At 48.5% G+C, this 144,179-nt stretch overlaps 1 protein-coding gene across 9 annotated transcripts; it reads right to left on the bottom strand.

Moving 5' to 3' along the window:
• Positions 1-54,868: 54,868 nt before the first annotated feature.
• Positions 54,869-118,221, bottom strand: ACTR3B (actin related protein 3B). 9 transcript variants are annotated; one of them, XM_054726459.1, is made up of 12 exons: positions 118,110-118,214; positions 101,441-101,496; positions 88,407-88,531; positions 87,672-87,782; positions 75,670-75,765; positions 74,576-74,683; positions 71,673-71,816; positions 68,522-68,695; positions 66,554-66,646; positions 57,622-57,747; positions 56,495-56,578; positions 54,869-55,533 (listed from the first exon to the last, which is right to left on the bottom strand). In XM_054726459.1, exons 1-12 carry the CDS (start codon positions 118,151-118,153, stop codon positions 55,135-55,137), a joined length of 1,560 nt encoding a protein of 519 aa, XP_054582434.1. In that variant the 5' UTR covers positions 118,154-118,214; the 3' UTR covers positions 54,869-55,134. The 9 variants fall into 9 exon arrangements, with proteins under 9 accessions (XP_054582434.1, XP_054582442.1, XP_054582435.1 ...); XM_054726461.1 differs by having other exon boundaries at positions 55,364-55,523; XM_054726462.1 differs by having other exon boundaries at positions 55,364-55,508.
• Between the last annotated feature and the right edge of the window lie 25,958 nt (positions 118,222-144,179).

Below are 144,179 nucleotides of genomic sequence, written 5' to 3'. Positions count from 1 at the left end.
GCCATTTCAGCACTGCTCACTGGAGCTGTGGGTGTAAGGCCATTTCAGCACTGCTCACTGGAGCTGTGGGTGTAAGGCCATTTCAGCATTGTTCACTGGAGCCGTGGGTTTAAGGCGAGGAGCGGTGGGCGACATCAACGTGGAGCTCAGGAGGCCGCCACCTGAGGGCGGACAAGAAGGGTCAGGGGGCATTTATGCCACGGGGACCACGTGTTTGCTCTTCGCTCCTGCAAGCAGGTGTGGCTCCGTCCTCCACTGTGCCCCTCTCCGTATCTCCCGCCATGGTTCTAACGAGGCACCTGCTGATGCCCAGACCACAATGCAGAGCTAAGTCAGACGGTTAAGCATAAATTAACATGCAGCCAGAAAGGCACCAAACCAAACCCAATGAATAAATATCTTTGGATATTCATCTAAAGTAGTATCTTTTTAAAAATGTCTACTTAGGTTGAAAAAAAGGATTGCTATAAAAAGTAAAGCATCATGCCCTGGCTGGGTTGCTCATTGGTTGGTGTATCATCCCATACACCAAAAAGGTTGGAGGTTCGAGTCCTGGTCAGGAAGCATGCCTAGGTTTTGGGTTCAATCCCCAGTCAGGGTGCGTGCGAGAGGCAACTGATCGATGTTTCTCTCTCATGTCAATGTTTCTCTCTCTCTTCTTCTCTTTTTAATAAATCAATCCTCAGGTGAGGATTAAAAAAAAAGAAAAGCATCATGAATGATGATCGTGACATTCTTGTACCTTCGTGGAGGTGATATAATTTGACCTACGCAGCTCAAAGGTCACAGCCTGTAGGTCGGGGGGGGGAGGGGGGCTGAGTCGAGCAGGGTCAGAGCCCCGCTGCCCTCCAGGTGTCCTCAGGCACAGGAGGGCCGCCCATGGCTTACCACGGCCCCGAAGGTCTTTTCCGTGGTTGGAAGCTGCCACGTGGGTTTGGCTGGCAAGAGGCAGGAGCAATCCATCATGGCAGAGTCCCTCTCGATCACACTTTAATAAAATCATAAATCAACACCTGACAGTGAGCTCCATCCCCAGAGGTGGTGGGCAATGCCATAGGGACAAGAGCTGAGCCAGATGGCCTGCAGGCGTAGGACACCTGGCCACAGGTGGGGGCCTGGCACACAGGTGCTGTGAGCACAGCGAGTGCGACCCAGGACCACAGCCAGGCCTCAGCCCTGTGCATCTCTGAGGCGCTCAATCCTGGATTCGGTGTGATGAGGGGGTTTGGGGCTACACTCGGCCTTACCCGCCTGCACAGCCTGACCCGCTGCACAGCCTTACACGCGTGCACAGCCTTATGCGCCTGCGCAGCCACACCCGTCAATACACTGGTGACATGTTTCCATGCCAGATGCTGCACCCGGGATGTCTGTTTCCCCCCAGAATCCATATGTTGCAGCTGGCCCCAGCATGAAGGTGGTGGGAGGTGGGTTGGACCGGGATAAGTCAGGAGGATGGAGCCCTCATGAATGGAGTCTGTGGCCTCTCAGGGGATGGGAAGCCAGAGGAGAGAACTGCCGCGAACCGGAAGCAGGACCCCAGGCCTCTGTCTGCAGCACCTGCGCTTGGGCTTGCGGCCCCAGGACGGAGAGGAAGCCTCTTGTGTAGGACACATCTCTGGTATTGTTGCCACAGCAACTCAGACTGGCTTTCACGCCGGATGATACATATCCCCAGCCCCAAGCTCCCACGTGGCCTTCCCACCCCCTACCACCACCTGACCTCCCCGCCCCCTGGGACCCCCCCAGGCCTCACCGCCACCCAGCAGGCGCCAGGGCAGCAGCTGGCCCTGTAGGCTCCACACCTGCTCTCCGGAGCCTGAGCTCCTCCCCTCGGTCTGGGCCCGGCTGCCTTGACCAGTCGTGTTTTTAGTTCCCCACCCATCGGTGCTGCTCTCCTTTGTGTCCCCTGAGAGCAGACCAGCCTAAGGGGACGCAGGCTGCAGCCAGAGAGGCTCACTCTGAAGCAGGAGTGTCTGCACAAAACGCCCTGTGCGCCCGTAGAAACGCCCGTTGATCAGGCTCAGAAAGATGGTGTTTCGAACAACGCACCGTCCCTGGTTCCGGTCAGCCTGCTGCCGAGCGGTGATGCCAGCAGGCCTGGTGTGACTGGTGCTGGCTGCCACAGGCTGAGGGCCTCGCTCCTGAGCTCTCGGGAATGTTGACGACAATAGAAGCTGTCCACATCGTTCCAGGATATACATACGTGCTCACACAGAGCCTTCCTGTATCAAAGGAGCTATAAAAGCAAAATAATGTATGATACAAGGATATGTGTTCTAATCTTGGGCACAACTATCCTCAAAAAGATAATACATTATATTGTCTTCGATGTGCACATAATGATTAAGTTTGAATTAGAGAAAAATAAGATCAGCAAGTACAGAGAAGCCAGAGGGAGGACCCCGAACAGACACTAGCACAGTCAGTATGTGTCAGAGCCAACAGCCAAAGCATCTGTATTTCCAAGGAAAATGGCAGGACCCCCGGGCCCTGAGTCACCGCAGACCTCCCACCTTCGTGAGGGACCGTGGCCAGCCCGTCCTGCCCAGCAGGGGGCATCCCGGAGCTTGTCCTCATAGTGTGGGCTGTGACCCCTCATTGTGACAGGCAGGAGGGCTCCCATGGATTCCCCAAATACGCGAGGGGCCAGGGCTGGCCCCCTGTGAATCCCTAGTCTGAACGGACGCCGGAGACTGAGCCTCTCACGCCTGGGGGAAGCTGGCTTGAGTGTCGGGGCTCCCGCAGGACGTGGGACAGCGGAAACCCAGCCTTCCTCCTGCGGCCAGACAGGGCGGGGCGGGGCTGAAGCCGGCTTTAAGCCTGGGCGGCACGGCGGGTGCAGCCAGCAGCCGATGAGACAGCTCCGCCGCCCCCTCCTCCCGAAGGACGTGGCGGGGAGGCTTGGAAATGGCCTGGGGGAGTGTTCATACCAAGGAAGGCGAATGCTTTCTCTAAAGATCTTTTTATCGATTTTTCTAGAGAGAGAGGAAAGGAGAGGGAGAGAGAGAGAAACATCGATGTGAGAGCAAAACATCAATCGGCTGCCTCCTGCAAGCCCGCTACCGGAAGCGAACCGCAACCCTTCTGTACACAGGAGGACGCCCAACCAACCGAGCCACACTGGCCGGGCACTTTTCAATGAGCACATCTTGTGAAGCATTTGCCAGCACGCCCCTGGTGAGGCGTGGCTCTAAATGGGCAAGAGGAGCGGAGGGGGTTTGGGGAGAAGACTAGAAATTCGGTCTAGACCTTTGGAGCTTGGGGGCGGCGATCTTTAATGACTGGTTAGTCCACAGGTCACATGGGAGGACAGCAGTCTCGCTGGACAGTGCTCACTTCTCCTGGCCTAGCGGATGGGATGACTGACCTGGCCCCGCGCGGGGACAGTGGGGATCAGCCCCTGCTCTGCCCCGGGAGCCAGAGGGTGTCTGGGGCCTCGGGGAGGGAGGACCGAGAGGAGGGTGGGTGGAGATGAATTAATCCCTCGTTACCAGGACGGCTGTGCTCTCCAAGACCACCCTCCCCTCAGGAGTCCAGTCCCGTGACTGGTTTTTCTTCAGCCTGAAACAGTGCCGGTGCCCAGCCACACGGCTCTCAGGACGCTCCCGAATGACGGGCGCCCTGGATACGGGAGGCACAGTCCGAGGTGGCGCTGAAGCACAAAGGACTCCAACCCTGGCCCTGAGGACCAGCGACGCCCCCTGCAGGCCACGGACTCAGAGTGCCCCCGGGAGCCGCTCCTGAATGAAGTGCCCCCGGGCACACTCCCTCACTGTCCCGGACAGACTGCCACTGAGCCCCCGGAGAGCAGTAAGTGAACAGGAGCACATGAAGTGCTGGTGTGAATTGAAAACCCATCACCCTGTAATCAAACAGTCATTATTCTAACAGGAATTACTCACTGGGTCCCTTTCATCAGTGTGTAGTGCTCTATTGTATTATAATGGGCTATCTCTATATATAAAAGCCAAGCGACCGGAACGGGGAATGACTGGAACAACCAGTCACTATGACGTGCACTGTGGCAGTCAACTGGCCCAATCAGGGCTCCAATCATCACCCCCCCAACCTCCTGTACCCCTCCCCTGCCAGCCCAGCCCCTGATCACCCTTCCCCGCCCCAATCGGGAGCAGGGCTGGCGGGCCAACCTCCCGTGTCCCCTGTCCGCACCCCCGCCAGCCCAGCCAGGATCGCCCCCATCGGGGCAGGCAGGCTGGACCCCACCAGTGCATGGATTCGTGCACCAGGCCTCTAGTTTAATAATAAAAAATATGTTATATCGATGAGAATCCAGCATGTGACTCAGACAAAATCGCAGCGGTCCTGTGGAGACTGTCATGGCCTTACAATTCCTTCCTCGCTGCCCTGCCTCTATCTGTCCGCCTCTCAGAGACAGTTAAGGACACAGAGACGGATCATCTCTCCCCCAGGGAGAGGCCACAGGGCTCAGGGATCCCGTCTAAAGTGGGGCGTTACTCTTGGCTATACTAGTACTTACAGAAATGAAACGTCTCTCCATACATCCACCCCGCCTTTCTGAGACAGGAAACAGGCAGAGTATTCGGGCCACGGGAGGAGTTGTAGCTATGGAGGCGGGAGAGGCGGAGGAAGTAAGGACGACAGGAAGGGAAGAGGCGGGGAGGCAACCTGCACACACTGGAGCCCTAGGACCAGGCTGCAGGGGGCCAGGGGTGGGCATGTCCCTCCCGTGTACCCTCTCTCAGCACTCCCCTAAAACCACTGCTAAGTAACATGCAGAGCCAGCTAAGCTGGACTGGCGGGTTTCAGACAGGCTGCACCCCCCAACCCATCACTTCCCCGAGCTCCCGGTCCGAGCCCAGCTCACATGAGCGGGTCTCTTCTCGGTTGGCAGGGCACATGCCTGGGTTACAGGTTCAATCCATGGTCCAGGTCAGGGTGCATGTGGGAGGCAAACAATTGATGTATCTCTCTCACATTGATGTTTCTCTCTCTCTCTCTCTCTCTTCTCTCTCTCTCTCTCTCTCTCTCTCTCTCTCTCTCTCCCTCCCTCCTTTACCCTCCCTTCTATTCTCTTTAAAAATTAATGGAAAAAATATCCGTGGGTGAGGATTAACACACAAAAACAAAAAAGGGAGAGAAGATGAGGACATAGACACACAGAGGGAGACCATGTGAGGACACAGGGAGAAGACGGCCGTCCACACGCCAGGAGAGAGGCCTCAGGAGGAACAGCCCTGCCCACACCTGGACCTCGGACTTCCGCCCTCCTGGTCTGTAAGCGAATCAACTGTGCTACTAGGGCCACGTCTGTGGCACTATCTTCTCAGCCCCTTTCATTTTCCCTCTGGCTCTGCTGTTTCTATTAACCGGTCACAATATAGACAAGGAGGCAAAATTAATTATTTTTTTACTAATTTTTATGTCTCCAAATTTTTGTTTGCACACAGAGGAAAAAAGTTTAGCTGTATCTCTTTTTAATACACAAGGTAAGTTTACCTATAAAGTAAGCCATCTAAGTTACATCTAATGTTCTTAATTTATTACATATCCCCCTGAGGCTTAGCCATCCTCGCGGAAGTTTCTAGCGCAGCTGCTGAAAACCAGCGCAAAGTTGCCTTCTGCAGAGTGAAGGCTTTTGTCAGATGCTGGGCCAGAATCGCTTATTTAAGCAGTCCACACTGCCAGGCTGACCGGCAGACCCTGAGCGACGGCTGCGTGATTGCTCTAACACAGGTTTCTGTGAAACAGAGGCTAAGGCACTACTTGGCTATCGACACCAAGTCATCCTGGTCGCCTGCCTCACTGACTTTTTTTTAAATTTTAATAAATCTTTATTGTTCAGATTATTACAATTGTTTCTCCTTTTCCCTCCATACCTCCCCTCCACCCGGTTCCCACTCCACCTCCTGCCTTTACCTCCCCACCACTGTCCTCATCCATAGGTGTACGATTTTAGTCCAGTCTCTTCCCATACCCCCCACACCCCTTTCCCCCTGAGAATTATCAGTCCACTCCCATTCTATGCCCCTGATTCTATTATATTCACCAGTTTATTCTGTTCCTCAGATTTTTAATTCACTTGATTTTTAGATTCACTTGTTGATAGATATGTATTTGTTGTTCATAATTTTTATCTTTACTTTTTTCTTCTTCTTCCTCTTCTTAAAGAATACCTTTCAGCATTTCATATAATCCTGGTTTGGTGGTGATGAACTCCTTTAGCTTTTACTTATCTGTGAAGCTCTTTAGCTGACCTTCAATTCTGAATGATAACTTTGCTGGGTAGAGTAATCTTGGTTGTAGGTTCTTGCTATTCATCACTTTGAATATTTCTTGCCACTCCCGTCTGGCCTGCATAGTTTCTGTTGAGAAATCAGCTGACAATCGTATGGGTGCTCCCTTGTAGGTAATTAACTGTTTTTCTCTTGCTGCTTTTAATATTCTCTCTTTGTCTTTTGCCCTTGGCATTTTAATTGTGATGTGTCTTGGTGTGGTCCTCTTTGGATTCCTTTTGTTTGGGGTTCTGTGCACTTCCTGGACTTGTAAGTCTATTTCTTTCACCAGGTAGGGGAAGTTTTCTGTCATTATTTCTTCAAATAGGTTTTCAGTATTTTGCTCTCTCTCTTCTTCTGGCACCCCCATCATTCTGATGTTGGTATGCTTGAAGTTGTCCTAGAGGCTTCTTACACTATCTTCAATTTTTTGGATTCTTTTTTTCTTTTTGCTTTTCTGGTTGATTGTTCTTTGCTTCTTTGTATTTCAAATTTTTGACTTGATTCTTGTGTTCCTCTAGTCTGCTGTTGGGTCTCTGTATAATATTCTTTATTTCAGTCAGTGTATGTTTAATTTCTAGTTGGTCTTTTTTCATATCCTCGAGGGTCTCGCTAAATTTATCGGCCTTTTCTAGAAAATTCTTAAAAAACCTTATATAACCATGGTTTTGAACTCTATATCCAGTCATTTGTTTTCCTCCATTTCTTTGGTTTTTTATCTGTTTCTTTGTCTCCGCATTTCCGCTGCTTCCCTGAGTTGGTAGGGTAGCTATGTGTGCTAGGTGTCCTATATGGCCCAGTGGCTCGGCCTCCCAGTTACCTGAGGTGGACACTCTTGGTGCACCCCTTTGTGGACTGTGTGTACAGCCTTGTTGTAGTTAAGTCTTAATTGTTGTTGGTGTCACTGGGAGGAATTGACCTCCAGGCCAATTGGCTGTGAGGACCCGCCATGTCTATAATGGAAGAATTACTGTGCTGGAGACATGCTTATGGGGCAGGACTTGTTCCAGTAGGGCTTTGGTGCTCACTGAGTCTGCCTCTTGAATGTGTCCCTTATGAGAGTAGTTGAAATCTGGTGTCATCTCACCCAGACCACTAGATACACTAGTTTCCTGATCTCCAATGGGGTGCAGGTCAGCTACTGTCTGAGACCACCCAGCAGGAGCTACAGCAAGAACTACAGTTTTCTCCTCTTTGCTTGGGGTTTGGAGGTTTTGGAGCTATCTGACCAGAGCAGTTTATTTGATTAAGCTGCAACAGGGCAGGCCATTTATATGCAAAAGCCACTGCATGGAGCTTGGGTGTGTTTGTAGATTGTGCAGGGCAGGGTCTCAGGGAGTCACTAGGCTAGGGCGTGGCAAACAGCGATGGCTGCCAGTTAGCCATCTCTGGCTCTCCGAGTTTCCCCGTCCCCGCCTCTTGCACCCCAGCGTAGTAAACAATGATTTCTACACACACTTCTGCAAGAAAGTCACCTTCACTTTCCGACCCAATGGCCGACAGTCCAGCTTCTCCCCGTAGGAGTTTGGGTCCCCCGCGTCTCCCCAGAAACTGGATTTCAGAGTAATCAGGAGCTTGTCTCCCTTGGGGTTGAAAAGAAGCAGCACATCCAATCGCCCGCCACCAGCCTGATTCGCGTGCCTCCATACCTCAGCTTTTCAGCACTTGTGCAAGTCTCAATGCTCTTTTCTCTTTCCTTATAGTTGTAGAACTTCCACTCAGCCAGCTTTCCCATGGTTCTGGGTGACAGACGTTTTGTCTTTTAGTTGTAGTTTTGACATTGTTGTGCGAGGCAGCAGTTTAGGCATTTACCTTTGCCGCCATCTTGGTTTCTCCCTCATTGACTTTTTATTGGAGCAACAGCTTGAACTACAATGAAGCTCTGGACACAGTCAGCAGGTAGGCATCCTTGAGAGAGCACCTGCTTCTACAAGGTCGGGTCTTTAAAGACTAAACAGAGAGATTCTAGCAAAACACCCGGGGCTTGGACTTGTTTGGAAAAGTCAAGGCAGGGGCTGCCGCCTTCGGCAAGGTCCCCCCAGAGGCCCCCGGCCTTTCGGAGAATCCTTCTTACAGAACTTCCAACCAAGTTCCGTGCTTCCCCACACACACCTATTACCAATTGCCTACTGTGAGGGTTGAAAGCTCACCGGGTAGATGAGTCTTATTTTCAGTATTTGCTTCTGTGGGAGCAGAAAAATGTCTAGAAGACTCTCTATGCCCCTAGGAAAATCTGACTCACTTGAGAACAAGTAATACAAACTCATTTAAACACAGAGTTGTAAGAAAAGGGGAGGAAAAGAGCAACCAAATGTATTAACAGAAAAGTGACACCTGGAAAGTATTGCCACGAAACAGCTGAAGAGAGTGACCTAGTATTTCACAGGCTTTTTTTTTTTTTATCTTAAAAATTGCCTCTAAGGAAGAACAGCAAGCAGATGTGAAATCATCCAGGAAAGAGAGAAGGAGATGGTCAGAAAATGACAAAGTATCCATGGGCAAATTCAGGAAATAAACTGGAGAAAAGATAAAACTATCACAGAATTAGAATAAGAATGAGGACAGATAAGATGCTGGCATAACCATTAAGCGATATAGGGGACAAAAGGCTAGAGAGAATGCGATACGTGTCAAAACAAGCAAAGGAGAGCCCATAGATGCCGAGTTGGATTTTTTAGAAAGAAAATAAAAATGATGGAACAAATTGAATTCATAATTTTAGAATTCTTTTCAGAAATAAATAAAGATTTATGCATAGACATATAAAACAAGTCCAATGTGTCAGGGATAACTAGCATATTTCAAAATTATCAAACTTCAAAGATTAAAAAACAGAGAGAATGCTGTGGGCTGCCTGATGGAGTCACTGATAAGGGGAAGAAATCGGGCTTGCCTCAACACAAGTCAGAGTGGGAAGACAAGGTCCTCAAGTAAAGAGAGAATAAATCAAGTATTTTGTATCCAGCCAAATGGTCCTTCATTGATAAAGACTATGGTCAAAAGGTGTTTGTGGAGTTTTTCAATCTTCACCCAAGGATATATTTTTACTGATTTTGAGAGAGAGAGAGACATCAATATGAGAGAAATATCAGTCTGTTGCCTATAGCACATCTGTGACTAGACATCAAACCCACAAGCTAGTATGCGCCCTGACTGGAAATTGAACCGGCAACCCTTTGGTGCCCAGAATGATGCTCCAACCGAGTCACCCAGCCACGACCAGACAAAAATTTTTAACAAGAAAGAATTCAAATATTTCTCTTGGGTCTTCCTTGAGGAAACAGCAAGAACATGAATTTCAGCTAACCATAAGGTTGGTCAGAAAAACTAAAGCAGACAGACGAATGAGGAGCCGGGGCGACATTAACAGTAGAAAAAAGTCTAAAACCAACCTGAGGATTAGTGACAGAACAGAATATGATTCTGTGCCTAATGATGCAGAATTCACACAACTAACAAAAAAAGAGGAAGAGAGAGGGGGGAAAGGAGACAATAGGAAAACATATACTGATTGCCTCATCTATAATAGCTGTAATTCAAAGAATAGAATTTAAAGCTAACAAATCGAGGGAAAAAGAAGAAAGATAACACTAGCTACAGTTGGGTGGTAGAGGGTTATGGAAGGAATAACCAATATGATCATTTTACTTTGCCTTTTGATAGGGAACAAGAAAATGAACTGAGTCCACCGGTCCCTCCCGGCTAGAAACACCAGTACCCGGCAGCATTCATTATGACCCACTATGAGGGATTAGAACACTTAAGCCAAAGTTGTCACATGCTGGGCGTCACACAGGTCAACACCTCGCCAGAAGACCGGAAGACAACCCACTCAAGTGGGGTGACAGGGGTGCCTCCCTCCCCCTCCCGGTGAAGTCCTTCATCTTGCTGTGAGACCTGTGGCAACACGGGGAGAACGCCAGAATGGGGAGGACTCGTGAGCTGTTGCCATGAGAGAAGGGGGCTCGGTGACCATGGAGTCTTGGCTATGCCGGAGACCTGGCACTCCGTGTCCTGGTGGCCTCACCAGGTTAATAAAAATCTCCAGTGTTCCTGCAAAAGCCAACCAACCAACCAAAGAATGAGCCATCGCCACGTGGCCCGCTGGCCTCTGAGCTGCTGCGTCAGGAGAACAAGACAAAGGTGTCCTGTTCAAGTTCCATGCTAAGAACCGGACACCTGACACTTGACCTGCCCCAGAGGTCCTGCTCAAAAGACAGCTCGGAGCTCGCAGGGTCCTCTAATTTCCGAACGGTTACTGGCTCATTCCCTTGTCCTTAATCCCACTTTTCTATGTCATTTAGAGAGATCTTTTTTAAGTTGTTGATACAACTCACTACATGTTAATGCTTCCAGAGTCTCCATGTCCCCAGAACCTTTAAAAATATCGTAGCTACATCTCTTGGAGCCAGACTCCTAGATACACTGACCTCCCCTTCGGACAGAGACGGCAGCGAGAGGTCCATTCTTTTTCACCTGCATCTCTCACTTAGCAGCAGCGAAGCAGCCACAGAGCCGATGGAGCTGTGGTCCCATGTCAGCATGGGCCGCAGAGCTGAGGCCCCCACAAAGGCCTGTCTGCATCCCAGCGGGGGGGCGAGGGGGGAGGGCTGGTCCCTGGTCCTGCAATCCGCAGAATCAGTGAAGTCGTGGGGTTCCAGAGAGTTGTTGTTAATTATAAACCTGTCCCCGGGGAAAATGCCATGTCCTGGGCGTCACTGTCTCTCAGAGGGAAAGATCTGATTGGCCCTGGCCATTCTCCGCTGCGTGTGAATTTCAGCCATAATTTCCCCTCCTCTCAAGGTCATTTGCAAGTTATGCCTTATTTTTCACGAAGAGAGGAATGGTGTCTCCCTACGAAAGGAACCTCATATGCCAAGAAGCGAGTGGAGATGGTAATTGTGGTCCAGGATCTGGTCCTCGTGTCCGGTATCCGTGGCCAGACGCTGGCATTGGCTTTCCTATAAAGAGCCATCCCCGGGCACAGCTGGGGGAGTGACCGCATCCTACTCTGAAACACAGCCTGGTGGTGGCTTCTGACCCTTTACTGACCTGAGCCAGGTCCCGTGGCCGCAGCGACTCCATTCGGGCACCTCAGGACAACAGCAGGGACAGAAAGACAAACTCCGACAGCTGAGAACCCGTCGCTTCATCACGTGGCCCACTCTCCCTACACCTGTGACTCTCTCCCACAGCGTGTGCCCCAGGAGCCCGAACCCACAAGTCCCCCACCTTCGCCCCACGGACGTGCTCACTAAACCGCTCTTCCACGCTCGTGTGGAAACTCCGCTCTCCCCGCCGGGCCCCGCACAGCCCAGCCGTCCTGGGCCAGTTCCTACACCCCGCTGCATGCCCACGTGCGGGTGCCACGTGCGGGTGCACCGTCATTCCCAAACTGTTCTCTCCTTCAACTAACCCTGCCCCGCCCCGCCCCCGCCCAGATGGCTTGCTGGTTGGAGCAGGCCCGCCGGGCGCCCGGTCCGAAGGCCCTCCAGGTCTCCAGGCTGCAGCCAGGGCTGAGGCCACCTGTGTCCTCGCATGCAGAGAGCAAGGGAGGCTCAGCCAGACAGAGCCCCGCACATGCCTGCAGGGATGGTGGGGCCACAAGTCCATCATGAAACAGCAGACACCACCGTTCAAGGGAGGGGTCCCTGCCCCGCTACCGCCTCTGAGCTGGACTCTCTACAGGACAAACCCTTAGAAAGAGGACGCCACCCGCTGAGGAATCTGGGGGCTGGGTGGTGTCTAGTAGAGTCAGCGGCTCAGGGCAGACGCCGCGTCACCTCGGGGACACCAGCCAGGGCCAGGGAAGTGTTTCCCCAGGAGGTGAGAGGGGGCACAGACACACAGACAGGCAGAGAGAAGGAGAACAAAGGAAAGGAGGATATGTAGTAAATATAACATGTAAGCCCTGGCCAGTGGCTCAGTGGTTAGAGTGTTGACCTGCACACCCAAGGGTTTCAGGTTCGATTCCCAGTCAAGGGCATGTACCTGGGTTTCAAGTTCCATCCCCAGGCCAGTTGGGGCACATCTCTCTCTCTCCCTGCCCCCACCTCCTTCCCTTCCACTTTCTCTATAAATCAATGGAAAAAATAATCATGGGTAAGGATTAACAATAAATAAATACATACACACATATACACACACATACATATATAAATACATAAATACATAAATAAATAATAATAATAAATAAAAATAAGTGAACCTAGAAGAAGGAATAACCTGCTGACAAAAACACCAGATTGCCAGCCCTCCTGAGCCCCACTGCTTAGTGCCCCGTAGCTAACTGCCTTTAATGATGATTGAAAAGTACAAAGTTTCGATGAAAAAGTTTCTGAGGTCCAGCTCTCTGTCACCATGAATTTTGTGGCCATGGCGATGTCATACAGCCCCTTAACCTCACTCAGCTTAATTTTTTTCAACTGAAAAAAAAAATTTAGGAATGGCCCTGGCCAGGTAAGCCAGTTGGTTAGAGCATCACCCAAATATAGCAAGGTTGCAGGTTCAATCCCCAGTCGGGGCACTTGCAAGCATCAACCAATGAGTGCATCAATAAGTGGAACAACAAATCAATGTTTCTCTCAAATCAATAAATAAAAAATTAAATACATATATATACACACATATGTATATATATATTGGGAATCACTGCCCCTCCCCCCACCCCCCCTTTATCAGGCAAGGTTGTTTTCTGGTTTCAGTGATGTGTGTGAAAGTGCCTTGTAAATCAGAGGGCGCATGCAAGCACAGTTGTTGTTATTATTAGTATGATCACTATTATTATTATTAAGTCCACAGAGTAATATATTGCCTTGCAAAATAATGCTCAGTTTTCAAACATCCAATTAGGAATCGCTGGTAGGCTCTTTACTTCTCGAAGTTACAGGTGACGTCACAGCCTCACTACCAGGCCCACTGGATCTGAAAAGCAGGCGGTGCTTTTTAATGGACAATTCAGAGTGGGGGCTGCCATTCTCGCTCAGGTGCCACTCGTCACCTGTTTAAGACTCCATCCGTCACCATTGATGTAAGTGCATGGGGTACATATTTTGAGAACAAATTCAGTCTCCTAATTTCAACCTCAGTATCAATTAAAGTCAGTCAGTCAGGGAAGCTCACGGCCACCACTCGCGTGGACCAACACCCTGCTGTTTCTTCATTAGACTAAACGAGGTCACACGGGGGTCCCTGTGCTGGGTCCCTGCCCTGCAGTGGTTTGGGGTCTTCCCTGGGCCTCATGGCCCCTCTAACACAGCTGTGTCCCCCCACCACCTCCACCCCCGCCTATGCCCCACCCCCAGGCTTCTTCCGTGGAGATTCAAAAACCCCAGCCTCTGACTCCTCCCACGTTACCCCAAAAGGCAACACCACCTTCTGAGCTTTTAGGATGGGCTGATGGATGACCCAGCTACAGGGTTAGAAGGGGAGACCCGTGAGGAGAGCACCCATCCCCAAGCACACACGCATGTTTACGGGGTGACAGGAAAGTGGATCCAATGTCATTTCCAAGAGCTTCCGCATTCCAAAGCAAACAGCCTATAAAAGCGGATTTATTTTGCCAACCACAATAATAGATACTGTGCATTAGCAGTTCACCTGGGAGATTCGATAGCCTTGTGACCTTGCTCAAGACCCTGTTAAACCGGAGGCAGGCCCACAAATGTTAAAGCACAGCGCTTTATAGCTGCCCTGACTGCTCCTGCCCGGGCAGCATCGTCTCCTTCAAGGCAGCACCCCCTCGGTGGCCGACAGACACAAACTTCAAGTAAAGAGAGTATAAATTTGTGAACGTTCCAAATCCAGGATCCAAATCCTGGAGGGGCAGTCGGGGCCGGAGTGCCGAGCCCGCCAGCTCCCCCTGCACCCCTGCCAGGCTCGTCTTCCCAATGGCTTCCCACAGGAGGCGGCTGTCTGTGAGGTCTCACCTGGCCCCAAACTGGTCACCATCTCAATGTCCAGCCCTCTATGAGACAGGTGCCCTCAGCTGCTATCAAACCAGCCTGGTTCCTGGGCACCGAGATGCCCCAGCCTTCCTTTCCCCAGGACACTACCTGCCTGGATCCCTGCTGCCCTCCCTTCACCTTCTGGTGTCCTATGTAAATGAGGGGGTGTGGCTATTGTTTATGGAGTGGAGGCTTCCTCCTCCCTGCTAAGGCGCCCTGATCAGAGAGGCACATTAGCCACAGCCATCAATGCACAAACCCCACTTCCTGTCTCTTCCAGACAAATGGGTGGATGGATAGGCACATATAGATACATAGATATGTAGAGGTGCATAGCTATAAATAGATAGATACAGATACATAGATTAGGTAGATAGAGATACAAACAGAAAGATAGAGAGAAAGAGAGATACATAGAGATAGATAGATAGATAGATAGATAGATAGATAGATAGATGATAGATAGATAGATAGATAGATAGATAGATAGATAGATAGATAGATAGATAGATAGATAATAGATAGGTAGATAATAGGTACGTAGATAATAGGTAGGTAGATAGATGAGACAGAGATAGATATATAGTAGACAGACAGTAAGTAAGGGGAGTGACAGAGACAGAGAAAAGGACAGAGAAAGATGATAGATATACAAGATGAGTTTCAAACAAGATGATTTTTAAATTTTTTAACAAAACCACTCCCAACTCCTTTTCTTTAAACCCCTCATCTCGGGGCTATAGCAGAAGTTAGTTAACAGACTCTTTGCAGGGAAGACCTTAGGTACAGGATAGCTCCAATTACACTGCCAGTGTGTAGCGAGAGGGGAGGGCAGTTCGGATTCATTCTTTAACATCCACAAGTACCAGTAGTTTATTACAAAACTAGTGCGGCAACTTGAAGAAAATTCTAATTTAAAAGATTAATGTAAAATCACTATTATCATTTTAGGTCCTGTTCCTTAACCTCTTAGTGGTTCTGAACACAAGTAGAAAACTTAATAAAAAAAAATCTACATTGTTTTAAGGATGATTCCTCTTTATCTAAACACTAGAGGCCCGGTGCATGAAAATTCATGCACTGGATGGGGCGTCCCTCAGCCTGGCCTGCCCCCTCTCACAGTCTGAGAGCCCTCAGGGTCAGGAGGTGACCTGGTAATTAGGGGAAGACAACGCCCCATCACACCTCTGCTGCTGCCATTGCTGGCAGTGCAAGTCTCAGCCGGCCCTGGTTACCTGAGCCTCAGGTGGTCCTGGGCGGCTAGGCAGCTGCCATCTGAGGCTTGCCTGTGCCTCGGGCCAGCCCTGGGCGGCTGGGGGGCTAAAGGGACTGGGGAACTCTGGAGGCAGGTGCGAAGTGGCCTTGCCATGCATCTGCCACCCCGGTGGGGCTGAGGGGACTGGGCACAGCCATCTTGTGGCTCTGGGCGCCTCCATCTTTGAGGGTGTGACAGTCAATTAGCATATTCTCTCCTTATTGGCTATGGGTGCCACCATCTTTGAGGACAGGGCAGTCAATTAGCATATTCCCTCTTATTGGCTGTGAGTGCCACCATCTTTGAGGGCGGGGCAGTCAATTAACATGTTCCCTCCTTATTGGCTGTGGGTGCCGCCATCTTTGCAATGGCGTGAGGGTCAATTAGCATATTTCCTCTTTATTAGATAGGATTGACTCACACACAATATGCACAATCTTCTTAGATCACATGGAGAACCTAGCCATGAGCCGTCTGAGCTGAGCCACGGGAACACAGGGTGGCCCTTATTGTCTCCGACAGGTACCGCTGATGAGACCACAGCACAGGCGACAAAGCCTCTCGGTCCTCCCAGGGGTGTGTCCTCTCTGTAAGTTCCTCCCAAGCCCTGGGAGCAGGAGGCAGGACCTGTGCACCAGGACCTTAAATCAGAGGCACCACACGCAGGGTCTCCCCCATTTGTGCTGTCACTGAACACCTGCCACTTAGAGGGTCAACCACAGACCAGCATCATCACCTGGGAGCTTGTGCGACGCAGACTCAGACCAAACCGTCACAGCAAAATTGCACAGGCAGAGCTGAAGGAGCAAGGAAGACTTTACTCAAGGCTGTTGCAATACGGGAGGGAGATTTAGTCCGAGGCCCAGAGAGTCCTCAAGCCCTGGGGAAGGTGTTGGAGGCTGGTCATGTCATGGGACCCTCTGTGCTGGCTGATCCGCACTTACTGACCTTGGGCTCCTCCCCTTTCACAGGACTGGGAAATAGGGGCGTGTCTTTCTTTCCTTCCTACTTTCTTTATTACTGTTTAGCTTTATTTTATTTTTTAACTCTTTTTATTGTTGACACTACCACAGATGCCTCCCATCCCCACCCTTAGCCCTCCTCCTCCCAGCCCCTAACCCCCTTCCCTCTGGCCCTTCACCACACTGTTGTCTGTGTCTATGAGTTATGCATGGGATGTTCTTTGGCTACCCTGTCACCTTCTTTCATCCAGCCCCACCCCACGCCGACAGCTGGCCAGTCTGTTCCATGCTTCCATGCCTGTGTCTATGTTGTTCATCAGTTTATTTTGTTCATAGGCTCCGTCTTTAACTGAGATCAGATGGTATTTGTCTTTCACTCACTGGCTTATTTCACTCAGGACGTGATCTCTCTCTCGATGATGGCATCTCCTCGGGAAAGCCGGTCCTGGGCATAAAACCAGCACGGGGCTGGAAGACTCGCATCTCAAGGGGCAGAGCAGACGGTAGTGCAAGCTCTGAGGCAGGGAGCAGCGCCCGCGGTGAGGGGGAGCTATCTGAGGCCCAGTCGAGCAGGAGGCAATGCCAAGGCCACCCTGTCACCATTCAGACCTGCTATCGGCTCCATGCAGGTGGGCCCGAGAACCTGTGGTTTTGTTGGTTTTTAAAAAATATGTCTTTGTTGTTGTTGTTGTTAATCCTCACCCAAAGATATTTTTCCATTGGTTTTTAGGGAGAGTGGAAGACAGAGGGAGAGAAACATTGATGGGAAAGAAACACATCGCTTGGTTGCCTCCTGCACAAGCCCCAACCAGGGCCCAGGCTGGGAAGGAGCCTGCAACCAAGGTACGTGCCCTGGACCGGAAGCAGACCCTGGACCCTCTAGTCTGCAGGCCGACACTCCATCCACTGAGCCAAACCGGCCAGGGCAGTGTTTTAACAAGCTGCCAATGTTTCCAAACGGTGCCAAACTTCCCATTCTTAGACCCCAAGTCGCTGGGAACCTGGTTATAAATGCTCTGAGCTTCACAGGCGTCGTTTTGATGAACTAGCTTCCCTACAAGGCAGGCGAGGGGGAAGATCGGCGGTGACTCTCGTTGCTAAAGAACAAAATTCCATCATCTTATTAAGCGGTCCATGCATCGGGCAGCATCCCATCCAGCAACGAGAGGGCTGCGCAGAGGGCCTGCGCAGAATAGAAGGATTTCATAGGCAGAAGAGTGGGGCAAGGACATTATTCAGCAAAGAGGCGGCTGCGGGTCAGGAGGACACCCGCTTTGGGAGGAAAGGGACCTGCAGCCCTTGCCCCGCAGGTGGCCTCACTGTGCTGATGAGGGCCCCTCAGCTCGGCGGTTGCAAGGTCACGTTCTTGGGAGAGGTTGGACGCTGCGTTACCCTCGGTTTGCTGTCCTCCTGGGGGCTGTTAGTTCGTTTTTACACCCCGTTAGCCTGAAGGAGGTAACGCCCAGCCAAGAATTCAGAGGAGCCTGGTTTTTGCGCGTTTGGTGTTGTTTCAGTGAGAACCCACCAAGAAAATGCGCCATCTTTCCGACAGGAACTTCCCTTCCCCGGGGCCCTGGAGGCCGGACTTTGATAAGGCGATGTTTCCTCGTGAGCGTTCTCTGCAGCTTTCAGCACATTAAGGGTGTTCCTTTCCTAATGCTACAGGGACGTGTTCTTTATAGGCGCCGTGAGTCCCAGGATGAGGAATAATTGAAGCTCGCTGGCTGTACCTGAGTGGGCTGAGTCTTGCCACAGGAAAGCAATGGGCTGACAATTAAAATGCTAATCCAGGGCTCGCCCCAGCTGGGCGCTCCTGCCAAACCCAGGGAGCGGCTGCAGCACAACCCACAGCAGCTGGGCCGGACTGAACTCAGAGCCCAGTGACTGACCAGAGCTGCGGGTAACGCTGCAGACGGCTGGCCAGTGGAAACCAACAGCACGGTAACAAAGGAACTGGCTGCTCTGATGCAGACTAAAACTGCACTTAATATAGAAGCCATCGATTCATCAGCGCGGCAAATAACACTGTAGAAACACACTTTTTGTAACTGTAATGAGGAGACGGATGGTGACGAAGCATTGTGGTAATCGTTTTACAACACACGTATCAGAAGTCATTATGCTGCATAGGTTAAGCTTACACAGAGCTGTATGTCAATTTATATTTCAATAAAATGGGGGGGGGGGGACCATAAGAGATGTTTTACCAATGAAAAGTAGCAATAACAATAATGAAAGAATTGACTGTTATGATACAAACCAAATTATTCTCAATGATCTGAGTGTAGTCAGCTCCATCGTTAAAACCAGCATCTTGCCCTGGCCGGGAGCTTAGTTGATTAGAGCGTCATCCTGATGCACCAAGGTTTCAGGTTCAATCCCCAGTCAGGGCACATACGAGAATCAACCAATGAATGCAGAAATAAATGGAACAACAGGCCAATGTTTGTCTCTTTCCCTTCCCCTCTCTCTCTAAAATTGATAAATAAAAATGTTTTTAAAAACCAGCACTTTGCCCGGCCAGTTTAGCTCAGTGGTTGAGCATCAACCTATGAACAAGGAGGTCATGGTTCAACTCCTGGCCAAGGTACATACCCAGGTTGCGGGCTCAGTCTCCAGTGTGGGGTGTGCAAGAGGCAGCCAATCAATGATTATCTCTCATCATTATTGTTTCTATCTCTCTCTCTTCCTCCATTCCTCTCTGAAATCAATAAAAATATTTTTTAAAAACCAGCATTGTGAGTTCAGTCCCCTAAGGTTTGCTTTCTGGGAACCCAGCTACAGGAGAAGCTGCAGGCACCACATATGAAGACTTGGGAAACCAGGACATGACTGAGGCCCGTTGCAGGCTGATCTTAGGAACTCTGGAGCTAAACTGAGCCCACTTCATATCCTGACTCTGCCACTGACCTTTGGAAGTTATTTCAGTACTACCTGCCTCAGTTCCTCATCTGTACAATGCAGATGTGAATACCTGCCTCAGTTCCTCATCTGTACAATGCAGATGTGAATGCCTGCCTCAGTTCCTCATCTGTACAATGCAGATGTGAATACCTGCCTCAGTTCCTCATCTGTACAATGCAGATGTGAATACCTGCCTCAGTTCCTCATCTGTACAATGCAGATGTGAATGCCTGCCTCAGTTCCTCATCTGTACAATGCAGATGTGAATACCTGCCTCAGTTCCTCATCTGTACAATGCAGATGTGAATGCCTGCCTCAGTTCCTCATCTGTACAATGCAGATGTGAATACCTGCCTCAGTTCCTCATCTGTACAATGCAGATGTGAATGCCTGCCTCAGTTCCTCATCTGTACAATGCAGATGTGAATACCTGCCTCAGTTCCTCATCTGTACAATGCAGATGTGAATACCTGCCTCAGTTCCTCATCTGTACAATGCAGATGTGAATACCTGCCTCAGTTCCTCATCTGTACAATGCAGATGTGAATACCTGCCTCAGTTCCTCATCTGTACAATGCAGATGTGAATGCCTGCCTCAGTTCCTCATCTGTACAATGCAGATGTGAATAATACCTGCCTCGTAAATTATTGTGAGCGCTAAATGTGGTAACTACAGCAGTCAACACAAGGCATGCTCAGAATGACTTTATATGATGAATTATTAGTACTAGTGGTACTATTAATGTCTCCACACTCTACCCGCCCTGACCTCATGCCCTCATTTGTCCTGTAATCCTGTCTTGGTTGCTGTCTCTGCTTTGAACCTACTCTTGTGTTTTCTCCCCAGAGCCCTCCATCCCTGTTCCATCAGGAATCTCAGCTCCTACCTCACAGCCATGGGCCAGACCCAAGTGACCCCACCCCCACCTTTCCCAGGCAGGAAGGTCGATGTCTTCTTGCCAAACTTTCCTCCTACTGAAGGGAACTTGAGAGCAAGGGTCAATGTAAATCCCAATTCAGTTCAAAAAATATACATCCAGTGTGTGTCGTGGGTAAGGCACTGTGTGGGCACGTGTTGCTGTTCTCACATAGTTCTCTGCTCTAATATTTGATGGGAAGCACATCAGTTTCCCCCACAAAGATGTCCACACCCTCGTCCCTGGAACCTGTCAATATGTTCCCTTGCATGGCTGAGGGTCTTTGTGATCCAGTTAAGATGAGGTCAGACTGGATTGGGGTGGGCCCTAAATCCAATGACTGGTGACCTCATGAAGAAATAGAGACTAGGAGACAGAGACACACACAGACACACACACACACACAAAGGAAAAGGCCATGTGACAACAGAGACAGAGATTAGAGTGATCTATAAGCCAGTGAGCATCAAGGATTGATGGCCACCACCCCAAGTCAGAAGGCAGGAAGGATCCTCCCCTAGAGCCTTCAGAGAGCACATGGCCATGCCAACACCTTGATCTCAAATTGCCAGTCTCCAGAACTGAGAGAACGAATGTCTGTTTTAAGCCACTCAGGTTGTGGTACTTGGCTCTGGCCACCCTAGGAAGAAGCCACTTACCCACTCAAGGCTTTAGAGGATGTAAGTCCCTTAAGCTGTTCCAGCCGAAGCTAATTCAGGATGGAGGCTCCAATGTTAACATCTCCGTGACCAGGAACAGCAGCCGAAACAGCTGACCAAGTGCCCAAGTCATCCTAGAGCTAAGAAGAACCAATCTCTCTCTCTCTCTCTCTCTCTCTCTCTCCTCTCTCTCTCTCTCTCTCTCCTCTCTCAATTTGATCAACATAAAGATATTAGGTGAGGTCATGAAAAGGGATAACACAGTCATGCCGAGTAAGAGAGAATTAGTGGAAACAAAGGACTAATGGACAGACAGACGGAAAAGAAGCCTGAGCGAATAGGCAGAGAGGCTAGAATGAGGTCCAGCTGAGAGCCGTGTCACAGAAGCCAACGCGGAGCTTGAATCATAAATGAGTCAAGTTGGACCAGATCCCACTACCAACGCTGCTGAGAGTTAACTGAGTAAGAAAAAGACTTCAGTCTTGACCTTGAGTTAGTTCTTAGTAAGCATATGCATGAAGCAGCTGGGCAAAACCAATCATATGCTATATCCCTTTGACCTTGGAGAACCTCGTCAAAGTATAAGGATTTCCCCCATAGTCATTAAGGCCCAGCTCTCTGGAATCCTGTGTCATTAGCAGAGCTAGAAACCGTTTTCCTATCCACACAACCTCCAAAAGTCCTGCCCTTTAGAAACTCTTCCCCATCACCTGGTACCAAGAAAATCCCCCAGTGTGGCCCATGAAGTTATCTAGCCAGAATGGAGTAGACCCTCCTCTGGGTGCCCACCTCACCCTCTCTACCCCACTGTTGGATAACAGACGCCCCTGCACTAAAACCATTTGCCTCAGCTGCTGGCGAGCAATCAAGCCAAGAGCAGGAACCCTGTCTTTTTCAACCTCCCCTTCCCACCCCCCACCGTATGCCAGTTACTCTAACAGCACTTGAGTAGACACCATGAAAACCATATCTTTGCGACATCTGTATTTTAGCCATGGAAGCCCCAAAACGACCAACCCCCTGTCTGAACAGTATCCTAGGACACCATCTCTCCTAAACTTCATGTAATTCAGTGCTTCCCCATAATGTGGGAGCCTCCTGCAGGAGGCAGGCACATCGAGTCTATGTAGTTAAAGGAGGACAGAGAAGCAGCTGGACGTCCACAGGAGCTGAGCTCCTCTCCCCGCCACTCCCACTGCTCCAGTCCCAGGAGGGAACCCAGACACAGACACAATCCAACAAACGACCTCAGGCCAATTGAATCAATAGTCCCAGCAAATTAGGTTTTAAAAGGAAAGTGTTTAAAGACCTTTATTAAAAACTGGGATACATTCCTGTTGGGGATAACATTTGAGGACAATTTAGCAAATAGGAGAGAGGAAAGGAAGGAAGCAGCATTCTCTTCAGCTCCCTAAGAAGCCAGTTGTCATTTGAAAATGCTAAACTGCACAGTAAAGACCCTTTCTGTCCCCCTGACCTTTCACCCACGTAAGTGCTTTCCAGGAAGCTATCATCAACCATGTGGAAATCAGCAGCCACAGCAAGAGCACTTGTCTTCCTCCACTAAATCTGAGGGCACAGGCTTCTGTTTGTCAAAGACTGTTGGGAATAACCTGCTGCAGAGCCTCCACAAAAAGAACAAAGAATAGGTCAGGGTGATGGCCCTACTGATTCTGGGTCTATGTCCTTGACTGTGGCTAACCCCTTTGCTTTCCAGCTGTTATCCTATATCAGTGATGGCGAACCTATGACACACGTGTCAGCACTGACACGCATAGCCATTTCTGATGACACACGGCCGCATGCTGAGGATGAAACATTTGCTGCTCCTGAGGATGAGACATTTGCGACTAGAGTCTTGGAGTTAGTTTTTTCCTCAAAGTGACACACTACCCGAGTTATGCTCAGTTTTTTGGCAAAGTTTGACATACCAAGCTCAAAAGGTTGCCCATCACTGTCCTATATAGTAAAAGGCTAATATGCAAATGGACCAAATTATGATGCCCACTGACCTCTAGGGGGCAGATGCTCAACATAAGAGCTGTCCCCTGGTGGTCAGCGCACTCCCACAGGGGGAGCTCCGCTCAGCCAGAAGCTGGGCTCATGGCTGGCGAGTGCATTGGCAGTGGCGGGAGCCTCTCCCACCTCTGGGGCAGTTGAACATCCCCTGAGGGCTCCAGACTGTGAGAGCGCGCAGGCTGTGCTGAGGGACACCACCCTCCCCGCCCCCCCGAGTGCACAAATTTTGTGCACTGGGCCTCTAGTTTATTCATAACACAGTAAATAATGACAGCTATTGTCGGCAGCTCACAGGGATGCTGGGCACGGATTTAAAACTGTACGCTCTTAAGCAAAGGCAATAAATTCTAGCGATACCAACAGCCACCCTTTTTCCACATTTTCACCACTCTGAAGTCAGAATTTCTCATAGTCCTACAAACACTGCCCTACCCCCTCCCGCCACACAATGTGTGGTCCTGCAGTCGCCGTCAGCTAGACTGCCTGGAGTGTGAACGTGCAGAGCCAGCCTGGCTGCTCGCCCGTCCTCCCTACCTGTGGGTAGCACGCATTCTGCATCCTACCCTGTTGGGTAGCACGCTTTCTCCATCCTACCCTGTGGAGTATGATTGCTGGTTAAGAAGTCTTCAGAACAATGGCACGTGGAGGGAGAGGGTGTTCTGACCTTTCTGCTCAATCTAATCTAATAATAGACAAATATGCAAATTGACCACACCTTCGCTACACCTAAGCCACGCCCACCAACCAACCAGGACGAGTATGCAAATTACCCCAACAAAGATGGCGGCTAATTTGCATATCAAGACAGCATCGAAAGAAGCCAAGAGCTGCAGAAGGGAGTAAAGCTTCGAAGAAGCAAGCAAGCTGCGGGGGAGGAGAAGGGAGGAGTGAAATCAGGGCCGGGGGCGAAGGGAAAAGTAGGCGGGCTGGAGGAGAAGGCGGGGTGGGCGACAAGGGAGGAACGGAGGCGGGGTAGAGTGCAGCAGGAAATCCTATTGCAGGATTTTTCCTGCAACGGGAACGCTAGTTTTTTATAAACCTAGAACTGCTCTGGAAAAAAGAAAAGTCTACCAATAAATAAAATTAGTGTATTAAAAACAAAGATGACGAAACCATCAACAAAATGAAAAGACAACCCACTAAATGGGAGAACATAGTCGCTGATACATCTGATAAGGGCTTAATATCAAAAATATATAAGGAATTTATAAAACCTAACATCAAAAACACCCAAACATCCCATTAGTAAGTAGGCAGAGCACCTGAATAGGCATTTCTCCAAAGAGGACAGACAGATGCCAATAGACATATGAAAAGATGCTCAACATCACTAATCATCAGAGAGATGCAAATTAAAAACACAGTACCATCTCACACCTGTCAGAATGGCTATCTTCAACAAATCAACAAACAAGTGCTGACGAGGATGCGGAGAAAAAGGAACCCTCGTGCACTGCTGGTGGGAGTGCAGACTGGTGCAGCCACTGTGGAGAACAGTGTGAAGCGTCCTCACAAAACTAAAACTGGGACTACCTTATGACCCAGTGATTCCACTTCTGGGAATATATCCGAAGAAACCCGAAACACTAATTTGAAAGGATATATGCACCCCTATGTTCATTGCATCATTATTTACAATAACCAAGATTTGGAAACAGCCCACATGCCCATCAGTAGATGAGTGGATAAAAAAAAGCTGTGGTACATTTACACAATGAATTCTACTCAGCTTTAAAAAGGAAAAAAAGAAAAAGGAAATCTTACCTTTTGCGACAGCATGGATAGACCTGGAGAGTATTATGCTAAGTGAAATAAGCCAGTTAGAGAAAGACAAGTACCATATGAGTTCACTTATATGTGGAATCTAATGAACAAAATAAACTGACAAAGTTGAGACAGACTGACAGGTGTCAGGGGAGGGGGTTGGGGGCTGGGTGAGAAGGGTGAAGAGATTAAGCAAAGAAAAAAAAGAAAGACTCATGGACACAGACAACAGTATGTCGATTGCCAGAGGGAAGGCGGTTGCGGGGAGGTAGAAGAGGGTAAAGGAGGGGAAAATGGTGATGGAAGTGAGGCAGGACAGTAAGAAGCTAGGAAATTTCCTGGGCAAGTGGGATGGGGAAACTGAGACGAGAAAATTACGCAAGGCCAGTCTGTTTGGCTGGCTTGCAGCCAGCTTGTGAGTCACAAGACCTTCTCCTCCCCAACCAAGGACACTTGAGAGCAAAGGGTTTGTACCCTCCTCTCTAACCAGAGGATACATAGCTTACATCACCCTGGTCTGGGAAGCAGAGCTCAAAGTCTCAATTCATGCCATTTGCGCCAGCTAAACCCAAGGGCAGATGAAGTCAGGGAACAAATAACAAAAGCCCATTAAAGCCACACAGACCTAAGATAACAGTAAAACAGGCCAAAAATAATCCAAACCCCCCCCCCCCCATACACTCATTTTGATGCATCAGCATGTTAAACATGCACCTGGGAAGCTGATGAACATTTTGCTGAAACACTCCCCGTAAGATGCCCACCTGCAGGGGGGAAAAAGGACAGAAAGCCCTTAGGACAAAAACGCACTGCTTTAGAGCAGGCCCATGTCCCCACATTTTATTTCTTCCTAAACTCTAAGGGGCCCCGTGAGAGACTGCAGCCAGCAGGGCAGTGGGCAGTGGCAGCTGGACCGGGGCTCGGCCCCTGACCCTGTCCCCAAGGCCCCCTTCCCCCTGACGTCCCAGGGCGCTGAAGCAGCCCGCCTTGGCTCACTCCTTTCCTGTAACGTTTCTAAAGCCAAAGCCGCCCCGCTGGGCGCTCTGCGGTGCCTCTTCCCCCTAAACCCTTCCTTGCCTCCTGCCCAGCTTTAGTAAGCGCCCTCTCGCCGTCACCGGGAAGTCTTTCCTGCACCAAGGCAAGAACCCACACACTGCAGGCCGGCCCGAGGCAGACCCGCTGCGGGCAGGTGTCTGTCTGGTGGCGGGAGGACTTGACTTGGGGTGGTGAGCACACGGTATATTGACAGATGAACTGGAATTGTACACCTGAAACCTATATAATTTTATTAACCAATGTCACCCCAATCAATTCAATTTAAAAAAACACAAAGATGACAATTCTGAGTTCAAACAGGAAGGGAACAGCCAGAAGCAAATGTCATATCAGCAAAACAAAAATTCATCGTCAGAAGAAGGCGCACCAGCACCCAAACATGCAAAGCGGGCCCGGGAGAGGGACTTGGAGAAACACACGGCACACGGGGGAGCCCCGGTCCTCGCTGCGCCTCTGCCCACCTGCTCCCGGCACAGAGGGGCGCCCTGTGCAGGGTAGTCACCCTGAGTCTGCAAGCGACTCACAGGAGTCAGGCCCCAACTGAAAATGTTTCAGGACTATCTCCGCCCACTTGACTGAGGTTTTCTTTCTCAGACATTCCCAGGATGATAAGTGGGATGTGGGAGGGGGGTATCTAAGTAAGGCTAAAGTGTCTCTCAATGCACGTAGTATAAAAAGGCTAAAATAGCTCTCAATGCGTCTAGTTAAAAGGCTAACATATCTCTCAATGCGTGTGTATAAAAGTCTGGAGAGGAATCGTGAAGTGATTAGCAGGCAGACTCTCCTTTTCCTGAGACCAACGGAGGCGGCTCCAGACAGCGGCCGGGACGCGAATTCAGTGACATGTCCCCACATGGCCACAGGCGCGAACGAAGCTCAGTGCTCTGTCGCCCCTCTCTGGGCGGGGGGCTGTCTGCATGTGTGAGTAGCTTGTCTTTACCGTGAATGTGAACAGACAGCCTTCGATCCCAGGGGCCCTGCAGACAATGTGCGCTCATCACCACACCCAGTCTCCGCGAGTGACACGGCTGCCAACTTTGAGGACATTCAAAGGCTCTGATGGGGAAACGTCTAACTTATATATGACTGTCCAGCCACTGCTGCACGCTTGAATCTAACACAAAATAATACGGAATGTCAAATAAAATAAACTTTTTAAATATTTAATAAAATATAAAATCTAAATTTTTCCTAAGCCATGGTAGTCCCATTAGAGTAACTACACAATACCACCCAAAGGGACACTGGGCAGGGCCAACATGTGTTTGCACACATCAGTTTTGATCTCTCTCTTTAAAAAGAAAAGTCTGGAAAATAATCCAAAATAAAAGGCTGATGACATCATACATCTCCCAAAATGGAGACCTGCCCTACCCACATCGCCTCCGCCTCTCACCCCCTCCTCTCACGTTACTAAAATCTAACCAGAGCACTGACAAGGGACTGGAATGCTAGTCGCCAAGGATACCTGACTGCTGACGACTGAACAAACCCCAAAGCCAGAGAGAACCAGGGGGCTCTGTGCCGGTCCTCAGGGAAGCGATAAGCATTTTCCGAAGGGCAGCTCCCGTTCCTCACAATGACGTCAGAGACAGAGCTCCTAAGCCTGAATTCCTGGCCTCATCTCCTGGGGTGGAGGTAACAAATTGCCACCAACTTGGGGCGTAAAGCAAATGCTCTCGCAGCTCTGATGACAGAGTCTCCGCTGGGCCTCGTGGGGCCACAGCGCGGTGTGGGCAGGGCCACCGTCTGTCCCCTCCTCCATCCCCAAAGCCAGCAACATAGCTCCTCCCGCCTTCGCCCGCTGCACCTCTGTCAGGTCCCTATGGTGACAGGTAGGGCCACTCAGATACCCCGGGACACTCCCCCCAGGCAGGATGCCTGCTGAGCCCTTCCACGATGGAACACTCACAGGCCGGGGTCTCTGCGGGGCCCTCAGCAGCTGACCGCCCCCTCCAAGACCAGGAGCTCCTCAGGGGCAAGGCTGCCTTTCAGACCCTCTGCTTTGGGCCGCCTTCCAGTGCCTGCCTGGTAGCATTGATAGTGCTCAACCAAGTTTGCTGAACGAATGAGTGAAGGCCCTACCCCTACTTCCACACTTACTGCCTGACTTTTGGGTTTCCATGGCTACTGCTTGCTCACTTTTTTATGCAAATCTACAACTTGCTTTATACCCTGTTTTGCATAATAGCTTTTAAACGATGAGGCATTCATCTTATCTCAGAGTTGCCGTCAAACTCTGGCTTTCCATGGTTTCGGAATGAAGATTTACCGTACCTTTTTCTATTTTCATCCATCTTCTTTGTTTTTCCAATCATCCTATAAATTTTCTCAAAACACCTGTCCCAGGTTCACCAGGCCCTAGTGGAAACTATGTGTCCCGGTCACATGGCTTCGTCCAATCAGAATTACTCCGCATCATATTTCCATTGCGAGTCGGTTTAATCATCCCTTCTGCTGGGCAAGTTCGGCTTTGGATAAATCAAAGCAGCATTGCAATGAGTCAAGGACAGACTAACTTCCTGGGAAGAAAATTTCACTCTGCAAATATATTGCTTTCTGAGTCATACATAAGGGCCACTGACAGTATCTCTCGCCTTAATTAGAAATTCAAAATTTCACAAGGAAAAATGGGCCTGCCGACAGAGGACTCTTAGCTCATCTCACAGAATCCTTTTTTGAGTATAATTTTTTTCATCATAAATTTGTCCTGGTTAACCCAAGGAGACTTGTGGGTTTTGATTTGTATGACCAAACATCTTAAATCTCCCTGTTAACTGCTGACAAGAGAAGAGGATCTGGAAGGCCCAGAATTCACTTTTTTTTTTTTTTTGGCTTTGGCATTTCCCACCAGTGGCTATCAAGTTGATGTTGCCAACTTTGATCACTTTGTTTGGACATGAGAATCTAAAAAGGACAACAGATGGCATTAGCTCATCCATCCTGTGAGTCTGAGCCGCAGACAGCAGTGCATGAGGTGGGGAGGGCAGCAGGGGCCAGGAGCAAGAGGAGGCTGGGAGCAGTTTCAGAGAGTAATGGGAACCACAATATGCACGGGGCAGAGTGCACCCTCCGGAGATGCCCACGGCAATATAGCCAGTCCTTGGACCCCACCCAGCCACCATATTTGTAGGAAGCCCAGACCACATGGAGAATGTTCCAGCCAAGTGTCCCAGGCAGGGTTTCAGCCAAACCCAGCATCAACAACCAGGTATGTGAGTGAGGGAGCAGTGAGTGTGCGGTCTTCAGACAATTCCAGCCCTTAGGCTTCAAGCCGCCCCAGCTGCTGTTGAATGGGGTGAACATCACTATCCCCAGGAAGTCCTGCACAAATTTCAGATTCATGGTCAAAATACATGTTCATTTTTTGAGCCTCTAAGTTTGTGGGTAATTTGTTCCGTGCCAGAGAGAAAGCTGCTCTTGGAGGGAAAAGGTGCCCCTGTGTGTGGCCTTCAGCCTGAGGACCGCCAGGCAGCCTCAGATGGCCCTGCTGTCGGGAGCACACTTGACCATCGGGGCTGTCCAGCCTCGAACCTAGACATCGAAAGGAAGGAGAGTCTGGGAACTGGCTCACTAGCTATGCTGAGCACATTCTGGGGAAGCGCTGCGGTGCTTCAGAATGGTGTGGCATGCTCATTTCCCACACTCATGGGAATCTGCCTGTACTGCAGGCATTTGTGCACAGAAGGGACCACAGGACCGACAATTCTCATCCTCTCTGCTTGATTCAAGGCCAGAGTTCACACTCAGAGGCCACAAATAAATGTTTCCTGAGTAAATGAACAAAGGAATGCTACATAAATAGGCCACTGTGCTCTCTCTTTTTTTTAAGAGTTATCATTTCCTGAGCACATCCTACATGCCAAGCATGTTCCGAGGGGCTTTTCATCTAGCATCTCTTTAATACAGCAACTCAAAGAAGTGAACATTATTTTTTTACTTTTTATTGATTTTATTGGGGTGACATTGGTTTATAAAATTATATAGGTTTCAAATGTATATTGCATTGTGTGTTCAGCACCCAACTCTAGGTCATCATTTTCTCCAAGATTGTGCCATTGACTAGTCAGGTGAAAGAAAGTGTGGCCCCTCTCTTTAGTTTTCTTAATTAAATCTAGCTAGACTGCAAGCTGAGCATAACTCAAAGAAGTCAGGTCAAGTCTAAGTCTGATCTCAACTCTGCTGTTTATAATGTCTGTAACCTTGGAAAATCCACTAACATCCCACAGAATGTGAATAACAGTGGGTGTGGGGATGGAATGAGAATTATTTAGCCAAGTGCCTGACACACAGAAAAATTTCAATGCTCATCAGTTATGATCAAGTGTCCAGTTTTTGTTTGTTTGTTTGTTTTTAATACTTTTATTGATTTTTTTTTAGAGAGAGAGAAACATCAATGTGAGAGCAGAACATCAGTCGGCTGCCTCCTGCAGGCCCCCTACTGGGGATCCATCTTGCAACCCAGGCATGTGCCCTGACTGGGAATCAAACTGGCAACCTTCTGGTGCACAGGATGACACCCAACCAATGAGCCACACTGGCCAGGGCGAGTATCCAGTTGTTGAGCAAGCGAGCTGTTCTCCCACATGCCTTCAGGAATCAGGTTCTTACAAATGGCAGTTAGACTCTTTCTCTGAGTAACTATACTATTTCCCAGAAGAGAAATAATGTGCTCACTCTATAATAATTACTAGAGGCCCGGTGCATGAAATTTGTGCATGGGAGCGGGGGTCTCCTCAGCCCAGCCTGCACCCTCTCCAATCCGGGACCCCTCAGTGGATGTCCAACTGCCGGACATCCCTCTCACAATCTGGGACCACTGGCTTCTAACTGCTCACCTGCCTGCCTGCCTGATCACCCCTAACTGCCTCTGCCTGCTGGCCTGATCACCCCTAACTGCCCCCCCCCTGCCAACCTGGTCACCCCCAACTGCCCCCCCTGCCAGCCTGGTCACCCCCAACTACCCCCCCACTGGCCTGGTCACCCCCAACTTCCCCCCTCCTGCCGGCCTAGTCACCCCCAACTGCCCCCCCTCGCTGGCCTGGTCACCCCCAACTGCCCCCCCTGCCAGCCTGGTCACCCCCAACTGCCCCCCACTGGCCTAGTCACCCCCAACTGCCCCCCCACTGGCCTGGTCACCCCCAACTGTCCCCCCTCGCTGGCCTGATCGCCCCTAACTGCCCCCCCTGCCAACCTGGTCACCCCCAACTGCCCCCCTCTGCCGGCCCGGTCTCCCCTAACTGCCCCCCCTCCCCTGCCGGCCTGGTCGCCCCACACAGCATGCTGTTCAGGCATCCATCTGGTCATTTAGGTCATGACGGCCCCTGGCTTTTTATATACTAGGATTACACTAGAGGCCCAGTGCAAGAAACTTGTGTATGGCAAGGAAGGGGGTTCCTCAGCCCAGCCTGCAACCTCTCACAATCCAGGACCTTTCAGGTGATATCTGGCTGCTGGTTTAGGCCTGATCCAGGGCCTAAACTGGCAGTTGGACATCCCTCTCACAATCTGGGACCGCTGGCTCCGAACTGCTCACCTGCCTGCCTGCCTGCCTGCCTGATCACCCCAATCACTCTGCCTGCCTGCCTGATCACCCCTAACAACTCACCTGCCTGCCTGATCACCCCTAACTGCCTCTGCCTGCCTGCCTGATTGCCCCTAACCACTTGCCTGCCTGCCTGATTACCCCTAACTACTTGCCTGCCTGCCTGCCTGATTCCCCTTAACCACCTCTGCCATTGCCCCTGCTGCCGTGGCTTCATCCAGAAGGACGTCCGGAATGACGTCCAGAAGGTTGTTTGGCTGTCCAGTCCAATTAGCATATTATGCTTTTATTATTATAGATTTACAAAGTATAAGGACATTATTCTGAGTTATAAATATTATTTTATATAGAGAGAAAGGGAGAGGGATAGAGAGATAGAAAAATCGATGATGAGGTATTTTTAATCTTCCAGTTAACCCCAGGAGCTAAGTCTCATGTTCATCCTTAATTTACAGATGAGGAAAACAGAGACATTAAATAACTTGCAAGGTCACACAGCTGATAAGTAGCAAAGACTCATTCCAAGACTATCCGACCATAGTGCTGCTCTCAACCCACAGCATCCAGCTCCCTCCTCATGACTTCTGTTCAGTTACCCCACACAGAATGCATCCGGCTTGTGTTTTCATGCCTCAGGAGAAGAAAACAAGGTGTATCATCTTCAGGCACCAGCCAAACCATTAGAAATAACACTCTTCCCTCTGTTTGTGCCTCAATCCAGTCAGGAAATGCCCAAAAGAAATTTAAGAAAGGAGAAAAAATGCTTAAAATGTTTGATCACCTAGAAGTCTACATGGCTTACGCGAGCCTCCAACTAAAAGTAATTGTTGGATCTGATTTACGATTTCGAAGGGGTAAGTGAGTTCCCTCCGGTTGCAGCCAAACTGAAACTGGCCCCACTGGCCCGTTATCTTTCAACCTGTTCCACTGAAAACAACCAAAAACCTGCAGGAAAACAACTTCAAATGTCCTGCTGCTGTGACTCTCACCGCACCCGAGGAAAGCTGCTTTCACTGATTTCAGAAAAACACTCTCTTCCGTAAGCGTGCAAGGTGGGAACAGGGCAGGCGCCAGGTAGGCAGCACGCAGTGGGCGGATGAGGTTCCTGGCACATGTGCAAGTCAGGCCCTGCTGGCTCTGGGAATCCACATGCAGAAACTCTCAGACAGTCCACCAGGAGAGAGATGCGGGAGCCAAGGGCAGGGACGTGGGGAGCACACGGAGCAGTGGTAGTGGTGGTGGTTGTTGTGGCTATAGTAGTAGTGATAGTAGTAGTGGTAGTAACAGTGGTAGTAATACTAGTGGTACTCATGGCAGTAGTAGTGGTGGTAATACTAGTGGTAGTAGTGGTTAGTGGTGGTGGTAATGGCGGTAGTAATACTAGTGGTACTAGTGGTGATAGTGGTGGTGGTAACAATGGCAGTAGTACTAGTGGTGGTAGTGGTGGTGGTATCAGTGGTATTAGTACTAGTGGTACTAGTGGTGGTGGTGGTAACCGTAGCAGTAGTACTAGTGGTACTAGTGGTGGTAGTGGTGGTGGTGGTAACAGTGGCAGTAGTACTAGTGGCACTAGTGGTGGTAGTGGTGGTGGTAACAGTGGCAGTAGTACTAGTGGCACTAGTGGTGGTAGTGGTGGTGGTAAAAGTGGTAGTAGTACTAGTGGTGGTAGTGGTGGTAGTGGTGGTGGTAACAGTGATAGTAGTACTAGTGGTGGTAGTGGTGGTGGTAAAAGTGGTAGTAGTACTAGTGGTGGTAGTGGTGGTAGTGGTAGTGGTAACAGTGGTAGTAGTACTAGTGGTGGTAGTGGTGGTGGTAACAGTGGTAGTAGTGCTAGTGGTGGTAGTGGTGGTAGTGATGGTGGTAACAGTGGTAGTAGTACTAGTGGTGGTAGTGGTGGTGGTAACAGTGGTAGTAGTACTAGTGGTACTAGTGGTGGTAGTGGTGGTAGTGGTGGTGGTAACAGTGGTAGTAGTACTAGTGGTGGTAGTAGTGGTAGTGGTGGTGGTAACAGTGGTTGTAGTACTAGTGGTGGGAGTGGTGGTGGTAACAGTGGTAGTAGTACTAGTGGTGATAGTGGTGGTAGTGATGGTGGTAACAGTGGTAGTAGTACTAGTGGTGGTAGTGGTGGTGGTAACAGTGGTAGTAGTACTAGTGGTGGTAGTAGTGGTAGTGGTGGTGGTAACAGTGGTTGTAGTACTAGTGGTGGGAGTGGTGGTGGTAACAGTGGTAGTAGTACTAGTGGTGATAGTGGTGGTAGTGATGGTGGTAACAGTGGTAGTAGTACTAGTGGTGGTAGTGGTGGTGGTAACAGTGGTAGTAGTACTAGTGGTACTAGTGGTGGTAGTGGTGGTAGTGGTGGTGGTAACAGTGGTAGTAGTACTAGTGGTGGTAGTAGTGGTAGTGGTGGTGGTAACAGTGGTTGTAGTACTAGTGGTGGGAGTGGTGGTGGTAACAGTGGTAGTAGTACTAGTGGTGATAGTGGTGGTAGTGATGGTGGTAACAGTGGTAGTAGTACTAGTGGTGGTAGTGGTGGTGGTAACAGTGGTAGTAGTACTAGTGGTACTAGTGGTGGTAGTGGTGGTAGTGGTGGTGGTAACAGTGGTAGTAGTACTAGTGGTGGTAGTAGTGGTAGTGGTGGTGGTAACAGTGGTTGTAGTACTAGTGGTGGGAGTGGTAGTGGTAACAGTGGTAGTAGTACTAGTGGTGATAGTGGTGGTAGTGATGGTGGTAACAGTGGTAATAGTACTAGTGGTGGTAGTGGTGGTGGTAACAATGGTAGTAGTACTAGTGGTACTAGTGGTGGTAGTGGTGGTAGTGGTGGTGGTAAAAGTGGTAGTAGTACTAGTGGTGGTAGTGGTGGTAGTGGTAGTGGTAACAGTGGTAGTAGTACTAGTGGTGGTAGTGGTGGTGGTAACAGTGGTAGTAGTGCTAGTGGTGGTAGTGGTGATAGTGGTGGTGATAACAGTGGTAGTACTGCTAGTGGTACTAGTTGTGGTAGTGATGGTGGTAACAGTAGTAGTAGTGCTAGTGGTACTAATGGTAGCAGTAGTGGTGGTGGCAACAGTAGTAGTAGTACTAGTGGTACTAGTGGTGGTAGTGGTGGTGGTAACAGCAGTAGTAAGTACTAGTGGTGGTAGTGGTGGTGGTAACAGTAGTAGTAGTGCTAGTGGTACTAGTGGTGGTAGTGGTGGTGGTAACAGTAGTAGTAGTGCTATTGGTACTAATGGTAGCAGTAGTGGTGGTGGCAACAGTAGTAGTAGTAGTAGTACTAGTGGTGGTGGTAACAGTAGTAGTAGTGCTAGTGGTACTAATGGTAGCAGTAGTGGTGGTGGCAACAGTAGTAGTAGGTACTAGTGGTGGTAGTAACAGTGGTAGTAGTGCTAATGGTACTAGTGGTGGTAGTGGTGGTGGTAACAGTAGTAGTAAGTACTAGTGGTGGTAGTGGTGGTGGCAACAGTAGTAGTAGTAGTACTAGTGGTACTAGTGGTGGCAGTGGTGGTGGTAACAGTAGTAGTAAGTACTAGTGGTGGTAGTGGTGGTGGTAACAGTAGTAGTAAGTACTAGTGGTGGTAGTGGTGGTGGTAACAGCAGTAGTAAGTACTAGTGGTGGTAGTGGTGGTGGTAACAGTAGTAGTAGTGCTAGTGGTACTAATGGTAGCAGTAGTGGTGGTGGCAACAGTAGTAGTAGTAGTACTAGTGGTGGTAGTGGTAGTGGTAACAGTAGTAGTAAGTACTAGTAGTAGAGGTACTAGTGGTAGCAGTAGTGGTGGTGGCAACAGTAGTAGTAGTAGTACTAGTGGTACTAGTGGTGGCAGTGGTGGTGGTAACAGTAGTAGTAAGTACTAGTACTAGAGGTACTAGTGGTGGTGGTGACAGTAGTAGTACTAGAGGTAGTAGTAGTAGTAGTAGTGGTGGTGGTAACAGTAGTAGTAAGTACTAGTAGTAGAGGTAGTAGTGGTAGCAGTAGTGGTGGTGGCAACAGTAGTAGTAGTAGTACTAGTGGTGGTAGTGGTGGTGGTAACAGTAGTAGTAAGTACTAGTACTAGAGGTACTAGTGGTAGCAGTAGTGGTGGTGGTAACAGTAGTAGTACTAGAGGTACTAGTGGTAGCAGTAGTGGTGGTGGTAACAGTAGTAGTAAGTACTAGTAGTAGAGGTACTAGTGGTAGCGTAGTGGTGCTGGTGACAGTCTAGTGGGAAGACAAGTCAGCGCAGTGACTCAGAACCATTATACAGGCGCAGGCCCCGCCCACCCCAGCACTGCCGCCTGGCACTCTGGACTCTGGGGAACTGCCTCCTCCCGCTGACTCAGCTCAGTCGCCTGAGGATTTCTGAATCTTGCTGACTTTCTCCCCACATCTCTGCCGGGCTTGTTGGCTGCACTGTCTCCCGACAGTGAGCCTAGAACACAATGCAGACTAGCCAATGCCGTTTCTGCCCTAGCGAGTTTGGCTCAGTGGATAGAGTCAGCCTGCGGACTGAAGGGCTCCAGGTTCAGTTCCTGATCAGCCCCGGGTTGTGGGCTCCATCCCCAGTGTGGGGCGTGAAGGAGGCAGCTGGTCAATGATCCTCTCTCATCATTGCTGTTTCTATGTCTCTCTCCCTCTCCCTTCCTCTCTATACAAATATAGAAAAATAAAAGAGAGAGAAACATTCTTTTTAAAAATGCAGTCTCTAATGCACGTGGGGAGCTCTCTGACACTCCCCCATCCCGAACCCCATCTGTATGAGCTCCCTTCGCAGGCGTCCTGATGGCACCGGACACAGACTGGGAGGACCAGAAAGAAAAAGAAAACTCTGAGGCATAATTTCAAGCCCCAATAAAAAATATTTTTTAAAGCAAACAGGGTATATAATTACCAGGCAGCAAAGCGGGAAGAGAGATTTATTTTACATAGGTTGTGCATATATGACACCACAAAAGACCATGGAAGCCAACATACCAACAAAAGTGCTGTGGCCGGTGAGGCTCAGTTGTTGGAACACCGTCTTGTACACCAACAGGGCATATGTGGGAGGCAGCCAATCGATGTTTCTCTCACTCCCTCTCTCCCTTTTGCGCTCTAAAAAAATCAATAAAATCTTTATTTTGAAAAAGCAGTGGTTTTGTTGGAGAGCTATTTCAGTGCCTCCACTGACTTGTCTCTTGGACTTCAGTTCCAGATCAAGCCAAATCTCCCCATGCTGAGTTCTTCAGTGAGCACCCGCCACCCCCCGGCCCCCCTGCACCGCCCTGTGGTTGGCGGTCAGGGTCAGTCAGCAGGCTCCCGCCACGCTTCGCTCTGACAGCTTCCTCACGCAGGACACAGAGGGAGGCAGGGCTCAATTCAGCACCAATGAGCAGATCCAGTGACAAAAAGGGCACGAAGTGCTGGGGCGATGAAATGTCTGGGGAGCCCACGCCCCAGCACAAACCTCCCGGAGCTGGAGACACAGCCACCGGAGCTCACTGGGTCTTCCTCACACCTGGGGCTTGGTGCAAATTAGTGGCCACTGTCCTCTGGGGATTACCTGGTAAGTATCAGCAGGAACAGCCTTAGTTCCTGTCGCTGCTCCCACTTCCCGGATGGGAGCAATAATACAGCCACCTTCCCATTTTTACTGCCTGCTGCATAGAACATGAGCCACGAAAGCATTGGGGACATCGGGAAGCACTCTTTGTATCTCCACTTCCCAAATGGCAGTGATCTGTCTTTCCTCGGGTGTGGCCCACCTCTCTGTCCAAACAAAAATTGCACAAAATTGCCCAGCCGGTGGCTCAGTGGTTGAACATTGACCCCTGAACCAGGAGGTCACAGTTCGATTCCCGGTCAGGGCACGTGCCCGGGTTGCAGGCTCGATCCCCAGTGTGGGGCGTGCAGGAGGCAGCCAATCAATGATTCTCTCTCATCATGAATGTTTCTATCTCTCTCTCCCTCTCCCTTCCTCTCTGAAGTCAATACAAATATATTTTTAAAAATTGCACAAAGTTAAACAGGCAAGCAAGACTTATTCGAAACTATTGCAATAGGAGAGAGAGACCAGAACTCCACCTGAGCTTAACTCCACTGAGCCAAAGGGCAGGAGGGTTTTTGTTTTGTTTTGTTTTTGATATGCTTTTATGGAAATTTTTTTAGAGATAGAGAGGAAGGAAGAGGGAGAGGGAAAGATAGTAACATCCATCTGAGAGAGAAACATGGATTGGCTGCCTCCCTCACGCACCCTGATTGCGGATCAAGCCCACAGCCCGGTTAGGTGTCCTGATCAGGAATCGAACCAGTGACCTTTCGGTACACGGGACGATGCTTCAGCAAACTGTGCCCCACCGGCCAGGGAAGGACAGGAGGGCTTTAAGAGTTGAAGCAAAGCGGTTGGGGAGATTGTCCCTCCATTTGCCAATTACCTTTTCCCAAAAAAAAAAGTGACCTTGTATCTTCAGGACAGGACGCAGACCTGTACTTGGAGCCAGAGGCACTCAGAAGGTAGGCCCCCACCCTCTGGGAAGCCAAGACGGGTGTGCCGCCCCGGTGTTACATTTCACAGAGAGCTCCAGGCCTTTGAGAAAGACAGTCCGGGCTGTGGAAACCAGCCACAGGCTTTGGGAAGATTTACATCTGCCACGAAGAGAGAGGACTGACACGTGTCTCAGCAGGTGCTCTGGGAAAGGAAAGTCAGGGGCCAAGAGCAGGAAGGTTCTGTCCAAAGCGGACGGCCTGGGCCACCTCCGCACCCCTCTTCCCCGGGCTTCCCCGGGCTTCCTCGGGCTTCCCCGGGCTTCCTCGGGCTTCCCAGGCTTCCCCGGGCTTCCCCGGGCTTCCCCGAGCTTCCCCGGGCTTCCCCGGGCTTCCCCAGGCTTCCCCGGGCTTCCCCGGGCTTCCCCGGGCTTCCCCGGGCTTCCCCGGGCTTCCCCGGGCTTCCCCGGGCTTCCTCGGGCTTCCCAGGCCAGAAGGACTTGCCCAGCCCCCACCCCGGAACGCACGCGTGGCCAGAGCCTGCGAGGGGGAGCGCACCGCATTCCGCCCAAATGTGTGCCCGCTCCGCACGCCTCCTTGGGGCGTCCTTCACTTGCTCCTCTCACCTTTGCCAGCATTGCTCCTTGGACAAGCAAGGGTTGGGGAGTCGACCGTTTTCTTTTGGGGGGACCTCTGCCCTCGCCGGCTCTCTCCATGGTCCTGGCACTGTTTCAGGGAGAGGGAGCGGTTAGGGCCAAGGAGGTGCGGCCCTTCCTCCCCGCTCGCTCCCACTGCGGCTCCACCCACATGCTTTCTTCTGCTCGGAATTTGAGCTGTTTGCTCCACTTCTCAACTTCCCCGTCAATACTCTGCTTTCGTGTAGGTAGGGTGTGCCCCACCCCAGCTACGACGCTCTGCCCCACTTCCTTCCCTGGACCCTCCAGCACCCCAAGTTCCAGGACCCTCCAGCACCCCAAGTCCCTCCAGCACCCCAAGGCCCACCCTGCATCCACTCGCACTCAGCTCCTGTCGCGCCTCCCAAATGAACTCGCCTCCACGTCTCACTGAAATGGGGGCCCGCGGCTCAGAGGAAGGACGCAGGACGCGAAGGGCACAGCCCACAGGCGCTCCAGGGAGACGGCGGGCGGCGCTGGAGGAGGAGAGGATTGTATGGACCGCTGGCGGGGAAGCCGGGTCGGCCCGCACATGCCGCACACGCTCACACGTGCCACACATGCCACGGACATCTGCACAGGCCCATACACACCTGCACATGCCACGCACCTGCGAAAGCACCATGTGTGGTGTGCCAAGCAGTCCGGCAGGCCCAGAGCCTGCCACCTGGCTTGCCCAGTGCAGATCTGCCCCTCCTCTCGCTGCCAGTCTCCAGGCCCCGCCCTCCTCTCCCCCTCAGACCCCAGGCCCCGCCCTCCTCTCCCCCTCAGACCCCAGGCCCCGCCCTCCTCTCCCCCTCAGACCCCAGGCCCCGCCCTCCCCTCCCCCTCAGACCCCAGGCCCCGCCCTCCTCTCCCCCTCAGACCCCAGGCCCCGCCCTCCCCTCCCCCTCAGTCCCCAGGCCCCGCCCTCCTCTCCCCCTCAGACCCCAGGCCCCGCCCTCCTCTCCCCCCAGACCCCAGGCCCCGCCCTCCTCTCCCCCTCAGACCCCAGGCCCCGCCCTCCTGTCACCCTCAGACCCCAGGCCCCGCCCTCCTCTCCCCCTCAGACTCCAGGCCCCGCCCTCCTCTCCCCCTCAGACCCCAGGCCCCGCCCTCCTCTCCCCCTCAGACCCCAGGCCCCGCCCTCCTCTCCCCCTCAGACCCCAGGCCCCGCCCTCCTCTCCCCCTCAGACCCCAGGCCCCGCCCTCCTCTGCCCCTCAGACCCCAGGCCCCGCCCTCCTCTGCCCCTCAGACCCCAGGCCCCGCCCTCCTCTGCCCCTCAGACCCCAGGCTTTGCCGCAGCATGAAGTAGGGAGGGTCCTGGTAGTGCCAGACACTCGACAGGGCTGCGGGCACCTCAGGAGGGTCCTCGGACCGAGTCAGAGGAATCAGACGCTCAGGACAGTCTGAGCCAGTGTGGCTGAGGAGGGAGTAAGTCAGGCGGCAGCAGACCAAAGAATGAGTGATTGTGGGGGGGGGGGGCGCGCGCATGCGCACACTTGGGCATGGATGTGGGTGCACATGTACATGTGTGTGAGCGTGTATATGTGAGGGGGTTGTCAGGAGTATGTTATGTGCAAAGCTATGCATGCACACGGGAGAAATGTGCACGCCAGTGGGTGGGCTTGGGTGTGGGTGTGGGTGCACACATCTGCGTCATGGCCATGGGTGCACGTGTGTGTGCATGAATGGCCAGGAAGGCAAAACAGGTAAACCGCCAGGAGCACTGATTTTGGCCAGAAAACAGTTTCTGAAAGCACCTTGGCCTCGGGTGAATTGGTCAACACGGCAAGACACTGGGGGGGTGGGGGCTTGCCCTCGGGGTGGGAATGGCTGGGGGGAGTCAATCGGGGGAAAAGGAGACATATGTAAACTTTAGACAATAAAAAAAAGTTAATAACCCAGCCTCTGCTTTGTTGTTGTTGTTGTTGTCCTCACCCGAGGATATTTTTCCACTGATTTTCAGAGAGAGTGGAAGGGCGGGAGGGGGAGAGAGAGAGAAACATTGATGTGAGAGAGGCACATCGACTGGTTGCCTCCCACACGTGCCCCAGCCGGGGGCAGGGAACAAACCTGCAACCCAGGTACATGCCCCTGATCGGGAATCAAACCCATGACCCTTCGGTGCGCGGACCAACACTCCAGCCACTGGGCCACACCGACAGGGCCCACCCTGGTTTTCCGAGGGTCTTAGCTGGGATGAACACTTGCGTGCTGGTAGTGAAGTTGGGAAGTGGGCGGGTGCAGGAGTGAAGGACCAGGAGGAGGAAGAACGGCCCACACCAGGGCATGTTACCAGGCTGACCAGCGCCGTCTGGGCTGGTGCTCCATCCTGCTGGAACTTTCTGGGGAGAAACTCAAATGAGCCAGAGTCTGCACCGGCACTTCCCATTGGCTAACGGCGCCTCCGGAGTACCAATCCCCTCTCCCGTCTGCACAGACAGGAGTGCTTCGTGCATGACACTGTGAGAGGGTCCCCAGGGCAGGAGGGCAGGAGGGCAGGAGGGCAGGAGGGCAGGGCACAGGTGACCCTTCACCTGCCATTCGCCATCCCTGTGCCTGGCCTCGGAGGCCAGGCCTGGGCACGAGGTGGTGGGCTCGGGGGCCTACGAGGCAGTCCTGCAGGTGGCCAGGGCAGGTGAGACAGGCGCTGCAGGGACCGAAGCAGGAGGAGGCTGCAGAGATGAGGGAGGGCCAGGAGGAGCGGGTGCTGGTCTTCTCGGGCACTGCGTCTCCCAGGGCCACCTTGGGGGCGGGAGTGGCATGTCTCCAGCCTCCAGAACAAGGGCCTTGCCCAGGGCTGAGTTCAATGGCAGTCTGCAGGTTAGACACACTTTAGGGAAATAGAATTAAGTGTGTCTAGAAGACGGTGCAGTGTGGGGGAGAAGAGAAGACACACACTTAGCACACACACCACGTAAGGTAAGGTCTTGTGTCTGTGCACACCGCCGGCCTCGGAGTCCTGTTTGCCAGAGAAGCCGCATCAAACAGGAGACCCTGCGGCCCCGTCCACAGGAGAGGTCCGAGGCCGTGCAGGGCAGCTGAACAGTGGCCTCCTGGTGTGTGACTGGAGAAGAGGAAATGGCCACTATAAGCATTTTTTTCTGTTAATTCCCCTCCATGAAATAATTGATAACTTGTCAAGTTGTTCCTTTCAGACATTCATCTTATCCCTGTGCTTAATAGAAAGATATTCTCAGCCTGCTCGACTGTGGCCCGCAGCAAAGCAATTATTTATTTTAAAATTTGCACTTAAGCCAAGCGGCATTGAAATTCATCAAGGCACCGTCTCTGACATTACAAAACTGAGGGCAACACTGTCTCGGCCCAGATCTGTGGCGCGATGCCTAGCATGAATGAGAGCCAACTTTATTGCACTGGCCGTTGAGATATGATCGCGACAACATTAGCCAAAAACATACGCAGCGTGTGGCCTTGTCACAGCAAAGTCGGCCTCGGCCCCGGGAGCCGTTCGGGCACCTGTCTGTCTTGTTAGGTCGCAGGGTTGGGGATTCTAAATAAAGCACCAACGTGCACTTTGGACAGCTCGGCTCACCACTCGCCGCAAACCTCGCGGAGGTCAGCGGGGAGGCCCTCGCTCTCCTTCAGCAGAGCCACTGTTTCCAGAACCGGCCAGAGTCCAAGAGCTCTTTGTAGTCCAGCGCGCACTCCCCGGGTGACCTTTAATTAGCGGTAAAACAGAACCCGATACGCCAGAGAGGACGCCAGTGTCCTGGGCTGCGATCAGCACGCGGAGCCCCGCAGAGCTGCCAATCGCATTGATTGTTCAATCGCTTATTTCAACCGCAGGGCCTGCTCGGGAGGCGGTTTGGAAATAACTTGGCCGGTGCGTTATTCTGTCAGGTTTGCCCGCGCCGCCCTGCTTCCCCTGCTTGGGTGCAGTCTCTCATTACTGCCCATTACTGCCCATTACTGCCCTGCACTTGGTCCCCAGCCCACACTCCCCTCCAGCAGGCGGGGCTAGCCTGGGAGAGCAAAGTGGGGGTATTTCATTAAGACCACTAGGGTATGCCCTGGCCGATTTGGCTCAGTGGATAGAGCATCAGCCTGCAGACTGAAGGGTCCCGGGTTCGATTCCAGTCAAGGGCACATGCCCAGGTTGCGGGCTTGATCCCCAGTAGGGGGCGTGCAGGAGGCAGCCGACCAATAATTCTCTCTCATCATTGATGTTTCTATCTCTTTCTCCCTCTCCCTTCCTCTCTGAAATCAATAAAAAATATTTTTTAAAAGACCACTGGTGCTGATTTCCCTGGTGGCCACGGTTACAATGAGGGCAGCCCCCAGCAGGACAAGCCCTGCGATCAGCCTTGATCCAGGTCTGTGCCATCCAGGATGTGCCACGGGGTTCAGGCTCCTGCAAGGTCCCTTTGGATCCATTTCCACTTGAACTCCTGGGCCCAGAAGGCAGCCTAGTGGTCCTCAGCATAGGAAGGAGGAATGGCCCCGGGGAGAGGTGCCTGACCCCACCTGGGGCTCCTGTTCCCCGAGCGGCAGCTGGGCATTCAGGGGGCCACTTCTCAGGCCCTCTCAACAGAACCTGTGTCCACCAGCCTTAGTCTGGGCTGCAAAATGCTAACATTGATGTTAGAATTAAACTAGAGGCCCGGTGCACAAAATTCGTGCATGGGGGGTGGGGTCCCTCAGCCCGGCCTGCACCCTCTCTCAATCCGGGACCCCTAGCTCCTAACCACTGGCCGGCCTGCCTGCCTGATCACCCCTAACAACTCTGTGGGCCTGCCTGATCGCCTCTAACCACTATGCCTGCTTGCCTGATCGCCCCTAACTGCTTGCCTGCCTGCCTGATCACCCCTACCACTCTGCCTGCCTGCCTGATCACCCCTAACCACCTGCCTGCCTGATCGCCCCTAACCACCTCTGCCTCGGCCCCCGCCATCACGGCTTCGTCCATAAGGATGTCCGGAATGACATTCAGAAGGTTGTTCGGTTGTCCGGTCTAATTAGCATATTATGCTTTTATTATTATAGATATAAAACTTAGTGCTGAGTTTTCTGAAAGTTGTAAGGAGGGTATAAATAAATGTAAAGGAAATAAGTTTGCTAAGAAAAGTGTAAGCTTGCAGGAGGTGTGTGTAACCTAATGTAATGGAACAAACAATCTCTGAGTACACAGAAGGACCTTCCCTCCATCGCACACCCACCTCCACCAGCTGGGAAGCCTCACTCAGCTGCCTGGGACAGGTCCCCCAGCCCCTAGGGCCACTGACCCCTTCTCCGTCCTCCTGCCCCCACTTTGAGGTCCAGCAGCACAGGTGGTCTCTGTTCCCTGCCCCCACCACCTCTGCTTCCCCACCCCACCCTGTGCCTTGCTCTATCCCTCCTCCAGGGTAGAAGTGGAAAGAGTCCCTGAGACTCTGGTGGCCCTTTTTAGGGACATGGAAGAGATGCCCCATGGGAACCACACATAGGTGAGCACAGGAGGACACAGGTGACCTTTCATTCACTCCCAACACGCTTCACAGTGAGACAGGAACGAACGGGCTGATGGGACCGTGTGCGCCTGGAAGCTGTGCGTGCTCAGAACCTCACCGGAGATGTCCAATGGAAAACTCTGGACACACCGAATTCCCGAGGGAGCTGCCAGGTGTCTTGTCTGGGAGCTGAACTCGCAGGTCCGTCTGGTCAGAGACTCGGACGTGCGCCTTCCTCCAAAGCGAGGCTGCTCCTTCCCACACTAGTGTCTGCTGCCGACCCCTCCTCCCCACCACGGTCAAGTCACAGCGGGGTGAGCCCCACGCCCCTTCCCCGGGGCAGCTCCGGGTGCTGAGGCCAGGCTGGTGGAGGTCACAGCGTGTGTAAGAAATGGCAGCCCTGAGGGGGCTCCCCGCCTCCCAGCACGAGGGCTCTGAGTTCAGAGCAGCTGGGCCACTTCCCAGTGAGGCTGCTGGGGGACCCAGGCTTTGCATCTGCCTCTAGGCTCTTGTTCCAAGAAGGTTTGACAGGCACACTCACTCTGAAGGTCAAATTGCAAGTTTGCTGTCACAGAATGCCATTTGCTCATTACCAGTCAGTGCAATGACAAGCTTTTAAAATCCCCTGAAAGGGTTGATGCAGGTGATTGGCCCTCCATTGCTTCAGATTTCAGCTCAGAACTGACCTCTGAAGGTGCTCCCTGCAGCCAGGACCTCCCAGGTCCCGGAGCCCTGGCGGTGGGCGGTGCAGGCGCGCCCTCTGGTGTCCACTGCTGGCACACGCGGCCTGCAAGGCGGGACGAAGGGTTGACTGAACCAGGGACTGAACCGCGTGGGAGCCTCCGGACAGGGCCTTCCCTGGAAACCTAAGGAGTCAGAGTAAAGTAAGGTGACCAGACGTCCCGCTTTTGGCAGGACAGTCCCGATTTTTAACAATTTGTCCCTTGTCCCGCGGCGTTTTAAAAACGTCCCGATTTTTGGAAAGAATGCACGACAAGCTAGGGAACGGCGGGAGAATGGGAAGGGAATAGACGGTTTTCGGCGGCCATGTGGCTATTTAGCCAGGATATGAGTTTTATATTATTTTTGTTAATTTTATAACGTTAAACTTTAATAATAACAAATAATTGTTGAGAACTGATTATCGAGAACTGCTTATCAAAGTTCGCATTGTTGATCAGTTGTTAGAATTCGACCACCATTGTTTGGACTTAATGAACAATGGCATTTTTTGGGATTGGCAACGACAAAAACATTTTGTAACTGTCTCTCAGACGATACACACCGTACTGTGTGCTAGTAAGCTAGTTAAACAAGTGATGTCATTACAAACCAGCTATTCAGATAATTTAGGTAAGTTATTTATTTATTATTTCATAAATACATAAATTTTCTTGAATTTAGCAGACAGTACTCGTATTATTTATATTTTATAGTGGCGGCAAAAAGTCTAGCGCCGGCCTTGAAAGTGACACTTACGACTTACGTTACGGCAAATTCATGACCTTTTAAACAATGACAGCAATCTACTAAAAAAAAATACACTCAAATGAGAAATATGCCAAATAAAATAATACTATACATAATTTTTTTATTATATTTGTAAATTGTACTTATGTTGAAATTTTTAAAAATATATTACAATATTTTTTTAATATATTTTATTGATTTTTTACAGAGAGGAAGAGAGAGGGACAGAGAGTCAGAAACATTGATGAGAGAGAAACATCGATCAGCTGCCTCTTGCACACCCCCTACTGGGGATGTGCCCGCAACCAAGGTACATGCCCTTGACCAGAATCGAACCTGGGACCCTTCAGTCCGCAGGCCGACGCTCTATCCACTGAGCCAAACCGGTTTCGGCTACAATACTATTTTTGCGTTCTATGAAAATTTTTGTTGCTCCATATAGACCAAATTTTTAATCAAGAAACCCCCCCACCCCCCCACCCCGGTCAATGGTGTCCCGCTTTACCAATGTTAAAATCTGGTCACCTTAGAGTAAAGGGGAGAGAGAGCAGGGAGGACCTGGCACCCTGAGATGTCGCATCTCAGCACTGGCGCTTTCCTACCTCCTTTCCACTTCCCGCCACCCCAACAGCTGTTTACATCCTCCCTTTGGGGGGCAGAGGTGAGGAAACACACTGAGGTTCACACGGTTAATAAATGAGGACCCAGGATTTAAATCCTGGCCTCCAGCTCCTCAGCTCCGGGCTTTAACGCCTCTGGAACTAATGGGTGGAGGAGGGCAGACGTGAGTGGTTGGAGGGCAGAGTGCTCACTGATGAAGGCCGCAGCACGCCTCCTGGTGAGCTGTGAACTCAGTACGTGACCTGCCCGTATTTCTTTTTTTTTTTTTTTTAACATGTTTTATTGATTCTGAAAGAGAGAGAGAGAGTGAAACATCAATGTGAGAAACACCGACTGTTTGCCTCCATCACACAACCCATGGCGTGTGCCCGGCTGGGGCCCCGCGTCGTCGAAGCTGCAGCCTCTGGGTGCACAGGACACCGCTCCCCGACCCGAGCCCACGGGCCTGGGCGACCTGGGCGTGTTTCCATCGTCACTCCTGGAGCAGCAGGTGGTGGGCATGTCCGTGAACTAATTCCATCTGAAAATTCCGTGGGGGCCACCTCTGCTTCCGGGGATCCCCCAGTCACCATTCTCACATTCTCAAGAGTCTCCTCCCCAATGCCTGAGAAATGGGAGGTGGGAGGGGGACTTAAAGCAAAAGTGGAGGTTAATATCCAACAGGCACTACGAGTGGGATAAGCCGAAATCAATTGCTTTTCCATTAAAAGCCACAAGGCAACAGTTAGACTAAGCAGGCCTTCCCCACGGGGCTGTACACACAGTAACACCCAGGCAAGGAGCCTTCAGGGGCGGTGTGGAGTCTGCTCAGAAGAACACGTTACAGAATCCAATGCTACCACCAATTAGAGTGGCAGGGAGCACCGGGTAAACGCAGATCTGCCACTTCCTCCACGTTCTGATCGTCTTCATCAGATGCACACGCCAGCCTCTCTAGTTAGTCCCTGGAACATCCGTTCTTTGGATCCGGGTCATTAGGCCCCCGTGTAGACACCTGCTGGGACCGTCACCAAGCATCTCCGTCTGCTTAACTTTGTCACATGAACTCACAACAGCCGCCTCGAGTCTCATTTGCTCCATCAAGACTCCCCCAAGCACGATCTCAGGTGACATTGACCCTTGGGGCCCCAGACCCAGGGCACCCCTGGGCACCTACACATCTCTTTGTGTTGTAGAGCAAGTGTTATCTCTGCATCAGAATTGCAAGTGTTTATGTAGTCCCATTTGTTAATTTTCTCTTTAGCTTCCATTGCCCTAGGGGCAGTGTCAGTGAAGAAGTTCTTTTGGCATATGTCTGAGATTTTGTTGCCTGTGGATTCTTCTAGTATTTTTATGGTTTCCCATCTTATGTTTAAGTCCTGTATCCATTTTGAGTTTATTTTTGTGTATGGTGTAAGTTGGTGATCTAGTTTCATTTTTTTGCATGTATCTGTCCAGTTTTCCCTACATCAAAATAAAAAGCTTTTTTATAGCAAAAGAAACAATCAATAAAACAACAAGAAAGCCCACTGCATGGGAGAACATATTTGCAAATGCTATCACTGATAAAGGTTTAATCTCCAACATCTACAGGCAGCTTATGCAACTTAATAAGAGGAAGATAAATGATCCAATAAAAAAATGGGCAACAGACCTAAACAGAATATTTTCAAAAGAAGACAGAAGGAAGGCCAAGAGACACATGAAAACATGTTCAAAGTCACTTATTATCCGAGAGATGCAAATCAAAACAACAATGAGGTACCATCTCACACCTGTCAGAATGGCTATCATCAACAAATCAACAAACAACAAGTGTTGGCGAGGATGCGGAGAAAAAGGAACCCTCGTGCACTGCTGGTGGGAATGCAGACTGATGCAGCCACTGTGGAGAACAGTATGGAGTTTCCTCAAAAAACTGAAAATGGAACTCCCATTTGACCCAGTAATCCCACTCCTGGGAATATATCCGAAGAAACCAGAAACACCAATCAGAAAGGATATATGCACCACTATGTTCATAGCAGCACAATTTACAATAGCTAAGATTTGGAAACAGCCTAGGTGCCCGTCAGCAGATGAGTGGATCGGAAAACTGTGGTACATCTACACAATGGAATACTATGCTGCCATAAAAAAGAAGGAATTCTCATCATTTGCAGCAACCTGGATGGAATTGGAGAACATTATACTAAGTGAAATAAGCCAGTCAATGAAAGAAAAATACTACATGATCTCACTCATTTATGGATAATAAAGAACATTATAAGCTGTTGAACAAAAAGATAGATACAGAGACAGTAAAGCATCAAACAGAATGTCAAATTACAGCGGGAAGGTTAGGGAGAGGTGGGGGAGTTATGAAATCAAACGAAGGACTTGTATGCATGCATATAAGCATAACCAATGGACGCAAAACTCTAGGGGGGGGAGGTCATGTGTGGGTGTGGGGTGGGGGCGCTAATGGTAAGATATGTACACATATAATACCTCAATAAAACAAAATATATAAAAAAAAAAGAATTGCAAGTGTTTACAGCAGCAGCCGGGCCTTCCCATCACTCGGGTCAGAAAGTGCTCCAAGAATGGCCCGCCATCAGACAGACATCCACCAGGTGGACAGTCACGTCTCAGCACTGACTTGCAGGTAGCTGACCGAGCACGTTGACGTAGTAGCCTAGGGTTCCCCCGCGCCCGGGGCGATAGCTGGGGGTCAGCCCGAAGCTTCCCTGAGCAGGCATCTCGCCGCCCTGCTCGCGTGTCCTCGTGGGGAAAGGACGGCGTCACGCTCCCTGCTGTCCACCCCTCCGAACGCTAACGGCCCCGGTGAGACATCTGCACGTAGTGGGCTATTCTACATGTAAAACTTAACACTTGGACCTGTTAGACCTTCAATCAGAAGTAGGCGTGTGCCCTGCCAGTGTGGCTCAGTGGTTGCTGAGTGTCGACCCACGCACCAAGAGGTCACCGTTCGATTCCTGGTCAGGGCACATGCCCAGTAGGGGGCCTGCTTCTCCTCATCCATGCTTCTCTACTCCTCTCCCTTCCTCTCTCTCTCTCTAAAATAGATAAAAACATTGTTTAAAAAGTAGGTCATGTTGCATATCTTAAATGTATACAATGCTATTGTCAATTATATCTCAACGAAGCTGGGGTCAGAAACAAAGAAGGCAGTAAAGTTGGGGGGTGTTGGTTTGTGAGAATTGGAGGGCACCGCCCAGCGTCCTCTTGGGCTTGTTCTTGACTGCCTGGCCCTCTTCTGGCCCCTCCTGGGGCACCCTGTCCCCACACCCTCCTCTGTCTATCTCCCCACCCCGAATGCAACTCTGCCACAAAGGGGCTGCCAGCCCCTCAGCCTCTGCACCTCAGGGAGGGGGCACCCTGGGCCCAAGGGGAGCACTCGGCTCCGTCGCTGACGAGCCCAGAGCTCAGCCTTCTCCCAGCAGGCTGTCGGAGAACTTCTCAACCAGACACCACCAGCCTCTGGATTTAGCCAGGGCTCAGACATGGCAGGAGTTATCAGAGCACGTTGCCCTGGCCGGGTGGCTCGGTAGGTTGGGGCGTCATCCTGGGCAGGGCACATACCCAGGTTGCAGGTTTGATCCCTGGTTGGAGTGCATGTGGGAGGCAACCGATCAATGTTTCTATGTTTCTTCCCCACATGGATGTTTCTCTCTCTCTCTCCCCCACCCCTTCCACTCTCTCTAAAATTAATAAACGTATCCCGGATGAGGATTTCAAAAAAACAACTTGAGGCAAGAAGGATCAATCGCACAAACCCAGAGGGAAGGTCGCCCTCACGCCCAGAGCCCTTCACCGCGCAGCCTCCTCCGTCAACCCCACCGCTCATCTGCCCGCCAAACTCGTATGTGGGGTCCTATGGCCACCGACTCCCCTGGCTCCTGTGCCCTCATCTCACCAGGCGAAGAGAAGGAAAGGAGACGAAGAGACAGAGCCGAGAGCAACAGCGCCGAGAGCCAGCAAAGGCAGTGACGTCCCTGCTCCACCCCAAACCCCTCTTCACGGTGATGAGCCAACGGTACGAAGTGAACCTCACTGAAAACCACTATCGCCTGGTCACCACCGCCAATCACCACGGGAAGCGGGGGGAAAGGTCACTCAAGGCCAGAGGATGTCTGACGGGAAACTATTCAGAATGTATCTGCGGTGATACATGCAGCCAGCAGGCAATCAGATCAACGGTGACGGCCGATCTATCCGACCCGTCAATATTGAAAAGATAGCCAACACCATGTTATTTAAATTTTCCTCATCGATCCTTAGGTTTATCATATTAATTTTTTAACAGTAATTTAAAGTTATCAAATCAATTACCAATCCTCTTTAGCCAATTAAAAATTTTTTAATTTATTAGTAGCAAACACTATTTCTTTAAATATGTTTTTATTGGTTTTTGAGAGAGAGAGGAAGTGAGAGGGAGAGAAACATTGATTGGCTGCCTCCTGTACGCCTCCTACTGGGGATCGAGCCCGAAACCCAGGCATGTGCCCTGACTGAGAATCGGATTGGTGACCTCTTGGTGCATGGGACGATGCCCAACCAACTGAGCCACACTGGCCAGGCTAGCCAACCCTATCAGTACACATCCGTGACTGTGCGCACACAGCCATAAACAATCCGAGCACCCCCCGCTGAAAGCAAGCGCAAACAGACTCCAGCCTGCGGGAGTACACCTGCTTGCTTTGAGACATAATGCAGGATAGAAAGAACCAGTACTTTTTATTACTTTTTTTGATTGATTTCAGAGAGGAAGAGAGAGGGAGAGAGAGAAACATCAATGATGAAAGAGAATCATTGATCAGCTATCTCCTGCATGCCCCCTACTGGGGAGCAAACCCACAACCTGGACATGTGCCCTTGACCGGAATCGAACCCGGGACTCTTCAGTCTGCAGGCCGACGCTCTATCATTGAGTCAAACCAGCTAGGACAAGAACTAGTATTTTAACACAAGAACAATCGCTCCATGACCAATATCAAGCTATCATTTCTTTCCTCTCTTTTTTAAAATGTATTTCCATCTGACCAAGTGAAATTGATGTAATTGCCAATGAAAGCCCCATGCAATTATTTTGCCAATCTATTTCTATTTAACAAGCCTGACAGTTACTTTTAAAGCAAACATTATGAAGTATTCTTCAACTAAGTGTAGACTTTTTCCGCGGGTAAATCCCCACGGGCTCTCCTGCGGTGTCGGGTAAGCTGTGCACGCGATCAGTCTCACGAGCCTGTCTGGCACAGTCGTACTTCACAGACGAGATAGGAGGGAGGGACCACAGAGAAGGCTCGGTGCTTCGGTCGGAAGGGGCGCGTCTTTCACATCAGGGAGGCTGCGGGGTGCAGGCTGCTGCTCTGCAGCCCAGGCCGCACGGGTTCTGCGGGCGTTTCCGCCACCGGCTCTGCTGTGACCACACGAGGACGGGCACCGCGTGGAGGGCCCGCACGCCAGGTGGGCTGTGGCTCACGCATCCCCTGCAGGCCGACGGGAAGCCACTGTGGCCACAATGCAAGGCTGGACGTCACACCATTAAAACTCTTACGGTAACTCTAGCTAACACCCCAAACGGGCAACTCCAGCTTTCATCTGAGGTTACCCACACACTGCACAGCACACCCAGCCTGGGAGTCTCGTGTGACAGGAATTGAGGCCAGTGTTTGCTGGGCACCTACCATGGCTGGGCACTGCAGAGATCAGGCCCCGGATTCAAGGACCTTGGTGAGGGACACAGGGCAGGACTGGGGAAGGAGAGGCTGACCCGTGGGAGGTGGCGCGGGGGCGAGGGCACAGGTGAGAGCGCTTGGGGGCCGGGAGCCCTTCAGGGGACTGGTCACTCGGCGCTGCCCCCATCCTGCCCAGAAACAACACAGTGACACTGAGAGTGCTTCTCAAACCCCAGGCGGTCGGCTGCAGCCTGGCTGCGGGGCGCAGGACGGAGGCCGGACGTCTCGGGCCGTGAGGATGGTTCGCAGCGCGCAGCTGCGGGGAGGCAGGTGCTGTGCGGGCAGCGGTGGCTCTTTAACTCATGGATGATAGACGATTCCATCACGTCAGCCATGTGACAGGAAGAAAAGGCTAGTGATGTTTAGACACTGCAACGATAGACTGTCTTTTTAAAATATTTTCTTACTGGAAGTCCTAAAGACCAGTTAGTTCATGGACCTGAAGTTCTCTTTCCCCAGGAAAACTTTTTTAAAGCAGTTTTCAGGAGCAGGGCTCTCAGGACATGCTGCTTTCTAACAGAATAACGGCTGAAACTTACTGAACACTTGCTATGGCCCCTGTGGCTCTCGGCGCTCAGAGTAACGCCTCTTCTACTTCATTTGCCTTTTCACATACGATGAAGTCAATGCACAGGGCAAACACATACTGGCAAAGCATCCTGAATAAAAATAATTCAACATAAAAACGTGGACCGCAGCTAGCTCCCTACAAGACAGTACATGCCAGGGATTTGGGTTGGCGAGGACCTTTTACAGCTCCTCATCCGCCATTCCCACTGGCCGTGCGCTGTCAGGGCGTCACTCACTCACGCCCCAGGTGTGCCCGCCCGCCACTCGGGCTGTCGTCCACCTGCTTCTCCGGGACTGGGGACAGCACCCTGAGACCAAATAGCGCCTCCTCCCCCCTCACCATGTGCCTGAGCATGTCACCCTGAAAAATGGGGGTCACAGCAGCACCCTGTCACAGGGGAGCTGCTAAGCTCAAACAAGGCCATGCGGAGTCGGCGCGGTGAGTTCCTCACAGGCGATGCTCAGGTCTGGCCCATCTGCACCCGCGACTCTGGGTCACAGTTTTGCTCTCATCGCCAAGGCCCCATTCCACCCAGATGGTGCCCGCCCCCAACTGGACCATCTGCCCAACGCCCTGAATTCTCCAGTTCCAGCGAATTCAGCCTCTGCCGGATGCCCACCTTGGTGACGCTGTGATCGCCGAGAAGGGCTTCGTCCCTGTGACCAGTCTCCCGACCTTGAGGCTTGAACCTCCAGTCCTCGGACCCTCCACTCCCAGTCTCTCACTCCCCATCCTCCCCACCCTCCTGGGCTTCGGGGGCTTCACCCAGAGAACCTGGCACCCGCCCCACCCCCACCCACAGAGAACCCCTGCACCCGCCCCGCCCCCACCCACAGAGAACCTGGCACCTGCCCCGCCCCCACCCACAGAGAACCCGGCACGCGCCCTGCCTCCACACTTGCTGGCAAACCCCAGCCCCAAGGTCAACTCCCCGCTCTGCCCCTCCCCTCTGGGAGCTGGACAGGAGAGAGCCCCCAGCCTGGTGGGTGTGTCCCCAGTGAGCACCTGGAGCCTCAGAGCTCCCTGTGCTCCGGGTGAGTCACCTCACACCTCCTCGAAGACCCGGATGGAGGGGCTAGCTACCCCTTCAGTAGCCCCCATCTCCCCACTTGCAGTTGCCCCCGATGCTCCACACGTGTAGGAGCAGAATCCTGAGCCTCATGTTCTTCCATCTGGTCTTGAGTAGAAATTTAATAAAGGCAGACGCTGATGCCCTCGGGACTGATGCCAGGGACTCGGACGTAGCCAGGTTCTCTGTGGGTGGGGGCAGCGACCAGGTGTGCAGTGAAGGCGTCCCTGTGACTGTTCTTGGCACAGAGCTGAGTTTATATCTACATCTGTTAAGTAGCGCCAAGCAACTTTCTACACCGTTAAACAGCGTAATGGTTCTAAAAACCATTGGCTGACAATTTTAGAATGTTAAAGTGTGCATTTGTTGAGTTATTTTTATAGAAAACTGTTCACAGAGGCATTTTATTGTAGAAGGTGGATTTTACCCACTGATGTCGTCACATTATGATCTAATTCAATCTGGAGAAAAGGTATGTGCGATTTCCTTAAGGTTACCAACGTAACTGGCATTCTTCCTTCTTATTGAGTGACCAATCCCAGCTCCTTCTACAGACAGTACTTGGCAGGTCTGTTGAAAGAAGCAAAACATTAGCCCTGGCCAGGTAACTCAGTGGCTAGAGCGTCCTCCCGATACACCAAGGCTGCAGGCTCGACCCCCAGTCAGGGCACATACAAGAAGCAACCAAGGAATGCATCAATGAATAGAGCAACAAATCCATGTTTCTCGCTCTCTCTCTCTCCTTTTTTCTCTCTCTCTCAAATCAATAAATAAAATCTTTGCCCGGCCAGCATAGCTCAGTGATTGAGTGTCAACCTATGAACCAGGAGGTTACGGTTCGATTCCCAGTCAGTGCACACGCCCAGGTTGCCAACTCCATCCCCAGTGTGGGCCGTGCAGGAGGCAGCCGATCCATGATTCTCTCTCGTCATAGTTGTTTCTATCTCTCTCTCCCTCCCTCCTCCCGCCTCATCTGACTCGCCTGGTGCCGGGACCAGCAAGGGCTGAGAGCCTGAACTGTAGTCACGTTCTAATCACTCTGCCCATCGATGTCATGTCTAGAATCAAATGCCCTGCTCAGGATCTGTAAGCTGGACAAATGTGAGTACAATCTCAGGGATAACCTTGCCCCCAACTGGACAAGGGAAGCCGAGAAGTCCTGTGGTCTAAGAATGCGTGTATCGGGTTCTAACTCAACCACGGCTGGAGGCACGGCCTCCTGAGCCAGGGCCACGGAGGAGCTGCCGGAGCTGGGAGGGAGGCAATGCCTCGGAGGCCCGTGGCCGGCTGCCATCCACCGTGCGTCAGCCAGGGGGTCCGCGTGAGGACGTGAGCAGGTACGTTTTCTGGAGCAGTTCTCACAGCGCTCTACACTCCGTGGCACTCCAGCCGGCAAGGCCAACTCCTAGCACACACGTGGCTACTTCCCTCTGGTGTGCTTCATGCCCGCGCCAGGATGTGCCGCAGGGGACATGGATGACCACACTCCGAGGCACCAGCACCCACCCAGGCCCGGGCCCCGGCACCCGCCCACACAGGGACCAGCCACTCGTACCAAATAAATAAAGTGCAAAATGATAGGAAATACACACTTCGATTTGTATTTCAAGTTTATAACATTTTATTTACAAAAACTAGAGGCCTGGTGCACAAAATCCGTGCACGGGGCGGGGGTCCCTCAACCCGGCCCGCAACACCGCCAGCGTCCCTCGCCCCGGCCTCTGGCCAGAGGCCCCTCCCCTCCTTCCACACGGCCGGGGCGCAGACGCTGGGCTCACGTTGCCGGGGCGACACCACCAGCGTCCCGCCCCGGCCGCTATGGGCGCCGCCATCTTTGTCACGGGGTGACGGTTAATTTGTTTATTACTCTTTTGTTCGACAGGATAGGCTGGGGGGCAGGGTTGATGCCCTGGGGACTGCTTCGCGCCACATTCTGGCTGTTTTCCTCAGCTGAGGACAGCGGCAGTTAAGCTCCTTCCACCGTCCCTGGAAGCCAGCTGGAGGGGGGGCATGAGGAGGAGGAAGGGCGCCGCGGACGGGGGCTCCGCGCGCTGGTGCCTCATGCCCCAACATCGGCATCACTGCTGACCCACTCTGCAGGGTCTGAAGGACAGCTGGCTCGCGAGGTGACCCACAGGCCGAGGGCCAGGCTGACCCTAGGACAGGACTCCGAAGACGGGGCTGTGGCGGCAGATGCTGGGGCCGCGCTCCTCGTAGTCCCTCTTGGTGTGGCAGACCTGCAAGAACCCGGGCTGTACAGCCCTGAGCCGTGAGTGTCCAGGAGGACAGACGCAGCTCGCAAGTGCCCCTCTCCTCGCCACCCTCCCTCCCCCCCAGACAGGCCTGCACTCCCCTCTCCTCGCCACCCTCCCTCCCCCCCAGACAGGCCTGCCCTCCCCTCTCCTCACCACCCTCCCTCCCTCCCCCCCCACAGGCCTACCCTCCACCTCTCCTCGCCACCCTCCCTCCCCCCCAGACAGGCCTGCCCTCTCCTCTCCTCGCCACCCTCCCTCCCCCCCAGACAGGCCTGCACTCCCCTCTCCTCACCACCCTCCCCCTCCAACAGGCCTGCCCTCTCCTCTCCTCGCCACCCTCCCTCCCCCTCAGACAGGCCTTCCCTCCACCTCTCCTCGCCACCCTCTCTCCCTCCCCCCCAGTCAGACGTGCCCCTCCACCTCTCCTCGCCACCCTCCCTCGCTCCCCCCCACACAAGCCTGCCCCTCCACCTCTCCTCGCCACCCTCCCTCCCCCCCAGACAGGCCTGCCCCTCCACCTCTCCTCACCACCCTCCCTCCCTCCCCCCCAGTCAGGCCTGCCCCTCCACCTCTCCTCGCCACCCTCCCTCCCTCCCCCCCAGTCAGACGTGCCCCTCTCCACCTCTCCCGGCCTGAGCAGCCACACGGGTCCTTTGTTAAAAACCCCTCGGCCTCTGTTTGGGACCAGCTATGTGCTGCCCGAGTTTAGTGATTCGTGACCTGTTCCATGCTGAGGAGGAAAGGCACAAAGACTCGGAACAGTCACAGCATCGAGGATTAACGCAGAGCATTCCAGGTTACATGTGGGTTCACTGACCACACGGCCGTCACCCCGAATCTCTTGAGAACGAAAAGGACCGTGCATTTCTGTCTCACAGGATTAGGTGGCGGCAGTCTAGAGCAGGCACACCGTCTGACCTTCAGGACACGGGAGCGGCAGTGCTGACGGGGCCGGGGGAGGGACTTACGGTGGAGGCGAGCATGGAGCCGCCGAACCACACGGCGAAGCGCTGCATGTGGTGCGTGATCACCTGCACCTCGACCGGCCTGGGCTGCAGGGAGGGGACACGGTCAGCAGGGCACCAGCCTCTCTAGGACGGGCGTGCGCTCCCCTCCCCCGGGCATGGGCCCCCGGTCAGTCCCTCTGTGGGGAGCAGCCACAGCTGCCTCAGAAAGGAGGTTCTCAGCCACTCCTGCTGCACACCCCTCCCCCTCCTCCCTCCCGCCTCCCAGGCCACTGCCCCCCAACCTCCGCCCCCACACTCTGCCCCACCCCAGCCCAGCCCCCAGCCCAGGTGGTGCGGGGAACCCAGCAGGCAAGTCTCTCAGAACACTAAGGGCATTTAAAAAGCAAAGCATCGGCCCTGGCCAATATGGCTCAGCGGTTGGAGCATCGGCCCGCAAACCAAAAGGTCTCGGGTTCAAGTTCTGGTCAAGTAAGTACTTGTGTTGCAGGTCAGATAGGTCCCCAGCCCGGCCGGGGTGGTGCGGGAGGCAACCAATCAGTATGTCTCTCTCACATTGATATGTCTGCCCCCCTCTAAAAAGCAATAGGAAGACATCCTCCGGTGAGGATTAAAAAAAGGCAAAAAATCCAAGCAACAAACTCAGTTCTATTTATTTACTGAACAAATGAGCCGTTTCAGTTTTGTAGGAATAATTCCAGGTAACACTGAGAGCCCCCAAAATGCTCTGAGAATGACATTTGCCAGCACTGACTCAGCAGGTGACACCCGTCTGCTCCCATTCGCCCTCCGCGCAAGCCCGCGTGACCCCGTGACCCGCTGCTGGCTGTCGCAGTGCGGGCGAAGTTGTGGAGTGCGGCACTAACTCCCTGCGAACGGCCCATTTCAGGGCACCGAGACCCTCGGTGAAGAGGGGCGGGGAGGCAGAGCGCCGGCCACCGCGGCCGGTCAGTGTGCACACACTTGGAGTGAGCTCAGCAACAACCTCTGCCCGTAACTCCACAGCGTGGCTCAGGGGGTCCCAGACACCCTTCCCGTCCCGCTCCCCAGACACCGAGTCCTCAGCCTCGTGTGCGGGGAGAGCGCCGAGCAGCTGGGGCAGAATCACCCCTTCCTTCCGCGGGCCCCACCTTTATTCTGCCACCGCTGAGTTCTTGGCTGAGTCGCAGTCTGGCATCCACCACCCTTTTCAAGTCTCTCTGCAGACGCCGTCCAAAGTCTCTGAACATTGTGGAGCCTCCTGAAAGAACGACGTTCTAGAAGGCAAAGCAGAGGTTTCCTGGGTGAGTCGCCCTCCCACAAAAACTGCCAGGGGAACAACACCGTGCAGTGACAGGGCAGGGAAATGCGGACACTGAGGGGCATTTGGTAATTCTGTGGGTTATTGAAAGTACTTTCCTATGTGATCGTGGTTCTGTGGTTATGTTTTCCTTAAAGCATCCTTACCTGTTAGAGATACTTTCTGAAATACTTATGAATGGAATACAATGTCTGGGACGAGCTTCACAATAATCCACGAAGAAGGAAGGTGTGGGTGGCAGGTACTTGCGCTCACTGCAGACACCACGTCCCCCACCCCTGACCAGCGGACCAAACACTACCCGGGAAGACGGCTTGCCCAACGCTCCTGGCGGCTGCCCTGTATCGCGCTGTGAGGCTGTCTCTCCAGGGACAAGGCTTTCCTGCTCTCGCACTGAACCCGAAGACGGGGCTCAGCAAAGGCGGAGCAGCGCCGTCTCTAGAACATGATGCCGAGGCGTGCCGAGTCTCGGCTGTCCAAGCGACCTGGCTGCACGGCTCCTCCCCCCCACCCCGACTGCTGGGATCTGGCTCTGCCCACCTCCCCTCACAGGCTGCTCACCTCCCCACCCAACGCCACGGCCAGGTCTCGACCTCCCCTGGTGACCTCTCAGCATCACCAGATGGGGCTGCCAACAACCTTCCATTGGCTGCTGGAGTTTTCTTTCTCTTTCTTCACTACTTCTTGGCTTCCGTGATGGTTCATTTTACACGTCAGCTTGGCCTGCCTGTGGCACCCAATTTAACTAACACGGCGCCAGGCGTTGCTGGGGGTTTCTGCAGACGTGGTTAACAGGAGTGTCCCTCCACAGCATCCGTGGGCCTCATCCCAGAGCAGAAGGGATGGGCCCAGACTGCAGTCTGCTCCTGCCCGAGTCCCGGCAACCGCCGGCCCTGTGATTCAGGACTGACCAGGCTGACGCCGGCCAGTGGCGTACTAACCCTGACACAGACATGGAGGCCGAGGAGGGGGAGGAGATGGAGACAGTGCAACCACCTCTGCTGCTTGTGTCTCTGGAGAACCCACTGACAGCTTCTTCTCTGCCCGTCCCTAAAACCTGACCTTCCGGTCCCTGTGACAGCCACCGGAGCACGAGGAGGACCCAGACCTTCCTCCTACACCTCGTCATGACCAGACCTAGCACCCACGACTCCTCGACGGGCTCCTTTCTCTGCACGTCCTAGTTAGTGACACCCCTCCTAGATGTGCATGTGAGAACCCTGAATTTCCCTATCAACACCTCACAAACACTGCCGGCCTCCCACGTCTTCCTCCGAGTCCGCCGCCACCTCCCTCGTGGGCATCGTCCCGGGTCGCCCACCCAACTTGCTCCTGCCCCTCTGGCTCCCATCCACTTCTGGGGTGCAGCTCACCGCTTTCCTAGCCCTACGTGGGGTATGTCACCTCCCTGAAAAAGCCCAATGCCCTCAGTTTGGTAAAACCCAACTCCACGCAAGGCCCTCCCGGTGCACCCACTTAGTACACGCAGCTGCCAGCACCCTCCTGTGCACAGTCCGGGCCCCACCCCACCATGCCCATTTAATAAAGGCCTGCGGGGGCCATACTCCTTCCAAACCCACATGCTCTCCTCTCCTTCACCCGGGGGTGGAGACAGAGCATTCCCTGTGGCCAGGAAGCGCCACTGGCCGCCAGGGCTCAGTGGATCTGAGCTGTCCCAGTAGCCAGTAGCCACACATGGCCACTTGGGTTTAAATGTCAACAGCCCTGGCCAGGTAGCTCAGTTGGTTGGAACATCACCTCCAGGCGCCAAGTTTGCAAGTTCGATCAACCAGTACCCTGGCCAGTGTGGCTCAGTGATTACAGGGTCAGCCTGCATGCCGAAGGGTCTCGGGTTTGATTCCCAGTGAGGCGCAAGTACCTGGGTTACAGGTTCAATCCTAGGCCTAGTCGCAGTGTGTGCAGGAGGCAACCAATCAATGTGCCTCTCTCACATTCATGTCTCTCTTTCTTTTCTCTCTCTCTCTCTCTCTCTCTCTCTCTCTCCTCTACTCTCTCTAAAAATCAATGGAAAAAATATCCTCAGATGAGGGTTAACAAAAAAAAAAAGAACCAATGAATGCATAAATAAGCAAAACAACAAATCGACGTTTCTCTGTTTCTCTATCTCACAAAATCAATTTAAAAGATTTTTAAATACAAAAAATAAAAAAAATAGAAGTTTTTAAATAACATTTAAAAAATAAGTTTAAAGTAAACAAAAGTTTACAAGCTGTCCTGCAGGCAGCCCTAGCCCCGTCCTGAGGGCTCAGTGCCACGTGTGATCACGACGACGCAGTAACCGGCACAAACGTTGCATCACTACCAGCTGGCTCCACGGCCTGCCCAGGCGGAGGAGACGCCACCTGCAGTCCCGGCGCCTGCCCCAAGCACACTCCATGTGGGTGCTGTCCGTGCCCCACCATGAGGCCGGCCCGGGCAGGTGCTCAGGAACATTTATTCAGCGTGGTCAATGCAGCGCCATCACTCCCTACAATGACCTTCTCCACACGGCAAGTCCCCGTCAGCTGTTAGCGCCACTCTTCCCTCCCCAGAAACACACAGTCCTGCTGTGCGTGATGCTCCGCAGGAAGCACCGAGGAACACTGGGCACAGGAGCGGAGGCGGCTGATGCGCACAGCTCCGGGGCCTTCTGTCCTCCACCCCACCCAGCGCAGCCATCTCAACTGTTCACCTGTCAGTCTTCAACCAGGACTTCACCAAATAAAAGGCCTATTTTGAAAAGAGTTGAAAACCCCCAATGATACCTTAAAATATGTATTTTTCTCTCTTAAATATTAAAGATATTTGAACACATTCAACATGAAGAATAAAGAATAATATATATAACTCCTTTACTTTGCCACCTGCTTCTCTGATTTAAAATGCCTGAGCATAATTATATATCCAATTCAAGCAATTTTGTTATAGAAAAGTCATTCCTTGAACTATTTCAAAATGTATTTACATAAACAATAAAATTTTAAAAAATAAAATAACCCACAGAAAGCTTAAAAAAATGTATTTACATGTGCTTGACAAACATAACGAATAAGAATTTTTAACAGCTCTTGGCCCGCCCCCCAGTGGTTTCCATACCTTCCATGCCTGGCTCCACCAGAACAGACTGAAACCTCTGCCTGCTCACCTGCTCTGTCTGGGTTAAGGCCCCGCCCCCTGGCCCAAGCCCCTCCCCGCTCTGCAGGCCAAGCCCTCAAGACTCAGCTCAGTCTGCCCCTTCTCTCAATTACCACACTTTGCATGGCTCATTTGAGTGACATGTGGCCTGTAGTGGTTCCCACTAGAATTATTTCAGTACTAGAGGCCTGATGCATGAAGATTCGTGCAAGAACGGGCCTTCCTTCCCCTGGCTGCCGGCACCACCTTCGCTCCAGCCAGGAGCCGCCTTTCCACCTTCCCACGCTGCCCAGAGGCCCAGAGCAGCTAGGGCGGTGCGGAACACCTGCGTCGTCACCATGGCAACAACTCGGTGCCTGTGTATGCAAATTAACTTGCCATCTTTGTGGGGTTAATTTGCATACTCACTCCTGATTGGCTGGTGGGTGTCGTGAAGGTACGGTCCATTTGTATCTTTCTCTTTTATTAGTGTAGATTATTTTTAGCTTTTTTTTTTTTAAATATATTTTATTGGTATTTTACAGAGAGGAAGGGAGAGGGACAGAGAGTTAGAAACATCGATGAGAGAAGAAACATCTATCAGCTGCCTCCTGCACACCCCCCACTGGGGATGTGCCCGCAACCAAGGCACATGCCCCTGACCGGAATCGAACCTGGGACCCTTCAGTCCGAAGGCCGACGCTCTATCCACTGAGCCAAACCAGTTTCGGCTTAGCTTTTTTTTTAAGATCTAGAGGACAAGAACCATCTCTCCTACACACTTAAATCCCCTGCTTTGACTATGATCGTGTTGTGGTCTGTCAGGTGCTTGGATATCTGAGGAACAGAACTCGGGAATGAAGACATGCAGTTCCATAATAAAGCAACTCAAAACCGGCCCTGCCCACAAGAACAGCACAAAAGCAACTGAACACCGAGACGAAGCCAGCTGCTACCAGCGCTACCAGTTTAGCTGCACATCACAGTCACCCAGAAGCTCCAAACACCCGGACCCAGGCCCAGCCCGACCACACCAGCTTCTCTGGGGGTGGGACCAGGCATGTGTCCACTCTGACACTCCTGAGGGTGATGCCCGCAGGCAGCCAGGGCTCAAGCAGCACCTGCTCCTGGCAATGTCTTGGCCTTTGGGGATGTCACAGGCCTCTCACACATGAGCCCCTCCAGGCCCCAACCTCCCTACAAAGAGGCTGTAGACAGCCTTCTTATCTACAGGCCAGACTGAAATAAAAATTAGGGTATGACTACTTTTTTCTGAAAAATAAACTTCTGCTTTTCTCAGGATTCTAAAGTTTCAAAGCCACCTTTTATTCTCACTCCTCCACCATCAACCTGAGCAAGGTGCTAACTCACAACAAGGCATCAGCTGCCATCACAGCGCCCACATGAGCCTCCTCTGACTCCCCCACCTGGAGAACCTGCACGAGGGGTCCGGACGAGTCTGCAAATGCGGAAGTCCTTACTGGCCGGTCTCCCAAACAGCAGACCCTCAGGCACCAAGGCGCTGGTTCAGAACTCCCTCCTGCTGGGTTTCTGGGGTCCCACTACAGCCAATTCAGACATCACAGCTGCCATAAGAGGCTGTGGGGACCACAGGGCAGCACATGGTGACAGGGCCAGAACCAGCGCCTGCTCTCATGGAGGGTGCCTCACCTGTCTGGTCAAAGCTCAGCAGGGCTCAGCCCCCTTGACACTCATAACTTCCTTTGGGTCTGGACCATGCTCCCTACTTCCTCCCTGGTCCACTCAGTGCTTTGTCTTTGTTTTATTTTGTTTTTATGCTTTTTTATTGATTTCAGAGAGGAAGGGGGAGAGACAGACAGACAGAAACATCAATGATAAGAAATAATCCTTGATTGGCTGCCTCCTGCGCGCACACACACACACACACACACACACACACACACACACACACACACACACACACACACACACTAGGGATAGAGCCAGCAATCTGGGCATGTGCCTTGATCGGGAATCGAGCCATGACCTTCTGGTTCATAGGTCGATGCTCAACCACTGAGCCATACCAGCCAGACCACTGAGTGCCTTGTAAGCCCAGGCAGGTACCTGTGCAACGGATGAGAGTGGGCCTGGCAGGAAGAAGAACATCAGTAGCAGGAAAGGAATGACAGTACGAGAGTGACAGGAGAGGAAGGGCAGGCCTAGGACAGGTGAAGGAACCACTCAGAGCAGAGGGCAGCGTGTTCTGCAGGAGGGTGTCTCCCACCAGAAGAGGGTTCCAAACTAAAAACCCACCAACCCATACACCTGTGTACGTCACAGAAGTTCAGGCGGAGCTTCTTTCCATGACAAGCTCACACCCACTGGGAGGAGGAAGTCCATCCACCTACCTGTCCAAGGAGAAAACCCCTCACCCCATCATGAGCAACTTGTAGCCACTGACAGAAGTCCATGTCCCGTAGGACAGAGGGAAGACCCCAGATCACACCTGCTCCTCGCTCTCACGGACACCAAGACCCCGGATCACACCTGCTCCTCGCTCTCACGGACACGAAGACCCAGAGGCCCACACCTGCTCCTTGCTCTCCCAGACAAGAAGACTCAGCTAAAGCTGAGATTTAAGAAGTGGGGAGAACAAGATGGACTGTTTCTCTGAACCTCAATATCCAGTCTGTCTTCAGTTTGCCCTTCTTGTGGATTTTATTGGAGGACATTCAAGGATATGCAATAAATAAAAAGAGAATTATAATTATTTTCACCCATAAAGAGCTATCTATATAGAAAAAAATTTCCAGTAATAAAAATAACACTTTTTAACTATAAAACTTCAAACAATTTTAAAAGACAAAAAGTAGAAAGTAAACGTTATCTATCTGCCACCCCCAAAGACCTTTTATTTAAGAGGTTGGCATATGCAGAATCTTGTCAAGATGGTGGCATAGGTAAAGGTGGTACTCGCATCCTCCCACAACCACCTCAAAATTGCAACTAAACTACAGAACAACCATCATTGAGAACCGCCTGAAATCTGGCTGGACAGAAGTCCTATAACTAAGAATATAAAGAAGAAGCCACATCGAGACTGGGGATCAACGGTGGAACAGATGAACCAGAGGATCAAATCAGCGGTTTGGAAGATAAGGAAGCAGGAAACACCCACTCAGAACAGCAAAAGAAAAAAAGAATCCAAAACAATTAGGATAGTACAAAAAGCCTCTGGGATAACTTCAAGCAACCAACATTCCCATCATAGGGGTGCGAGAAGAGGAGCAAGTAACTAAAACCCTACGTGAAAAAATGAGAAAAACGCCCCTTACCTGGTGAAAGAAAGACTTACAAGTCCAGGAAGCACAGAGAGTCCCAAACAAGATGAACCCAACGAGGCCCACACCAAGACATCTTAATTAAAATGCCAAAGGTTAAAGACAAAGAAATAAACTCAAAGCAGCAAGAGAAAAGCAGTTACTGTATTTTCTGGCATATAAGACGACTGGGCATATAGAAGATTTTCCTGGGTTAAAAAGTCTTCTTATACGCCGGAAAATACAGTAGTTACCTACAAGGGAGCACCCATACGACTGTCAGCTGATTTCTCAACAGAAACTTTGCAGCCCAGAAAGAATTGGCAAGAAATATTCAAAGTGATGAATACCAAAATCACTCTACCCAGCAAAGCTATCATTGAAAATTGAAGGACACATAAAGAGCTTCCCAGACCAAAAAAAAACAAAAAACTAAAGGAGTTTCTCAACATTAAACCAGTATTACAAGAAACGTTAACGGGTCTTCTTTAAGAAGAAGAAAAGAAGACCAAACATATGAATAATAAAATGACAACAAATACATGTCTATCAACAATTACTTTAAAAGAAAATGGATTAAATGCCCTAATCAAACGATATATGGAAGCTGAATGGATAAGAAAACAAGACCCTTACATACGATGTCTATAAGAGATCCATTTCAGATTGAAAGACACACACAACTAAAAGTAAAGGGATGGAAAAAATTATTTCAAGAAAATGAAAACAAACAAAAGTTGGGTAGCAATACTTATACCAGACAAAATAGACTAAAACAAAGGCTATATGACAAGAGACAAAGAAGGACCCAGTAATTCTACTTCTGGGTATTTATCCAAAGAAACCCAAAACACTAAGTTCAAAAAAACATGTGTCCATATGTTCATTGTAGCATTATTTACAATAATCACAAAGATATGGAAGAAACCTAAGTGTCCATCAATAAATGAAAGAATAAAGAAGTAGTGCATATATATAATGGAATGTGACTCAGCCATGAAAAAGAACAAAATGTTACCATCTGTGATGGCATGGATGGACCTAGAGGGTATTATGCTAAGTGAAATAGTCAGACAGAGGAAGACAAAGGCCATATGATTTCACTTATATGTGGAATCTAAAAAAAAAATAAATAAACGAACAAGCAGAAAAGAAACAAACTCATAGATACAGAGAATACTTTGACAGTTTCCAGGTGGGAGGGGGCTGCAGGGGTGGATGAAAAGGAAAAGGATTTTAAAAAATCAAAGAATTGATACAATCAAAAAAAGTTTAGCATATATCATTCAGAACCTTTCCTTCTATAAATATGCAAACTATATTTCTATATAAAGTGAAATACTATGTGCAAATTTTACAACCTGTTTTTCTAGCTATCAGTATATTCTCACATCTTTTCATTTGCATTTACACTGATTTACCTATTTCTTTTTAAAGGCTGTATAGTATTCCATCTTATAGATCAGGGGTGTGGAACGTCCGGCCCACAGGCCACGTAAGACCTGCAAAATCAGTTGGTCTGGTCCTGCCAAGGCATTAGGGGTGAATTAATTAAATGTTCAACCAAATATAATAGGCTGATTTTTAATTTGATAATTTTGTATGCCTCTTGAATTATGTTATAAATATCCAAATGGCCCTTGGCAGAAAAAAGGTTCCCCACCCATTATAGATGAAGAACATATTGGGCCCTCTTTCTGTAAAATGCGGCTGCCCAGATCTGAGTAAGGGAAGACGCAGTCCTGAGGCTTGGATGAGAGCATGACCCCCTCACGCAGAGGTTAATCAAAGGTGAACGAGGCTAACTGACTATCCCTTTCTGCTCTCAATATTTGGCGGTCGGCTATATTTCCTTTTATCCTATAATTACATGGATTAGCATTTTCTCAAGTTCAGAAGTCCCTCCAAAGAATTTGGAAAAAAGTATTACACGAGCGTTTACTAGTTGGTTGTTTCATTTCAGGCTCTGTCTTCTTCTGGCAACACCACATTGGCACTGAACCTAAATACGCATCAAACAAAACCAGTAGAATTCATGGAAATCAGAGAGGAAGTATTGCTTTTCTCTTTCAATCAATACATATAGTTAAAAGGGTCCAATTTAAAATAGCATAGCTTGCCAGATGAGAATAAAAGATACTAGAACAGTTAAATTAATACTTCTAGTTTACTGAGTCATCCTTCCAAACATCTAAGGCAACCCCACTCCAAGGAAAAAATTTGCCATTACACTGGCCTTTAACAAATCCTGTAAGGCAGGAGGTGAAACAGGAAAGTCTGCTATCAACGTTAATGACCTATTCTGAGGATGGTGGGCCTTAGCTGTGGAATGAGCTCGGAGCCCCTTACCCCAGCAGCTCCTACCTTGTACAGCGGACGACGCACATCGATGGGACAGTTCTGTATCACTTCATCAACAACATCTGAGATGGACTCCATAAAATCCGGGTTGGCAAACTACGTTTTATATAAATACAAAAGAAACATTACACATTTCTCTCGATAGGAAAAAACAAGAACACTTTTTAAAAAGTAACTTGAACAAATACAGAATTTACTATACCTTTAAGCACTTCACAAGGGAATGAACAATACGTCATGTGACTGTGTGCACGGACTGATGACAACATACGTCCCCTCAAGAGATGAAATGTGGGGTTTAATGAAGGAAAAATATGAAACGGTAACAAAAGCAGACCAGCCCTGCATCACAAATACAGTGAAACGTGTGATAAGACACTGTAAAAAGCATGTCCATGATGTATGTGAAATAATGAAACACTATGAATATGTAATGAGTACATAACTTATGAATACTAATTTATGAAAAAATTATTCATACAGAAAATAAAAAAACATAGTCAATGAAAGGTCACTGTATGGTGGCTTTAAAATGTAACGAATGCCCTGGCCAGTGTGGCTCAGTTGGTTGGCGTGTCCTCCCATGCACCAAAGAGTCATCGGTTCGATTCCCGGTCAGGGCACAAGCCAAGTTGTAGGTTTGATCCCCAGTCAGGACACGTACAGGCCAATCGATGTTTCTCTCTCACATTGATGTCTCTCTCTCTCTCTCTCTGTCTCTCCTCCCCCCTCTCTCTCTCTCTCTCCCTCCCTCCTTCCCTCCCTCTCCTTTCCTCTCTCTCTCTAGAGTCAATGAAAAACATATCCTTGGATGAGGATTTTTTTTTTTAAATGTAACAATGCCCTGGCCAGTTTGGTTCAGTGGATAGTGTGACGGCCTGCAGACTGAAAGGTCCCAGGTTCAATTCCAGTCAAGGGCACATACCTCGGTTGCAGGCTCGATCCCCAGCCCTGCATCCATGCAGGAGGCAACTGGTCAATGTGTCTCTCTCACATCGATGTTTCTCTCTCTGTGTCTCACCCCCTCCTTTCCACTCTCTCTAAAAAATCAATGGGAAAATATCCTTGGGTGAGGATTAACAAAAAAAAAATTTTAGCTTATTTAATTTAGGGAATTTAATCTGAGGAAAGAGCACTGACATTCCATTTGAAACATGTTTTAAAAGTCCAAGGAAAGCCTTAATGTGCACTAGTGCTGGGAGGAGGAGGTCACATCCAGCTGCTCACCCGCTGCTCCCTGGACATGGGCAGCTTCACGTCCATTTCAATCACAATATCAAGGGCATGAGTGGAGGGGATGGTATTATTAGGTTACAATACTGGACACGTTTTGTGCCATTTCCCAGTACAAAAGAGTTTTATGCACATCTAAAAAACAAGTAGCAGTTTGCAATCTACCTATTAAACACAAAGTGAATCAGGCAGGAAAATATACCAAAATATTTTTAAGTGCATTTTATTTAAACTTTAAAATGCTGCCCCTTAATTACTACTTCCACAAAAGTGATAATTTGTGACTCCCAGCTAATGACGACAGCTGTGATTCTTACAGACAGCCCTCACACATAAGCCTTAACTAAGCGTCAGCGGGGACACGGCAGGCAGGTGTCCTGGTTAGAAACTGGATTCGGATGGAAAGGGAACAGAGGCAACTTGCACGCCGTCCTGAGAGTAACTCATTTTCACATCAGTGTGCGATTCATTTCAATTCCATTATCCCTACTGCTCTCCAAACTTCTTCCGACCCACTCGTGGCATAATCAATGGTTCGCTATTTACAGATAATCAAGCCTACGGAGAGCAAAGGGGCACAGTCGGTCACGCAGACAGACGGCCCAGGGGCTGTCACCGTCACAGGCCTGTGCTCACCAGCTGTCCTCACCTAGCTGCAGTCAGCTCGCTTTACACACACGAGGTGGCAGTATTCCGCCATACCTGATGTGCTTCAACACGAAGAGGCAAGCACCTCACCTCAGGGTGGAAGAAAATCTCGGGGCCTAGGAACCGTTCGTAGCCCACATCCACCACGAACTTCTTCTGGTTGATGGCATTGATGCCTGTGTACTGCTTGATCCACTTCCCGGGGTCCAGGTCGTACTTGGCAAATTCCTTGACGATGTCAGGGCAAATGTAACAGTACTTCTCCTGCGTGCACACACACAAAGACGTCACCAGGCATTAACAACTAGCGCAGAGCCTCCGGCAAATACCCAGTCACCCAAGCATTGAGCACACCCCTGAACTGAGTCCTGCCCACACACCTAACACCAATACGGACGTGCTAGGCTTCACAGTCGTCATCTTTCACACAACACATGTCTACGCTTTGATGTTGGACCTGTGAAGCTGCTTGTTTCAAGGTGTCTACTAAGTATGTTGTCTCCATCACCTCTTTCTGTATTCCTCTTAGGCGCCCACATGGCACCTGCCCCAGGTACCCACTACCATGACCCTGGACCAGCTGGCCTGCACTGCAGCCCCGCCCACTGAATATGGCCAACAACCTGATGGCCGCCACGGCCACCACCAGCTGTTACCCTGCTGTGCAGTGACAGTACAGCACGGCCATCAGCTGCACGGAGAGTCTTCACGGCTGAGGCGCGGGATGCACGAGTGAACAGACACACAGATCCCGGCCCTAGGGCATGCGCTCTGGCTGAGAGTCCATAACAAGCCGGCGACACGGCAGGTTATAGGTAGTAGGGGCCACGGAGAAAGAAGAGGCACACTCAGGCAGGACTGGACTATGCTGCTGCTGCTGCAAGAGCGTGCCCGTGGCTTTCACCTTGAACCACCAGCCTAGACACGCACTGTCTCCTCTGAACCTGGCGATGCTCAACGGGGCTCTTTGGGTGGGCACCTGTCCTTGGAGCTAACCTCTGTCAAGCTGCAGGTGGCACAGGAGTACCAGCTTCTGAAAGTCAGCTTCCTGTGGGCAGACGGCAGAGGGGGGCACCTTGTACACAAGGAGTGAGACTGACAGAGCAGCTATAGATCACCATGGAGACACCCAAGCCACGCCCACTCAAGAATACGTAGGGACCCAGATGGCTTCAGCGTCTCCCCGGTGATCTGCATGTGCTGGTCCGTCCTACTCCCTGCGTAGATGGTGCCCCCACCCCAAGGTGGAAGGCAGCACATGGGCACTCTTGCACCTTTTGGAAGGACCTCTGCAGGTGTTTTCTGCGATGAAGTTTGAAGTTTGCTGGACTCCCTGAAACATATTTCAATTTCATCCTCGACTCTCTAACAGAACTGTGAGACTGGAGGGCAGCGCTTGTTTATACAAACTGTGTTCTCTCAACAGAGTGAGCCATCGACACAGTTAAATCTGCCAGGTGGAGACAGAAGCATCGAGCTGTCCTCAGAGGCCTGGTCAGTTTCCTACAGCACCTCGACTGGCCCAGTGACAGCACGCAAGGCTTCAAGGGAAGGTGGGTGGAGAGTGCAGCGCTGGACTGGCGTTCTGGACTCACACACTGAGAACCCTGTGCCACGATCCGCACAGCCTCCCGCCTGCTCATGCCCACAGGCCACGGCCATGCGGTAACTAACACGGTGCAGGCACTCCTGCTCCACGCGCTCCAGGGTGTCTTCCTTCACAGAAAGAAGTGAGGCGGGAACCAACAGCAGGGCCCACAGCCACCCAGCGGGCCAGTGCGGCTCATCTCGAGGGCTTTACCAAACGAGTCTCTTTCCTCCTGACCTCTGCAGCCTCAACAGCCAGCTCCGAATTCAAGGTCAGGTGAGGACCCCAGAGAGCCAGTGAGTAAAGCAAATGCCACTGTGAGGACCAGAAAGCAACCTCATGAGCCATGACACTCAGGAGTCTTGACTGAGGAAGGGCCACTCACGCTCACCAAACAAGAGGCTCCATTCTGATTGACATTTGTCACAGATATGGGGTGGCAAGAGAGCTTGGGTCAAATCTCCATTTTTATTTTTTCACTAAAAAAAGGCAAGGAAAGGAAGAGGGGAGTTCTTGGGAAGCATTTTAATCTAAAAATAAAGTCTATGATACTTGGCTAAACTCTCCCCAGCTGGAAAGGGCTAAGTCTCCCGGTCTGCCGGGGCTGTGCTGTCCAGTTAAGCGTGCCCATCCCGGGAGACCGCGGCCCCGGGACAGCGGGGAGCTGGCCACCTGGCTTGCCGAGCCCTGACCTTCACCAGTGCACCCTGCCCTAAAACCACCTCTGTTGTTACCCAGAGTGCCGTGCACATGTGGGGCCATCTCTGATGCTTCCTGTCCTTCCGCCAGCGGGGTTCCCGGGAACTAAGCCGAGGAGAGCAGCGGGCGAGCGCCCCTCACTCCCACTGCAGCTCAAAGTGACAGGAGATGCTCAAGCTCACGGCACACCCACGCGAACTTCTTCTTCAAAAACAAACTAAATCCTCCTCTCTTCATCTACATAGTAGTTATCCTTGTATCCTTAAGAATCTCTGGTATTTTTACTAGAAATGTAATTGTCTGTCCTGCTTTTGCAACTTGAAAAGTTCCCTTAAAAGGGTTTGTCAACTGAAATGGACATGGTAACAGACTAAACTGGTCAAGTGAGCATTTAAATATGTCCTGACAAGCCATGCTCTTTATCGAATTGATTTCATTTTAAAACTTCCTGTAACTTTTTTAGCATGGTAACTAGAGTCCAGAAAATACAAGTGGACTGTGTTTCATGATTCTAGAGCCTGGAATGAATTGTTCTGAATTGCAGTTAAGGGGGTGCAAACCACACAACAGGGATGAGAAATGAGTTTGACACTGGCCGATACCCAGGACTGCTGCTGCTAGTGCCAACCGTGGAGGGAGCTGCAGAAGACTCAGGTAACTGGAGGCTCTATCTAATCACGCCAATTAAGGGAGGCTGCACCCGTGGCGCAGGCTCAGTCTGGCCATCACGCCGTTCTCGTCTACACTGGAGCCTCCACGGCTGATGTTCCGAGGAAGGGCCTGAGCTGTCAGTTTTTCAGCCCTCACTGAACTCCAGCGGTAAACAGATCAAGACCCACATTCAGGAGAGGAAGCGGGAGAGGAAGGCAGGTGGGAGCAGGGTGGCGGCAGCAGGGAAGTGTGCAGCCCATTTCTCTTTCACCCCAAACCAGCCCATTCCCCGTCTGTTTTTACCTTAATGGCTTTTGCGGTCTCCAGTGACTGCTCAGGAGGGATTCCCACCTCCCTCTCCCTTAGCAGCTGTTGAATGAAATACGTAATATCTCTACCTGCAATCGGGATGTGTTTGATGCAGCTTCCGATTACATAACCTTCCGCCTGGGGAAGAGAGGAGGCAGAAGACTGTGTGAGCAATCCCGCAGCGCCGCCGGCTCCCAGGGGCTCCTGCCCTCCCGGCCCTGACACGCATTTACAGATCCCCACGTGGCTCCGCGGGTGAGGTCCTTAAAGTGACTGCATTCCCAATCCCGTTACCATGACCTGGCCCCCCCGTAAGCAGCCAGAATGGTGCTTTCATCAGGAACACGCTCGGAAAACCACATGCCAAAAACGGATGCTGCATGTCAGAACCATGAATCCAACCTAACTTTGTTCCTTAACAGAAAGAGTTTTACCTATAAACTGCTAAGCCAACTGTAAGTCTACTTTTATTTAAGAATCTGTTAACATGCTTCAAGCCAGGACCTCTGTCCAGAGTGCGGGGCAAATGACCCCCTGGGGTCACAATACAGAGTCAGTCGGCACTAGCGCTGTGAGGGCACTTCCTAAGCGCCCAATAAACAGCCCCGAGTGTGGGCTAGGAGTGGTGCTGCAGCTCCCCAACACTGAGTGTCACAGTCAGACCCGCGCACTGGGGGCCTTCGGACCCTGGCTCTGGCTGCTGGTGCCAGGAACGGGCCACAGCCCAGCACCAGCCCCTCCCCAGCCTTCCTGAGGGCAAGACTGTCCTGGGAAGCCACAGGCTGGGGCACACCCAGCTCGCCCGACAGGGGCCGATGGTCAGAGTGGATCCCTCCTACCACAGTGTCACAGAGAAGGACGTGGCACTCCAGTCCCCGGACAGCACTGCTTCCGTGCCCCATGCCCCGGGACACAGAGGGCCCGGTAGCCACCAGGCAGAGCCACGGGAGGCGCAAGGACAAGCTGCTGAGCCCCTCAGGTTTCTTTCTGATGTGCCTAACGTCTGGAAGTAAGAGAAGATGTGGCCTTCCCACAGTCCAAGTTATTTGTAAAATATTTTAAGAAAGGGGAAAAAGAGGGAGATAAAAGATATGTCCAAATTATTAAAATAGTGAAGATCAACTTAAAGTCATAAGAATATCAGCTAAAACAAACCGTTCACAATTATTATACTCCATGCATCACATCTAACACTTTCTAAAAGTAACCCAGCCAGTGTTTGATAACATGAGCTTCGTCTCAGATTCAAAACAACTCTACACCCCCGTCCAATGACAGGCAGACAAGTGAATTAGGCTAGATCCCCAGGATGGGCTATTACGTAGCTACTAAATATTTTCACAGAATATTCAGCCATAAGAAACACTATTAGGGATAAGTCAGTATGCAAGCTATAATGTTAGGGTTATATTGTACAATCAGGACACAGAACCGGACACAGGATGTTCCAATTTCGCTGAAAACGTGCACGCATTGTGTCTAGGAAACGAGCTTAGAAGGCTCTGCAACCAAAGCCCAGTGCTCTCTGGGTAAGTTTACGGATATTCTATTTCCTCCTTCACATTTCTCCATTTCACTCCAATTTTGTACAACATGTAATTTTTTGGGAAAACACTGAATTATGATACAGACAAAAATGTTAAAGCGACTTTCTCTGTGGGCCTTGACACCGAGTGAACCAGTTTTCCTTTCTCCTCCTCAAGCGGACACACGGGAGAGAGGGCAGCAGGCCCCCCGCCCAGCGGGTCCGTCTGCACTGGCCTCCGAGGGGAGGACCGGGGAAGGGGCAGACACCGGGACCCTCGGTCAGCACTGCTCTCACGGGCAGCGGCACGGACATGCCTCAGCGACTCCTGCAGGAGCAAGGGGTGAGACCAGCTGCGGGGCTCCCAGCACAGAGAACACTGGGAGGGCGGCACGCAGTCCTGCCCGGCCCTCCGGATCCTGCTGCAGAGCGCACCCCAACTGAGGGCACCTCCACCCTTTACCCTGTCCCGGCGTTCTGACCCTGAAGGAATTAAAGCACATGAGCACGTCCTCGCTGCGACCTCCTGAAACAAAGTGCTATTTTTCAATGAAAGTAAATGAGTTGTTTTTAAAAAGCCCTAGTTTGCCTTTTCCACAGGCGTTATACACACATACACCTGCACACACAGACAGCGTACTTGTAATAAACGTGGATACCCAGGAACGGGCTGCACCTGGGAGGAGGGCCTGCAGGGGAGATCAGGAATGAGAGCCGGTGACTCTCCCTGGACACCCTCTCCAGAGAGTTTCAATTTCTTTTCAAAGAACAACTTTAAACAAGTCATTTAAATAGTTTATGGGGGTGGGGGGAGAAACAGAAGTCTCTTAGAGCCCCAATTAGGAGTCACTTCTCTAACGTTCTGAAATGTAAAACCAGAAAGTGGCGAGGCAGAACACTGCAAGTCGGAAGGTGCAATCCCTCCTCCCAGCTCCTAAATACATTCTCAAGCACCAGCAGGGCCTTGTCCAGAGCAGAGCTGGTTGAAGCCACCCACTCTTGTCCCGGAACAGAGAGAACCCTCCGGTGGCCAGGCGCCATGCTTACAAACCGATTCCCCGATGATGTCTGTCCGCAGGCTCAGAAGGTGAGCAGGAAAAGCCCCCGGGGCTGTGACCCCATGACCCCAGGGGCAAGGCAGAGTTCTGTTGACCCCACCCAATGGCTGCCGTCCGACAGCAGAAGCTAGCTGCCCCTGCACATTTAAAAATGAGAAGGCCACAGATTTTTTTCTCCTCTTAGTCCCTTGTCTAAGTACAGCTATGACTTTAAAAGTGGTGTTTTAAGCAGAAAAGCTTTTTTTCCCTTTAATTGTTCCCTTACCTCTATTCAGGTGAGTCCTATAAAGAGAAGCACTGACCAGTCTGCTTACCACTGGGATGGCGTGGGTGACCCCGTCCCCGCTGTCGATGATGATGCCTGTCAGCGTGCGCTCGCCGACCTGCCGAGACGTCCACGACGCTGCCAAGGCCAGCACTGCCTGGACAGGACACGAGCCGTCAGCACGGGGAGTGTCCTCAAGTCCTCTGCACGCTCATGCTCAGGTCAAGCAATCGGTCCTTCTCACTGAGTGAGTCTAACTCTCCCTCTTCATCCTTCACCTGCCCCCCAAAATTCAAATCCCAAACCAGACAAGGACCATGTGTACTTAAACTGGAGGACTCAAGTTTTCAATAAAATAAATCAATTTTTAACCAAAAAAAGCCAGTGAGGTGGGGATTTTACTATGGAGTCAGAGGGTGGTGTTTCTCACCCACCGCTCCCAGTGCGGGTCCACGGACCTGCAGTTCACTGGCCTCACTCCGGACACTGGTTCCCCGCCAGGGCCATCTGCCCCCGGGACACTGGGAGGCCTGGTGCAGTGTCTGTCACACTTGGCAAGACCAGGCGGGTGCTCTTTCTAGGGGGTCAAGGCCAGAGGCTGCTAACCATCCTGCACTACACAGGAAGCCCCAACACAGAGAACTGCCCATCCCACCCTGAGGCTGGAAACCCTGGACAGAGATGAATGCGGAGTAGGGTGTGTGTAAGTATGTGTGTCTGTCCTTCTGTGTGTGTGTCTGTGAATGTGTCTGTCCTTCTGTGTGTTTGTGTGTCTGTGAATGTGTATGTCTGTCCTTCTGTGTGTGTGTCTGTGTGTCTGTGAATGTGTCTGTCCTTCTGTGTGTCTGTGTGTCTGTGAATGTGTGTGTCTGTGTGTCTGTGAATGTGTGTGTCTGTCCTGTGTGTGTCTGTGTGTCTGTGAATGTGTGTGTCTGTCCTGTGTGTGTCTGTGTTCTGTGAATGTGTGTGTCTGTCCTTCTGTGTGGCTGTGTCTCCGTGTGTTGTGTGTGTGTTGAGGGAAAGGAAAAAGGAAGAACACACAGCCCTATCTCGTAACAGAGAGCCTGTGGAATCACCATGCCGTCCTGTAGATATTAGACAGTGAAGGTCCTTTGGGAATCATAAAAATAACTTTGCTTTTACCTGAACTGCAATGTAGAGTCCTGGCACATTAAAAGATTCAAACATAATTTCTGCAAGATATTCTCTATTTTCTGGTGTGTTCAGCGGAGGTTCTGTCTGTAAGAAAGCAGTCACTGTGTTCAGTATTTGCCCAGATTTCATGTAATTGCATCCGAACCTAAGAGCATGATCATCAGGATGCTGTAGAGCACCCTCCCTTTGCAGATGGAGTAACCAACGTGGTTCCTTAAACCTGGCCCGGCCCTATGAAGCAGGAGGTCGGGGCACATGCCCGGGTTGCAGGCCCAATCCCCAGTAGGGGGTGGCAGAAGGCGGTAGATCCGTGATTTTCCCTCATCATTGATGTTTCTGTCTCTCCCTCTCCCTTCCTCTCTGAAATCAATAAAAATGTATTAAAAAAAAAAAAAAAGGAAATCTGACTGTGGGGCTCAAAACCTGGAAGATGCAAAGTAAAGACCTCTCTGAACAATGCTCCTCTTGTGACCACCCAGACGAGTGATGGAGAAGAAACCTGATCTTTGATAGCATTACACCTGAACAGCCTGACACTGAACAGACCTGCAGCAAGTTGCCACTGGCAAGAAACACCCAACTGAGACCGTGAGGGCACCCGGAGGACACCAGGGACTTCAGGTCTCAGGCGAAGGGCAGAGTTCTCCAGAGCACAGGCAGGCGGCCCTGCTTCGAGCAAGAGCCAACCGAGCGGGACAGCGGCAGACGGGCCAAACCCCCTGCCACCAGAGCCCAGAGCAAGCTCAGACAAACGCCTTTGCCACCAGCTGCGAAACAGAACCCCAGAGAGAAGGGGCTTCACCCACACTGTTCCCCTTCCCCCACCCCGGCCAAAACCACACACAGCTAGTCCAGCAAGAATTCTCCTCATTCAGAGAGATGCGGAGAAACCAAGATGGCGGCATAGGTAAACACCTGAACTTGCTGCCGCACACAACCACTTCAAAACTACAACTAAAAGACAAAACGGACATTATCCAGAACCACAGGAAGGCTGGCTAAGTGGGAATTCTACAACTAGAAGGGAAGAGAAAAGCACAGAGGAGCTGCAGAAGGCAGAGGTATGGAGGCGTGCACATGGAGAGGGCTGGCAACTGAGTACGTGGCTGGCTTTCTCAATCCGCAGGGAGACACAAGCTCCTGACTGCTCTGAGCTCCAGTTCCGGGCGAGACTCTGGGGACCTAGACTCATACGGGGAGAAACTGGACTGTCTGGCAGTGGGCAGAACTCGAGGGCGGCTTTCTCTCAGAGGTGCTTGCAGCGAATACCAAGGGACACTGAGACCTGGGGGCCTCTTAGGGCAGGGCTGATGGGAAGTCATTGCTGTTTGCTCTGCCCTGAGACTCTGCCCCATCCAAGCTGTGCTTAGAGGCTTTTGCATATGAATGGCCTGGTCCTTTGAAATCTAAACTTATCTAACAAACTGCAGCTGAGTCAGAGAGACCCAGAACATCCAAAAGAAGGCCCAAGGCCCCACAGCAGCTTGCATTGCTTCACAGCTGGGCCTCATCTGGGCACCTCCAAAACCCAAACAAAGAAGAGGAATCTGCAGATCTCTCCATAGCTCCTGCTGGGTGGCCTCAGGCAGAGGCTAAATTAGCACCTCCTTGGAGATCCAAGAGCCAGTGTACCCAGGGGTCAGAGTAGGATCATCCAGATTACAACTCCTCAGATCCATAAGGGACACACACTCATGGGGCAGACTCAATGTGCACCAAAGCACCACTGAAGCAAGTCTTGCCCCATAAGAGTGTCTCCAGCACAGAAGTTCTCCCATTGTAGACACAGCTGATCCTCACAACCAATTGGCCTGGAGGTCAATTCCTCCCAGTGATACCAACAACAATCAAGGCTTAACTACAACAAGACTGTGCACACAGCCCACAAAGGGGTGCACCAAGAGTGTCCACCTCAGGTAACTGGAGAGGCTGAGCCACTGGGCCCTATAGGACACCTAGCACACAAAGCCACTCTATCTACTCAGGGAAGCAGCCAAAATGCGGAGACAAAGAAACAGGTCACAAATGAAAGAAATGGAGGAAAGCAAACTACTGGATATAGAGTTCAAAACCACGGTTATAAGGTTTTTCAAGAATTTTCTAGAAAAGGCCAATAAATTTAGTGAGACCCTCGAGGATATGAAAAAGGACCAACTAGAAATAAAGCATACACTGACAGAAATAAAAAATACATACAGAGATCCAACAGCAGACTAGAGGATTGCAAGAATCAAGTCAAAGTTTTGAAATACAAAGAAGCAAAAAACACTCAACCGGAAAAGCAAAAGAAAAAGGATTCCAAAAATATGAAGATAGTGTAAGGAGCCTCTGGGACAACTTCAAGTGTACCAACATCCGAATTATGGGAGTGCCAGAAGAAGAGAGAGAGCAAGATACTGAAAACCTATTTGAAGAAATAATGACAGAAAACTTCCCCCACCTGGTGAAAGAAATAGACATACAAGTCCAGGAAGCACAGAGAATCCCAAACAAAAGGAATCCAAAGAGGACCACACCAAGACACATCATAATTAAAATGCCACGAGCAAAAGACAAAGAGAGAATCTTGAAAGCAGCAAGAGAAAAACAGTTAGTTACCTACAAGGGAACATACGATTGTCAGCTAATTTCTCAACAGAAACTATGCAGGCCAGATGGGAGTGGCAAGAAATATTCAAAGTGATGAATAGCAAGAAACTACAACCAAGATTACTCTACCCAGCCAAGCTGACATTCAGAATTGAAGGTCAGATAAAGAGCTTCACAGATAAGAAAAAGCTAAAGGAGTTCATCACCGCCAAACCAGTATTATATGAAATGCTGAAGGGTATTCTTTAAGAAGAGGAAGAAGAAGAAAAATGTAAAGATAAAAATTATGAACAACAAATACATATCTATCAACAAGTGAATTAAAAATCTGAGGAACAGCCGAAACCGGTTTGGCTCAGTGGATAGAGCGTCGGCCTGCGGACTCAAGGGTCCCAGGTTCGATTCCGGTCAAGGGCATGTACCTTGGTTGCGGGCACATCCCAAGTAGGGGGTGTGCAGGAGGCAACTGATCTATGTTTCTCTCTCATCGATGTTTCTAGCTCTCTATCCCTCTCTCTTCCTCTCTGTGAAAAATCAATAAAATATATTAAAAAAAAAAAATCTGAGGAACAGAATAATCTGGTGAATATAATAGAATCAGGGGCATAGAATGGGAGTGGATTGATCATTCTCATGGGGAAAGGGGTGTGGAGGGTGCGGGAAGAGACTGGACAAAAATCGTACACCTATGGATGAGGACAGTGGGGGGGAGGTAAGGGCAGAGGGTGGGGTGGGAACTGGGTGGAGGGGAGATATGGGGGGAAAAAGGAGAAACAATTGTAATAATCTGAACAATAAAGATTTATTAAATTTTTAAAAAAAGAATAATAAGCCTGCTTTTTGCTATTCAGCAGTATGATGTGAATTTTTCCACGTCAATAAGTATGGGTATACATCACATATTTAAAGCTGCAAAAGGAAAAAACACAACAATAAATAAAAATTATCTGGGCCTTTTGTCAAAACAAACAAAAAACAGCCCACATCACCCTTTGTTATGGACTGAACTATGTCCCCAAAAATTCACATGTTGAACCCTCAAACCCAAGTGTGACTGTATTTGGAGATGGGGTCTCCAGGGAAGTAAATAAGGTTAACTGAAGTCACAGGATGGGCCCCTAACTGAACCGGATAATGTCTATTAGAAAAGGAAGACACCAGGCAGCTCTCTCTCACGTGAACAGAGGAAAGACGACGTGAGGCCACAGAGGGAAGGCGGCCACCTACAAGCCAGGAAGACAGGCTTCCAGTAGCCAAACCTCACGGCACCTTGGTCTTGGGCCTTAAGCCTCCAGAGTTGAGAAAACAAGCGTGTGTGTTTAAGCCACGAGCTGGTGGTACTTTGTTATGGCAGTTCCAGCAGACACCTTAAAGTGGGAAAAGCACACCAGCCTTGGCCATTAGCATACCTACATTTACCACCGAGACATAAGGGGCTCGCTCAGTCTATATAGCAGGAAGCTATGACCCAAGAATTCTGCATCTGACCACATTGTCAATCAAGTATGTTGCAAAAACAAGTCTCTTTACACACTGGAGAACTTGGAGAAGTGGTTCCAATGAGCCCTGCATGAAGGAACTGTTAGAAGATCAACTTGAACCAAACAGGACGAGTGCAGAAGTATAGAAAAAAGTCTGACGATGTGCATGCAATCCAGTTAAGGTGTAAGATTTTTCTTTTCTGGGAATCACAGTTAAAGGACAGAATGCAAATGTCGTCAATTTAAACAGCAATAATATCCAATTGAGAGATGTAAACAGAAAAGAGGGAATATAAAGACACTGATATCCTCTTATGATGGAACCAAAGGTCCTGCTTTAACCTGACGAAGTATCAGGGGCACCAACATACAGAAAGTCATCAATGTTAGTATTAGAGTAAGTTCAGTGACAAATCAATCACAAGCAGGTGGCAGAGGCAAGGACGAGGGACGAAACTGTGAGGATGAGCCAGCCTGGTCACTGGTCACAGCAGGAGGTAATCACTCCTAAACAAACACAGGTCAATGTATTACTTGAAATTTGAATTACATTTGGGGGCAGGCTAGAAGGGTTCAATGGGGGGGGGGGGGGGGAATGGGACATATGTTATACTTTCAATAATAAAGATTTTTTTAAAACACAAGTTATTAGAAAGAATACACACTCAATGCAAAACAAAGAGAAAACCAAGCCTGAGTGTTAAAAAATTAATACATAAATAAAACGCACTAAAAACAGAAAGCGTAACATAAAGCAAGTGGCTAAACTAAGAGCAGCCGTAGCTGCCACAGCAGCACGAGGACCAAGGGGTTGATTGGGGTCAGAAGACGGTGATCTCCTCTCTCCACCTCGGTGAGCTGGAACGATGAAAAAAGTCTAATACAGAGCACCAGGTGCGAGTAATGAGTGCAATGAAAGTGAGCTGTTCTCACCAAAATCACGGCGAAGACCAGTGAGAACCTCTCCCACCACAGAGGAAGTCTCTCAGCGAAGACCATGAAACAAAATCAAACCACACTACAGGCCAGAGACCCACCTAAACAAGGTGCCCCGAGAGGTCAAAGTCAGCACCTTCGTCAGTGGGACAAGTTCAGAAATGATCTAAAGCCCATCATGAGGAACTGATTACATAAGTTATGCCACTTCCATAAAACTTAACATTTCATTTGCAGCAATGAAAAGGGTGATCCCCACATATGCTAATATGAAACAAGCTCTGTGATAAAACGTTACACAAGAAGAAGATGTCTCCATACATTCTTTTTATAAGTTATTTTTAACTGATCTGAAAGAGACATTGATGTGAGAAACACTGATCAGCTGCTCCCTCCCACCCTCCCACCGCACCTTGATTGAACCCACAACCTAGGTACGTGCCCTGACCGAGAATCGAACCACCAGTGACCTTTCAGTGCACGGATGACACCCCACCAACTGAGCCACACGGCCAGGGCTACTACATACATTCTTAAATATTCTTTTCGTTGACAATTTTTAATTAAAACTTTTTATAAATATAAGGTGGCGGGAGAGGGGCATTGTTGAGTAAGTACAGTTTCAGTTTGCACAGTGGAAAATTTCTAGACATCTCTTCCACAACAATGTAAATACAGTTAACATGACTGGACTTAAAAATGGTAGGAAGGAAAATTTCATATTACGCTTTTTATCATGATTTTTTACTTATTTTAAATAAAAAGTCAAGGTGTTCAATAGTAAGTGTATTTTGTTATCACTTGTATAAAACAAAAGTTTATGTGAAATCCATGTGCCTGCACACAATTATCTCCGCGAAGACCAGCCAGGAACTGGTTAAGGGCTGGAAGCTTTCCTAGAAGGCGTATCCATCAGCTTTTGCTTCTTACTGGCCAGAACTTAGTCCTTTAGCCATCCCTGTCCACAGGGAGTTCAGGGACATGCTCATCTTCTGGCCTGTCGCCGCCTCCTATGACTGATCAGTGGTCAGTCAGGAAGGCAGATGGGAGAATGGATGGGGGTAGGCAATGGGTAGGAGGCGTCCGAGCTGGGAACCCTTCTGCATCCTGCTCTGCGTGCTCATCTCAGCTGGCTATCACCTAGCCGGGTGCTTTCGTTTAGAATCTGTGTGTGACTGAAGCAAAGCTCACAGTGCCCCACGGAAGATTTAATCACTGAAATTAGAACCCACCTATTCCCTGGATGGGCGAGAGAAAGCAGTCTTAAAACCTGGGGGAGAAATAATGAAGTCATACTCAAAAGCAGATTATAAATGAGGGATCTCAAAGTCACATTACTCACTTTAACGTGCCTCCTCAAGGGCTGAATTGATACCTGTGAAGTGCCCAGCACCTAGTTTGCACTACAAATGTTAGAAATTATTAGTTTAGATTTCTTTCATTTAAATACATGTACTGGTCACAGTATGTCTCTTAAGGTACCTCCTACCAATCTGAAAAATGGGCCTAATAAGTACCTCCCTCAGGGTCACTGGTGGGATGAAATAAACAAGTTGATACATGTGACCTCTAGGCAGGTGGGGGGGACGGTTGCACAGCAAATGCTCAATAAAAGTCAGCTGCAACCATCAATAATGGGTCTCAGACCAGAAGAAATAACCTGCATGAACTAAAGAAATCTACAAAGTTTTTTCTCACCTTAAATATGAATCCAAGCACTTTAACAAGTTACCTTTATAAGCAAAGCATTTCAACTGAGTAGAGGGCGAAAGTGGCAAGAGGGAAAGCTGACAAAGGTATGAAAAGTATAGGTAGGTCTTGGCCGGGTGGCTCAGTTGATTGGAGTGTCATCCTGCGCACCAGAAGGTTGAGGGTTCGATTCCCGGTCAGGGCACATACCTAGGTTGTGGGTTCAATCATACCTGTGGCCACATAGTATGGCAGGCACTACCCATTGCCTACCCCCATCCATTCTCCCATCTGCCTTCCTGACTGACCACTGATCAGTCATAGGAGGCGGCGACAGGCCAGAAGATGAGCATGTCCCTGAACTCCCTGTGGACAGGGATGGCTAAAGGACTAAGTTCTGGCCAGTAAGAAGCAAAAGCTGATGGATACGCCTTCTAGGAAAGTTCCTTAAAGGTCAAGGGCAGACTAAAGCAGCAGTCTCCTTTCTGCCCTTAACCCGCCCTTGCTTGGAACACAGCGGTGCTGGCAGGAGCTGCAGCAGCCACCTTGTGATGATGAGATCCTTGGAATGGAAGCCTCATGCTAATTTCAGCTGATTATTTGTTATGGCAGCTCCAGCCAGGTGCTTGCAGGAGCACCAGGTCCCTAACGACACCGGGAGTGCCAGACCAGCACTGGCCCCGCCCGACTACAAACTGAACAACAACAAAAGCCCCAACTGTTTAAACTACTATTCTTTATATTCTGTTACTTGCTACCAACACTCACTCTCTGTGGAGAATTTACATTAAAGTCCATATACTTCCATTTAAGGAATGCTTACAATATAATTAGACTAACCTGCTTCTTGAATCAAATTCAGCATTATTAAGGGCATATCCTCATGGGTTCTGAGAACCATAATCATAAATCCATTTCTTCCTCAATCCTCCATTTCTTCTATGTTTACTACCAGTAATTGTTCCGTTAGGATAGCAATTTAAATAAAACTTCCCTAAGCCACTATTTATGACAAGCTCTACATTGGAGGCATCATGTTTTCAAACATATTAAAACATCACAGGAACGCAAGCTGCATAAACATTTTTATTCATAAGAATGGTAAAATAGCCCTAGCTGGTTTGGCTCAGTGGATAGAGCGTCAGCCTTCAGACTGAAGGGTCCCGGGTTCTATTCCGGTCAAGGGCACATGCCCGGGTTTCGGGTCAATCCCCAGTAGGGGGCATGCAAGAGGCAGCCAATCAATGATTCTCTCGCATCATGTTTCTATCTCCCTCTCCATTCCTCTTTGAGATCAATAAAAATATTTTTTTTAAAAAAAGAATAGTAGCCAAAACCGGTTTGGCTCAGTGGATAGAGCAGCGGCCTGCGGACTGAAGGGTCCCAGGTTCGATTCCGGTCAAGGGCATGTACCTTGGTTGCGGGCACATCCCCAGTAGGGGGTGTGCAAGAGGCAGCTGATCGATGTTTCTCTCTCATCGATGTTTCTAACTCTCTATCCCTCTCTCTTCCTCTCTGTAAAAAATCAATAAAATATATTTTTTTTAAAAAAATAATAGTAAAATATCATCTGGTATTGATTCCAAAATGAATAATTAGTCACTGTCATAAAAACCAATCCATAGTTCTGGATTAAGCCAGCAAACTGTACACATGGATCTAATACTGCCCCACCCCAATCTCCACTGTAACTGCAGCAAGGAAACCTTTTTTTTTATATATATATATATTTTTTTTAATTGATTTTTTACAGAGAGGAAGAGAGAGGGATAGAGAGTTAGAAACATCGATGAGAGAGAAACATCGATCAGCTGCCTCTTGCACACCCCCTACTGGGGATGTGCCCGCAACCAAGGTACATGCCCTTGACCGGAATCGAACCCGGGACCTTTCAGTCCGCAGGCTGACGCTCTATCCACTGAGCCAAACCGGTTTCGGCAAGGAAACCTTTTTAAAAACTATAGGCCTAAGGTGGGGGAAGGGGGAGGGCGAGCTAGAGGGGATCAATGGGGGGGAAAGAGGGACATATGTAATACTTTCAACAATAAAGAATTTTTAAAAAAGGAGAAGTGCTTTGTAATTAGGAAAGCTTTATGAATATATGATATGATCACGCCCCACATGGTAGAAAAAAACAACTATAGCCCTGACTGGTTTGGCTCAGTGGATAGAGCATCGGCCTGAGGACTGAAGGGTCCCAGGTTCGATTCCGGTCAAGGGCATGTACTTTGGTTGCAGGCACATCCCCAGGAGGGATTGTGCAGGAGGCAGCTGATCGATGTTTCTCTCTCATCGATGTTTCTAACTCTCTATCCCTCTCCCTTCCTCTCTGTAAAAAATTAATAAAATATATATATTTTTTAAAACTATACATCCTTGCCCGACCGGCATGGCTCAGTGGTTGAGTGTCGGCCCATGAATCAGGAGGCCACAGTTGGATTCCCAGTCAGAGCACATGCCCGGGTTGCAGGCTCGATCCCCAGTGTGTGGTGTGCAGGAGGCAGCCATTCAATGATTCTCTCTCATCACTAATGTTTCTCTCTCTCTCTCTCTCTCTCTCTCTCTCTCTCTCTCTCTCTCTCTCTCTCTCTCCCCTCCTTTCCTCTCTGAAATCAATAAAAATGTATTTTTTAAAAAACTATAAATCCTCAAGGAAGGGAGGACAGGGAGGAGATGACAACACACTGGAGGCTGGAACGCACGCGGCCACTAGGAACTAGCTGAGCAAACCCAAGAAGTAGCCTTGGCTTGGCTGGCGGCAACTAGACCGAGCAGGGCTGCACCCTCGAGAAGCAGGGAGGGACCATCCCTACAACAGGACACACCGCATGGAAGGTCCATTGTGATGTGCACCTGACTGGGCACAGGATGTGCCACATAACTAGCAGGACATTGGTCCTGGGTGCGTCTGGGGGTGCTGCAGGAGTGAGAGCTGTCCCCTCACGAGGGCGGCATCATCCCACATCTACCAAGGACCGAATGGAACAAAAAAATGGAAGGAGGGTGATATTCCCTCTCTTTTTTCCTCTTTCTTGCTCAACTCATAGTCAAAGTTTCCAAATATTTTCTGAAAACTCAATTTCTGGATTGGGGGGCGGGGGGTGGTGGCGGGGATTGGAGGGATTGAGCAAAACAAAAGAAAAAAAGAGAGAAGACATGGACAACAGTGTGGTGATTGGGGGGCGGGGGAGGGGGAAGTGGGCATAGAGGGGATAAATGGTGATGGAAAAAATAAAGAAAAATAAAACTCAATTTCTGCTCCCAGCCCCACAATCCTCTGAAACCCATATTCTGGTTTGGACACGGGGCAATTCGGTGGCAGAGTGGCTCCCATTTGCTCTGCTCAGGCCACACAACTCATGTGAGCCGCGTCTCGGGAACTGTGTGAACAATGTGGGCCCTGAGGAGCACCCCATCTGCTCCGGTGTCCGTCACGGCAGTCAGAAAGGACACCTGTGGCTGCTGAAGGACACAGAATTTAGAGCTCTTAGACTCATGGAGAAGCCCTCATCTGATGCAGCAGTTTAGTAAATGTCTTCAATGAACTTCGGTGACTCGGCTGCAAATGTCTACACCGCTTTACTCCTGTCACTGCTGCAGTAACCGATGATAAGGGCAGACGCCTGAGAGAAATGCACATCTCCACACTCCCTCAATCACACCACGCATTGAACCAACCTGCAGAATCCAAAACCCAACGTATATAACACAGTATTTTCTTATCTTTAATAAACTTGATTATTTTTGAACCTTCACCGCAGATGTTCATTTTTGGCAAATGGACTTCAGCATTTCCACATTCACACCAAACACTTCCAATTCTTTCCTGGAGAGTGATTTTAGCTTACTGGTCTACATATGCCAGCTAAATCCGAAAAAAATAAAAATAGGAGACATTTCCTGTGGGCTGTGTCCTGTGCATCTGCTCCACAGGCCTCGTGGATGATGTCCCTCAGGTGGAGTAAGAGGGACAACTCCTGGCACAGTGAGCCGAGCAGACAGAAGGAAGCGGCTGGGCATGGTGCCCGCTCCTAAAATCCTGTCCAACAGGTAGCCATGGGATGCACTAGAGAAGGAAAAGTGCCAAACCTGACAGGTGGGAGTCTATGATTTGTTTTGGCTACAAAGACAAAGCCACTCAGACATGTCACTTCCTGGCTCCATTTACTTTACAGGAACCACTAGAGGGACACGGGAGGGACCACGGCAGTCTTGGAAAGCACAGTGCTCAGCCTGGGCAGCTAAATTATGCAGGTTTTAATAGGCAGTTTACATTACATGCAATTGCTCTCTGTAGAGCATGAGTTTTGTACATGTAATTAATTTTAACTTGAAAAGAATATTTCATGGAAGAAAACACGTAATATTGAGTATAACAATTAGAACAGAATCCATAATCAAAACATAATTCTTCTCATTTCTCTGTAATTGTTTATTTTGTTTGAATAAGATTAAGTGACATAATCAGGGCCCATAACCCCACTCAATTTTATTTTGCAGTAAGACTTAAACCACGGCAAAATAACATCTTGCCTAGGTTTCCTCTGTTGTAAGAAGCAAAAAATCACAGCCACCCAGTTACTTCATGGGGCTATCTAAGTACACAGCTGTTTCCTACCCAACCAATACCTCCCTCCACCTCCCTGGCTGTTGGAGGCCTGTTGAGGTCCCTACCCTCCCGGGCCAGATGATCAGAGAGGGTCCCCTCCCAGCCCCAGGGAGAGAATCCTGATTACTCTAAACCTGTCAAGGTAATTCCATCCCCAGGGTGGAAAGGATGGTGGGCCAATCTGCTGGAAAGGTTTCTGGGAATCTAAAAGGTGAGCCTCTCTATGAAAGCAGATACCAAGACACGGAAACCTGGCAGGCTGGGCCTGAGGGGAACCACACAGGATGCCCAGCTGGCGCACTGGGCCAGCCCTCGCTTCTGTCACTGAGTGGCTAAGATGCCTGCCCTGGAACCACCCAACTCTAGGCTGCCTGTTTAATGAGATAATGAGCCCTTTCTGGCATTAGACATTTTTTCTGACCCTTCCATTATTTGCCCAAAAAGCACCCTGATTCATACAAGTTGCTTTAGCAGAAATAAAGACTCCCCAGGGAAGACTATCTTGAGTTTAACCATTTGTACGCCATAAGCGTCTATAGACACAAGCAGTGGACCTTCTTTAATTAAATTCAAAATATCGTGACGTATGAGGATGGTTTCCATTTTGGACACATGGCGGTTAACTGGTTAAATGCAAGCACTTGGGAATTTACGGAGCTATAACCCTCTTAGTTCCAGTTACTCACCATTAAGAAGTAATGATCCTCAGGTTCTGCTCGAAGATATTTAAAAATCACATGTTCCATGAACCTTTCCATAAGATCCCAGTCTTCGATTATTCCGTGTCTTATGGGCCACTAACCCAAGAGAAACCAAGTATGTTAAGCCTCAGTTCACATCAGTGAGAGCAACTCTAACGACAAGGCCCGGGGAGACTGAACAACTACAGAATCAAGGTGCCCTTTGCATGAAGTGAATGTTAGTCCCGTAGAGAAAAGACAGACACTTTAACAGAAAGACTGTTATGTAATGGTTTATACTCTAACTCTACCCATTTCTAAGAACAAAGAATGTCTTAACAATGGAGTGGCAGGTGCAAAGTGCAGCTAATCCACCATACCATTGACTGGGAGGTTTTGTTTTTTGCTTTTTTTAGAACAAACATCTACTTAAATAATTTTAATGTTTATCTATAATTAATCAATCTGCAACTTTCCATATTTGACAGGTCCTTTAGTCAACCTGTGATTTTCCATCTCAGCAGGACCTGCCTTCACATGCAAGCCTGAGTCCAGATTGTGTCCCAGGGCTCTGAAAATCCACCCACTTCCCCACATCCAAACAACAAAACCTCTTTACAAACATAAGGATAAAAACACATTTAACTCACAAGCACACTTTCTAGATAATCTGCCATTCTGCATGGTTTGTTCTGCAGCTCATCCTGGCTACTCACTGAAGCCATTCCCGTCTGGGCTCACCTTGGTGGCGTATGTGGGTTTATCGATGGCTTCATCCCCAATGAAAAAGTCCAGGTCATCCACGCCCCTCAACACCTTCCTTTGTGCTTGGTCAACTACCTTTGCCGACTCTCTGACAGCAATACCTTTAAAAAAAAAAAAAAAAGGAAAAATATTTCCATCACTATCCACATTTATCTCAATAATTAAGAAAGGGGTTCCAAATTTAGGGAGAGAACCAAGATGGTGTAGCAGGTAAACACTGGTACTTGTTGCCTCCCACAATCAAAATTACAACTAAAATACAGAACGACCATCATTCAGAACTACCTGAAATCTGGCTAGAGAAGTAAGGAAGAAAGCACACTGAGACTGGTAGGAGAGGCGGAGATGCAGAGCCGGTCTGGTCTGACTCCCCATTTTTTCAATCGGGAGAGGTATTGTGGCTGCAGAGGCCTCCCATGAGGAGCAAGAGGTCCCAGCCCCATACCAGACCCGCCAGTCCAGGGTTCCAGAGCTGGGAAGAGAAATCCCCGTAACTTTAGGCTGTAAAAACCAGTGGGGATTATGGCTAAGGAGGCACACAGACTTACACAGCCCACTTTCTCTGAGCACTGGGCAGCGGCATTGGGGGAGCCAGGGAAATATGGGAAGGTACTAGACTCTCTGGCATTGGGGTAGGAACTCAGGGGGTGCCTTTCTCCCAGACAGGGGTGCTTGCAGGGGCACTGTCATTGTTCCTGTGCTGGTACCTCCCCCTTTCGCAGAGCTAACTGGCAACCATATCTGAGTTTCCATCAGCTTGGCTCATGCTGTTCACCAGGCCCTGGTGATTCCCTGAGACCCCACCCCATCCAATTTGTAGCCCTACCCAAGATGCTTGCAGCAGCTTGTCGATATGAATGGGCTCTCCTGGCTCAGGCTTCAGACTTTCCTAAAATCTCTAAAACAAGCAGCAGCTGGTGTCAGCATGCCCCATACTACCAAAAAGGGGCCCAAGACGTCACACTAGCACCAGCCTGCCTTGCTTCACACCTGGACCTCACCTGGTCACTTCCAAGCCCAATACTAGTGGCAGCCATCTGCAGATCATTCTGTAGCTCCTGCTGAGGGGCTCCAGGCAGTCACTGACTTTGCACCTCCCAGAGGCAGGGCACCCAGTGAACAGCTTCAGACCATACCAGATTACAACTCTACACATCCACAAGCAACACATTCAAGAGGCTGACTCAGTGAGCACCCAAGTCCCACTGAAGCAAGTCCTGCTCCATAGGGGTGTCTCCTGCACAGCAGCTCTCCCACTGTAATCGCAGCTGGTCCTCACAGCCAATTGGACTGGAGTTCAATTCCTCCCAATGACACCAACAGCAATGAAGGGTCAACTACAATAAGCCTGTGCACAGAGTCCACACAGGGGCGCACCTAGAGTGCCCAGCTCAGGTGACTGGGAGGCTGAGCCACAGGGCCCTACAGGACACCTACTACACAAGTCCACTCTATCAATTCCAGAAGACATAGCAGCTCTACACAATACATAGAAATAAACACAGGGGAGCAGCCAAAATGCAGAGACAAAGAAACATGTCACAAATGAAAAAACAGAAGAAATCTCAAAAAAGAACTAAATGAAACGGAAGCAAGCAAACTACTAGATACAGAGTTTAAAACCATGGTTATAAGGTTACTCAAGAATCTTAATTGCAACTAAGATTTAGAACTTTCTTGAGACTGTCAAGAACCTTAGTGAGAACATCAAAGACATGAAAAGGGACCAGTAAAAAATTAAGCATACACTACTTGAAATAAGAAATAATTTACAGAGGAGAAACCAAGATTGCGGCATAGGTAAACACCTAAACTGCTGCCTCACACAACAATATCAAAACTACAACTAAAAGACAAAACGGACACCATCCAGAACCACAGGAAAGCTGGCTGAGTGGAAATTCTACAACTAGAAGGAAAGAGGAAAGCACATTGAGACTCAGAGGAGCTACAAAAGGCTGAGGTACGGAGACGCGCGCGTGCGAAGAGGACGGGCGGCTGACTGCACGGGCAACTGAGTGCGCGGCTGGCTTTTTAAAGTGGGAGGGAGACGGAAGCTCCCGACTACACTGAACTCCAGTCCTGGGCGAGACTCTGGGAACCCAAACTCATTCGGGGGGGAATCTGGACTGTCAGGAAAAGAGAAAGCACACGGAGACTCAGGGGAGCTGCGGAAGGCAGAGGTCCGGAGGCACGCGCGCACGGAAAGGATTGACTGCTGAATGCACGGGCGGCTGAGTGTGCGGCTGGCTTTCTAAAGCAGGAGGGAGACAGAAGCTCCCAACTGCGCTGAACTCCAGTTCCGGGTGAGTTTCTGGGAACCCAGACTCATTCGGGGAGAAACTGGACTGTCTGGCAGCGGGCGAAACTCGAGGGCGGCTTTCTCTCAGAGGTGCTTGCAGCGATTACCGAGGGACACTGAGACCTAGGGGCCTTATAGGGCAGGGCTGACAGGAAGCCAAGGCTGTCTGCTCTGCCCTGAGACTCCGCCCCATCTAAGCTGAGCACAGAGGCTTTTGCAAGTCTTCTCCCATAAGGGTGTCTCCAGCACAGAAATTCTCCCAGTGTAGACACAGCTGATCCTCACAACCAATTGGCCTGGAGGTCAATTCCTCCCAGTGATAACAACAACAATCGAGACTTAACTACAACAAGGCTGAGCACACAGCCCACAAAGGGGTGCACCAAGAGTGTCCACCTCAGGTAACTGGGGGAGGCTGAGCCACTGGGCCCTATAGGACACATAGCACACAAAGCTACTCTACCAACTCAAGGAAGCAGCGAAAATGCGGAGACAAAAAAACAGATCACGAATGAAATAAATGGAGGAAAGCAAACGATTGGATATAGAGTTCAAAACCACAGTTATAAGGTTTTTCAAGAATTTTCTAGAAAAGGCCGATAAATTTAGCCAGACCCTCGAGGATATGGAAAAGGACCAACTAGAAATTAAACATACACTGACTGAAATAAAAAATAACATACAGGGACATAACAGCAGACTAGAGGATAGCAAGAATCAAGTCAAAGATTTGAAATACAAAGAAGCAAAAAACACTCAACTGGAAAAGCAAAAGAATCCAAAAATTTGAAGATAGTGTAAGGAGCCTCTGGGACAACCTCAAGCATACCAACATCCAAATTATGGGCGTGCCAGAAGAAGAGAGAGAGCAAAATACTGAAAACCTATTTGAAGAAATAATGACAGAAAACTTCCCCCCCCTGGTGAAAGAAATAGACTTACAAGTCCAGGAAGCGCACAGAACCCCAAACAAATGGAACCCAAAGAGGACCACACCAAGACACATCATAATTAAAATGCCAAGAGCAAAAGACAAAGAGAGAATATTAAAAGCAGCAAGAGAAAAACAGTTAGTTACCTACAAGGGAGCACCCATACGATTGTCAGCTGATTTCTCAACAGAAACTATGCAGGCCAGATGGGAATGATAAGAAATATTCAAAGTGATGAATAGCAAGAACCTACAACCAAGATTACCCAGCCAAGCTGACATTCAGAATTGAAGGGCAGATAAAGAGCTTCACAGATAAGAAAAAGCTAAAGGAGTTCATCACCGCCGAACCAGTATTATATGAAATGCTGAAAGGTATTCTTTAAGAAGAGGAAGAAGAAGAAAAATGTAAAGATAAAAATTATGAACAACAAATACATGTCTATCAACAAGTGAATCTAAAAATCAAGTGAATAAAAAATCTGATGAACAGAATAATCTGGTGAATATAATAGAATCAGGGGCATAGAAAGGGAGTGGACTGACAATTCTCAGGGGGAAAGGGGTGTGGGGGGTGCGGGAAGAGACTGGACAAAAATGGTACACCTATGGATGAGGACAGTGCAGGGGAGGTAAGGGCAGAGGATGGAGTGGGAACGGGTGGTGGGAAGCTATGAGGGGGAAAAAGAGGAACAATTGTAATAATCTGAACAATAAAGATTTATTAAATTTAATAAAATAGCATAATAGCAAGTCAAATTAGGCATTTCCCTCTAAAGAGAGCAATGTAAAAAAAGGCTTGATGTGTGACATCGAGAAGCATGACTTTGCATAAGCCAGTGGTGATGCTTACAAGGCCCTATGGCCTCTGCTGTGACAGCCTCACCATGATAAAGTCTTCCCACCAAGGCTGAGGTGAAGGGTAGGACTTAGAAGAGCATCTAGAGAAAATGGGCAGTTCAGAAGAGAAGGGGTAAGAAATAATTGGGGTTGTTTTATGATATCTGCTAAAGTTGAAAAACAGGAGGGAGAAAGAATTTGTTCTCTGTAAGGAGACCGTCTTTATTCTAACAATAAATAAGTAATTTCTTCAAAAGAAAAAAGAAATAATTTACAGGGATTCAACAGTAGAATAGAGAATTCCAAAAATCAAATCAATGATTTGGAATATGAGGAAGCAAAAAACACCCAATCAGAAGAGCAAAAATAAAAAAGAATCCAAAAATATGAAGAAAGTGTAAAGAGCCTCTGGGACAACTTCAAGCAGACCAACATTTGCATTATGGGGTGCCTGAGGGAGAAGAGGGAGAGCTAGATATTGAAAACCTATTTAAAGAAATAATGACAGACAACTTCCCATACCTGGTGAAAGAAATAGACCTAAAGTCCAGGAAGCACAGAGGACCCCAAACAAGAGGAACCCAAAGAGGCCCACACCAAGACACAACATAATTAAAATGCCAAGGGTTAAGGACAAAGAGATAATTTTAAAAGCAACAAGAGAAAAACAGTTAGTTACCTACAAAGGAGCATCCATACGACAATCAGCTGATTTCTCAACAGAAATTTTGCAGGCCAGAAGGGAGTGGCAGGAAATATTCAAAGTGATGAACAGCAAGGACCTACAACCAAAATTACTCTACCCAGCAAAGCTATCATTCAGAATTGAAGGTCAGATAAAGAGCTTCACAGACAAGAAAAAGCTAAAGGAGTTCATCATCACCAAACCTGTATTACATGAAATGTTAAAGGGTAGTCTTTAAGAAGAGGAAGAGAAGGAGGATGGGGAGGGCGAGGGGGTGGAGAATGGGAGGAAGAGGAGGAAGAAGAAGAGGAGGAGGAGGAGGAAGAGAAGGAGGAGGAGGAGGAAGAAGAGGAGGAGGAGGGAGAAGAGGAGGAGGAAGAAAAAAATATGTATAATAAAATGGCAATAAATACATATCTATCAACAACTGAACCTAAAAATCAAAATAAACGAACAAGGAATCTAATGAACAAAATCAACTGATGAATAAATAGAACCAGAGGCATGGAAACATGGAACAGACTGATGAATCTCAGAGGGAAGGGGGCAGAAGAGATTAACTAAAGATCTTATATTCATACTAGAGGCCCGGTACACAAAATTCATGCACAGGGGTGGGAGGGGTGTCCCTCAGCCCAGCCTGCACCCTCTCCAATCTGGGACACCCCTTGGGGGATGTCCGACTGCCGGTTTAGGCCGGATCCCGCACCAGAAGTCATCCCTCTCACAATCTGGGACTGCTGGCTCCTAACCGCTTGCATGACTGCCTGCCTGATTGCCCCTAACTGCTTCTGCCTGCCAGCCTGATCGTCCCCTAATGGCTCCCCTGCTGGCCTGATTGATGCCTAACCACTCCCCTGCCAGCCTGGTTGCCCCCAACTGCCCTCACCTGCCGGCCATCCTGTGGCAGCCATCTTGTGGTGGCCATCTTGTGATGATGTGAGGGCGGCCATCTTGTGGCAGCCATCTGTGATGGCCATCTTGTGATGACGTGAGGGCATCATGCGAGGGCACAAAGACCACCTAGGCTTTTATTAGTACAGATATGCATTACCTATGGACACAGGCAATAGGGTGGTAAAGACCTGGGGGTGGCAGGAACCAGGTGAAGGGGGGCAAAAGGGGGATAAAGGGGAGACATCTGTAATACTCTCAACAATAAAGATTTTTTTAAAATAAAAAAAAATTTTTAAAACATAAATAATTAAGAAAGAGTAGTAGAATCCCTACGTATATGCAAGTAAATATTTCATGTTAGGGATTTAGGGAGGCTAGAGGGTTTCCCAAAAAAGACACTACCAAAGAGCATGTAAAGCACTACAGGACCAGTTCTATGTTCTGGCATTGTTTTCGGTAGGGCAGAGGGAACTTAGCTGCTCTGCTTTTAGTGCTGACAAAAGCTACACTACTCCATTTCTCAGTTCCATCTGAAAAAAAATCCCACAAGACAGTGAAATGCTCCTAAAGTATGTATCAATAGGTTCCAAATTTTTAAAATACAAGATAGAAGGAGACAAAATTAAAAACATAATACAAGAGAGGAGAATTAACTGGAAAAAAAAAACACAAAAGCCTGTATTCTCTTTTTTGGTTTTGTTAATCCTCACCCAATGATATTTTTCCATTACTTTTTTTTTTTTTTTCAGAGAGAGCAAAAGAGGGGGGAGAGACAGAGAGAGAAACATCTATATGAGAGAGACACACATCGATTGGTTGCCTCCCGTAAGCTCAGGCCTCAAGCTCGAGCCTTGGCATACGTCCTTGACCTGAATCAAATCCAAATCCAGGCCCTTCAGTCCAGAGGCCGATGCTCTACCCACTGAGCCAAATTGGCCAGGGCAGCCAGTATGCTATTTCACATTTTAATAAAACTCTGCATCAGATAAACTCAAAATATTTTTTGTCTTGTTACAGAAGAAAAAGAATTGACTTCCCATTAAAAGAAAAACTAGGAGGATACTGGCTAATATCTATCACAAAAAGTACAGTAATCAAACTGCACTATATGAAAATGTTAAAGGCTTTTGATATACTATTTTAATAAGAGCTTCGCCTTGCCCCGTAGGTTGGCTCTGTGTTTGAGTGTCAACCAATGAACCAGGAGGTCACAGTTCGATTCCCGGTCAGGGCACATGCCTGGGTTGCAGATTCGGTCCCTAGTAGGGGCCATGCAGGAGGCAGCGGATGAATGATCCTCTGTCATCATTGATGTTTCTCACTCTCCCTTCCTCTCTCTAAAATCAATTTAAAAAATTTTAAAGAGCTTAGCCTTGATATTTGGGAATACACTTAGTAGTAAATAATTATATCAAACTTCCCTCCAGAACTTAACATCTAATGAAATGTGGAAATCTTCGCAAAGATTCAATTTTCCACTCAGATTCTTAATCCCTGGTTACACTCTGAGGTAGAAGTCCTAGCCAGTGCAACAAGACCAAGGAAAAAAATAAAGTACTGGGGCTGGAAGAGACAAAATATCTATTATTTGCAGTTAATACAATATTCTGCATAGAAAACTAATAGAAACTGTGGGATATTAGAACAAACCAGACAGGTCAGAAAGGTTACTGGATTCAAAAACAACTTAAAAATCTCAGCAGCATTCCTCCTATGTGCTGGCAATAACTAACTAGAAAATTTAATTCTAACAAAATTCACAAAAACAGAAAGATACCTTACTAGTATTCAAAAATGCAAACTTATAAAATGAGACATCATCACTTTACATTCATTAGACTGGCAAAAATTTAAGTCCAACGGTATCAACTGTTGTCAAGGATGTGTAAAAACATACACTCGTCCACTGCTAATGGGAGTTTAGGTCAGTACAGCCCTCAGAAGAGCGATCTGACAGTACCTGACATGGTGGAATAGGGCACACCTGGATGGTGAAACCACCCATGTCTCATTGATTTCTCTTGGGAAACTAGCACACGTGAATAAAGAGGTATTTACTGCATCATTTTGTACAACAGAGAAAACTGGGAAATGCCTAAGTGAAAAAACAAACTGTTGCAGATGCACGTGTTAGAATGCCAGCCTAGGTCTGTGTACACCAACAATGATATACACCTTAGAATCAAAACTTTGAGGGGTTTTCAAAAGAGCAATACAGAAAGTTACTCGCAGTATGCTACCATTTGGAAATGTTTAGACTCACAAAACAATGCTATATTGTTCATGGATCCTGTGCCTGTCACCTAAGGACCACATATGAACTGGATACAGGAAACAGCCACCAGCGGAGGGACAGCAGGGACGGGGAAGGACAGGTGAACAAGAGGAGGCTGGCCCTCACAGACGCATGCTTGTATCTAGGTGTTCACAGGTGAAATCCCATTAACATTTATTTGTTCTGGGTGCTGGTTACATGGGTGGAGGGTTTTTTTGGTCAAAATAAAGACTTTAAAGACCTCTAATCTTTTAAAAAGAAAACCATCTCTGGCTCAGCCTCTGTCTCGAGTCCAGGCTTCCCACAGAGCACCTCACCTTTCCCCGGTGCCTACTGGACCTTTACACCCCAACTCTCCAGACACCAAATGTCTGAGCCGCACTTTCTTTCTCCCGCCCCGCCCTGCCTTCTATGCTTGTGATCGCCACACACACCCCTCCATTTGTCAGTGATTCCCAATATTCTCCGACAACTTAAGTTCTGCACAGAGGCTCGGCAAGTCAGACCTCGCAGAGCCAATTTGAAAATTCCTGGTACACAAATTAAAATTCCTTCAGAAGGCGGTTCGAAATCCTTCATCACCTGAGCCCTCCCTGGTTTCACATCTGCCATAGTCCGCTCGGAGTTGTGATTTCCGAAACTATCGGAGTGCTGCCATCCCCCATACACCAGTGCCTCGCCTGTGTGCACCCCTGATCAGAAAGCCTGGTCCCAGCACTTTCCACACACCTGCACACCCACTCCACCCTTCTCTCTGCGTGCGCTTCAGCACATGGTCTTGGCCTTGGCCTGTGAGCGGAGCCTCTGGAAGCAGAAGAACGGTTCAGCTCCAGCACTAACACAGCAGTGGGCCACGAGCCCACGTAAGCAAGGCCTCTACCTGCCCCAGCACCTTCACTGTCCCAACACCCACCTGCCTCCCATGCTGCTCTCTGGCAACAGTTCAGCCAACAGGACAGCTCTTCTTTCACTCCCATCCTTGACGTTTTAGTCTCTCTCCAGCTTCTGCCACTGCAAACGTCCTGCGGCACCAATCTGAGAGTCCCCACCTCCTGACAGTGAACAATATCCCGCTAACAACCATATTCAGTTCCCCTCCCCTCCAATGATGACAGGTTACATGGCGCCCACAACAAAACACTGCACTTGGTTTAAAGGCCAAAGCTTTAGCACTGGCTGGTTTGGCTCAGTGGATAGAGCGTCAGCCTGCAGACTAAGGGGTCCCAGGTTCCATTCCCAACAAGGGCATGTGCCCAGGTTGCGGGCTCATCCCCAGTAGAGGGCGTGCAGGAGGCAGCCAATCAATGATTCTCTCTCATCATTGATGTTTTTATCTTTCTCCCTCTCCCTTCCTCTCTGAAATCAATTTTTTTAAAAAATACATGTTATAAAAAAATAAAATAAAGTCCAAAGCTTTAAAGCACAGGTGTGAGGTCAGCCTTTCAGAGCTGCTGTTCTTACCAAGGTTTAAATCTAATCTGCTCTGAAAAGCCAAAAAGGCTAATTTATCAATCTGGCATGACATGGTCAAGTTCTGAGGCATTCACAGTAACAAAATTCACAAAAGATTGATGTATCCTGCACAATGCCAATTGCTATGACTGAACTGGTCCCCTCAAATGCTATATGCTGAAGCCCTGACCCCCAATGTGACAGCATTCGAAGATGAAGCCTATAAGGAGGTAACACAGTCACATGAGATCATGAGGTTGGGGCCCTGATCCAATAGGACCAGTGTCCTTATAAGAAGAGGAAGAGCCCAGCCGGTGTGGCTAAGTGACTGATCTTTGACCTATGAAACAGGAGGTCAGGGTTCGATTCCCGCTCAGGGCACATGCCTGGGTTGCAGGCTCAGTCCCCAGTAGGAGGCATGCAGAAGGCAGCTGAATGATAATTCTCTCTCATCATTGATGTTTCTACCTCTCTCTCCCTCTCTCTTCCTCTCTGAAATCAATACAAATATTTTTTAAAAGAAGATGAGAGCCCTGGCCAGTGTGGCTCAGTTGGTTGGTGTGTCAACCCCACACTGAAAAGTCACAGATACAATTCCCAGTCAGGGTTCATACCCAGGTGCTGCTTCAATCCCCAGTCAGGGCAATCAATGTTCACTCTCACATCGATTTTTCTCTCTCTCTCCCCCTAGCCCTCTTTCTCTAACTACAATAAAAGCATGTCCTAAGTGCTGGCGAGGATGTGGTGAAAAGGGAACCCTAGTGCACTGCTGGTGGGAATGCAGACTGGTGCAGCCATTATGGAAAACAGTATGGAGTTTCCTCAAAAAATTAAATATTGAACTGCCACTTGATCCAGTGATCCCACTTCTAGGAATACATCCTAAGAAACCTGAAATGCCAATCAGAAAGAATATATTCACCCCTATGTTCATAGCAGCACAATTTACAATAGCTAAGATCTGGAAACAGCCCAAGTGCCCATCAGTAGACGAGCGGATGAGAAAGCTATGGTATCATGGAATACTCTGCAGGGGTAAAAAGAAGGCTCTCTTACCCTTTGAGACAGCATGGAGGGACCCGGAGAGTATTACGCTGAATGAATAAGCCAGTCAGAGAAAGACAAGTATCACCTGATCTCACTCACATGTGGAATCTAATGAACAAAATGCATTGATGAATGGAGTGGATCCAGAGGCATGGAAGCATGGAACAGAGTGAGGAATCTCGGAGGGAAGGTGGGGGAGGGTGGGTGGGTGGGAGGTGATCAACCAAAGAACTTGTATGCACATATGAATAGCCCATGGACACAGACAACAGGGTGCAGAAGGCCTGGGTGGGAGGCGGGGGTGGAAGGGCAGACTGGAGGGGAGAAAAGGGGACACATGTCATATTTTCAACAATAAAGATTTAAATAAATAAAAAAATGATTAAAAATAAAAAATAAAAGCATGTCCTCGGATGAGGATTAACAAAAAAAGAGGAAGAGACATCAGAGCTCTGTCGGCCATGGAGAGAGAAAAGGTCAGGCAAGAACACAACGAGAAGACACCTCACCAGAAACCATCCCTGATGGCACCTGACCTTGGACTTGGAGACCCCACTCTGTGATACAAACTATACATCAAATTATGGATTTAAAATGAGGGCACAGCAGACCAATCACGCCTATTGTCCAGGGCATGCCGTCATGGAATGGGGTGGAGAAAATGCTCTCAAGGGCTCTGGAGTATGCTTTCTAGTGATGTGAATACCCATGTCCACCAGAACGTCCTTGGTCTTCCCTTGAGTAAACACTCAGCCCGCTCCTTCTCCCGCCTCCCCAGCTGTCCCTGCCCCACACGGCTCCGGAGAGCCTGTCATCCCCATGTCACCGGCCCCCGAGCAGCTCGGATTCTAAGGCCACACTTAACATGCCAGAGCCACACTTAGGAGGTGGAGTTTCACTTAACTGATGCACCTCACTCTTGTTTTTTTTAACCTATTTTTATTGATTTCAGAGAGTGCTGGGGAGCATAAGACATTTTGGGGGCTAGCAATCTGAATTAGTCCCAGTAACCTGCTTTCTACTGCACTCTCTTGCTAGCCGATAATTAACTCCATTTGTGAAAGAATGTAGGAGGCTAACAGGGACTCTGTACCTAAGTTAATCAATGTCCCTAATGCACATTCCTGTTAGCCTATAGTCTAGTCACTGCCCCTTCCTTAATTTCTGGTCCTGCAAGAGCTATTTACCTAAATACTTCCAACCTACAAGGGGCCCCAAACCAAGGATGTAACAGCTTAGCTAGAGGGAGGTCACCGGCGCCCTCCAGGATGGACATTAGATACAGTCAGTTAACCATCTAACTGATTCTCAAGGGGGAGAGGGGCTGTGAGAGTCCACCACGGAAGAAACAAAGAAACTCAGGAATACAGAGAGAGGAAATCTCACTGTCCAGGTTGTTCAGGATCTGGATCTCAGGGCCCCTGAACCAGCAGCGCTGCTTTGAATACAGGCTTTCCTGAACCTCAGAGTGTCCAACTGTCTCTTCCGTGCCAATTCCATAAATTCAATATTCCATAACAAGAGGAAGGGTGAGGGAGAGAGGTAGGAACATCAAAGATGAGAGAGAACCACGGATCGGCCGCCTCCTGCACACCTTTCACTGGGGATGGAGCCCGCAGCCCGGGCATGTGCCCTAACTGGGAATCGAACCATGACCTACTGGTTCATAGGTTGGTGCTCAACCACTGAGCCACACCAGCTGGGCTACACGTCACTCTTTGGTAAACTATCTCCAGAATTTAAATCGTTTCGGAGACTAATTCTACCCTCTCAACAACCAACCTAACCCTGGAGCTCCCATGGGAAACAGAGGGGGTGGGAGGCACTGCTACCAAACTGAGAGAGCATGCTCTTTGTAGTCTACCATTCTCTACTGACCAAAATGTAAACAAAAGAAGAACACTTCTGAACACAGTGAAACAGTCATCAGGCCTCTCATTTCAAAAAAAAAGTCTTTCAATAGAGTGAACAGTGGCTAAGTTAATAAAACTGCGCTGACTTAAAAATTACAAATTAGTCTTAAAGAGACACATACACGTCTAAATAATTCAGACATTTAGAATTGCACGGCGCCTACCAACCAACCTAGCTGAAACTTCAATGACAGTGACAAAGGGCTGTCAGAAAGTTGGGGGTGTCCTGGCTGGTTTGGCTCAGTGGATGGAGCATCGGCCTGCAGACTGAAGGGTCCCGGGTTCGATTCCGGTCAAGGGCATGTGCCTTCGTTGTGGGCACATCCCCAGTGGGGGGTGTGCAGGAGGCAGCTGATCGATGTTTCTCTCTCATCGATGTTTCTAACTCTCTATCCCTCTCCCTTCCTCTCTGTAAAAAATCAATGAAATATATATTATTTAAAAAAAAAAAAGAAAGTTGGGGGTGGGGGAAGGACGGGGGGTGTTAGGTCACAGCTGCAGCCAATAGCAATATTCAGGAACTAGGTGTCAAAATAAATAACCCTCCCCGGAACCAGGACAAACTTCTACATGAAGATGGCGGGTATACCTTGAAAAGCAGAATTAGAATGCTTAGAACAATTCTGAGAAACAATCCGTTATAAACGCGAGGGAGGAGCTTTACTTACATGAAGGAACAATGAACTGGGGCTCAGTGTTGCCTGCGTAGCCAAGCTTGGTATACCTAAAAGCACAAAGTCATCGACACGGTTAGAGAACGACACTCTCCTCTACATCCCTTTTACTATAAGCTCTCCAAGTCCTAGAATCGTGCCTCAAAATATTCCCTTGAAATTAAAAAAAAATGATAATGACTGAGAATCAAACACTAATTTTGGATAAGCAAGCAGTTACAAAAATGTAAAATAGTATGCTCGTTTCTGTTGGAAAGATTCTGTACAAATAAATTACATTTGTGTGTCCCTAATACCTTTAATCTGCTTTTGTCCTTTCAGTCTTTACAAAAAACCCTGTAAAGAAAGTAAATATCACTATTTTGCAGACGAGAAAACTGAGGCCCTAATGAGTTCATTAAGCTGCCCGAAGCCCAACAGCCAGTGAGCAGGAAATACCCAAACCTCAACGTGCAGCCTCCGCTTCCAGGGCTGCCCTGGACAAAGCATACTTCCTCCCCAGCTGCATGAACTTCCGGGGCTGGAGAGGGATTGCATGATGCTCTTCAAATGCCACGCATGTCAGAAGCTGCTCCTGCCACTCCTGAGGATATGTGACAGGGCATCTTCTTATCATGCCGTTTCAGAATGAGCCCATTTTCTGCAAAGGTACGTGTGACAGATTCCAAAAGTCTCATCTGAGATGAGTGCCAAAACACTACTACCTGTTCCAAAAGCACTGGCTAATCTCCTCCATTATTTTGTTAAAGGTGGGGTACAGGGGACACCACTCAGAGCCATCTGCTGGAAATGAAAAGCTGAACGGACACACTGGCTCTCCCGTCCTGATAGGCCGCTGTAATGAGTCAGGTCTGAACAGTGACCCCATTCCCGTACTGATCAGGCTGCTGTATGAACAGTGAGGTCTGGGCAGTGACCCCCATTCTGTAGTGATGCATATAATGAGTAAAACACTTACTGGCAGTGCTGAAAGTGACTTTATTAATTCATTCTATTTTACAAATTCTTTCAAGATACTTAATACTAATTTTTGATGTAGTAATACATTCCAAATTCTAATACCATATTTTCCGGCATATAAGATGACTTTTTAACCCAGGAAAATCTTCTCAAAAGTCGGGGGTCGTCTTATACGCCGGGTGTCGTCTTATAGGGCGGGTGCTGAAACTTGCAAGCCAGACTGCGGTCGCAGCATACGGTGGGGGGAGCTCAAAAACGGCCGCACTCCATTCGTTTCAATGGAGCTGGACGGAGACCACAAGTGTCTCCGGTCGGCTCCTTTTTGTGCCGCATACGGTCTCCGTCAGGCTCCACTGAAATGAATGGAGTGCGGCCGGGTGCTCGCTGCATACGGCGGGGATGTGGCCGCGGCCGTTTTTTGAGCTCCCCCCCATCGTATGCGGTGACCGTATGAAAGCAGCAGGGCGGCGCTGTACAAGTACGGTAGAAGAAAATCCACTCACCAGGATTTGTGGAAAGAAGTGCCTTAATGCGGTCCCGATGACAAGGTGAGGGGGCGCCTCACCGGGAAGGTGTAGTGAAGGGCAGAGCAAGCTGCAGGCGTCCGGGTTGCCCGGGGTATGGAAAAAAGAGATAGAGCTGTGCCCAGAAAAACACACCTCTTTCACCCGTCTGGCCCGCCCTTGTATCCTATTACCGTACCTTCTTCTCTGCCTCTCAGATCTCGCTCCGGAGGACTGCAGTGAAGCGGCATTGCTAACTCGCCAGGGACTTGCCCGGCACTTGCTCTCTCTCTATTGTTTGTTATCTTCCTCCTGTCATCATCAGTTCCAGTTTGGTTGAGAGCTTAGAAAACAAACAGCATGGCAGCTCCGATGGGTTTATTGTCTTATCCTTCCTTTCAGCTTTAGAGTGAATTAGGAAAAGTTTAATCCATTTGCACTGTTTTATGTTTACATGTTTGATGACAAACAGCCTTATGTTTATAAGTGACAGTTTTCCTGCTGAGTACCTGCATGTCATAAGCATTTGAATTAAATTTACCATATTGAAATCAAATATGACGTTTTAATTTTTATTTGGTGTGCGTTGGAAGAGGGGTAGTCTTATATGGCGAGTATATCCCAAACTCTATATTTTAACTGGAAAAGTTGGGGGTCATCTTATACGCCCAGTCGTCTTATACGCCGGAAAATACGGTAAATTAATTTAATGATTTTTAAATATCTTTTTAACATATGCTATGTGGACAAAAGGGGCCACATGCTAACCTGACAAGCTCAGGGAAGGCCTGCAGGCAGTCTTGCAAACTCAGAGACCTTAACAAAGGATGGTCTGAAATTAAAGTTTAAAAGTTGTTATGGTGGGTAGTTACGTCCTAGGCCAGTATCTTCACTAGCAAGGTCAACCTTTACCTTAACTGAGCCTATTGTCTTTTTGCATCTATAACAATAATAGAGGCCCGATGCACAAAAATTCGTGCAAGAGTAGGCCTTCCTTCCCCCGGCTGCCGGCACGGCACTGGCTTCCCTCCGGCACCCGGGACCAGGGCTTCTCTCCTCCAGCCGCAGGCAGGCACCAGGGACCCAGGATGCTTCCTTCCAGCTGCCCACAGGCACCTGGGACCTGGGCTGGCTTCCCTCTGGCCCCGGCTTCATCAGAAGGACGTCCGGAATGAACCCACCAGTTCCTCAACCCACAGGGTGGGTTCAAAGCCAACCCAGAGCCAAGGGCTTTCCAGAAGGAAGTCAACACATACTGAACTGAAACAATTCTAGACCACCCCCAATTCAGCCATCTCGCCGGAGTTTACTGCAGACAAGAAATATAAATAAACTACATTACTGACGCAGGGCTAAAGAAGCCTACAGGATCTAACAAGCTGGCCAGCAAACACTGAAGTCAGCACTTCCACGTCTGTTTTAAACAACCCCTTGCACTAAAGTAAGCCCACATCCCCATGCGGTTATGACTCTGACTTGCATCATGACCAAAACAGGGCCTTCTTCTTGGCTGTGTCTCCACCCTGCACAGTGCCTGGCCTGTGGCAGATACTCCAAAATGCCTGCTGATGAGTGCCTGCCAGACAGAAGGAAAGGTAATCACGTCCAACTGCTGAGGGAGGGACGGTGTTGCAAAGGGCAATGCTGATAAGCAATGTGATGGGTCCAGAAAAGACCAAAGACAGCGTCTAACACAATCTCTCAAGGATGAGAAAACACTTGTCTTTTTGCAATGGGGTTTTTTAACTGAAACAAATATAGTAAAATGATAACATTTGTTAACATTAGGTGCTAGCCGCGCCCCTGGGTCCGGGTGAGGCCACGCGCCACTGGACCCGGATGAAGCTGGGTCCCTGGGCCCGGGTGAGGCCATGTGCCCCTGGGTCCAGGTGAGGCCTTGCGCCCCTGGGTACAGGTGAAGCCGGATCCTGGGTCCGGGTGAGGCCGTGTGCCCCTGGATCCATCCGGGTGAGGCTGGGTCCCGGGCCCGGGTGAGGCCACGCGCCCCTTGGGTCTGGGTGAGGCCACGTGCCCCTGAGTCCGGGTGAAGTTGTGCCCCTGGGTCCGGCCGAGACCAAACCAGAGGGAGTCGGACCTCCGTTACCACCATTTGTCCACCATCCAGAGCTGAGGGGTCAGTGCTGACATGTACACATAAGGAACTGGTGGACATTGAAACTGGGTCTCAAAAGAACTGTTGGTCCAGAAAGAAACTCACTACAGACTGATTCATTTGCCTGTCAGCATAACTATTATTGCTCGTCTCACATTCAGTTCTTACAAGTATATATCTAGTGACACATGATCTCGCTCATCTAGGGGAAATGATGAACAACATAGACTGAGGAACAAGAACAGAATCAGAAACAAGGAGGCATCGATCGGACTATCGGGCCTCAGAGGGAGGATAGGGGAGGGTGGGGGGAGGGGAGAGAGATCAACCAAAGGACTTGTGTGCATGCATATGAGCCTATCCAATGGTTAAGTTCAACAGGGGGTTGGGGCATCCGTGGGGAGGGGTGTGGGATGGGAATGGGGGGATGAAGACAAATATGTGACACCTTAATCAATAAAGAAATTAAAAAAAAAAAATTAGGTGCTAGCTCTGACCGGTTTGGCTCAGTGGGTAGAGCGTCGGGCCTGCGGACTGAAAGGTCCCAGGTTCGATTCCGGTCAAGGGCATGTACCTTGGTTGTGGGTACATCCCCAGTAGTAGGGGTGCAGGAGGCAGGTGATCGATGTTTCTCTCTCATCAATATTTCTAACTCTCTATTCCTCTCCCTTGCTCTCTGTAAAAAATCAATAAAATATATTAAATAAATAAATAAATAAATAAAATTAGGTGCTAAATATCATCCATGTATATGATAATACTTTTTGTATTTCTGAAAGGCAGCAGAGTGTATTGTATTAGTTAAGATCATGCACTCTGGCACCAGACTGCCTAGGTTCAAATTCCAGCTGTGATTTGCCAAAAATGTAACTTCAGGCAAGTTACTTTACCTATCTATATCTCAGTTACTTTGTCTGTAAAATAAGTATAATACAATCTATCTGCTGGAATTAGTGAGTTAATATATAAAAATACATAGAGGGAGAGAAAGAGCACTCGAACAGTGCTATCTATATGTTGTTGTCATTTTTACTATTATTTTTCTGTACGTTTGAAATATTCCATTTAAATTTGGGGGGAGAGGAGTCATTTTAAGTTTGTTCTGTGTCCCGAGTCACACACCACTCTGCAAACCACTCTACACAGACACGCCAATGTGTGTAGAGGTAGAAATTCAATGGACAAGTGATGAACCAAGTGGTGTGACACCAATGTCCTTCCACAACTGGGTCTCATCTCCATCCGAAAGAGCTGTGCCCTGAAACCATCAGCAAAGGGTCAAACTGCAGCAGTGGGCCAGAGCACTTTTAGGCCCACAACTCTCACGTTCACCTAACTCCTGCCGATGCCACTCAGCAGCACTTTGCTAGAAGGTACAATACAACCTTCAAAGGAGGCTTTCTATCACAGACACACGGGTACCTTGGCAGCAAAAACATTAAGCATACAATGGTGTTCCTGGCTGAGGCAAATTAACATAAAAACGTTAATATTCTTACCTATTAACAACGTCCTATGAGGTCTTCCCTCACCATCCTGGTGAAACTGAGACCATTAAATGCTGGAGGCTAATTCCAGCATGTCATAAATGCAAGAAGTTTCATCAAAAGGTTGATGGAAACTTGAGCCTTCAGCAAGGGTTGAAGATACATATTATTGCCTACTGGAATGGCTGAAGGCATTTCACCAAATTTACATAATTGATTGCTTGCTGCCAGACAGCTGAGGGCATTTTAATCTACATGTTATTGCCTCCTGCTGGCCAAACACCTGAACATCCGAAGGTAGTTTCCCCAAAACTGACAATGCCTACTGTATACTAAACCTTACCTTTGATATATATAATCTACTTTGCTATAGGGCAAAATGTGGGAATAAAAAGAACCCTGGGTCCGGAGGTAGGGAGAATTTAGCTACTACAGCTAAACTTCCTCTGGCTCCCCCATGGATTACAAATTCATATTTCTTCTCTAGCCTCTTTATTAATTTACACGCAGCGCCTTCTCCAGATTCCTGTACCCTTCTAGATGCTGGATATCACCCCAGCATTAATTAAAAACACTGGCAGACCAAACTCTTCAGATGACTCTATGGTAATTCAATATCTTTACATTTTCCTGTGCTATTCCTTATATGGCATCAAATACACTTGACATTTTGTTACTGTGAATAATCACAGCATAATGAACATTTAATAAGATTTCTTAAAGAGACATTCAAGTTTAAAATTTCAATAAAATCTTCATCAGCACAGGCTCATCTCAAACTTCGATGAGAAACTATTAACTAGAACACTGCAAACATAACCTGACAAGTGTGCATTCTAATAACGCTCCTAGGAGGGCAGCCCAATGTGAGCCTGGCACGCCCAGCAGGGATGACCTGACAACAAAGCGGCTCAGCTATATACAGAACAGGATGCAAAATAATAAGAAAAACACAACTCAAACGCGGAGTGTGTTCAAGACACCATTTATGGAAACAAAATACCATTTATTGCAACCATTAGTAGTAAAAATATTAAAATTAAAAAAACAGACTCAAATCATAGTGAAAAACTAGAGTCATCCCTATTAAAGTCAGAATTAAGCCAAGGAGACCCACTATCATTGCTATCATTTAACACTGTTTTGGGGGAAGTAGATAATACAAATCAGAAACTAAATAAAAGAAATAATATTGGGAAGGAGACAAAACTTATTTGTAAATCATAATTATAGACCTGGAATATATAAGGAAATTAAATTTAAAAACTAAAAACAATAGGAACTCAGTAAGATGACAGGGTACTTAATGAAGGGACAAAAGTCCGCAGCTTTCCTACCTAAGCCAACAGATAAGAATACACACTGGCGCCCTAACCGGTTTGGCTCAGTGGATAGAGCATCGGCCTGAGGACTCAAGGGTCCCAGGTTCGATTCCGGTCAAGGGCATGTACCTTGGTTGCAGGCAGCTGATCGATGTTTCTAACTCTCTAACCCTCTCCCTTCCTCTCTGTAGAAAATCAATAAAATATATTTTTTTTAAAAAAGAATACACACTGGCGTACACCATACACAAAAATAAACTCAAAATGGATAAAGTACTTAAACATAAGACGGGAAACCATAAAAATACTAGAGGAATCTACAGGCAGCAAAATCTCAGACATATGCTGAAGCAATTTCTTCACTGATACTCCTTCTAGGGCAATGGAAACTAAAGAGAAAATAAACAAATGGGACTATATCAAAACGAAAAGCTTTTGCACAGCAAAAGAAACCATCAACACAACAACAAGAAAGCCCACTGCATGGGAGGACATATTTGCCAATGTTATCACTGATAAAGGTTTAATCTCCAACATCTACAGGGAACTCATACAACTTAACAAAAGGAAGATAAACAACCCAATCAAAAAATGGGCAATGGACCTAATAGATACTTTTCGAAAGAAGACAGAAGGCCAAGAGACATATGAAAACCTGCTCAAAGTCACTAATCAGTGAGTCCATGTGTCCCAGGATCTGGGTGAGGCCTCGTGCACCTAGGCCCGGGTGAGCCCAAGTGGCCCTGGGTCTGGGAGAGGCCAAGCGTCCCTGGATCCGGGTGAGACCATGTGTCCCTGGATCCGGGTGAGGCCTCGTGCACCTAGGCCCGGGTGAGCCCAAGTGGCCCTGGGTCTGGGAGAGGCCAAGCATCCCTGGGTCCGGGTGAGACCATGTGTCCCAGGATCCGGGTGAGGCCTCGTGCACCTAGGCCCGGGTGAGCCCAAGTGGCCCTGGGTCTGGGAGAGGCCAAGCGTCCCTGGGTCCGGGTGAGACCATGTGTCCCTGGATCTGGGTGAGGCCTCGTGCACCTAGGCCCGGGTGAGCCCAAGTGGCCCTGGGTCTGGGAGAGGCCAAGCATCCCTGGGTCCGGGTGAGACCATGTGTCCCTGGATCCGGGTGAGGCCTCGTGCACCTAGGCCCGGGTGAGGCCACGTGCCCCTGGGTCTGGGAGAGGCCAAGCGTCCCTGGGTCCGGGTGAGACCATGCATCCCTGGATCCGGATGAGGCCTCGTGCACCTAGGCCCGGGTGAGCCCAAGTGGCCCTGGGTCTGGGAGAGGCCAAGCGTCCCTGGGTCCGGGAGAGACCATGTGTCCCTGGAACCAGGTGAGGCCTTGTGCAACTAAGCCCGGGTGAGGCCACGTGCCCCTGGGTCTGGGAGAGGCCAAGCGTCCCTGGGTACGGGTGAAGCCAGATCCTGGGTCCGGGTGAGGCCGTGCGCCCCTGGATTCATCCGGGTGAGGCTGGGTCCCAGGCCCGGGTGAGACCACGCGCCCCTTGGGTATGGGTGAGGCCACGTGCCCCTTAGTCCGGGTGACGCCGTGCCCCTGGGTTCGGCCGAGACCAAACCAGAGGGAGTCGGACCTCCATTGCCACCATTTGTCCACCATCCAGAGCTGGGGGGTCAGTGCTGACATGTACACATAAGGAACTACTGGACATTGAAATTGGGTCTCAAAGGAACTGTTGGTCCAGGGGGAAGCTCGCTACAGATTGATTCATTTGCCTGTCAGCATAACTATTATTGCTCGTCTCACATTCAGTTCTTATTAGTATATATCTAGTGACATATGATCTCGCTCATCTAGGGGAAATGATGAACAACATAGACTGAGGAACAAGAACAGAACCAGAAGCAAGGAGGCATCGATCGGACTATCGGGCCTCAGAGGGAGGATAGGGGAGGGTAGGGGGAGGGTGGGGGGAGGGGGAGAGTTCAACCAAAGGACCTGTATGCATGCATATAAGCCTATCCAACGGTTAAGTTCAACAGGGGATTGGGGCATGCGTGGGGAGAGGGGTGGGATGGGAATGGGGGGATGAGGACAAATATGTGACACCTTAATCAATAAAGAAATTAAAAAAAAAAAAAGAAAAAAAAGAAAAAGAAAAAGAAAAAAAAAAAAAAGTCACTAATCAGCCGAGAGATGCAAATCAAAATGACTATTCGGTGCCATCTCAGACCTGTCAGAATGGCTATCATCAACAAATCAACAAATGACAAGTGCTGGCGAGGATGAGGAGAAAAAGGAACCCTCGTGCACTGCTGGTGGGAATGCAGACTGGTGCAGCCACTGTGGAGAACAGTATGGAGTTTCCTCAAAAAACTGAAAATGGAACTCCCATTTGACCCAGTGATCCCACTTCTAGGAATATATCCCAAGAAACTAGAAACACCAATCAGAAAGGATATATCTACCCCTATGTTCATAGCAGCACAATTTACAATAGCTAAGATTTGGAAACAGCCTAGGTGCCCGTCAGCAGATGACTGGATCAGAAAACTGTGGTACATCTACCCAATGGAATACTATGCTGCCATAAAAAAGAAGGAGTTCTTACCATTTGCAACAGCATGGATGGAACTGGAGAGCATTATGCTAAGTGAAATAAGCCAGTCAGAGAAAGATAAATATCACATGATCTCACTCATTTATGGAATATAATGAACAATATAAACTGATGAATAAAAACAGATCCAGAGATAGAGAAATATCGATCAGACCATCAAACCTCAGAGGGAAGGTAGGGGAGGGTGGGGGTAAGAGAGAGAGATCAATCAAAGGACTTGTATGCATGCATATAAGACTAACCAATGGACACAGACAACAGGGGAGTGAGGGCATGAGTGGGGGGGTGGAAGGGGTAATGGGGGGATAAGGACACATATGTAACACCTTAATCAATAAAGAAATTTAAAAAAAAAGAATACACACTGGGTCAAAATCCCATTCACAATGGAAACACAGAATAACACTGTCCTTACGAATAAACTGTATAGTGTGTGTGAAGAACTCACCATATACATGCAGGCAAGTAAGTGGAGACATATCTTAAATAGGAAGAGTCAATAGTTATCTTTTTTTTTTAACTGTTTTTTTCATATATTTTTATTATTGATTTTAGAGAGGAAGGGAGAGGGAGAAAGAGATAGAAAGAAACATCTATATATATAAAAGACTCACGCATGCGCAATACATATAAAGCTCTCACTGGCATCAATCGCACACGTGTGTTTCGATCTGTTATTGTTGATTGTGAATTTGGTTGACACTTCTATTATAAAGGGCGAATAGCAATATTAAAATATTTCTTCTAATTAATTTCCTTTCAATGTGCACAAATCCGTGCACTGGGACTCTAGTCAATGATAAGAGAGAATCACTGATTGAGGATTGAGCACACAACCTGGGCATGTGCCCTGACCAGGAATCAAACCCTGACCTCCTGGTTCATAGGCTGACACTCAACCACTGAGCCACACCAGCCAAGCAAGAGTCAATAGTTTTAAAAGAAACATCAAATATCACTAAATACACCTATCACTAAGTTTAATGCAAACCATTCTGAAGAAGACAGTAGTCATTTATACCTGGGCATAGGAAAGGTTGAAGAGTCATTATAAAGGGAAACTTCACTCTACCTGTCAAAATTTTAAATGCATATACCCTATAGTCCAAATAGTTTATATGCATACTAGAGGCCTGGTGCACGAGTTTTGTGCACTAGAGGGGGTCCCTCAGCCCAGCCTGCACCCTCTCGCAATCCGGGAGCCCTCGGGGGATGGGGAATTTCGCTTTCCGGCTTGGGAGCAGGCCTAAGCCGTCAGTCGGACATCCTTAGCGCTGCCGCGGAGGCGAGAGAGGCTCCTGCCACCGCCACTGCACTCGCCAGCCTTGAGCTGGCTTCTGGCTGAGCGACGCTGAGCACAGTGACCACCAGGGAGCAGCTCCTGCGTTAAGCATCTGCCCCCTGGTGGTCAATGCGCATCATAGTGACTGGTCATTCCACCGTTCGGTCAATTTGCATATTACCCTTTTATTATATAGGATGTCCTAGGTCCAAATAGCATGTTTCTAGGAATTTACCTCACAGAAGCACTTTTACATGTGTACACAGATATGCACAAGAATGGTCACTACAGTATTACAATAGCAAAAGAACAACAAAAAAACTGGAAGCACTCAAATGCCATCAAATAGAGGACATCCTATATAATAAAAGCCTAATATGCAAATTGCCCCCTCGACCAAGAGTTCAAACAGAAGTTCGACTGCTCACTATGACGTGCTGACCACCAGGAGGCGGCGTGGAACATGGCAGGCATAGGTGATGAGGCACTGGCAGTGCGCAGCAGTGGAAGCACTGCCGGCCCCAATGGGCTTCCGGGTGAGCCGGACCGCAGCCGCCAGGACCACAGGGGCTGGTCGGGCTCCCCGTGGGTTCACGCAGGAGCTGGTCTGCAAGGCCGGCTGGGAGAGAGCGTGCTGCCTGCCTGGCTTCCATGCAGTGCCGCTGGGCGGCCCAGAGGCCCACACTGCACCCCGGTCCATGGCTTGGCTAGCCGCGCTCACCACATCTCTGCATGGGGACTCAGGCACCGTGACTCAGATGGAGGAGGGCACGTGGAGGTCTGGGGGCCTAGGTGCTGCCCAGGGCCCAGAGGTCAGCTGGGACCTGCCCTTCCATGCCAGATGCTCACGCTTCGATCGCTGGCCAGGCCTAGGGACCACGCTCGTGCACGAACTTCATGCAATGGGCCTCTAGTATTAAATAAATACAATCATTCACTAAAATGTTAAATAATCATCAAAAATTAAGCAGATTTATGTTACTGCCATATACAGATGTATAATATGGTTTGAAAGTAATTGCAAAACAGTATACATATTGCTGGTGTCCCCACCAGCACACTGCTGAGTGGGATTTGATAATGTCAGGCAAAATTACATTATGCATTTACTCTTTGACCCAGAAATCCCACTTCTGAAAGCATCACCCAGAGATACTCCAGCAAAAAATACAAGATATATGCATTGCACAGGCAATCACGGCAGTCTTTTGATAAAAGCAAAATGCTCAATATATATATATATATATATATGGACATGTCTATAAAGAACTAGAAACAGGTTGACTGGGTCTCTGTTGGCCAAATCTGAAACAATTTAAGCATCAAAAAATAATGGCATCAACAGATGATAATCCATTGAATATAGTAAGAATTACAGAATGGATTATAACCCTATGAATAAAATAATAAGTCATGCGGATGATAAATTAATAAAGGAGGTGCCCAGACAGTGTGGCTCAGTGGTTGAGCATCGACGTAGGAACCAAGAGGTCACCGGTTTGATTCCCGGTCAGGCCACATGCTCGGATTGCGGGCTGGATCCCCAGTAGGGGTGCATGCCGGAGGCAGCTGATCAATGATCCTGTTTCATTGATATTTCTATCTTTCCCTCTCCCTTCCTCTCTCTAATAATCAATAAAATCATATTTTTAAAAATAAAATATGGGGGCTATGAAGTGCTTCCTTATAGTAAAATGTTAACTAATAAATGTAGGTAATACCAGAGGTTTTTTGTGTTTTTGTAATCACAATTTTGCAACCATCACTGTAATAATCACTTAGGGCAAGAATCACCAATGGATATTAAAACTAGTGGGTGAAAGTTTAAGGAAGAACCAAGGTATCTCTCCACAAATGACATTAATAACAAAGGGGAAAACAGTAACCAGACAGTGAAGAAATCCAGTGGACATCACCGTACCCAAATAATCCAAGTGAACCTATCAAGAACAAGGCAAATCACTATGTTTAAGCCTTCTGATTAGACCAATGAGTTCTGGGAATCTAATGGACAGCATAGTGATTATAGTTAATGGCACTGTCTTATATGAAAGTTGCTAAGAAAGTAAATCTTAAATGCTCTCATCACAGAAAACAAATGGTAATTATGTGTCATGATGGAGGTGTTAGCTAACACTATGGTGATAACCACTTTGCAAATATATTTACAATATCAAATCAACATATTGTACACCTTAAACTTACACAACGTTTTGTGTCAATCACATCTCAATAAAACGGAGGGGAGAAAAAGCCTCTGATGGGCTACACTAAGAACTGGGCACCAAAAATGTCAATGTCTTGAAAGACAGAAAAAGGCTAAGCAACTGGTCCAGTTAAACCAGACTAAAAAGACAAGAGACTAAAACGTCAAGATGATAACCGAATAGAATGTATGATGCCAGACGAAGGAGAGGTGAGAATCCATAAAACATACATGGAGCCATGCACGTGAACCCAGACTGCCTATTAGATAACAATTAGATAAAGTTAAATTTTCTGATTTTGACCATTAGTCTATGATAATATAATTTCCTTGTTCTCAGAAAGTATACCTTGAAGCATTTTGGTATAAAACCACGGGGTTATCTGTACCTTACACTCAATAGTTCAGAAAAATAATAATATAGAAATACAGAGAATGAAAAGCAACATTTAATAGTTGGTACAACTGGATGAAGAATACGCAGGGTTTTTTACATACTTTTTGCAGCTTTTCATTAGGTTAGAAATATTTTCAAAATAGGCTTTAAAAATACAAAAATTTTCATTAAAAAAGTCTGGTTATGAGAACTGAGACTATTATTGTGGATATGCTCTGAAAACTTTGTCTCCTCATAATTCCTTTAAATCAGGGGTTGGGAATGTCGGGCCAAAAAAATAGAAAGTGCTCAAACATAGAATCATTTGGTCTGGCCCTGCCAAGGCATTAGGGGTGAGTTAATTAAATGTTTGGCCAAATATAGCAGGCCAATTTTTAAGCTGATCATTTGTGTATGCCTGTGAAGGACGTGATAAATATCCACATGGCCCTGGGCAGAAATAAGGTCTTCACCCCTGCTAAACGAAGCTGTATCTTTAGATGGAGCAGACCCCAAGGTCCGTACTATTCCTGGCCCCAGTACACCTGTGCTCAGCAGGTATGTCTCAGGGTTTACTAGAAGATTCTAAGCTACCTGTGTGAAATTTATTTGCTATAAAAACACTATGTAGTACACTGCCCACTAAATCATTGGTGTCTACCATGTATGGTTCAATGTGAATTCTTCTTTTAGAATTTAGCACTAGAAAAAGCTTTCACTGAGAAGCAGCTATTTCTCTTCCTTCCTGATGACAGGAATTACATAATGACGATGACTCTTACCATTATGTCAGACAGGAAGAGTAAGGCTCGACTACAGCAACCACAGGCCTACACCTTAGGGTGACTCCTGAGGCCCATTCTTTTCTTAATTTTTAAAATATATTTTTACTGATTTCAGAGAGGAAAGGAGAGACAGATAGAAACATCAATGATGAGAATTATCGGCTGCCTCCTGCACACCCCCTACTGGGGAATCAAACCTGAAACCTGGGCATATGCCCTGACCGGGAATCCTGGTTCTTAGGCCGACCACTGAAACATAGTGGCTGGGCACCAAGCCCATTCTTTTCCTTGGTCCTGGTTTATTTTTTCCTTTGCATTTATCTCGTTTTATCCTATTTTGAGGTAAAAAGCAATCCAAAAACCATTTTAGCTCTCTGGAAAATATAAGAACTACTAATATGGTTTAAGTAAATGTAGGCTCTTCCGGCTGCTCCTTCTGGCCATACCCTGGCCACTGGGCATTTGTGAGTGACCACACTCACTTCCATGACTGACTACATGAGACCCACTGGAAGATTCCCTGCCACTGTTTCTAAGTCTCGACACCAAAGCCTATGGCAGCCTGAAGGCAATGACATGACGTTGGGCCATTTATATATATAAAAAGCCAGTGTCCATGACGACCAAATGACTGGTCACCACGAGGTGCATTGAGCACCTCTCGGTCCCTCCCTGCCAGCCAGCCAGCGAGGCGGGGTGGGACTGGGGACTGGTGAGCGGGCTGAACGGCTGACCTCTTGGTCCCTGCCCACGGCCCGCGGGCTCTGATGGATCAGTGATGGTGAACAGGGGAATCGGGGTGGGTGGTGGGAGGACCAGGCTGGCTGTCAGGCCGTTGGGATCACCAGCTCATCCCCGGCTGCTCGGGGGCTCAGGCCTGCGGGAAAGCGGGTGCCAGCGACTTCACCTCCATGTGCGTGTGCCAGGCCGGCCGCTGATGGAATGCGCTGCCCGCTCGGGGCCGCTCACGTGGGTGGCAGCGCCGCCGCCGCTGTCGCTGCTGCTGCTGCTGCTGCTGAGGCTTGAGGCGCTGACAGAAGCTGTGGGGCGCGCCTGTGACCTACCCGCCCCTGCGTGAGTGGCCCCGAGCAGGTAGTGTGTTCCATCAGCGGCCGGCCTGGCACGCGCACATGGAGGTGAAGTCGCCGGCACCCGCTTTCCCGCAGGCCCGAGCCCCCGAGCAGCCGGGGATGAGCTGGTGATCCCAACGGCCTGACAGCCCAGCAGCGGAGGCAGCGTTCGGCCTGCGGACTGGCGAACGGGCAGATGGCCCCGATCGCAGGAGGCTAGGCCCCAGGGACCCTCCCCGCACGATTTCGTGCGCTGGGCCTCTAGTAAAATAATACTATCCTGAAGTTATAGCTCCAAGGGGCCAAGTTCCACTGATCACTTACCTCAGAAGGTTGACACTGAACACACATTGTAGGTATTTCGAGTAAGAATGATGAGTACAGTCCCCAGTTTACTAATAGTAAAGGTGACAAGCCCTGTGAGCATTATTTGTATTGCCAAGAAATGCTCTGGATTTCAACAGTTTGATAAGATCAAAAGTACAAAAGCAAAAATCACACATGCAAATGTGGGAATGAAAACTATTTTTACCTCCTGCCTTCCCTCTTGACACCACCAGACCTCAGGTGGGCATGAGGGGAACACTGGGTGGTGGGAGGAGGGAATGCTGGTGAGAGGAGCAGATGCCTCAGGGAGTGACAGTTGAGGGGGTATTAATACCAATATTGACTTTGGCCTGTGTTTTGGGCAGCAAAATGACCTCTAAAATAAAGGGCCATAATACTTCTGGTACAATGTGAATTTCAAAAAGAATTAGTACAGCCCTAGCTGGTTTTGCTCAGTGGATAGAGCATTGGACTGCGGATTGCAAGATCACAGGTTCGATTCTGGTCAAGGACACATGCCTGGGTTGCAGCTCGATCCCCAGAAAAGGGTGTGCAGCAGGCAGCCAATCAATGATTCTCTCTCATCATTGATGTTTTTATGTCTCTCTCCCTCTCCATTCCTCTCTGAAATCAATAAAAGGATACATATTTTTTTTTTTTTAGAAAAAGAATTAGTACAGGCAAAAAGGCAGTTTTTTTCCAGACAGCTGGTGCCGTTAGCAGCAGAAGGGGGGGAAAAAAAGATCAGTAGATGGATAGCAGCAAATTAAAGACACCCCCACAAGGTTGTCATGGAAACTAAAGTTGTACAGAAAAGTGCATTTTTCTACAGAAAAGAAATCAAGGCTAAGGTGAACATGCCATGGGCTATTTCATGACCAAAAAAAATTATTAAAATCCTGTCTTGAAACACTTTAAGAGACTACATTTCCTTCCAGGTCATTTTAATAAGTACTTCATCTATAAAGCAAGCAGGCAACCTTGAATTTCTAAACTACCAGCTGGCCTTATTCACCAGCACCTTCTCACATCAGCGAAGCCTGGGCCTCTGAGGGAGCTCAGGAAATTTCCGAGAAGACTCTTTTGCATATCTTAACATCAAAAGAAGCAATCCCACCCAAAAAGTAAAGGAGGAAAAGAAAAGACCTATACCACAGACCGGCTTTCCCAAATCTAGACTTTCTAGTTTTCAAAATGGAGCCTTTTTCTTTTCATTTTTTAAGCGAAAAGGCAAGCCTACGCTAACTACAGCAAGAGCTCATTAGCCTGAGGGAGCCACTCGATGGGGGGGGGGGGGGGGGGCAAAGTAAGGCGCCCCGTGGACGGATGGGAGTAACACCCGCCAGGGTGAGTGGCAAAGGTTCAGCAACGGCTCGGACCGGGGCCCAGCAGGGTCAGGTTAGGACGTTAGGGGGTCAGGGCACCGTTAGGTGGGTGGGAGCCAGGAGACACCCGCCGGGCAGGAGGGCGAGCTGGGCCGGCTTCAGCCCCGCAGCCCTCCGGGTCCAGGTGAGCGGGCTCCGCGCGTGGCGCTTCCCGGCCTGGGGAGCGGGGCGAGCCGCCGCCGCCGCCTGCAGGGGGTGGGCGGGACGCGGGACCCGGGACCCGGACCCGGGCGCCGGTGAGAGCGGGCGGGCGCGGGGCGGCGCCGGCGGCTCTTACCCGGTGCCGCAGTCCACCACGCAGGGAGGCAGGGAGCCCGCCATGCCCGGCAGCGCGCCGCTCGGCCCACGCGGGAGGCCCCGGAGGACCCGCCAGCCTCCTCGGCCGCACTCGCCCCTCCGCTCCCGGGAGCCTCCGCTGCGCCGCCTCGGGAACCCAGAGGCTCGGGGCCGCCCGCGTGACGCCGCTCCGCCAGCCAATCACGGCGCGGGCACGCCCCCTCCACGCCACGCCCGCCCGCCATCTCCAGTGCTGGCGGCGAGGCCTCCTGGACCACACCTGCAACTTCCGGCTGTCGAGATTGGGGGCTGTTTTTATTTATTTATTTTTAATATATTTTATTGATTTTCCACAGAGAAGAAGGGAGAGAGTCAGAAACATCGATCAGCTGCCTCCTGCACAACCCCTACTGGGGATGTACCCGCATCCAAGGTACATGCCCTTGACCGGAATCGAACCTGGGACCCTTCAGTCCGCAGGCCGACGCTCTATCCACTGAGCAAAACCGGTTTCGGAGATTGGGGCCTTTTTTTAGCTAATTTAACAGGGAATGTGACCTGGTTTCCATGGCCTGGCTCCTGCTCAACCTGTAAGTCTCCGCTCCAATGTCACCTTCTCAAAGAACTTGTCCCCTCCCCACACCTTACTCTCTACCTCAACAATCTATTGCTTTCATTCACAACACTTGGAACAGTTTTTATATACATTTATTTGTAGTCTGTTCCCCCCACTCAGATAGGGATCCTGTTTTACCCTTTATTGCATGTGTTAGCCCAGAACTTGCTACACCCATGATAGGACCCAAATGTCTGCTGGGTGAATGAATAACCTTCACCATAAAGAATATGTCCTATCTAATAAAAGAGTAACATGCAAATTGAACATCACTCCAACACACAAGATGGCTGCCCCCATGTGGTCAAAGATGGCCGCCACAAGATGGCCAGCAGGGGAGGGCAGTTGGGAGGGACCAGGCCTTCAAGGGAGGGCAGTTGTGGGTGATCAGGCCAGCAGGGGAGGGCAGTTGGGAGGGACCAGGCCTTCAAGGGAGGGCAGTTAGGGGTGATCAGACCTGCAGGGGAGGGCAGTTAGGGGTGACCAGGCCTGCAGGGGAGGGCAGTTAGGCATCAATCATGCTGGCAGGGGAATGGTTAGGGGGTGATCAGGCTGGCAGGCAGAAGCGGTTAGGGGCAATCAGGAAGGCAGGCATGCGAGCAGTTGGGAGCCAGCAGTCCTGGATTGTGAGAGAGATGTCCGACTGCCCTCGAGAGGTCCCAGATTGGAGAGGGTGCAGGCTGGGTTGAGGGACCACCCCCCCCCCCGTGCATGAATTTCGTGCACCAGGCCTCTAGTATGTATATATAGACTTATGATAGCTAGCAGAACACTGCACAATTTCTTCTCTAGAAGAAAAATATGCAAAACAAACGCATGGCCAGCCTTAAGGAACGAATGACCTTAGATTGAGTTAACACCACACCCAGATCATTACAGGAAAATTTTTTCAAGTATCAAAGATGGAATCATCCAAAAGTTCTCACGGAAACCAAAGACCAAACAGGCAAGCTCCTACCACATTTCATTATAAAGGTACTGAAGGTCCCACTGGCTTTCTGCTTCCTGCCCTGTTACAAACTCTTGACATTAATTTGTGTGAGCTACATGGAGACATAGTTCCATGTAGCTTAGCTATTATTTAAAGCATTGTGTTTTCCCCTAGAGAAAATAATGGATTAGTTGGTCATTCTAGGTAACCCTCGATCATTACCTTTTTTTTTTTTTTTTTTTAATTTGCCTGTTAGGGTCAAATAAGGCTCAGATGGACTGCAGCAAATTAAAGACACCCCCACAAGGTTGTCATGGAAACTAAAGTTGTACAGAAAAGTGCATTTTTCTACAGAAAAGAAATCAAGGCTAAGGTGAACATGCCATGGGCTATCTCATGACCAAAAAAATTTATTAAAATCCTGTGTTGAAACACTTTAAGAGACTACATTTCCTTCCAGAGCTAGAAAACCCATTCCCAGAAGTTCCTAACTGCTTTCCCTCAATTTCATTAACCAGCCCCATTAGTGTCCTGGGGCTGCCATAACAAAGCACCTCATACTGGGCAGCTTAAAACAACAGACATTTTTGTCTCACAGTTCCGGAGGTTAGAGGCAAAAATCAAGGTCTGAAGGGTTGAGGGCAGGAACTGTTCCATGTCTTTTTCCCAGCTCCTGGCGTTGCCATCAGTCCTGATGTCCCTTGGCTTGTAGGTGTATCACTCCTATCTCTGCCTCCACTGCCATATGGTGTTCTCCGTGTGTGTCTGCATTTCACATGGCATTCCTTCTCTTTTTTATGTTTTTGTTGATTGATTTTTTGAGAGAGAGAACCATCAATTTGTTGTTCCACTTATGTATGCATTCATTATTTGCTTCTTGTATGTGCCCTCACTGGGGCTAAAACCTGAAACATTGGCGTATCAGGCTGATGCTCTAACCTGGCCAGGGTGACATTCTCTTCTTATAAGGATTACTAGTCATGCTGGATTAAGGTCCACCTTAATGACCTCATCTTAACTTGATTACTGCAAAGGCCTTGTTTCCAGAGAAGATCACATTCCCTGTACCAGGAGTTAGGACTTCAACGTGTCTTTTTAGGGGACATGGCCTGTGCCAAAGCAGGCACCCATGAGGGGTAGTAATGTACAGTGATTGGCTTAGACCAGGGTGGGAGCGTGAAATAAGGCCCGAGAAATCATTGGGTCTGGCCCTGCCAAGGCATTAGGAGTGAATTAATTAAATGTTTGACCAAATGCAGCAGGTTAATTTTTAAGTTGATAATTTTGTATGGCCCTCAAATCTACTTAATAAAAGAGTAACATGCTAATTGACCATGCCTTTGCAACGTCCACCAGCCAATCAGGAGTGAGTATGCAAATTAACCCAACAAAGATGACAGGTTAATTTGCATACACAGGCACCACCCCAGCTGCTCCAGGCCTCTGGGCAGCATGGGGAGGCAGAAAGGCGGCTCTGGCCAGAGCAAAGGCACTGCCTGCAGCCAGGGGGAGGAAGGCCCATTCTTGCACGAATCTTCATGCATCGGGCCTCTACTATTGTTATAAATATACAAATGGCCCTTCGCAGTAACAAAGGTTCCCCACCCCTGGCTTAGACTATTAAGGATGACCCTCTTGGGCTGGAGAGGAGCCTTGTGTCCTCGGAAACATACAGCTGCCAATACCTGACTGGAGTTGGGTTTGATCAGCAAGAAGGAGAATGACAACAAATAGTTTCTGCCTCACTGGTAATTTTCCTCATTAAACTGTTTTTTCTCACTCATTATATGCCCTTTCACTCCTCTAGCCTCTGCTTGAAACTCTCAGTAGGTTGGAGTGTTCTCCCATGCACCAAAAGGTTGGGAGTTTGATTCCCTGTCAGGGCACATATCCATCCCCAGTTGGGACATATACGGGAGGCATGCCCCCCCACCCACACCCAATATGCAGAAACATGGAAACCGGAACACTTCCTGTGTAGAATTCAGCATCTCCTCCATGATGGATAATGTGACTGTTTCATAACTACTATCCTGACTGTTGCACAACCCAGCTCCACCCTCAGATGAACTTTTAATAAACACCTTTTGATGCATTTTTATGCCACTGAAGACAACTTTAAAAAATAACCAGTGCTTAGAGGTTGTCAATTTAGTGGGATTTAGTCAGTGAGCACTGGGACAATGTGATCTTAATTTCCTGCATTTAACTAGTCATGCTGGGCCAAGAAGGAAAAAGAACACAAAACCTAAAGGCTGTCTTCAGAAACTGACCACCGGCAGCTCTGCGAACCTTCAATGGCAGAGCGGTAAGCAGGAACGATCTGTGTGTTCTCTGTTGCCATGAGGATGCAAATAGAGAAAGGAGGACCAAAAAATCAGTGCCCTGTTCCTTTGAAAGTAGCTGGCATTCTCCTTTAAGAGGAAGGGCCTGTCATCGCACTCAATGGACCTCCCAGAGGTCTTGGCAACAGTGGAGGAGAATGGTCCAAGTTGGATTTGATTGGCCTGAGTGTGTTGGCTGTGCCAGAGATGATAACAGACCCAAAAACACAAGACTGCTAAGGAAGGACTGGTTAGTCGATCTGACCCTATTCTGATCAACTCTGCTATGTTTCTGCCTCCTCCTATGGCGCTTACTGGTTCTGGACTCCCCCTCCCTCCACTACCTCTCAGCTGCCAAATCCTGTTCATTCAATCCCACCACTTATGTCCCTTGTGTCTGCAGCCTAGCTTTTTATCTCACTGTCACTCTTGCTGACCTGCTCAATAGCTTCCCTCTAGCCACCCTGTCTCCATTGTCTGCCTGTCCAAGACATCTCTTGGGCAAACAATACTGCTCTGAGAGGCATCGTGCCAAAATACAGAACGTTTGTACATCATGTCAACCTCCCTTCCCCCAAACCTTCGGCGACTCCCTATACTATGGAATTTTATCCAAACCCTTATTATGACATTCAAGGTCCTCTATGAGCTGCCCTCGGGTTGTCTTTCAAATCTCATCTCACGTTATGCCCCTTGACACATCTGGGCACAGAGGCTTAACCCCCTGTGTTGTCAGGTCTTCATGCAGGCCCTCAATCTAGAACAGCGGTCGCCAACCTTTCGGACCTCACGGACTACCAGTTGGCGACCACTGATTCTAGAACATTCTTCTTCACCTACCCTGTCCTCTTCATCCTTTAAGACTCGGTTCAAAGCTCACTCATCCTTCCAATTTCAATTCAAATTCACTTCATTTAGTCCTTCAACAAAACAGAGCGAGGAATTCTTTATGCCTCTAATCAAAATCAATCACTAACTCTTTGTATGAGTCAGGATCTATTGATTTGAGAGAGAAACATGGGTTTGTTGTTCCTCTTATTTATGCATTCATTGATTGATTCCTGTATGTATCCTAACAGGGATTGAACCTGAAACCATGGTGAATCAGGACGACACTCTAACCAACTGAGCTACCTGGCCAAGGCTTTTTATTATTATTATTGAAAAGATGTGCATTTTAATAAGGTCTTCTGTTCTACCAAACAGAATTGTGATTTTCTTATGGAGAACTGGGTTACAGTATCAGAGTTTACAAAGCATTTCAGTACATCATCACATTTACTCTTCATAGAAAACCCATAGGTAGATATTATAAATACATCTCTTTATCAAATAAGAAAACTGAGGCTCACACTTTTCAAATTAGGACATATTAAAATTTAATTTTGCTCTGGGCACCTTCTTTAGGGTCTATGGAGGAAACAGGAAAACACTAACAGGCAAACCCAGCACCTGGTAAGCAGAGGTTTGATGGATGTTGGCGCCAGAAAGAGTCTCAGCAATCTATCGTCCTTCCAACTAGCCCGGCCCTTTGATCATTTCAGATGCACTTGGAAAATTTTGAGCTCTTCACCTTGAATGGTTTCTATTTCCAGTAACCAATACCCACAAGCTCCCATTAGGCAGTCACTGTATGTTCTAGAGACTGAGTAGTAGCCAGTAAAATCTAATTCTTTTGCCAACGGGCATGAAACTGCTGAGTGTTATAATTGGATGCCAAGCAATCTGGACAGAGCGTACTGCCAAGAGCAAAGCCCAAATGTTTCTTGCCATTGTGAAATCTGACCAGCAACAGGTTTTGAAGGAGTTGGCTTCCCAGGAGCCTCTCTGGTCCTTACTGACGTTCATTCTAGAACATTTTTCAGAAGTGCCCAGCATAATTATAGTAGAACGAATTAATCAAGGCCATGCCATTTCAAACTATCTTCCCAGATATTGACTTGGTCCGTTTGGATGTGAAAAATTGGGCAGAGAAACTCAAACAGGTCATAGTGAACAGTGATGAGGGTAGGGAGGTTGAGAGGATTGGGGGGGTACCCCTGCCTGCTTAATTTGTCTTTTCATCCAAATGAAACTGGCTGCAAGAATGTGTATCTGAAAACTAGACATAGAATCGCAATGCTTCCATGTCTTATCTCACTATATCTTGTGCTTGCTTACTTATCTGGGTATAAGATGATTCTAAGCAGGAATAGTTTTCAGAAAAATGAAGAGTCACTGTGTTCCAGATTATTGTAATGATAATAAATAGCTGTCAGTTAAGGCAAAAAGCATGTTGTCTTCTTAATCCAGACATTTGTCATTGTATCAGTTTATACCAATAAAAAATGTGGGTGGATCGAGTGGGGTGGGGTGGGGGCTGGGTGGAGGGAGGCAAGGCATGGATAATGGGGGACATCTCTAATACTGTCAGTAATAGTTTTATTTTTTTATTTTTTTAATATATTTTATTGATTTTTTATCAGAGAGGAAGGGAGAGAGATAGTTAGAAACATCGATGAGAGAGAAACATTGATCAGCTGCCTCCTGCACGCCCCCTACTGGGGATGTGCCCGCAACCAAGGTACGTGCCCTTGACCAGAATCGAACCTGGGACCCTTCAGTCCGCAGGCAGACGCTCTATCCACTGAGCCAAACCAGTTTCAGCAGTAATAGTTTTAAAAATAAATAATAAATAAATAAATAAATAAATAAATAGTTGATTTGCCCTAGCTGGTTTGGCTCAGTGGATAGAGCGTCGGCCTGCGGACCAGAGGGTCCCAGGTTTGATTCCAGTCAAGGGCACATGCCCAGGTTGCAGGCTCGATCCCAGTAGGAGGCATGCAGGAGGCAGCCAATCAATGATTCTCTCTCATCATTGATGTTTCTATCTCTCTCTCCCTCTCCCTTCCTCTCTGAAATCGATAAAAATATATATATTTTTTTAAAGTTAATTTTACTTGTTGATTAGAATATGGAAAGAGCTCAAATTTTTCAGCCTTTCAGAACTGTGTCAAAATCCCACCTCAAAAACTTGAATATGTTTATGCATGAGTTATTTAATATCTCTGAGTTTTACTTTCCTTATGTAAGGGAGGATTTTTCCAAGGTTTTTTTTTCCTCCTGCACTTGGCTTTAATCTCTTAATGTAAGGATTTTTATTTTTTAATCCGCACCCAAGGACATGCTTAGAGAGAGCAAGAGAGAGAGAGAGAGAAACATCAATGTGAGAGAGAAACATGTATTGGTTGCCTTTCATATATTCTCTGATTGCAGATCAAACCGAAACCCAGGTATGTGCCCTGACCAGGAATCAAACCTGCAATCTCCTGGTGCACGAAACAAGGCTCAGCCAACTGAGCCACTCCGACTGGGCCCTTCCTCTCTCTCTAAAATCAATAAACCTATCTTTGGTGAGGGTTTTAAAAGAAGAAGGAGGAGAAGGAGGGGGAAGCGGAGGGGAGGGGGGGAGGAGGAGGAGGAAGAGGAGGAGGAGGAGGAGGAGTTGGGAGTGTTGGTCTGGAGCTGAGCCAAGGGCACAGAGCCCCTTCTCTGTTCGGTTTGAAGAGGCGGGGATCCCTGGGTCCTTCATCTTGGTCTCTGTCTGTGAGGCAGGGAGAGAGATGTCAGCCCTCCTCCCCCCAGCTCTCAGCTGCCGGGCCTTTGGCCCACATCCCAGCGTGGGTCATTTGGTCCCTTTGTCCCGGAAGTGTGTTTGTGCTTTTCTGTATCCCGATTTTTGGCTTGGACCGCACAAGACCTTAGTCATCAGTTATCCATAGCCCACACCTCTGTCCCCGGCCGGCTTGTCCCTCTGTGTCCCACAAATACATGGACAGACAGTCTCTGACTCAGTCTCTGCACAAGCACTTACCCCTTCGAGGGTCCCACTTTCTACCAGAGTCCCGCTCCCTTGGGAAAACCCAGGGGCTCTCAGGGAACTGGTTTAAGAAATGGAAGGAGGAAAGAGGTGATGAAGAAAACGGGACCAGCGTGAATCCCAGGTGGCTCTTCCAGGGGTGGCTGCTCTGCCTCAGGGTGCCCTCAGCGTGCGCTCCACCTCCAACAGCGCTGACTGGCCCAGGCCGGGCTCGTCTTTAACAATGTCAGCAGCTCTGCGAGGGGAAGGTCCGGACACCCACGTGTCATCCCAAATGAGCGGCGCCTTCCGGGCCGCTGCTGGGGGGAGGGATGCGGATCTGGTGCGGCTCAGAGGGAGAGGGAGGTGGGGAGAAGGGGTGGTCTTTTTAAGCTTTGGACAGTGCCAGAGGCCCTGAGTATTTCATTCCTACTGCGGAAAGAGAGGAACGCTGAACCCGAAAGCTCAGGGAACAGGCGCGAAGGGCAGCCTGAGGGCTCTTGGCCTGGGAACCCCAAGGAGAACAACCCGGGTGCAGTGGGTTGTGCTCCATCCCTGCCCCATCCTGCCGCGCCCCGGCTCCAGGATGCGAATCCAGGCCCCTACTCAGCCCCCCGGGATGAAGGGACTCCCCCGCATTTTTGGATGTTCTTTTTTTCTCATTAACTCGGGGATTGCGCTGGACCAAACTAAAAGGCTCCGGATGGACAGGTTGTTGGTAGGTGGCGACTTGCAATTACAACTCACGGAGATCGTCATTATCAGCTTCAAAATAGGGGACGTAGGCAAAGCACATGGTCTCCCCAGATCTCAGCTACCTCGTTTGTAAAGTGGAGGGGTTAGAGCAGGTGACCCTTCTAAAAAAAATCCTTTCCTTCCACGAATTAAAAAGGTGGACAATGCAACATATTCCCTCCTGGCGCAAGCGGGGGCGGGGGCGGGGGGGTGCTGGGAGGCCTTTTCCCAAGTTCCCAGTCCCACTGACTGGCCTGCAGGTCTCTCCCAGCAGCCGGGTCTGGAACGCAGAGTAGGAGCTGCAGCAGGAGAGCAGGAGTCAGGACAAGACCTGCTGACCTAGTATTAGTCGAAGGGAGCACTGAAACGAAAGGAGACATTATGCTTCCAGAAAAACCTCAAGGAAAGTATCGCAAGTAACAGTCGTAGCTGTTGGAAAGGGTGGGGAGATTCAGCCAGTAGCAGCAAAGTTGGGGATAAAAGTTCTCCTTCAGAATATGGAGGTGCCAAAGCAGTTCTAGGCGACAAGGACTATTTCTTATTTAGAGATGGCGACATTCTTGGAAAGTAGGTAGACTGAAATAAATCACTATGAAAATGGCATCGCAGCCGGTGGCTCAGTGGTTAGAGCACTGGCCCACACACCAAAGCGTCTCAGGTCGATTCCTGGTCAAGGGCACATACCCAGGTTGCAGGTTTTATCCCTGGCCCTGGTCGGGGGCACACAGCAGGCAACCAGTTGGTGTGTGTCTCCCACAGTGATGTTTCTCTCTCTCTTCTCTCTCTCTCTCTCTCTCTCTCTCTCTCTCTCTCTGTTTCTCCCTCCCTCCCTTTCACCCTCTCAAAAAATCAATGGGAAAAATCTCAGGTGAGGATTAACAAAAAAATAAATAAAAAGGTCCCTACTGCCCGGAGTATGTCCACACGTGTGCAGTTCACTTTCATTTTCAACATGAGATGAGGGAGAAACATGTATTTGACCATTTATGACAACCATCTGTTCTCAGAAGTATTCCAAAGCAGCTAGATGAACGAGGTGAACTTTCAGTTACTTTTGCTGTGTTCTCCTCAGCTCACCTTCAAGTAGAAGCCCTAGGGATTCTAATCTCTCACCCCACTGGCTCTCAAGAAGAAAATAAATGAGAAACCCAAGTCAGCCTCAAAATCAAGATGTGCCACTATCAAGGGACCATTAACCACCCTCCCTCACTTTATGACATCTAGAAAAAGATATGTACCCAGAGGTGTTTAATTTATTTTCAACTTGTACCTGCTGTGTGACTCAGTGATTGAGCATTGACCCATGCACCAGGAGGTGGCCTGTTTGAGTCCCAGTCAGAGCACATGCCCAGGTTTCAGTCACGATCCCTGGTTGGGGGTGGGGAGTGCAGGAAGCAGCTGATCAATGTTTCTCTCTCATGGATGTTTCTATCTCACTCTCCCTTCCTCTCTCTCTCTAAAATCAATGAAAACATAAATAGTTTTTAAAAAATTTTTAAATTTATACCTGCTGCTATTATTCAAAATATGAAACATACATGCTTCATGAAAATCAAAATACTGTCTGTCTTTTGCTCCACTATTTCTAGCAATAAAAACAGTCACTCCACGGGAGAAGAAAATTCAAAGGGATGACAAGCCTCTTCTCATTAATTGTGCTTGATAATTGATTGATTGCTGTCAGCCTCTGGTAGCACTATGCTGTCCGTCAATGTCTTAGATCAATGGAAAATTAGAAGATTTGATTAGTTAATGTGACCACTTGCAAGGATGTAAGATTCAACTGAAATAGTACAATATTTTCTTCATCACAAGGAGCACCATCAATTTATAACAGCTTTTTGAGGGGAGAAAAACTGCTTTAAATAAAGTGTTTAGAAAATGCAATGAGTGAGGAAAATGAGACCTTCTCATTGGAGAAACACTGAAAGCGCATATTCCTGTAAAGCTTCGAATGTTTATCATAGCGCCTTACACTCGAGTACAATCACTGATGGAGACAGGGCACAGTCCCCCGGCTGGGCCCCAGCTGGGCTCCGCCCCGTGTGGCGGTGAAAGGACATGCTGCCTACCTTTTGACCCTACCTCCAAGTTTTGGATAAATGTTTAAATAGCCTCCCCGCTTGTGAACACACATAATATCTGAGGATTATTTTGCTGACAAGCAGAGGCTGGTCTCCTTATGTTTGGTCTGATTATTACAGAGTTGCAGCAAGAGTGTTATCTTAATTTGTCAAGTGCAACTCTCAGGATATCTTTGGATTTGAATTAATTGCTCTGCTGCTTCATTTGATTTAAAAATTACTTGGAAGACATTCCCTCTCAGCATATGAAGCTTGAGAAGCACTCCAGTTTTCAGATTGAAAAATTTGCAAATAGCCGTTTTATCCTGTGTGTGCGCGCACGCGTGTGTGTGTGTGTGTGGGTGTGTGTGTGTGTACCACATACCTGCAGAGAGCACTTTAATACCTCTGCTACATTTCCTCACTCCCTAAGCTCTTTCCTATCTCCATTAGGAAGTTCAGCACATATTTGCCTCTGGATCTCCCAAGGGCACTTCAACTTCAAGCACATAAAAAGAGGTAAATTACTATCTTTGCCAACAAATTAGATCTGTCTATGGGAAGTCATCATTCCCTGTATTGTCACTAAAGCCAGATACTTGGAGTCATGCATACACGCTACTAAAGTGTAAGCTTGAAAGTGATGAAGTCATGATTCTTGTGTAAACATAAAATGAACACTTGTCAAACATTTTATTCACCTTGATAATGCGGGAAATGGTCAAGTGTGAAGACTAGTTTGAAGACCAAAAGAGAAGGTAGGTACTTATAACCAAGCTAATGAAGAACTATTAGGATAAGATTAATGGGTTGGATTAAAAAACTGGTGAATATCCTAGAGGGCAATGGGACGTGACCTTGGGGTTGTTCCTTCCCCCACCCCACCCCACTGGAAAGAAATTCTTTGCATCTCCACTAGTCAAAAATCTACAAGTTAGCATGTAACTTCTCTAAATGTGGGAACTTTAGTCCCTGGATAACCATGAGTTGAACTAAGTATATTACCTTGATAATCCTTGGGTGGATGTTTGCCCTTGAACAAGATCACTGAAGAGCTGTGCGCCTACCTTTTTACCTTGTTCCAAGTTTGGGATAATTTTTGTCAACATCTCCTTACTCTCCCCAGCCCCCATATCCAACACCTATTAGCTTTCCCTCCGTGGTATCCCTTGTATATATTCTCTCTGTCCATAATGTTAGCCTTAGTTTGTATTCTCGGTCTCTTGACTTGGTTTTTGTAATTGTTCTTCCTAAATAACCTCCCCAATTCCTTGCTGTTGCCAGGGGAAACTCAAGTCTGATCCTGTTCATTACACATGCGCCACTTAAAAGACTCCCCATTACCTAGACCAGTGGTCAGCAAACTCATTAGTCAACAGAGCCAAATATCAACAGTACAACGATTGAAATTTCTTTTGAGAGCCAAGTTTTTTAAACTTAAACTTCTTCTAACACCACTTCTTCAAAATAGACTTGCCCTGGCCGTGGTATTTTGTGGAAGAGCCACACTCAAGGGGCCAAAGAGCCGCATGTGGCTCGAGAGCCGTAGTCTATACAACTGTACTAGGCCCTCCTTGATCTGCTAGCATCTCTAGCCTCACCTCTTACAATCTAGAACCTCCTTACAATACCCACCACTTTCATTTCTTATCTCTGCTCACCCATCTTGAAATTCTCTCCTTGCTAACATCACTCCGCCTCTGGCCCACGCAATTCCCTGCCTTAATCCAAAACTCACCTACTTATTTGCCTACTTATTTCAAAACTCAGCTCATGGATCATGTCCTGCCTCTTCATCTTGCCCTAGGTGGGTAGAACGGACCACAACCCACTTTGTAACCCCTTCATGCATCTTTTTTTTAAGTATATTTTTATTGATTTCAGAGAGGAAGGGAGAGGGAGAAGGAGATGGAAACATCAATGATGAGAGAGAATAATTGATAGGCTTCCCCCTGCACGCCCCACACTAGGGATCAAGCCCGCAACCCGGCATGTGTCCTGACCAGGAATCGAACCATGATCTCCTGGTTCATAGGTAGATGCTCAACCACTTAGCCACCCTGGCCGGACCATCATGCATCTTTATACATTCATAGCACCACCTGGACCCCTCTTTTTGCACTTATTTGTTAACCTTTCTGTCCAAAAACAAGGATCCAGAGGCCAGTAGTCTATGTTGGAAGTGCAGGAAACACCTGTAGGGGGATGCAAAGCAAAGCAGGCAAGGAAAAGCTGCCACTAGCAGATGCCTCATCAAACCAGCGCCTCTATGTGCAGTGGGACTTATTCTCATGGGGAAGTTCAAGTTGTCCCACTGAGGGGCAATGTAGCTGGGAAACTTGGTGCTTTGTGCCTAGGTCAGTGATGGGCAACCTTTTGAGCTTGGTGTGTCAAACTTCGCCAAAAAACTGAGCATAACTCGGGTAGTGTGTCACTTTGAGGAAAAAACTAACTCCAAGACTCTAGTCGCAAATGTTTCATCCTCAGGAGCAGCAAATGTTTCATCCTCGGCATGCGGCCACGTGTCATCAGACATGGCTACGCGTGTCAATGCTGACACGCGTGTCATAGGTTCGCCATCACTGGCCTAGGTCTTCATTTGTAAAGGTGATTGAGTTCTGATACGAAAAGGTCGATGCTATTAACAGAAAAGTGTGGTGTGCCTCACAGTTCCCCTAGAAACAAGAGGCGCGCCATCCTATGCAGCTCCGGGTTTGGTCAGGAGGCAGAAAGGAGTGAGGGGAAGGCATAGGCCACAGCCTTTGCAGGAGTTTCTGCAAGATGGGCCAGGCAGGGCAGAATGAACAATTTAGGACTGGCTAGTTTGGTTTCTTGGTTTGTTTGTTTATTTGTTTTTAAACTTCATTGTTGAAAGTATTAAATAGTCTCCTTTTGTCCCCCATCAACCCTCTCCAGTCCACCCCTGCCCTCCACCCCAGGCCCTCACCATCCCACTGTCTATCTCCACGGGCCATGCATATGTGCATGCAAGGTCTTTGGTTGATTACCTCCCACTCACCCACCCTCCCTCACCTTCCTTCTGAGATTCCGCACTCTGTTCCATGTTTCCATGTCTCTGGGTCTATTTTGTTCATCAGTTAATTTTGTTCATTAGATTTCACATATGAGTGAGATCATGTGATACTTGTCTTTCTCTGACTGGCTTATTTCACTTAGCATGATACTCTCCAGGTGCCTCCATGCTGTCTCAAAGGGTAAGAGTTCTTTCTTTTTCACTGCTGCATAGTATTCCATGGTGTAAATGTGCCACAGCTTTTTCATCCACTCATCTGCTGATGGGCACTTGGGCTGTTTCCAGATCTTAGCTATTGTAAATCGTGCTGCTGTGAACATAGGGGTGCATACATTCTTTCTGAGTGGTGCTTCGGGTTTCTTAGGATATATTCCTAGAAGTGGGATGGTTAGAAATGCTCTCAACGATGTCACAGGAATGAGACGAACACTCGAAACTGGATCGGCAAAGCAAATTTACTTCTGCGCAGAAGGGTGTCTCTGCCAGCTGGAAATCATGGGCAAAAGCATACCGAACGGAAAGTCCGTTCGGGTTTTATTTCCTGACGCAGGTCTGCCCTGCCTCTCAGTCTGAACTCTGACTTGATTGGTCAGGGCTCAGAGCTCAGGTTCCCATTATTGGCGATGGGCTAATTCAGAGGAAGGGGAGGGGTACGGTGGAGCCTAAGATGGCGGTCCCCTGAGAGTCTGAAGGTCATATCAAAATGGCAGAACCTAGGATGGCGGCCAGCTCCTTTCTTTGACAGAAAAGATCGCTGGTTCACTCTCACAGGATCACTGGGTCAAATGGGAGTTCCATATTTAATTTTTTGAGGAAACTCCATACTGTTTTCCACAGTGGCTGCACCAGCAGTGCACGAGGGTTCCCTTTTCTCCGCATCCTCGCCAGCACGTGTCATTTGTTGATGTGTTGAGGGTAGCCATCTGACAGGGGTGAGGTGATACCTCACTGTCATTTTAATTTGCATCTCTCTGATGATCAGTGACTTTGAGCATTTTTTCATATGTATCTTGGCCCCTGTATGTCCCCTTTGGAGGAGTGTCTGTTTAGGTCCTTTGCGGACTGGCTAGTTTAAACAGTTCTGATGGGTTTGGGGTTAGAGGCGCTGTCCCTAGTTGTTTGGTACCTTCTCAGGGTTTGGCAAAAGGACTTAAGAGTCAACCTAGAGAGGCCCCCAGTGGCCAGAGATGGGACAATTTGAGTTTCAATAAAAATAAGGATTACAATGCATTTTATGCTCAAATCCATGAGTTCATAATAATATCTAAGCAACAAATTAATTACCTTCTGAGAATGACAGGAAACCAATTCATTATCTGAAAATTTAGTAAATAAAAAGGAAATAGCCCTGGCCGGTGTGGCTCAGTTGGTTGAGTGTTGTCCCATGCACCGAAAGGTTGCTGGCTGGATTTCTGGTCACATGCCCAGGTTGTGGGCCTGATTCCCCGGTAGGGAGCATACAGGAGGCTCTCACATCAATGTTTCTCTTTCGCCCTCTCCCTTCCTTTCTCTCTGAAGAAAAAAATTCAATAAACATTTTTTAAAAAACAAAAGGAAATAAAGCAATCAAGCATTTATCTTGACTTTCCTGTCTAAGATAGTAGTTGAGGGAGTAGCTTTTTCTTTTAAAATTATTTCAGCTTATAACTTAAAATGAAAGATAGAATTAGAAAATCACCATTTTGTAACCCCCAATGAAAGACATTGCATATCAATGGCTGTTCACATGAAAAAAGAGTGAAACCGTCCTGATGAATGAGTACATCACCTCTACAGGAGCTTCAGATCAAGCCCCTGCATGCAGTCTGTGCAGCTGTGGGACAACTAGGAGTCTCATGTGTTGCTAGTAGAGTGAAAACTGGTACAGCCACTTATAAAACTGTCTTACCGCCCTGGTGAAGTTTAACATGTGTTCTCCTGTGACCCAATAAGTCCATTCCCAAGTATATACCCAAGATTAGTAGTGCCCACAACCTCTAAAAGACACGCACAGCCGAAACCGGTTTGGCTCAGTGGATAGAGCGTCGGCCTGTGGACTCAAGGGTCCCAGGTTCAATTCCGGTCAAGGGGCATGTGCCTTGGTTGTGGGCACTTCCCCGGTGGGGGGTGTGCAGGAGGCAGCTGATCGATGTTTCTCTCTCATCGATGTTTCTGGCTCTCTATCCCTCTCTCTTCCTCTCTGTAAAAAATCAATAAAATATATTTAAAAAAAAAAAAAAAAGACACGCACAAACATGCTCATGGTGGCTTTGTTATAACAACCAAGAATTCTACGTCCCCTATGGACCTGACAGGATTATTGGGAAGTCAAATGAGATAATAAATGTGAAAGTGCTTTGAGGAAGAGGTCTACAAGTGTCAGGTGTTATTAGTTATAACTCATGAAGGAAACACTGACTAATATTCTCCAAGGAGAGTAAATTGGCTCTTGAATTGAGATTTTCTAAATTCTATTAAGTTTTACTAGAAGATGACTTACTAAAAACTGAAAATGTTTTTTGGATGTAAGACACTAAAAATTAAAGACGTCATATGTCAACAGAGACAATGAACTTGAAGCTAACGCCATTGTACAACATTCAAAACAAATTAAAAGGCTTTTAAAAATCTCCTCTGGAGAAGCCTTTGGGAAGGTGCTGATTGCTGTGGGGAGTCATAGGCACTTAGCAGGATCTGATGACATCAGTCTGAGTCATGCTAGGATGTAAAGCTACTATGAGGTCATTTTAAGCTAATCAAATGGATGGCGGGAGAAAGGTGCCACTCACTATTTATTACCTCAACTAGCAACAAAAGGCTGGAGTTAGTTCATGGAAACCAAGGGCTTAATGAATCAGGCTAAATAATGAGAGTGGTGATAATTGTGTCATTAGGGCCCTAATACTGGGAGTCTGTCTACTTCTATTGGCCCTAAGCCAACCTTCACAAAGGTGATTCTATGCTCATTAAAACACTTTCTGCCTTCAACAGCTGAGCTGTTCTTATTGCAGTCCTGAAACGTTTTCTGGGTTACTGGGAGTTAGTTCTGGGTCACTGGCAATGTTCGTTATCGGTCCACAGAAATGCTGGTAATGACCATCAATTTCTCTTCCAGTGGCAGATGACTGACCAGCCCGTTGATGTCACTATATTAAAAACCAAACTAAACAAACAAAAAAAACCTCACTAGATCTGATTTTATTGATTGGTTTCTGGAAACCGGTCTCATTTTCTTCCTCTGCCATCACATCAGACAAGCACATACATTATTATAATTCAGGGAAGGTGCCATAAAGGAAGTAGAGCTTTGGGGGAGGGGCAGACCAAAGAAGTGACATTTTTTTCTTATTTTGAAATTTTATTTATTATTAGAGAGAAAGGAAGGGCGAGGGGGAGAGAGAGAAACATTGATCTGTTGCATCCTGCATACCCTCCCACCAGGGATCGAGCCAGCAACCTGGGCACGTGTCCTGACTGGGAATTGAACCAGCAACCTTTTGAAACCAGACAACCAATGGGTCCAGGCTGTCTGTCACTACTTGAGTCAATTCAGCAGAGACCAGGCTGAATCATAGATGAGCATTTGTTTCAAAACTGCTGGCTGTATGGGAGAGCAGCATAAAAATCTGCTCTGCACGCCCCCATAAGCCAGCTGCTGGTATAGGGTCGGACAAGGATTACGTGGGGAAGTAGGGAGTACAGGCATGGGGAAGTGGGCAATGAGGGCTGGGGTGGCACTCCACTGTTTGGCAACAAGGTTGTTAACCTTTCCATGATAGTAGGCAGTTCTTGAATGAGAATGGACCGCATTCCAAGGTTGACTCCCAGCCGGATTAGAATGTCCTTTCTTTAACCAGAACAAGGCAATCACAGTTAACAGCAGGATTAATATTTCCCATAACCATAGCTAGTCCCCAATATTCTATGTTTTCCCCTAATAGGTTCAGCAACCTTGGTACTTGGGTTCTGGCAAGGAAAGAATTCAGAGCCAAGACCCAAACTGTGAGAGAACATTTATTTGGTAAAACACAGAGGAAGAAGTAATTCCTAGAAGCAATGGGCTTAGGAAGTAAGTTATGGAGGTAAAGGGAAGGCCCTTGGAGAGTGAGTGCACCAGGTCCTCCGTCCTAAGGGTTTTACCTGTTTTTGTTTTTGTTTTTAATCCTCACCCCAGGATATTTTTCCATTGATTTTTAGAGAGTGGAAGAGACAGGGAAAGACAGAGAGAAATATCAATGTGAGAAAAACACATCAACTGGTTGCCTCCTACACACAACAACCTGACCAGGGCCAGGGCCTGGGCCAGGGAGGAGCCTGCAACCGAGGTATGACTGGAATCAAACCTGGGACCCTTCAGTTCGAAGGCTGACGCTCTATCCACTGAGCCAAACTGGCTAGGGCCATCCTAAGGGTTTTAAGGGTGGAGATTTTAGGGGTGGTCCCAGGGAAATACATTTTAAATTTGAATTCTTCATTGTTTAAAGTCTCCTTTTCCCCCCATTGACCTCTCCCCTTCCACTCCCAACCCCAGCACATGCCCTCACCCCCTACTGTTTTCCAGGTGTGTCCTTGCAGGGTTGTGGTCTCCACTGATTGATTGGCCACACTGGGCGGGGTCATTATTTAATGCAGCTGGTCCTGAGGGCAGTGGTGGCTGTTTTTGTTGTTTATCTGGGCTTGAAGCTGAAGTATAACTGAAATCTAGATGTTATCTCTAGGGAGGAAAGGTCAGGGGGTCCAAATCCCAAGACCAGCTATGTGCTGGGGGAGGGAAAGTCACCCTGGGAGCGAAGTCCCACCCTACAATTAATTGTCCATTTTTAGGCACCTGGGGCTTTCCACCCAGGTGACCTTCTGCACCTGACCCATTGTCCTTGCTCTGTTCTTGTCTAACTGCCTACAACAAAGCAACCAATGAATGCATAAATAAGTGAAACAACAAATCAATGTTTCTCTCTCTCTTTCTCTGTTTCCCTTCCTCTCTCTCTCTAAAACAAACAAACAAAACAAACAAAAAACCACCAATCAACCAATAATTAAACAAATCAATCAATCAATCATTCAATAAAAAGACACATAGTCTAGTCCCAGATGCTGGGGTTGGGAGGCAGCAGAGATGGCTCCAGACTACCATGCCCAAGACGCTTGTCCTCTTCCCGGCAAGCTGTAGGGCACAAGATGGCACCAAGAATGTTGTAGTAAAAATATAGAAATGTTTAAAAATGCTTAAAGAATGTTAGAAAAGTTTTAAAATGTTTGAGTTAACTTTCCTTAAAACTTAAAGTGTAATATTAAAGACACATTCCCCACTGCCTTGAAGCATGTGTACCCCAGAGATAAGGATTTGAACTGACGCAGAGTGACTTGTGTCAAGATAAACACTTGCCTGAGTGACCCCAGAGGACAGCACCACTGGGATCCCTAACTAAGCTTGTACCCGCAGCTCAGGAATTTGTGTGAGTAATAAAAAGCTGTGTGATTTGCAACTGCATACGTTTCATGTGGTGTAATTCCTCCGGCAGTTAATTGAATTATTTTGTGTATGCTTAAACTTAAAATTAAAGCCTTTGGCCCCTCTGGTCCTAAGCCTGCCACTTGGTCCTGCTTGTGTAAAGTAGTCTCTTCAAGTAGCAACTACTTGAATGTCCCACACCTGCACAGTTAAAGTTTATCTCAAGGGACGCCTTACATCAGTGGTCGGCAAACCGCGGCTCGAGGCCACATGTGGCTCTTTGGCCCCTTGAGTGTTCTAACGCCACTTCTTCAAAATAGACTCGCCCAGGCCGAAAACCGACTTGTGCGCATGGGCCACGAAGTTTCAATCGCACTGTACGTGCACGCCCGCATGTGGTATTTTGTGGAAGAGCCACAAGTCAAGGGGCCAAAGAGCCGCATGTGGCTCGCGAGCCGCGGTTTGCTGACCACTGCCTTAGATAAACACTCCAGATCTTTTCCAGGATCTACTTGGGATAAAGAACATGGAGCGTACACAGAAAATAGGGAGAAAAGAAGCAAATGTAACAAAATCTATGAAATGCTTGGCCGGCTCCAGTGACATCTTAGAAAGTGAGGAAAGCCAGTGCCTTTGTAAGTGTCTTGGCCACAGCTTCTGTGGTCCCACCCTACCTCCTGGGCTCAGGGAAGCATGAGTGTTTGTAGACTTGGAATCATGGGCCTGAAAAGCTCAAAGTTCCTTGTTTGGGATCATTTTGTGATTAAGCTTTTACATCCATAAGATGTATGCTGTCCAGTAAATACACACCCTTGCCTACTCTAAAGCCTCCTCTGCGACCCACTGGCTTCATGTCCATGCTCATCAGACAGTGTCTACGTTAGACACCAGGAGGCAGTGTTGTCTGACTGTCAGGCCACTATCAAGGAATGGTTTTGTTTCTGCCTGTTATGTTTGTTAAAGGACTTTGAACCCCGATCCTAGAGAGGCCTTCGCTCTTAATTGTGTACCTCACAGCAATTTAAATGTCAGCTTTATGAAGGTGCTGCAAAGGTAGTTTTCATTTCAGGGTGTCATTATGAACTTGATGTCATAATCCACTCAAGCGAAAACCACAGGGTCAAATTCTGGTTTCAAGACAGCGTGAAAGAGATTCCAGTGGATAATTGCCCAGGAACTATAGGAGAGCTCAGATTTAAAAAAAAATTTTCCAGGTAAATTTGCAGTGCAGTGGGACATGGCACTGGCTTTGACTGGAAGGAAGTTTCTACTACATTCCTATGGCCTGAGGAGTAACAGCTTCCCTTTGTTGATAAAACAAAGTAGATACAGAAGATCTGGTAATTAATAGTCTAGCTCCCAAGGCCACTCACCTGAGCCTCAAGCAGACCTCCTAGCAATTCCTCCCCACCCCCCACCCTCCGGGGCTCCAAATGCCACCTCCTACTTCTGCAAAAAGCCAGCTGTAGAAACAGCTGTGTGTTATCTGTCTTCTTACAGCATATCGAAGGAGATAATTTTCTTACACAAATAACTGTCCATGATGGGGTACCTAAGGAAATCATATGAGTTGCGCAGTACATGCCTTACCATTTCCAGATGAGGAGGGAGGGATCCCTTCAGACTGGAATAACCTGGCTTCTCAAAAGGGTAGCACCCGAGACAGACCCTGGGGTCAGAGGCAGGAACAGAAGTAGACATATCACAGCTCGTAGGAACGGCCGTGGGTGAGTAAATCTTGGTGAAACACGTGTAGAAAGATGAATTGGAGCATATTGTAAAAGGCATGGAATGCCAGGTGAGAAAAGGTGGGGTTTCACATGTGCAAACAAAGAGCCAGTCAGGTTTTGGGGAAAGAAGTATCTGAGTGTCTTGCAGAAAAATCTATAGAATAGGATGAAGGAAATTCAAGAAAGCGCTGTAAAAAAAATACCCCCCAGCCCTAACCGATTTGGCTCAGTGAGTAGAGCATCCGCCTTCGGACTGAAGGGTCCTGGTTCAATTCCGGTCAAGGGCATGTCCCTTGGCTGTAGGCTGGATCCCCCATCCTGGTCGGGTCACATGTGGGAGTCAACCAATCAATGTGTCTCTCTCACATTGATGTTTCCCCCTCCCTTCCACTCTAAGAACCAATGGAAAACTATCCTAGGGTGATGATTAATTTTTTTTAAATGACCCTGGGGCGGGGGAGGGGGGAATGGGACATCTGTAATACTTCCAACAATAAAGATAAACTTTTAAAAAATTTACCCCCAAATTCAGCTGTCAGCTGAGTTGGGGGAGGGAGGACTCAGCTGTTTGCTGTGGATTCCAACACCCCACTTGTGGCTGTGAGGACATGGGCAGGCTCAGGAAAGCCTTTGAGCCTGTTGCTCACCAGTAACACAGGGTCAATAAGATCATGACCCTCATTGCTGATTACATAGATCATCTGTGTAAGGCACTTGCATAGGAAATAGCCACTAAATTCTAGGTTTTTTTTTTGTTTGTTTTTTCGTCCTCACCTGAGAACAGAGAGAGGAAAGAAGGGAGAAATATCTATCGGTTTTCCTTCCATACGTGCCCCAACCGGGGATCCAACCCAAAACCCAGGCATGTGCCCTAACGGGGAACTGAACTCACAACCTTTTAGTGCATAGAATGATACCCAATCAACTAAGCCACTCCTCAGGCTGGGCTAAATTCTAGTTATTAATGATGATGATGAAGAAGATGATGGCCTTGTGAGGAAACTGCAGCTCAAACAGATAAACAACTAACAAGAGTAAGGTGACCAGATTTTAACATTGGTAAAGCGGGACACCATTGACCGGCGGGGGGGGGGGGGGGGGGGGGGGAGAGTTCTTTTTTTTAAAAAATATATTTTATTGATTTTTTACAGAAAGGAAGAGAGAGGGATAGAGTTAGAAACATCGATGAGAGAGAAACATCAATCAGCTGCCTCTTGCACACCCCCTACTGGGGATGTGCCTACAACCAAGGTAAATGCCCTTGACCGGAATCGAACCTGGGACCCTTGAGTCCACAGGCTGACACTCTATCCACTGAGCCAAACCGGTTTCGGCCTAGTGGGGCGGGGGGGGGGGGGGCAGTTCTTGATTAAAAATTTGGTTTATATTGTAATCGCTTTTGGTTTTTTTAATAAAAGGAAATTCACTTCTTAGATCATCTTTGAATTTGCATCCTCTTTTCTTACTCATTATGTTAAAAATCTAAAAAAAAATTTTAAATTATATTATAAATTATATACATATTGCTTAAAAACACAGTAAGTAGGTACATAATTACATGAACATATTTTATTGTTAGTTTATAAATTAAATTAATTTGATTGTTGTAAAGTAACTATATTTTAAAAATTATTTTAATCCTCTATTTCTTTCTAAATAATAACAATACTAACTTGTATTATTTTTCCTCTGAATTTGCTGTAATGTAAGTCATAAGTGTCACTTTTAAGGCTGGTGCTAGACTTTTTGCCGCCACTATAAAATATAAATAATACGAGTACTGTCTGCTAAATTCAAGAAAATTTATGTATTTATGAAATAAATAAATAAATTACTTACCTAAATTATCTGAATACCTGATTTGTAATGACATCACTTGTTTAACTAGCTTACTAGCACGCAGTACGATGTGTATCATCTGAGAGACAGTTACAAAATGTTTTCGTCGTTGCCAATCCCAAAAAATAAAATTGTTCATTCAGTCCAAACAATGGTGGTCGAGGACTTTTGGCTCAAAATGGCGGCTGAATAGAGTCGAGTTTGGAGGCTGGTCCTGGGGTGGAGAGTAGGAGCAGCAAAGGTTCGCAGGGGGAGTGTATGTTGGCAAGCTAAGGGACAGCTAAACTTCAGGAGAAGGCGGGGGAGTGCTGGGCAGGGTTCCCCTGACCGTGCAGCACCCACAGGGGCTGGGTCCCCTCCCGGAGCTGCGGGCTCACTGGGGGGGCCTCGCCATCTTGCAAGGAAAGGAGGATTTTATTGGAAACCTGACTTTCCGCGACAACTGCAAACACTGAACAGCTGTGAGCACCAGAACACCGGTCCCCTATCGGCGCAAACATTCAGATTCAAAGGAACTCTTCACTGCACCACGGAAAGGTCAGATTTCGCCTGAAATAAGGTGTGGTTTCTCGTCCCCGCAGTGGGAGAGGGAAGCGCGCGAGCCGCAGGACCGGCAGGACCCGGGAGGTCTGTGCCTAGAAAAATCTGCGGCAGTTGGAGCTGCTGTGACCCGTGAATGTGGAAGGGGGTCCTCTGAACTGCTAACAGAAGTGACCTCTTAAAAGCAACTCATTTTAATCTGATGAGGAGGGTCAGACTAAGAATTTTCAAAGGAGTGCAGGATCCTTAGTCTGGCGCACAGACCCACTGTCCGCACACTTGGACTCTTTCCGACTCTGATTACTAAGCCCAATACATAGGAAAACCCAGGTGGGGAATACCCTGAAAGACTGCAGGGGGAAGTTGTTTTTCCGGAACCTGGGGAGCAGAGCTGGGTGTGAACATCGGAGAGGCAACTCTGAGGCGCACACCTCCACAACCCGGTAGTGAGTGCCATAGAGGGGAAAAAAAAAAAAAAAAGCTAGAGAGGCCCGCAAGTCAATTCAGAAACACTGTCACCCAGGGGCCGAAACGCTAATTGCCTCTGGTGTAATCAAAAATAAATACGAGAAATTAAGACACGGCCGGCTTAAAAATCAGGACTGGCTTACAACACTGAGGAGCAGTGGAACAAAGGGAGCTGAAATACCGCCCAGACTGGGAAACAGGCGTACCAAACAGAATAATAGAGGAAGTGAATGACAGCCGCTACTGCACATTTTAGTCTTCCTATTTTTTATTTTAAATTCTTTTTTTTTTAATTTTTTAATTTTTTTATTCTAATTTTTTATTTTCATTTTTTGCATCTTTTACTTAAGAAACTAAATTTTTTTCTTTTTCCTCACTCGATTTTCACCTTTTTAATTATTACATTTTTATTTTCAATCAGCATTATTATTACTATTATTTTATTTTATTTTATTTTTAAATGTCATTTGATTTTCTCTTTCTTTTATTTTGGGATTAGTGTCCTACATTCTATTTGCATCTTTCCCTTACAATCGTTTTACCCTATCTCAACGCTAACATTATGCCATCACGCTCCTCCTAACCTTTCCCCTTTTGGTCTCCTGTTTATCTTAACCCTTTCTGGCTTTAGATTTTCCCTACTTCTTCAGTCTACCCTCTGCTAAAATTTCACCCTACTTATATATCTAATTCCCAACGCCCTGCTCCAAGTCCATATATACCTCTCTCTATGCTACCTTAAAAAATTGTTTTTCTCTCTGGCCTTTTGTTGTTGTTTGCTTGAATGTTGATTAGATTGAATTTTTATGCTTTCTTATGAGATTGTTTTGATTATTCTTTTTGGTTGGTTGGTTGGTTCTTTTGTTTGCTCTGTTTTTGTTTGTTTTTTACTTTTGTTTTCCCTTGCCTCACTTGATATTAGTTGGTGTTGCAGTTTGTATTAATCTCCAGGCTCGTGTTGCTGGAATTTGCTGGGATTAGTGGTTTTTATATTGGAGTTTACTCCCCATATATATAGTTTGTTCCCCTTGTCTCTCTTAGTATCATTCTTGTCTCTCTTACTTTTTTTTCTTTTCTTTTTTTTCTTCTCTTTTCCCAAGTTCAGATTCACACTCTTTTTTTTTTCTTCCTTTTTACTCTTCCTCTTCCTCTCCTATTCCCTAATTTGTCTTTCTCTGGTGGTTTCCTTTATTGGAGGTTATTAATATCGTGAATACAATTCTGTTCAGTGCCTTGTGTGTTGTGCCTGGTTGTGTTGTATTTTGTACCTTTAAATCAACGCCGGAGAGAGAGAGAACTACATAACCAGACATCCGGAGAAGAGAGACCATGGGGAGACAAAGAAATAGCCCCCATAGGAAAGAAAAGCAGGCATCAACAGAAAAGGAAGTAAACGAATTAGAGGCAAACAACCTATCAGAGAAAGAATTCAGAGAAATGGTCATAAAGTGGCTGAAAAGGATGGAAGACAAATTCGACAATATGAGTAAGAACCAAGAGGAAATGAAGAAGAACCAAGAAGAAATGAAAAATGACATCGCTGCTGTAAAGAACTCAATAGAAAGCATCAAGAGTAGACTAGAAGAAGCAGAGGACCGCATAAGTGAGCTAGAAGACAAGATGGAAAAAAATACCCAAGTACAACAGCTTCTAGAAACAAAAATTAGAAAGCATGAGGAGAGCCTAAGGGAACTTCAGGACAACACCAAACAAAACAACATCAGGTTAATAGGGATACCAGAAGGAAAGGAAACTGAGCAAGGAATAGAAAACCTGTTTGAAGAAATAATAACAGAAAACTTCCCTGATATAGGGAAGAAAAAACCCACACAAATCCAAGAAGCTCACAGAGTTCCAAGCAAAATGAACCCCAAAAGACCGAAGCCAAGGCACATTATAATTAAGTTGGCAAACACCAACGACAAAGTAAGAATCTTAAAAGTGGCCAGAGAGAGACAGACAGTTACATACAAAGGAACCCCCATCAGACTAGCAACTGATTTCTCAACAGAAACTCATCAGGCCAGAAGGGAATGGAATGAAATATACAAAGTCATGCAAAGGAAGGGTCTGAATCCAAGAATACTGTACCCAGCAAGGCGAAATTGAAGGTGAAATCAGGAGCTTCACAGACAAAAAAGGACTAAGGGAGTTTATCACCACCAAACCAGCAATGAAAGAAATGCTAAAGGGTCTGCTGTAAAAAAGAAAGAAAGAAAGAAAGAAAGAAAGAAAGAAAGAAAGAAAGAAAGAAAGAAAGAAAGAAAGAAATAGGAAGCAAAGAAGGAACACAGGGGTATAGAATAAAAATGGCGACAAATAAGTACCTATCAATAATAACTTTAAATGTAAATGGATTGAATGCCCCAATCAAAAGACACAGGGTAACAGATTGGATAAGAAAACAAAACCTATATATCTGCTTTCTACAGGAAACCCAGCTCAAAAAAAAAGGACGCATACAGACTGAGAGTAAAGGGATGGAAAAAGGTTTTCCAGGCGAATGGAAATGAAAAAAAAGC

The sequence above is a fragment of the Eptesicus fuscus genome, chromosome 14, assembly GCF_027574615.1.
Source record: "Eptesicus fuscus isolate TK198812 chromosome 14, DD_ASM_mEF_20220401, whole genome shotgun sequence".
NCBI classification, from domain to species: domain Eukaryota; kingdom Metazoa; phylum Chordata; class Mammalia; order Chiroptera; family Vespertilionidae; genus Eptesicus; species Eptesicus fuscus.
This window is presented reverse-complemented; position numbering and strand designations above follow the sequence as displayed.

What these genes read in the sequence shown, in the direction of transcription:
- ACTR3B (XM_054726459.1), bottom strand. Translation starts at nt 118,153, where the DNA reads ATGGCGGGCTCCCTGCCTCCCTGCGTGGTGGACTGCGGCACCGG. An exon ending in GACTCTACATTGCAGTTCAG is followed by an intron (nt 74,684 to 75,669) that starts GTAAAAGCAAAG and finishes TGTCCTGTCCAG; the next exon opens with GCAGTGCTGGCCTTGGCAGC. An exon ending in GCTCCATGCTCGCCTCCACC is followed by an intron (nt 55,534 to 56,494) that starts GTAAGTCCCTCC and finishes CTCACGGCTCAG; the next exon opens with GGCTGTACAGCCCGGGTTCT.